This window comes from Ascaphus truei, chromosome 2, assembly GCF_040206685.1.
Source record: "Ascaphus truei isolate aAscTru1 chromosome 2, aAscTru1.hap1, whole genome shotgun sequence".
NCBI lineage: Eukaryota > Metazoa > Chordata > Amphibia > Anura > Ascaphidae > Ascaphus > Ascaphus truei.
This window is the reverse complement of record NC_134484.1, coordinates 27,606,229-27,750,407: the sequence shown is the minus strand read 5'-3', so window position 1 is coordinate 27,750,407 and position 144,179 is coordinate 27,606,229.

The window sequence follows — 144,179 nt, the reverse complement described above, 5'->3', positions numbered from 1 at the left end:
GGGGAGTTGGGGCCTACCTGGGGTGTAGGTACCTATATGGGGCAGGAGCTGCACTCGCTCCCTGCACCCTTCCTTCCCTCACAGCTCCCTGACTCCAACCCTCTGTAACCTTCCTTTCCCAGCTCCCACTAATGTAAGTGGCAGGGTCCCTAACCTGAGGGCTGCCCCTGGCAACACTCACCTTACTCGGGAGCTGAGCTATCTCGGGCCCTGGGGGTGCTGGCCTAGTACAGGGAGTCCCTGACTCCTGTACCCTACCTCCTTCCCTGGGCTGCTCCGGTCTCTCACTGACTAGCCTGCTCCAACTGACAAAAACCCTGTCTGCACACAACATTGTTGCAACTCTGCAGCATGAGAAGCTGCCAGCTCTATTGGCTTCAATGCTGCCTGTGACAAGGGTGAAAGTGCAGTCCCCAGAGGCTGCTGGGAATTGTAGTCCTTGGCAAAGCTCTTTTCTATGGGGACCGCGTGCGCGATCTTTCTTGCGCATGGGCGAAGCTCGCGCCATAACCAAGAGGGCGGGGCCCACCAGGAGAAGTCGCCGTCCCCTTCCTCCACTGCCACAGGGGTAAGGCAGGGGGCAAAGGAAGATCAGGGGAACCGGGGGTGACCCCCTTACACTCAGATGGTATATGGTCCATCAATAAAAGTTCAGTTTGCACACTGTTTGAAGATGCTGTCGATTTAAATGAAAAAAATTTTTTTAGTGATAATTTACGAGTGAACTTCTGCAAATCAATAATAGTTTGAAACAATTGAAAGTTCTGTGTTGGTGCAAACCCCAAACCCCGATTTAACAGGGACAATTGGTCAACAGATAGTTCAAATCCTGAAAGATTAATTACATTGTCAAATAATTCATTCAAGTGTATTTCTTCCTTTTTGTTCTTCCCCGTGCTTCCCCGTTTCCTCATTGATCTTCGTGTTCTTTTATGTTTTTTGAATTTGTATTGGAGACTACATTTGAGGCAGATTTAAGCGGTTTAGAAAAAAGGAGAGCTGTTGATGTAGAGGGTGTGGGATCTATTCTGGAAGTATTACTATAATCCCTCCCATATTCATCTGATCATTCAAAGGAGACTGAATGGGCCCTGGCTTCATTCTCCGATTGTCAGAGTCAAAACTAGAAGTTTCTGTCCTCCTTGTTTTTAATATAGATTTATTAGGTGTACGATGATCCCACTCCTTACTACTATCATTTCTAAATGTCTTATTTTGTGAATTGTCCCTCCGTGACGGTCTCTGCCAACAATATACGTGGCCTTTGGTATAATCCGCCTTGTCCCTCTCAATTTTTTGTTGTATTTTATTGCTAATACCTTCCTCAATAGCTTCAATATTTTCCAACAAGGTAGCATCATTTTTGATAAATTGTTCCCTTTGTTCAAAAGGTTTTAATTTACTCTGAAAAGCTGTAATTCCAGTATTAAGGACAACTTTATCATGAATTTTTTGTAGAATTATTAACTCCATGAGCTTGATAGAACATTGATCTAATATTGCAATCCAATCCTGCTCAAACTGTTTATTAGCAAAACCAAATGTTGGAACTTTCTTAACCTGAAGACCTCTGGGAATTCTATTAGTGTTTATATAATTTTCGAGAGTGGTAATGTCCTAACAGAGTCTTATGTCTTGAACTAATAATTTCTCCAGTCTAACAAAGTGGTTAGTTAAATCAGATTGTTCATCACAGGTGATTTCAAGTGGTTCACCAAAAACACGTGAAGCTTTTTTAGCACGTTTGCTATTATTCACTGACCCATATGTGTATGCCCTATGAACAGTTTCCTCGGAAACATTATCTTCATCCTCCATGTTGATAATAAATATCACAAGAATGTGTAATAAAAAACAAAAAATAAATGAAGAAAATCCTCAAAAAATAAAAAACAATATAAATTCTTGTTTAGACATGCACTATATATTGTAATAAGAAAAAATATAACAGCCAGATTGTGTATTGTACCCCAAACGGACAAACTTGGTAAATATATATAAATCCAATAAGGTAATTCCAAGTTCTTGATTGTAGAGTTACACACCAATGAGCTACCAGCCAAATAGCATAAGCAGTAGAAAGAAATGGAGAATACACTCCAAAACCGATGCTCCAAATAGTGTAAACAAAATCTACAATGTTCATATGTATATCAATAGAATGAGAGCGCTAGTAAATCATAGTCCTGTTAGCATATAATAAAGTCATGGATAAAACTACAGGGCATACGAGACTGACCATCAGGATGGGGCCATGAAATGGTAAGGAGAAAAGAAAACAGCAAAGCCGCGCTCCCAGCACAGGAACTCACATGCGGCTACTACCAGCTGATCTATTTCTATTTACTAATTAATGTTTCTTGGGATTTAGTTATTTACTCATTCATTATATATTGATTTTTTATTTATATGATTTGTTATATTTTTCTTTATATAATAATATTATGTTATATATGCTTTTTTCTCTATTCATGTTGCTCTTTTGCCACTTTGATACTGGTTCTCTATATAGGTTGTTGACCATTTACAAGATAGGTTAACATACTTATATTTATATTTGTTTTTAAAAGTTTTCATGTTTTGTGTGTTTGTTTTTAATTTCTCGCTTTGCACAAGTGTTTTGTATATAGCTTTCAGTGATCCCTATTGTGTGATTCCATATATAGGGTTAATATGGTGACATACCTTTATGGAGGGGATGAGAGATTTATCTAGCAGGTGTGTTTTCATTTGCATATTCAATTAGTACCTCCAATCAGATTTCTGATATCACTATATAGGGTGCACTGATTGACTTGACCAGTTACTCTTTGACAAAGTCCTATTGGTGAATGAAACGCGTCAGAGTTGCCTTGTGGCAGAAGGTTTTTGTCATGCCCCAAATAAACAGCCTGCTCTTCTGATTGTGTTGGATTGCCTTTATTGTACCCCCACGGTGAGCAGTGAACCGCCGGACATCTCTCCTTGTTTACCTACTTTGAATACAGGGCTGGAGCACTCTCTACTAGCGCTTTGGATCAGCGTCCTACTGCTGCGGCACAGTTTATTCGAGCATTTGCCCGTTCTGTGCCGCAGCAGTAGCCTGGCGCGCGCCCGAGTGTGACGGGCGCGAGCCGAAGCAGCGGAAGAGCGCCCTCCGATCGGGGCGCTCTCCCTACCGCTGCCGGGTCCGCCGGGTCCCCCAGAACCCCCTGCCGCTGTCCCGCGATCGCGGGACACCAGGGCTCCCTCGGGGAGCCCCTGGACACTCGTGCAAGGGGCGCACGCTCCCGATGACGCGTGACCGCGCGTCTATGACGCGCGGCACGCCGAGGGGCGGCCACTAGCAAGCCGGGAGATTTCCCGGCTTGCGGTACCGACCACACTTCAATAAAGTGTGTCGGTAGTGTATATCAGACGACATTGGAGGAACTAACTCGTTGTGTCAAGATTATGAGTACCTGCTTCTTATGTGGGGTTTACAGCTGGGCATGAGACACCAGGATTAGTGAAGGCAGTGGCGGAGATCAGCTGGTAGTAGCCGCATGTGAGTTCCTGTGCTGGGAGCGCGGCTTTGCTGTTTTCTTTTCTCCTTACCATTTCATGGCCCCATCCTGATGGTCAGTCTCATATGCCCTGTAGTTTTATCTATAACTTTATTATATGCTAACAGGACTATGATTTACTAGAGCTCTCATTCTGTGGATTTTGTTTACACTATTTGGAGCATCGGTTTTGTTGTGTATTCTCCATACCTTTCTACTACTTGCATCGAGCATTGCAGGGGAGTTGATGCAGTAGATTATTTTTTGGAGAAAGATATATCACTACATCCAGATAAGAAGTTTTTGTTATTCAGCATTGAATTTATTTTACTAATCAATTATGTTTAGTTTGAAGGTGATTTTTATTTGCAGACGTGTAGAATGGCCATGGGAACCAGGTTCACCCCTAGCTATGCTAACCTATACATGGGGTTGTGGGAGGACCTCCATGTGTTGGAAAATGCAAGGCTGGGGGCGGGCCTGGTGTTCTATGGCTGTTTCATCAATTATATTATTTTGATCTGGGATGGTGAGGAGCAGGAATTATCTGCCGTTCTTAAATCATTCAATGAGAACAATATGGGATTAAGGTTCGCTTATGAGATACATCCCATGCAGATTATTTTCCTGGATCTTGAATTATTTGTATGTTTGGGCGATCACACATTTTAAAGAGGTTAGTGTAAATAGTTATTTGCATGCTTCCAGGAACCACCATATCAAATAATTAGAAAATATCCAATTTTATAGGATTAAGTGGAACTTTACATCTGAACAAGATTACATCAAACAGGGTCAAGAACTGGTAACCAACTTTCTTCATAAGGTTTACAGTAGGGACAAAGCATTGATGGTATTTAATGAGGTGAAGCAAACTGATAGGAACACTCTTCTAATACAGTCTAAGTATAAAATCAGGAGAGACGATCCAAGACACATTTATGTGAAGCTAGTGATGAGTCAGGTAAGATACAGGATATCTGTCCTCTGTTCATCACTAGATATAATCTAGCGGCCTCATTGATTAAGGGTACCTTCTTTACCTCTTAATATTCCTGTAACCTACAAACGTGCAAAGAACATCAAAAATATCCTGGCACCAGGTAAATTGAAGAATACCACAAATGTGACTACTGGAGCTGTCAATCTACGGCAGGGTAATCATGTTTGTCAGAGGAAACATTGTCTTATATGCAAGCATTTGGTTGTTCAAAATTCCTTTAGGTCATTTTTCAATGGAACCAACCATGAGGTGGAGGGAAGTATCAACTGTCTGTCATCATTTGTGATCTATATGATATCATGCTCTTGCGGTCCCCAATATGTGGGTCGCACGATTCGTGCTATCAGCACTAGATTCCTAGAGCATAGTAGAAATGTTATCAATGGCAATCAAGCGCATAGCCTAGCTAAACATAATGAAGATCCATCCTCCTTGAGCATCATTGGTTTGGAATATATTCCCCTTCATTTTTAGGTGGAGATAGATTTAAAAGGCTCTGTTTTCATGAGACCTTTTGGATTTACACTTTAGGTACTTTGTCACCTGGGGGATATAATGAATCCATTGACACTAGTACATTTGTCTAAATTGGTGGTATTCTTTCTCTGGTCCATTTTAGCATTTTCTCCTCCTTTGTTACCTATTTGTACTAACTGGCAATCCTACTCCCCCCCCTTTTCCCTCCCATCCTCTTCCCTCCACTTCCCTCACTCCCCCTTTCTCTTCCCCATCACAACCCTTTCTCCCCTCTCCTTTATCCCTCCCCATTTCCTCTTCCCTTTCCCCCCTCCCTTCCCCCATACTTATACTTAATATATCTAACAATATCACTGCCATCCATTATTGGCATTCTTAGGGTATCCATTATTATCATTTTTATTATTTGTAGCCTTAATACAGGTTTTATATACATATAAATAAATATACATATATATATATATATATATATATATATATATATATATATATATATATACAAATGTAAATACAACTGTCTACTCATATGCATGTCTTAGGCAGGTCTGCAACCCCGCCTTTCACCATTATCACCCAGTATACAGCACGTCCACTGCAGCAAGGGATTCTGGGAAATGACATGCAAATGAGCACACAGTGCCACTTTTTGCTTCAAACCCCATTTTAAACATGGTTCCCTATAGGCTTAAGCTTGCTGCATGGTCACAGCTTTGAGCACAGCCAGAGTTAAGGTGCATACCCAGAAAACCCACCCACAGACAGCTGTTTCGACCTTAATGGGTCTCATCAGTGTGGGGTTGGTGAACTGGGTATGCAAAGAAGCTAAAGGATGGGGCTTACCATACTGAGTTAAGTTATGGTGAGTAAAAAAAGTGACAAAAACCCTCCACAGCAAAGCAAATATATATATATATATATATATATATATATATATATATATATATATATATATATATAATGGCTTTTATTGTACGTTCTATAGTTTGATCTACAATATATAATTATAATTTAAGTCATGTTATTTATTGAGTTGATGCATGTATATTTGATGTTAATTTATATCATGTTTTCCAATATTTGATTATAAGCAGTGTTTATTAGAATAACATTTGATTGACATTTCCTTTGAATTTCATGCAAAGGTTAAAATATTTTAGCACTTATTAACTATGTATACTATGAAAAAAATATCTTAATATATTCCATTATACATATATATGTATATATATATATATCTTTTGTCTTTCAGATAATAATTGTTTACATGTAATGATTTATATCCATTTAAGTAATAGCTATATACTGTATGACATTTTAGACAATTGCTTAGGTTATTAGAACATGAGTTTAGCAACTAAATGAGTTATCTTGTTTAGTTGTAGTAATTATAAGCAACTATATATATTATTATATTTGATACATTTTACCATTTTAATATACAACAGCTATGTGTTTAACGTCTCTCTCTGCAATTTTGGTGTTGTTGTTTAACATGTAATGTATTTGTTGTCTGAATAAGATCAGCAAATCACTTTTACATCCCTCAAAGGGTTGAAATAAGACCATTAATGAACTAATAGATTATGGACTATATAAGGGCCATTAGACCCTCTATTCTGCCTAACCTGATGAAGTCGCCTACACTATTGCGATGAAACGCGTAGGGTAAAGCAGTTACGACTGTGCAAGGAGTCTGGGAGGAGGATAGATCATTACACTGACGGAGCCCTTTGATTGGAGGAACCAGAGGACATTGTACGGGTGTGCCAAGGGAAGGCAAAGTGAGCTCACAGATTTGGAGCATTTTGTGTTCGAGTATACACACGTCACCTCCCCCCCCCCTCCTTCTCACCACGAGGATCCAGCTGCCCATCAGGAGAGCTACCAGATGAGTTCCTGCTTCCATCCAGATGAACCTTGGTACAATTTCCTTTCTATGTGCAAGTTCTGTCCATCCTTGTGAGTGGCCTGTTTTATCCTGATTTTTCATTAAATTGTTATACCGAATTACGCTATGGAGGCTGCACTGTCTTCTTTTTTTTGAAACATATTATACCATACACATTTTAAGTTATGGTGGGTGAAAAAGGTGACAAGAAACCTCCACTGTGTAGCCATAGCAAATAAAAAGATCACTTGTGAGCACATTCACATGTCTTATACAGATCTGTGAGTGGTTTCTCTGGCTTTGCATTTGATTCCCATGCTGTGCTTAAAAGCTGTGTTATCAACGAGCATTAGCTTATAAGGGTTCCATGTAAAAATGGATTTCAGACAAAAGGTGACATGGTGTGCTCATTTGCATGTCATTTATCAGAATCCCTTACTTCAGTTTAAGCACTTTATGTCCAGTGGTCCCCGCAGGGGTTCAGGGGAATCTGGATGGTCCTTGACAGTTTCTGGGGAACCCAACAATATATGTGGGTCTCCAGGAGGTCCCTGCGCATGTCCGGGGGCATCCGGGTGGTCACCGTGGGTGTCCGGGGCATCCATGTGGTCCCTGCATGTGTTTGGGTGCCCGTGGGTATTCTGGGGTCCCCAGGTGGTACCCATGGTGCCCAGGGGCCTCCGGGTGGTCCATGTAGTTGTCCAGGGGCCTCCAGGTGGTCCCCACGGGTGTACGGGGGCCTCGTGGGTGTCCAGGGGTCCCTGGATGGCTCTCATGGGTGTCGAGGGGCCTCTGGGTGGTCCAATGGATTTCCAGGTGCCTCCTGTAGATGTCTGGGGGCCTCCAGGTTGTCTCCATGGGTATCATAAAATATGAGTATATAACACGTGTCCCCCCCCAACCTCACTTAAGGACCAGTGTATGGGAGTGGGCACATTACCACAATTATATGATGCTCTACCTGTAGGTTTGCAGGAGGTCTGAGTTGTCTGCCAGATGGTAAAAAGACAGGAACAGGACTGGCTCGCACAGGTCTCTGGGTTCTTCATGGTGGTGTCAATGCCTGATGGAACCCACGGAGTGTAGGTGTCAGCCCCCCATTCATGCACAATTACATTGCATGCTGGGACAGGAAGAGGCAGTCAAGGTCTGGACAGAGAAGGAGCAGGGAGGGCCCCCGGAGCAGTGCTTCGGTGGGCTAGGCCAGAATTGCCCCAAGGTCCCAGATAGTTCCCTGACTCACTGTAGAGAAAGTTTATGTGTATGCTATAGGGACTCTTTCACTGTAGCAATAGTGTGAGACCTGCTGCAGGACATATATGTAACGCGTAGCTCACTACAAACTAATTGTGACCGCGGTGCTGAGGTAGGGAATTGGTTAATGCCGACACAAACCATGCGGGAACGCCTAGGATGTAGAATAGTCGTTCAAGCCAGGTCAGGGTTATAGATTGAAGAATAGTATAAGTACTTGCAAGGTCTGGAGTGGAGAGTTACGGATCGGCAGAGTGCGTAGCCAAGTTCGGGATTGGAGAGTAGCAGATCGTCGGGGTACGTAGCTAGGTTCAGGATAGGAGAGTATCAGATCGTTGGAGTACTTAGCCAAGGTCAGGACTGGAGACAGGAGAATGGTCGTTCGTAGCCGTATCAGGAGAGGGGAGGTGTGGAATTCAAGAGACAAGCAGGTTCAGGCAACAAGAAGTTAATCAGCAAGGCAAGGCAAGGTGACAGGAGCTAGAATGCAGCAAGGCACGGCATCACATTAGACTATGCTCAGCAAGGACTGAATACAGCAGGAAGGTATATAAAGGAGTAGCCTCCAATAGCCAGCCAGGGTGGAACCAGGAAGTAGACCTCAATAGGCTGCTGGTGCACGGAGGCATGCCCTAGGATGCAGCCTAATCAGAGATGGGGGCGTAACCGACCGCGCGCCGACCCGCATGTGTCACGGAGGCCAGAGGGCAGAGCCTGCATCGCGTGTCACTCCCACGCTGGTCCTGGACATCCCTAGAGGTAATAGGGGCGGGACCGATCGCACGTCAACCCGCCCACGTCACGGAGGTCAGGGGATAGAGCCCGAGGCGCGCGTCAATCCCGTGCTGGTCCTGTCCATCACAAGATCGGGGGCGGGGCTTAGAACGCGTGTCAGCGGGGAGGCTGGACGAACGCACCCGTGGACGAATGGTGGATGCCGGGTAGCTGCGGGGGCGGCCGCGTCGCTGGGGGCTACTGCTGGCAGAGGATGCAGGGTGCCGCCATGTTGTTTGGGGTCTCGCGCATGCGCGGTGAACGCAGGAGTTGCGGCGGCCCGCAGACACCTTGCGCATGCACAGTAAGAAGCGCGTGAAGTGCAGCCAATCAGAGAAGGCTCTTGGCAGGGAACTACAAGTCCCATGAGCCTTAGGGACGACCATCCCTAAGCCAGGCGAGGGAGCCAATAGGGCGCAAGGATTTTTGAGGAAAGGAAGTAGGAGTTTGTGCAAAAAACCACATTAGTTAGTACGTGCCAGGAAGGGGAAGGGGACAGAGGTGTCTGAGTAGAGAGGCAAGTAGCCTCTGCACTAGGATAGAAAAACCCCTAGGCCCCAGATTAGCCCTTAAACACTATTAGCTTGTGGCTGCTTCAGGGAAAAGCCCCAGGCTAGGGAACCGATCTCATTAGCACCATAGAAAGAGTGAGGGACACAGCGGACAATGCACTTCCTAAGGAGAGTTCTGGGACCAGACCTAGCACGCAAGAGAAAGTGACATTATCCTGGAGGGACATCTAGAGGAAGTCATGGATCGGTGATCCTTTTCAAAGTATTTGCGGTCCGGGTGCTGGAGCGCCCGGCACGTACTGTTACTAAAGTGCACCAACATACCTGTTCAATACAGGCACTTATCACGCCTATAGGGGTGGGTTCTTTGAGGACACTACTGGGATAAGTGACAAAGGGACTTAACATATATTCTGGACACAGTGTTGGGAAATAAGGTGTGGGTGAAGGCCCTGCGAGGTGACAAGGTAGTTGTGCTACTAGGGGTACAGAGTGACACCATTGCTACTGTTATGGTTCTGGGTTGCACATACAGTAAACCGTTACATTGTGAGTATGTTCCAGTAAAGATCCTTCTGTTTTATATTACGAGTGTATCACTGTGATTGTGTCCTGTGAGGGGCTCCTCCCACTCTGTTGGGATCCCTCGCAGGTGGAGGCGCTGCACCAGATTTGTAAGTGATTCACCCCAGGCTCCCAGTGGCAGAGACTTAGGTTCCTGTGAGCAACAGGTACAAGGGCTACACGGGTAGTCACTGTGTTTCAGGGGGAAACAGGGCCACATATATATATACTGCACCGACACACTTTATTTGAGCAAATACCCAGTATGTACCTGGCAGATACCTGGAATGCGCCGCTCCTCACCTCTGACAAGCCCCGTTGCGTTTGCCTTCCCAGCCTGGGTTCATGCCTGGCTGACGGGCGGCTGATCTGTTAAATGATAATGATTAGGATTTAATAGGCTGCAATGCTTCGCGTGTCTACCAGATGGCATAAATTCATGAATTGTAATGCAGTATATATATATATACTGTGCAGTATTGCAGCCAGCGGGAATAAAATGCTTCAATCCCTGCCTGGAAAATACCTCAATGCACTCGGGCAGAAAACAGTCACAAACCTCAATACACCCGGGTATACCCGAATTCGTGGGACTAGCCGAGCTCGAATAAAGTGTGTCGCCAGTGTATATATATATGAGAAGGTGATCATTAACTTTTAAACATTTATTTAGTAATGTATACATGCATATATGCATGTATTCAATATTGCAACAGAGAATTTATGGATGGGGCTGTTTATTCTAAGAATTGGGCCCAAGAAGGTATTTAATAGTTCTTGCCAGAAACAGCCATCTGCCCAGCATGTAAGTGAGATATTTTGCTACGAGCTCAAATTCTCAGTGCAAGCATTTCTATTTCCCTTGTGGGATTAGAGTATGTCTTGGTAAATACTGAAAAACTGAAACATATAAAAAAGAACATCTTGTTTCCGGGAAATGGCATGGAAGGTTTCAAAAAGTTATGTAAATGGTTAATAGTTTGTGTAAAGATGCACCTTAGCACTTACAGGGAAGGTATGAGATGCATTTCTTAAAACAAATGGAGAAATATTATATCTCCCTCTTGTATCATACCCTGAAGCATGCCATCTGGCTACAGTGTTGTAGTAAAAATAAACATACCTGTCAAATGTGTTTTTTTAAACAAAAGCACCATAGAGTAAAGGAACATGTGCATTGTTAGAAGGGAAATTCAGAATATATAAGGCTATTTTATTTATGTGCCGTTGTAAATTACTATGATCGATTTTAGATTGCTTATGAAGGACTGGATGCCAAACCAATTACCTGATTGGAATTTCCATTTCTGGTTTCGATCACATTTTCTGGTTTGATGAACCAACTGTGACAACGTACCCTCTTGCTCTGTACCTTTTGTCCAGGGATAAGCATTTTCACACAGCCTTCCAGGTAGAGGAGACAGTCTTTTGACACAGGTGAAAAGCTTTGGCCTGTTTATTTTGCCATACAAATGCTACAGCAGATAACAGGTGTAAATCAAACAAACAAAACAAAAGTCTTTGCTATTCCTCAGCATAACACAGCTTATCAGAACACACTTCTCTTGGGACTAAAACAGCTCTGTCGTGCTCTGTTCAGAGCAGCCTTTTAATCATCTCCCTGCTCAATCAACTGCTCCAGTCCTGTGAAAGCAGGGAGAGCTAGAAGTCTGGATTCCTCTTGGTAAACCTCCAAACCGTGGCTAGAGCAGAAACCTTGCACTAATTGAGGGCCGTAATATCCCCTTTTCACTACCGTTCCCTCATACCTGTCACACAACGTTAAGACTGGTAGTGGTAAAACAGTTCCTGCTGAAACTTTAGCTTATTATGTCAGTGAAAAATGGTATATATTTTAGTTTTAGTTTAACTCTTTGGCCAAAGTGTCGTAAGCCCTTGAGCCCCTCCAAGGCAGACCACGTCTCAATGGTCCTAACACTAATATAAATTCTTAATAACCTGTACATTACCAGGAAGAATGATTTATAATAAATCTGTCAAAACTAGTTGCCTAGTTCTTAGTCTGATTGAAGCTCTTATTAACCTGTACATTACCAGGAAAAGCACTCTGTATTAGATTCGTCGCAATCAAACTGTATGCAGGTTCCCTAGCATGTTGACTTTTTTTTTAACTATTATTTTTCATGTAAATTGTGAAGCACAGAAAAAGGGAGGGGGGTTAATAATGAAGGGATCAAATAGTTGGGTCATGCAGGTGTTTACTATTTCAAGATTGTTCTGAATTATACAGTCTCAATAAATACATTTTTATATACATTAATTTTTGTCTACATATCTTTGGTTGTGGATTTTTTTGTACTTTGTATGGAGTTATTTATTATTCTGTGTCTAGTTCTTTGTTGTTGGTCCACACACAGTCTAAGTTTGAGTCCATGACAGCTGTGTTAGTAGGTATGTGGTGGGGTTCGATCAGTATCCCTGCAGAAGTCAAACCATAGCTGCTATATTCCTAAACACTTAAAATGAGTATAATTGATTAAACTGGTAAAGGTTTTCCACTGGCTCGAGAACCACATTTTCTCTCTTATTTGAGCTAAGGTTGGTATTGTCTGTTTTATCCTGTGGGTAGCTATTCCACACATTGTGGCTGTGACTATGGGCCTCATGCAGTAAGCACCGAAAAGCCGTTATTCGCCATTTTCTCGCCAATATTGCTTCTCCGATTCTGTAAGCGCGATAAGCTCCAAAAATCACTATTTTTTATAGCCGGAAAAAAAATTTCGGCAGCCGGGTGCCGATAAGCCACTTTTCACCACTTATCGGCACTTTTTTAAATGCTCTCAATTCTAGTAGCCCCGATCAGCTTTTCGCTGCTGATCGGCACTCTAGAATTGCGATTTTTACGGCAATCCGGTCCGTCAACTTAAGTAGGAAAGTCGGTGGTGGAGAAACATCGGCAAGGTCGACACTTAGAAAAAATCAGGCCTTTTTCCTGTCTGGGATTGATGCCGGGGGTCTCTGGAGCTGATACCCATTAATACCAGCACCGGAGCCACCCGACATGCATCCGAGGCAGGAAAAATGCATTTAAAGCCCCCTTCATTACCTTAGCGGCCAACCGCTAAGGCAATGAAGGGGTTAACCAGCCGTGCCAGGTTTATTGTGGGTAGCGGGGGTGGTTGAAGGGGGTATTTGGCCCTTGATGGCTGTTTCGGGCTTGCGGAGGGGTTGAGGTGGAGTTAACCCCTTCATGACCTTTGCGGTTAATACCGCTACGGTCATGAAGGGGTTAAGCCGTCCCGCTACCCACCCACAAGCCCTAAACAACCACTGTTGGGGCTAATACCCACTTCGCCCACCCCCGCTACCCACAATAAAAACAATACACACACAACTGCCCCACAATAAATAAATACATTAATTAAAAAAACTCTCTCTCTCTCTCTCTCTCTCTCTCTCTCTCTCTCTCTCTCTCTCTCTCTCTCTCTCTCTCTCTATATATATATATATATATATATATATATATATATATATATATAAAAATAAATATATATATATACTGCACCACCTTGAGAAAGGTCCCACTGGGGGACCGAAACGTCGGTTTTTGTGTCTTCTATCAAATATAGAACATTTTTGTTTTGCTTACCTGCGTGCTGTCCCTTGATGTCGTGTTGCAACCGGTATGGTATGGTCTATATATATATATATATATTGCACCAACAACCCCTATACCCCCCTAACATACAGTACATATATGCACAGCAATGATACTATAGGCCGGCGGTGGCCCTCAGGTGTTACCCGCAGGTGTTCCCGTGGGCATGCAGTACCAATTCTGCACACCCCAAAATAAGTTTAAAAACACATACATACTTATAAATAAATACACCCCCCCCCCTAACACATACAGTATAGTAATGGGCACAATTACTATTATCCACAAATGGATAATAGTGCATTTGCCAATTTAAAATACATAAAGAACAATAAATACATTAAATACATATTGCACTCACCCTTGTCCGGCTGCCACGATGAAGGCCATCCTCATCTTCATCACTGTCCATGCCCCCTCCGATGCTGCAAAATATAAACAAGAATAAAAACAGCCAATGTAATGTCCCCTAACCCCTTAATCACCATAGCGGTTATTAACCGCTACAGTCATTATGGGGTTAACCCACCCTCATGCACCGCTCGGGAGGCCTAAATACCCTCCCCCTCTACCCACCGGGCCACAATGGGGTCTCCACGAGTAGGCCCGCGGCTGTCTGGGGGGCCCAGGGTCAGACCGACATGTGTCTGAGGCCCTTGGTTGTTCCGAAGGGGGTCTGGGGGCCCTCGGGTGGTCCCTATGGGTCCGCGGTGCCCCCACAGCACATGTGGGGCCACGGTTCTTCCCCGCAGGTGTCCCCCATGGACCCGGCACCAGTTTACGTGTGAGAAGTCCGAGGAGACCTCAGATGGTCTCCAGAGGACCCCGCAGACCAAAAGAAAAAATCCTGTATGTAAAAAAAATAAACCTGTCCTATACATTAAATACATCAATCCCCCCCCCCCCCAAACACATGCAGTACAATAATGTGCAAAATAACTATTATCCAGATATGGATAATAGATTATTTGCCCATTATTAAATACATTAACTAGCATAATAAAATAAATACAGTTCTACTAACCTCATCAATATGAAGCCCCTTTGCCAGCAAATTCCGTGTCCTCCGTTGCCAACAAAATACATAGCCAATACATTGCAATTACATTCTGATATCAATTAACCCCTTAATCACCTTATCGGATAATAACCGCAAAGGTAATTAAGGGGTTAAGCCACCCTGGCCCGATACCCAAATGCCAATCAAAACACTGAATTTACATTGTATACATGATGCATAAAATCTGTGCACCATGTACACTCTACCAATCAATGTTAACAATAAAATATTTCAAACAAAATACAATGAAATCAAAACAAGTATACTATTGAAACCAAGCAAGGCAACAGAAATAAATTATCCATATCCATATGTGGATAATAGTAATTTTGCACATTATTATACTGTATGTGTTAGGGGGGGTGTATTTATTGAAAAGTATGTATGTGTTGTTTAATTTTTTGGGGGGGGAACAGAATTGGTACTGCAGGCCTGTAGGGAACACCGAGGGCCATCACCGGCCTATAGTATCATTGCTGTTCATCCCAAAAATGTTATATACGTAATGGGGGTATAGGGGTTGCTGGGGGCACAGGGGGTGTATGTTGTTTATTGCAATGTTTATTGGGGGCAATTGTCCCCAATAAATATGCTATCATGTTTTAACCCCTTCGTTGCCTTTGCGGCTATCCGCTATGGTAATGAAGCAGCATTAATGTATTTTAATAATATTATGCGGGAGCAGGGGGTCCCCTGAGCTGAACCGCATTGATTTGTTGCTCAGGGATCCCCTGCTTCCTGAGTTACAGGCCCCGGTATGGGGCATCGGTGCCAGTGTCACGTCCATCTTTATAGCGGGCACATTGTGTATGAGATGCTATAAAGATGGCGGCGACACCATATTACCATAGCAGATAGCCGTCAAGGTAAGGAATGATTCTTTATTTATATGTGTGTTTTACTCATAGTGTAGATGTGCAGGGGGTCTTCGGAGCTGAACCGCTGTGGTTTTAGGTCCGGGGACCCCCTGCTCCCCGAGATACAGGCCCCTTTAGGGGGTGCCGGTATCCCTCTGCTTGGTTTACATGCCGTGGTCACGTGATCGGGACCTTTAAATGCAGAGGGATACCGGCACCTCATAATGGGGCCTGTATCTTCGGAAACAGGGGGTCCCCGGACCTGAAACCAATGCGGTTCAGCTCCGGAGACCCCTTTGCACATGTACACTATGAATAAAAATTGATTGCAAATATTTTTTATTTTGCTGATGTTTGCGCCAAGAGAGCGGCGGATCTCTCTCTGCTGCAGAAACATCTTGGCAGGGGACGGCATATAGCAAGGTTATCGGCAGACAGATTGTCTCGACACCGGCTACTCGGCGTGTTGCTTTCGCAGTGATTCGCCAGGGATTCGGCCCTTCCTGCATACTGCGAGGGCAACACGCCAGAATCATGCCAATATTGAACCCCTGTCGAGAGTACTTTTTCGGTGCTTACTGCATCGAGCCCTGTGTGTGATACTAACTTGTTTTCAGATTTATTCAGTTCTGTTACTGATTTATTAAGTAAGAACTTCATGGGTCAAAATCCATTGGCTGGTTCAATGTTCTCTTTAACCATCCGTGGAATACTGCCCAGAGTTTTTAAATATTTATGCATCCCCCACCACACACAGCATGTAACATGGATCCATGTTCCCCACATCCCTGGGGTACAATAGAGAGGATCCTGAGTATATTTTAGCCCTGATTCTGCGCTCGACTATTTCCAATCCGAGTTCTTAAAACTCTGCGATACACATGCTCCACTACGCAAAATAAGGGTACAACTGACCTTATAGCACTCTACCAGTTCAGGGATACCTTGTGGAAAAGCTACAAAGTAACTGGCACTACCAAGGATCTCAATCAATACAGATGCCTGTGGAACATGTACACAATGCAAATAAGGCATGCAAAAGCACAATATTACATTGACAATCTCCACCAGAATACATCAGACCCAGCTAACTTCTGGAAGGTTATCAACAATATATTACAGCCTTCAAACCATCAACAACCAAGCAATTTCACTAATGGGGATATTACGCTGACAAACCCCACTGACATTGCAAATGCATTCAATGATTACTTTGTGGGGTGTGCCACTAATTTATTAGCGAAACGCAGCCCAAACCACAAACCTGAATCTCATCCTGGGAGTACCCAGATAGCCACAGCCCCTCCCAACACTGCCCACAATTTTCAATTTGGCCCAGTATCCGAAGAGGAGATTACACAAGCGCTCTTCAAATTAAAACTAAGCAGCCAATGTGGACCTGACTTACTACAATCTAGGTTCCTACGACTTGGTTCCCCTGCCATTGCCAAACCAATTGCTTCCGTAGTCAACTCTATCCTGTCTGCAGGCCATATCCCTAAGACCTGGAAAACTGCCAGAGTTGTCCCAATCTTCAAAAGTGGGGAAAAAAACACTGTCTCAAACTACAGGCCAATCTCACTTCTCCCAATTCTATCCAAAGTCATGGAAAAATGTGTCCACTCCCAATAAGCGATTACTATACCAAGACAAATTTCCCTAGCCAATTCCAATCTGGCTTTCGCCCCAAACACTCCACCGTAACTACCCTGCTAAAAGTTTGCAATGAAATCCAGTGTGGAATGGAACGGGGTCAACTCACTGGTGATGTATTTCTAGATTTTGCAAAGGCTTTTGATACTGTTGATCACGCTATCCTGCTTAACAAACTCCAGAGCTCTGGAATAGGGAAGCATGCTTTAAACTGGTTTCAGTCCTAACTATCAGGTAGATCCCAACATGTGTCCATCTAAGGCTCTAACTCCAACCCCCTGGATATCACCTGTGGTGTCCCGCAAGGCTCTGTTCTGGGGCCCCTAGTCTTCTCAGTGTTCATCAATGATCTTCCCACAGCTTGTCAGGAAGCCTCAATACACATGTATGCAGATGACACAATCCTATATGCACACAGCCATAGCCTCTCTGACCTTCAACACATACTTCAGTCTGACTTTTTCAGACTCGAAAACTGGATTTCCCAAAACAAACTGTTTTTAAACACTGACAAGATTGTAACAATGGTATTTGGGACCAAGACTAAATTTTTAAAGCTTCCAGCGACTGAGCTCCAGATTAGAACCAACGCTAACACCACCCTAACCCCTGTCATTAGTTTTAAATACCTGGGCATATGGTTTTACTCCCACTTAATATTCGGGATGCACATTGATACCCTGACAACCAAGACCTATGCCAAACTAGGGGTACTTTACAGAAACAAATCCTCCCTAAGTCTCCTTGTCAGAAAGCGTATCGCACAGCAGATGCTAATGCCAATTATTGACTATGGAGACATATTATATGGCTCGGCACCTCAAACCCACCTTAGCAAACTTAACACCCGCTACAATTCAATTTGTCATTTTGTTCTCCAATGCAACTATAACACATATCACTGCGAAATGGTCAAATAACTAGATTGGTCATCACCCAAGTCTAGGCGCAAAGTTCACCTTTTCTGTCTTGCCTTCAAATTCTTTATGGGCAAGCTACCCAGCTACCTGAACAAGCTCCTCACCCCTACCACATGCAGCACCTATCATCTGAGATCAGACTCCAAAAGACTGTACATGTCTCAAGGCTCAACAAAGTATCCGGACGTTCCTCCTTCTCTTACCGTGCACCCCAAAACTGGAACAACCTACTGGAGAGTCTCACATCCACCACCAGTTTAAGTTCTTTCAAATCTAAGGCTGTCACACATTTTAATCTGGTCTGTAACTGTTTCATACGCCCATAATATATATTATCTTTAACTGTGCATGCAATGTCTTGTACAATATATACTGTATAACCTGTTAATTTATGTAACTGTATTTGTAACCATGTATTATTTGTCTTAACTCTGTGCCCAGGACATACTTGAAAACGAGATGTAACTCTCAATGTATTACTACCTGGTAAAATATTTTATAAATAAATAAATTTAATGGATGTCAGGTAGAGATATGGGCAAATTTTTTGGGGGGATTGGATGGCGGATAGTCTGGTTCCGTTGGTCCGCGGATCAATCTCAATATGGTCAATTCGTATTTTGCAGATTTTTTATTCTTATTACCAAAACATTCTGCCGATTCTGCAACCCGTGGATGGATTTGCAGAATTCAATCCTCGGATTAAGCAATTCATTGGCATATTCTTAAGAATCCACCACCGGCTTGCTGAATCCGCCAACGGCTTGCTGAATCCGTAGATAGGATTCTACAAATCCGTCAACGGATTTTATCCAATGGTGAATTTTGATGAATCCATGTGGATTAAAACCGACCAAATCCATTCACGTATTTTACACCCCGAAATAGAATTTGAGGGGGAAAATGCAATAAAATCCGGGAAACAGATTCAGGCGTTTTTGCCCATCTCTAGTCAGGTACCAACGATATAAAACCTTGCACACAGTCTCTTGTAGTGAACATTTGAGCTTTTTGCTATTGTCTCTAAAATATCGTTCCATTACTCGTTATCTAGTTCTGAACCCAGGTCAATTTTCCATTTTTTCAGAAATTTAAATTTTTCTTAGGTGTAGGTTCAAGAATGTGCTGTAGAGGGTTACAATTATTCCCTTACCATGTGGAACCTCTAGGATTAGGTTCTCAAACAAGGACCAAGGCTCTGTAGAGTTTTTCCGTGCTGCAAATCCCTTAGTTTAAATGTGCTAATAGCAAAGATTCCAATGTGTTCAAATCTTCTAAATGCCCACTCACATGATAGTAGATAAAGTCAGGTGTTATTCAGATTAATCTGATCACATGCTATTTTTGGTGCAATGTAACTGGACCTCCCAATGATATAAAAGAGAAGGAGAATAGCATAACATGAGCAGTGAACTCCAACACACTCACATGCTCCCAGGGAAAAAAAGGCTATTTGACCACTCAGGGTCCTGCAATGGAGGCGTCCCGATCTGGCTTTTTACAGAGCTCTCATTAGTCCAGGTAGAGACCAGTTAATTGAGTGGCTGCAATTAACTATCGCTCTGCTGGATTCTTAGAGCTATGGGGCTGCTTTATTTAAACAGTGATATGTCCCTGTTACAGTCTTTTTTTGTGGAGTTCTTTGACTCCTGTTCCATCTCAAAGTACGAATTTAGGATCACCATCTTGGGAACCCGTCGGAGTTCTTTTTGGTGATAAATTGCTGCACCGCCTTTGTGGAATTTTACTATGTTTGGTGAGGACCATCGGGATGATTTCTCCTTTATAGATCGTATGTTTGTGGATTTCCTGCTCATTTTCAGAATTGATAAATGTATCCGCTCAGTTCATCTGTGTAAGGAGCCTGTCTCTTACGCAGCCATTCCACTGAGCACCGTGCATGCACCTCGTTTGTTCATTTTAAATGGAAAAAAAGTTGTGTGCATTTTAAATAATTTTAGGGTTTACTCGGCGGCTCCAGGGAGGATTACTCGGTGGCTTACAGGGGGGGAGTGGGGGCAAGTGCTCGCCGGCTCATGGGGGGGTTACTCGGCAGCTCACGGGCTCATGGGGGGTTACTCGGCGGCTCGCGGGGAGGGGTGCTTGGCGGCTCATGTGGGGATTACTCGGTGGCTTACGGGGGTGGTGCTCAGCGGCTCACAGGGGGATTACTCGGTGGCTCATAGGGGGATTACTCAGTGGCTCACGGGAAAGGTGCTTGGCGGCTCACGAGGGAGAGAGGCTGTGCTCTGCGGCTCACACGGCGGGCGGTGCTTGGCTGGGGTGTTTGGCGGCTCAGTGTGTGTGTGTGTTCCTCCTGCTGCTGGAAGATGGCAAAATTCAGTAGCAGTGAATGTTGCTGATGGCCAATTCTACAACCACTGACTTCTGTTCCCATCAACTCCATTCACTGCCACTGAATTTTGCTCATGTGGTAGGTGTCGCTAAAGAAGTTTCACTTCAAAAACACTGCATTTTTTAATTTGTCTCTTTGTTTCCGCCCCACGATAAGGATTAGACACACTATACATATCTCCATTTTGAGAGATCTTAATATCACTGATAGGAGAAGACTGTTGCTTCCTTCTTTGGATTAAGAGATCTATTGTTGAATTTTGGAAGATAGTGAGAAACCCCTGTCTCGTGCATTTGTTTATTTTCCTTTGAACGTGATTTTTCATTCATTGCTATACTGGTATATCATTTATTTTTTCAGGCTATAATCTCTGTGGCACTAATATTTAGCTTTTTGTATTTATACAGCCAGCGCCAATTTACTTCACTCTCTTTTATATACAGTACTAGCCAAGCAATGCCGTTTCATCACAATCCAGTCCCCTTGCCTGTAGCAGTCCATGAACAATTCTGCCACTGTCAGTGAAACCAGTCTTCACCAATACTCAGGGCTTGTAAACATGATTAATAAAAGCAAGATAAATTATTATTTGATTTGCTTTGGGATCAACGTAGGGACAACAGTCAGAGAAGCAAAAAAATCAGCCCTTCGATTCCTTATGAATCGCTGAAATACCGATGGGGAGCAAAATGTGCTATGACCTTTAACCTCCCCACCTACTTTTTTATGTGATGAATGTCCTGAACCTTTTTGCTTTGATAACTGTTTACTAGTTACCTGTTTATGCTGCTAAATGGCACTAATAAAATACACAGTCTTGCAGGCCCTTGACATCAGGGAGATTTTAAAAATGTCACTGTTGAAATCTTTAATAAAAATATAAGTTAAAAAAAAGCATGTACAGTAATAAGCCGTCATATTTTTAGCCTTAGGTCTTTAAGAAGGCTGCAGAGTACTGTAGCAAGTCTTTCCACAGGAGGGTTGATGCTCAGTAGGAGGGCTCTGCCAGTCAGAAACACAGTGCTTCAATTGACAGCTGTAATAAAGCTGCATGAATCGTTGTATTTTTCTGTGTGCAAATCCAACATATAAGTAATTGAATTAATAATAGTTGCATAATGAATAAGTCAAACTATAGTATATGACAGACATGTTTATAAAACCAGACAAATATAAATGATGCTGGAAGTTTTTTTGGCGGTGTGTGTAAACATTGCAAGATGAAGTTTAGCGTAGATATTACTGACTTACAGATGTAGCAGATGTTATTGTTCTCATTATCCATTTGTAAGGCACTAAATGGCACCACTTGGCATTCAAAGGGCCTGATTGTGTTATCATTTGTATGAATGGAGCTGCTGCAATTCGCATGCTATAGTTTGTGGCATCGGTAACACGTTATTATAGGAAAATGGGTGCAACGCCTCGTCCATCTCTCCCGTGTCCTTCCCTGTGTTTTATTTTTTGCATACAGTGTAAATAAATCTGATTACCTTATCAAGCAAACAAGCTTGGGAATTGTCTACAATCCTACACAAACCCATTATACCTAAACAAAAAAATGTCAGTCACAATCCCCTAGTTTTTATTCAATTCTGGTCCTGTGTGGGAATGTGTATTCAATTTGGTCTTATGTGGGAAATTGTAAAGGTGATGATGTACCAAAAAAACACAGAGGGGATAACCGACACATGTCTCATCAATTAGGGGAAGGTAAGTTGCCGGTGCTCGTGGAAATGGGGAGATCCTGCACCTCCCCTATGGATTACGGAGAAGGAAGAAAATACTCAAGCACATGGACTTGAAAATCAGGTGATTTATTCAGCAAGACATCCAAAGTTTCGACTGCCATGCAGTCTTTGTCAAGGTGAGGGCTGACTTTGTCAAGTCCGCGTGCCTGGATATTTTCTTCCTTCTCGATGTAAGAAAAAACAAACATTATTTATGTCACGCTGTGCTCACCACAAACTAGACGGGACAGCGAGGCTGAGGTTGGGATTAGATACAACACCAACCCACAGCCGCGAGGGCGCGTCTTAAATGCAGATTGATCAGGGTAGCCGGGTCGGGGTTGGAGAGGTACGGATCATTGCAGGTACTTAGCCACAGTCGGGGTTGGAGAGGTACGGATCGTTGTCGGTACTTAGCCAAGGTCGGGGTTGGAGAGGTCTGGATCGTAGTGGGTAAGGCGAGGTCGGGGAGCCAGAGGTGCAGAGTCCACGAGTAAAGCTGGGTCAGTACACAGGAGGTCACTGAAGCAGAGCAGGGCAAGGTAGCGAGAGACTGGGAACAAAGCAAGGCACAAGAGAGGTGAACACAGGAACTTTGACTATGCTCATCCGCTGAGTGAATGGAGAATAGGGAATAAAGAGCAGGGCTCACCAATGAGAAGCTGGAAGGAGGAGACTGCAGCAAAATAGGTTCTAGGTGCAGGAGGAACCTATGCTTCAGAGGAGAGCGTTCGCCCGTGAGTGGGGGCGTGCGCGTGATCGTGCATGTGCAGAGTGTGTCCGCGGCCGGAGGCAGCAGACGCGGACACGCGCCTTAGTCCTGGTGGTGAGACATCTGCTTGTCCGCGCCGGTGGCGGAGGACAGGAGGAGTGGTTTTCCGTAATCCCCTGCAGGTAAGGGGAGTGGTGGCAGCGCGGTAGCTAAAGTCCTGCGTGACTCCCCAGCCCTCACATTATCCCCCCCTTCAGGAGCGACATTCAGGCGACTCCAGGACGGCTTATCTGGATATCTTTGATGGAAGAGAAGGAGGAGTCTGGGGGCATGAGGATGATGATGAGGAACCCAAGACCTTTCCTCAGGTCCGAATCCTTTCCAGTGTACCAGTTACTGAATGGATCCTCTGGAGTACCTGGAATCCAGGATGGATTGTACCTCATATTATAGTTGGCCCTGTACAAGGCAAGGAGGACTAGAAGCCACAGGAGCTGAAGAAAAGGTATTCTTGGTGACTGGTTTTAAGAGGGAGACATGGAATACGGAGGGAATCTTCATCGAAGATGGAAGCCGTAGTCGATATGCAACAGGATTGATTTTCTCTGTGACTACAAATGGTCCAATGAACCTTGGGTGCCAGTTTTAGGGATGGAACCTTGAGTCGAATGTTTCTGGATGACAACCAGACCTCGTCTCCTGGTTAAAATTCCTGGACCTCCCTTCGGTGCCAGTCTGCTTGGGCCTTTTGTCTGGTAGTTGCTGGCTTGAGGTTCGCTTGAATCCTCGCCCATAGCTTCTGAAGACTCCTGACTCTGTCGTCTGCTGCTGGAACCCCGGAGGCGGGGTTGGAGAAGGGTAGAAGAAGGGGATGGAAAACATACTATAGTTAATGAAAAAGGGCGACTCCGTGGTGGATCTGTTGCGTAGATTGTTAAGAGCAAACTCGGCCCAGGGAAGGAGTTCGGTCCAGTCCTCCTGATTATCAGACACGAAACACCGGATGTACTGTATTGTTCAAAAGGCTGATTCATTCTCTCGGTCTGGCCGTTGGTCTGAGGATGGTACCCGGATGAAATATTTAGCGCTATCCGCAGTCGCTGGCAGAAAGGGTGCCAGAATCAATTTCCTCTCGGCGAAACCGTGGTTGAAGAAGTTACCCCCTGAACCAGATTCAATGAAAGCCAAAGCTGACACTTGGAAGCCCTTGCCAGAGAGAGTAACGGGGAGCAGAATTTAGAGGGAGGCTTTGCTAAGATGGGAGATAGGGAAAGTGTTCCCAATGTGAGTCCCCTGGGTCCCCTCGAGGTCTTGGGATCTCCTGACTTCTGGGGGCAGCGAAGCGCCTGGTGCCCAGGACTGGCGCAGTACAGACACAGGCCGTTGTCACAATGGCATTGCTTCTCGGTAGCCGACAATCTATTGCCTCCTACTTGCATGGATTCGTGACTCTGGAAGCGGAGGAATTTCAGAGTGCTCCCCTGGGAAGAAGGGACTCCTGAGGTGAGCGATAGATGTCAGGCTCCCTCGGACCTCTTTCCTGTAGCCGCTGATCGATGCGAATGCAGCTGGCGATCAGTTCCTCGAGATCCGTTGGACGTTCATGCACCGCTAATTCGTTCTTCAGCGTCTCCAAGAGACCCTGCCAGAAGTCGGCCGCCAAGGACTCGTTGTTCTATCCGGTCTCCGCCACCACGGTTCGAAACTCGAGGGCATATCTAGCGACCGTCCGGGTTCCCTGGGAAATATAAAACAGAGAAGATGCTTCTGTCACCTTGCGTCCAGGCATGTCGAACACACTGCGGAACTCCTGTGTTAACAGTCTGATATCTTGAGAGAGGTCCAGTCTCAGCTCTCAGATGGGGGAAGCCCAGGCCAGGGCGTCGTCCGTTAGCAGTGACATTATATACGCCACCTTCGATCTAGGAGAGGGGAAACGAGAAGGCGTAACCTCGAACTGAATAGAACACTGGTTCAGGAAACCCCGGCATCCATGCGGATCCCCTGCATAATGGTTAGGAGTTGGAAGTCGGGGTTCAGACGTCAGAATCAGCGAGTCTGCCAAGGGTGTGATGGTGGTAGGGACCAGGGGAGAGCACGCTGTAAGGGGAGCTTACTCTGGTTCCGTAAGGAGGTGGAGGTTTTCCTGCATCAGGGTCATGCGCTGATTATTGTACTCAACATACTGTTCCAATTTGGAGAACAGGTTGGCGTGCGTGCTCAAGACTCGCCCCACCTCAGCGGGGTCTGTGTTTGTGGGGCTGAGCATACTGTCATGCTGTGCTCACCACAAACTAGACGGGACCGCGAGGCTGAGGTTGGGATTAGATACAATACCAACCCACAGCCGCAAGGACACATCTTGATTGCAGGTTGGTCAGGGTAGCCGGGTCAGGTTTGGTGAGGTACGGATTGTTGCAGATAGATAGCAAAGGTTGGGGTTGGAGAGGTACGGATCATTGCGGGTACTTCGCAAAGGTCGGTGTCGGAGAGGTCCGGATCATAGGGGGTAAGGCGAGGTCAGGGAGCAAAGGTGCAGAGTCCAAGAGTAAAGCCGGGTCGGTACACAGGAGGTCACTGAAACAGAGCAGGGCAAGGTAGCGAGAGACTGGGAACAAGGCAAGGCACAAGAGAGGTGAACACAGGAACTTAGACTATGCTCAGCCGCTGAGTGAATGGAGAACAGGGAATAAATAGGAGGGCTCACCAATGAGAAGCTGGAAGGAGGAGACTGCAGCAAAATAGATTTCAGGGGCAGGAGGCACCTATGCTTCAGAGGAGAGCGTGTGCAGTGTGTAGGTGCGTGTGGGTGGCCGCGCGTGTGCAGAGCCAGAGGCAGCAGATGCGGACGCGTGCCTCAGTCCTGGTGGTGAGGCGTCTCCTTGCCCTTGTCAGTGGCAAAGAACAGGAGGAGCGTCAGGTTCCGGAGTTCCCTGCATGTAAGGGGAGTGCATGCGCCGGTGACAGAGGTGGCTAAAGTCCTGCGGGGAGCACGGGAGCAATACTACAGTAGTATCTGGATTTACTGTTCTCGTGGCCGCACCAAATGAAGCCCCAAAGGATTAATGCTTTGGGGGGTCCCTTTGAAAAGAATGGACACCCCACATCAACGTCTCGGAAACCTTTCCCCCTTGCACCTCGATTTTCCAGAGTTTCACCCACGAGAACAGTTCGGCTACATCAGTGTGTGACTGAGATTAAAATTGTACACAAATAACAAATGCCTTTCAGATTGTTGTCACAATAAATATTTAAGTCCAGGCTGTGTAGGGGAAATATGAATTTGGTCAGCCCACAAGTTGTTTTTTATAACAGGGAATATTGAATTCATTGTTGTATTGTTGCATTTAGGTTCGTGGCTAACTACATTCATTGGGAGATAAAAATAAGTCTTAAATAGATTTGGCGAAGCAGGATTGTAAAAAAAATATCAATAATTCATAATGGGAAAATAGATTAATACAATACGAGCCTGTCATGCTAGACTGATTTTCAAGTAGAAGTTCTAATAATGTTACATAGAGTAATATTACAATTTCCTCAAAATACATTTGAGAATCGCAGCTTTGCTTATTGGAAAATAAATTGTTTTAGTTTTATATAAAATACTTATTTACATTCTTCCAAGAGCGCTGGTACCTCCATATCATAAAGCATTAGAAGGCTGGTATAATATAGTCTATCAATTGAATTATCATCATTATTATTATTATTGTTTGTATTATTTATTATTATTATTTATTATTATGCTTTTCCCAAGATCACTATAATAATGTTATTGCTAATAAGTACCCAGAATAATTTTCTGCAAGTGTTTCAGAAAAAAAGCAATTTGATTGTACTTTCCAAAGTAACACTAATTAACTGGACTGGAATCATTCATGTACAGATGTAGCAAGACATACACATATTGCAGATGTTATTGCTCCCTGCTGGTGAGCCGCAGCTGGACACATACAATGGGCTGGATACTGTATATCAAACTGCGGTAAGCAGAAAATGTGATGTTACCGAAAAAATATATATTATTTATATAATGCAATACATCAATGCTTGCCCTCACCCCTACAAACAAGCTGCCAAAAAAATGTATTTATTTATCAGACCCAGTAAAAATAATCCTAATACTGCATTTGTTGGTATTATCAGCCATGCATCACCTTCAGATATTTATTGTACTTGTATTAACGGCAGAAATAGAGCAAATCATTTATCATCTACTCCAGCTTGGTGTGATCCCTATCTTTCATATGTATATAATGCCCAGTGTATTTTGGCCCCTTTATATATAGGCAAGACACGATACAACAACCTGAAAAAGGTGTTAAAACATAACTTTAAATACATTACAGTACATATTAACCCCTTAGTCGGTGATGAGGACAACTAGTCATGGTTTACTAAAAACCACAATCAGAACGCAGATTAGCCTTTCATAGAGCATACATTCACAGAGGTGAATCTACAGAATATCACAGTCTTTAATTAACACATCTACAGTATTTGTTCATTATCTTACAGGTAGAACTTCAAAAGAGATAGCAAGGGCCAGTTGGTGGAAGATTGCATTTTGCTTATAAGCTTTATGATTTTTGGACGTGTATACTGTACAAAAAAATATTGTTAGAAAATATTTACCAAACCAGTGCACTTCCTTTTGCTTATACATTACAATTCCTATTTACTACAACCATACTCATGTCATTTGCGATGTACACTATGTTTCTGTGCTTTACTTTAATAAATATGTAATCATTTTAAAAAAGACTGTGTTTGGTGTTTTTAGTTTTCTATCATTGAAAGAGGAAGAAGTAATGGTTATGGGTGTCATAAAAAACAGCCAGCGCTTTTCTCATATAAAAGAATTACCCACCTGGCTTGATCTATTGGTATGTTTGAATATCAAAAGGTGTTTTTTTTTTCCCCTCTTAACTGTGTGCTGCTAATTGACCAACTGGAACAAGCTGATTTATTGGGGCGGGGGGGGGGGGGGCATGTGACTGCTTTGGATGTATAAAACTAACAACCCCCCTGCATTGGCAGGGATTGCATTGGCATCTTAAGAGTGATGAATTTAAAGTGATCATTTTAAGTGACAATATATAGTTAGACTATAGTTTTGACTAGAGGTGACTGGGGACTGCATCTTTCTGCAAACTCTTCTACTCAAGGAAACAAACGGTGAGCTTATATGACCACACTATGATCCCATGCTTGTTAGCCTGCATATTTTAACCCCCCACCCCTTTACAACTTATTTCACTGCAGACTCTCCCAAAACTGACTGCACAAAACTACCTCCCACAGCCACTCAGTCCACTGAAACCCTGAATTGACTCTAGCATTACAATGCAGCAAAACATTTGACAAGGAACAGGCAAACCCCTGCTGTTTAGTCTACACACACTCACTTTGCTCACAACAGCTCCATGCAGCACTGCCTACCTCTGGCATAATGAACCTGCTATGTAACTTAACTTTTTTCTTTCTCCTTGCCTCATGGAGATGTTACTCCCTCTATCCACTACAAACTCCTCCCTCCTGGCCCACACCCAACATCACCATACACCCTGGACTACTCAAAAGCCTTGCACTATCTACAGAATGTTGGTGTAGAACTCTAAACACCAGCACACCAAACACCTCTCACTCAAATGGCAAACATCAAAAATGTAAAACTTGTAAACAACTGCCCAACTTTCTACTATTACTATTACTGTCTTTAGCAGGTGATATTGAACCTAACCCAGGTCCTCCCAATTCAGCTCTGTCCCATACCCCTGAGAATTCCACCTTTAAATTCCAAAAAGGGCTATCTGTCACCCATATAAATATCCAGAGCCTGCTGCCCAAACTGGACGAACTAAGGGCATGGTGCCTTATGCATAAACCCAAAGCCATCGTTCTAACAAAAACATGGCTAACCCCTAAAACCCCGATGCAAATATCGCCAGGGATACTCCATTTCTAGGAGAGATAGGTCAAAGAGAAGAGGAGGGGTGTTATTTTATATTGCAGACACCTTACAATTTACACTGTTAAATTGCCCCCCAAGCCCACCCTCTTTTGAAATTCTAGTTAGCAAAATCTGCCTCCCTTTTTTAAGCCCATCTTGCTTGCTGGCATCTACCACACCCCTAAAGCCCCTCTACAATTCCTGACTGATATCACCCAGTTTCTTGGCTCCATTTCCTCTCTGAATGAGAAGAGTGAGCTGCTAGTTCTTGTGAGGATTCGGGGGTCACGACGGTCGCAGCGTGACCTCCCCTCAACTCTCTTTGCGCCCGCTGCTGTGGGAAATCCCCCTCGCCGGTCCTGTCCTGTCCCCATGGTTGGGGGACTCCCCCCTCGACCCTGGCGGGCGGCCGCTCTTCCGGGGGCGGCATGAGCTCTGGCGGCTGCTACCACTCATGGGCGCATGCTCCCCCTCGTTACAGAGCGTGCGCTAGATCAAGTTAATTTATTCAATGCTCTTGCAGTGAAGCCACGCCTCAGCTCACACACAGGCTGCAATCATGCACCAAAGCTGCTCACCTGCATTCTCCTCAAGTCAGCCTATCCAGGACGACTCCATGCACTCCTCCAGGTCTGCCCCCTCTTCCTATTCGCCAGCCGCACTATTTAATGCCTGTCTTGCCATTCCCACATCGCTCGACATAGTCTCTACTAGCGGATGTCTATGCTGGCTCTCTCTCTTGTCTTTGTTTATTCAGGTTACGACCCGGCTTGGCAGAATTCAGTCTCTGGCTCTGGACCACGGCTCTCACTTCACTTCGCTGCTTCTCACGCCCCTCGATCTCAGCTTGGACTCCGACCTTCTGGATCTCTCCTCTCCCAGACCTTGGCTAACAGCAACGACTACGTCTCTTATTTTACCGGCACCGGCAAGAATTGCTACAGCTATTTCCACTTGCCCTGGCAACGCCAAAACACCACACTCCAGGCACGCTCCTTCTGCTGCGGGTGTGTGCCCATATACGTCCTCACCTCAGTATAAGGGACGGGTATGGTCTGCGGGCAGCACCGGCGTAACAGTTCTTGGGGATTTCAACTTCAATTAGCTTAACTCTAAAAACCACAAAATCCAGATACAACTCAAGTCACTTAACCTATAGCAACTCATTTGCCAACCCACACGGATAATCCTGAAGTCGCATAACCATTCCTTGCTAGACTGGATTCTCTCCTCATACCTCAGCAGAATCCAATCCTCTGGCATCCTTCCTGATATTTTCAGTGACCATGCAATAGTGTACTGCGTATGGAAAATTAAACCGCCCCATTCAAGCCCTAAAGTTCTCCTCACCAGAACATTTAGATACCTTAACCCACAACAGTTTCTGGATGACCTTACCAACTGCCCATGGCACAGAATCGATTTAATTCCCGACCCTGATTATGCGCTCGACTATTTCCAATCCGAATTCTTAAAACTCTGCGACACCCATGCTCCACTACGCAAAATAAGGGTATGGGGGGCCCACCTTCCATGGGTTACAACTGACCTTATAGCACTCTATCAGTTCAGGGATACCTTGTGGAAAAGCTACAAAATAACTGGCACTACCAAGGATCTCAATCACTACAGATGCCTGCGGAACATGTGCACAAGGCAAACAAGGCACGCAAAAGCACAATATTACTCTGACAATATCCACCAGAATACATCAAACCCAGCTAACTTATGGAAGGTTATCAACAATATATTACAGCCTTCAAACCATCAACAACCAAGCAATTTCACTAAGGGGGATATTACGCTGACAAACCCCACTGACATTGCAAATGCATTCAATGATTACTTTGTGGGGTGTGCCACTAACTTATTAGCGAAACGCAGCCCAAACCACAAACCTGAATCTCATCCTGGGAGTGCCCACGTAGCCCCAGCCCCTCCCAACACTGCCCACAACTTTCAATTTGGCACAGGATCCGAAGAGGAGATTACACAAGTGCTCCTCAAATTAAAACTAAGCAGCCAATGTGGACCTGACTTACTACAATCTAGTTTCCCACGACTTGGTTCTCCAGCCATTGTCAAACCAATTGCTTCCATAGTCAACTCTATCCTGTCTGCAGGGCATATCCCTTAGACCTGGAAAACTGCCAGAGTTGTCCCAATCTTCAAAAGTGGGACAAAAACACTGTCTCAAACTACAGGCCAATCTCACTTCTCCCAATTCTATCCAAAGTCATGGAAAAATGTGTCCAGTCCCAATTTAAGCGATTACTATTCCAAGACAAATTTCCCTAGCCAATTCCAATCTGGCTTTTGCCCCAAACACTCCACAGTAACTACCCTGCTAAAAGTTTGCAATGAAATCCAGTGTGGAATGGAACAGGGACAACTCACTGGTGCAGTATTCCAAGATTTTGCAAAGGCTTTTGTTACAGTTGATCATGCTATCCTGCTTAACAAACTCCAGAGCTCTGGAATAGGGAAGCATGCTTTAAACTGGTTTCAGTCCTACCTATCAGGTAGATTCCAACACGTGTCCATATCAGGCTCTAACTCCAACCCCCTGGATATCACCTGTGGTGTCCCGCAAGGCTCTGTTCTGGGGCCCCTAGTCTTCTCAGTGTTCATCAATGATCTTCCCACAGCTTGTCAGGAAGCCTCAATACACATGTATGCAGATGACACAATACTATATGCACACAGCCATAGCCTCTCTGACCTTAAACACATACTTCAGTCTGACATTTTCAGACTCGAAAACTGGATTTCCCAAAACAAACTGTTTTTAAACACTGACAAGACTGTAACAATGGTTTTTGGGACCAAGACTAAATTTTTAAAGCTTCCAGCGACTGAGCTCCAGATTAGAACCAACACTAACACCACCCTAACCCCTGTCACTAGTTTTAAATACCTGGGCATATGGTTTGACTCCCACGTAACATTCGGGATGCACATTGATACCCTGACAACCAAGACCTATGCTAAACTAGGGATACTTTACAGGAACAAATCCTCCCTAAGTCTCCTGGTCAGAAAGCGTATCGCACAGCAGATGCTAATGCCAATTATTGACTATGGAGACATAGTATATAGCTCGGCACCTCAAACCCACCTTAGCAAACTTGACACATTCTACAATTCAATTTGACGTTTTGTTCTCCAATGCAACTATAAGACACATCACTGCGAAATGCTCAAAGAACTAGATTGCTCATCACTCGAGTTTAGGCGCAAAGTTCACCTTTCCTGTCTTGCCTTTAAATTCTTTATGGGCAAGCTACCCAGCTATCTGAACAAGCTCCTTACCCCTACCACATGCAGCACTTATCATCTGAGATCAGACTCCAAAAGACTGTTCATGGTCCCAAGTCTCACATTTTAATCTGGTCTGTAACTGTTTCATACGCTCATAATATATATTTTCTTTAACTGTGCATGCAATGTCTTGTATATAATGTATACCCTGTTCATTTATGTAACTGTATTTGTAACCATGTATTATTTGTCTTAACTCTATGCCCAGGACATACTTGAAAACGAGAGGTAACTCTCAATGTATTACTTCCTGGTAAAATATTTTATAAATAAAAATAAATAAATACAGTACTATAGATAATGGGCATGGTTGTATCAAATGGCCTCAGGATACATTTAATATAATTTACCTATAATCTAGCATCCTTTATAATTATTTCAAAGAGCTACAGAAGCCACAAGACACAACTGGGCAGCAGCGGTCAGCCACAGTCTTGGGGCTTTTACTGTAAGTGCAGAATTGTATTTTTTACCCAAATTCATGGCTACAGTAAGTCTCATTACATCTGTACACTTTGCACTTAATGAAATTATAAGAGATTGTGCTTAGTTGTGCCTCCGATACTAGGCAAATCTCTCATATTCATTTGGACTCCCTCATAATTTGTTAAAAATATTTCTCCCTGAAAAAAAGATCCCTTAACCCAATGTAAGTCAATGGGTAATGAAGAGATCTCCTGCATTGTCATGCCAAATCTCTCAGAAATTAGTTCTTCATGTTGGCCATTATAGTGCCACCTACATGTCTCCACCCATTTCAACGACACATGACATTTTATTACCGGAATACAGAAGCATGCAAGAGGTAATCTCAGAAGTTATGGCCCCTGTTAAATACTGTGAAGTTGTTTTCTCTGTACTGAAAAAGAGCTTAGATATATCCAAATGAATGGGACTAAACATCTTCTCCATCACGGGGAAGGTGACTTCACAGCATACTGAGTATGGGATAATGTGGTAAATACTCTAAAGGGCATAAAGCCACTAGGCATCCTGTAGCATTTCCAATCCCCAGTTTCCATGTGCAGAGCTTTGTAATACATAATTATATATTTTACGATCCACAATCCTCTTTGTATTTTTATAGACACACACAGGTTGATCCTCACATGAACCATTCTCTCATATGTTTGAAAACCTGCTGAAGGAAAAACTGAAGGACTTGAACAGATAATGTATAATGTGCTTTGTGCTGTTGCTAATATTGTTAAATACATTTTAGAAGTTCCCCTATAGAGTTTAAAATTTTGAAAACCTTGTGTGGGCACAGTTTGACTTCCATTTAGATTTAGAGCAGGATAAAATTAAAACAGTAGAAACTGTTAGATAACCTAAATAGGATTATGCATCCCAGCAGATGCCTCAAGCAATGTACAGTTTGATTTCCTATTTGAGGGAAAAATAAAATGTTGGACATATAATACTCATGTTATTATGGATTTATTGCATAATCTCGGTTGTTCTTTTTCAAGTGATAAATGAAAATAGTTCTATACGGTCTTATGTTGTAAATATTTTATTGATAAGTAAAATAAAGGGGTTGTGAATTCATTGAAACAGAGAACTCTTTACCTAATATACCAGTATAAATGATTGTTGGAATACGTTGTATCTGATGTTGGTGTTTTAGCTGGCACACACCTATCAATATGTAGGATCTGTTTCTATTTGCTTAAATGTGGTTTTGTGGAATATTAACTTTCAATTAGATCAAATAGTTTTTCAAAGTATTGTGTAGATTGTTTTGCCGGTCTGTCTATCTATCTATACCAAACCTAAGATATAATTAGGAATTGTAAATCCAATTCTGACTAAAATATATTTGCAACATATGCGAAGGATGAAAGCTAGAAGTATCAAGTGACTACACAATTTAAAGGGGTGTCATAACTTTTTAATGACTTTTGCAATGGTTGTGAAATGTGCTGAGGTAAATAAATAGCTTTCACATGAGATGTTTAAGAAATACACAATATAGCTGAATTCCAAAGACACAATATGGAATATTGATGGGTTTCATTTGCATAAGAAGGAAAAACAGCACATACAGGTCCATATATACTAAATAGTGCTATTTACATAAAACAAAAATACAAACCGGCGCCAAAATTGTCCAAATACAGCCAATTTGAAGTCCAAATGGAGTATGATGTGGAAGATTACTTCAATAATTGCACTCCCAAAAAATCGTAGATAGTCCACGGCCAGATAATGCATCATATGTGTTATATAAACAGAAAACATATCATAGTGTAAACTGCTTAATGGTATGACATACAACACTAACACTAAACAAACCACAAATATACAACAATAAACACATATAAGTAAGGCTAACTATAAAAAGAGCTAATTTAATAAACAATCAATTTAAAATAACAAATGTGAACAACTATCAAGCAACTGGTCCGGTTGGTCTAAAACCAAAATCCTACTCACAAAAACTTGAGAGTAAAATCGCAGTGAGCTGTAGTCTTAGTGGATATCTGCTACTCCTCCGGTGGCTTCTGGCAGATCCAAACACCACGTCGACGCTGTCGTGCTTCCTCGATCAATGCCTCGTCACGGGGGTGCGCCTTGGAGAAAAAGCCTCTTCCCACTGCTACAGGGTACTGCTTCTGCTCGTTAACACGGGGCTTGTGTGAGTTCGTGATAGCTCATGCACTGAGACCCTACACGTTTCGTGCGCATGCGCACTTCATCAGGGGTAGGTGTCACGCCTGTATGCCCGCAGACCTGGCAAGACCCCAATACTGAGGTGGGAAGGGTATTACCATGCACCTACAGCAGTTAGGGCATGCCCGGAGTGTGGTATGGCATTGCCAGGCCTGTTGAAAGATAGTTAGTGATACTTGCAACACCTTGGGAGTACAGAGTAAGGATAGTGATGTCCATGCGCCAGAGTCCAGGGATCCAGAAGTCAGAGTCGTCAAGTTCGTAAGCCAAAGTCCAGGGGTTACAGAGGTCAGCAAGGTAGAGTTCGTAAGCAGGGTTCAAGGGCAACAGAGAGCAGGGTAGTCAGGACAAGCAGAGGTCAAACCAGGGAGATCCAGAGATAAGCAGGAGCAGGAAAAACTGGAACACAGAGGAGAGCCAAGCATAGGACTGCACACACAGGGATAACAGAAGCTAGGCAGAGCAATGATAGAAAGGACATACAGGGGTTATAAAGGAGGGAACACCAATAGGAGAGAGAGGAGGAGCAGAAGGTGAAGTGGGAGACATTAGGGATAGGTGAGGAGGAGAAGAGGAGACAGGGGAGGAGACAGGGGAACCAGTAAGGGAGATCGCTTGCAGGGCATGGGAGGAGGAGTCAGGAGGCTGGAAACCCCTAGAAGAGGAGCGTGTGCGCGCGCCCTCTGTAATCTGAAAGTGTGCGCGCACAGGCTGCGTCACGAGGCGTGCGGAATGCCGCGGCACGGAGACACACGCAGAGGAGGATGGAGGAAAGGAGGGAACAGCCGCCGGAAGTAAGGGGATAGGAGCAGATACTGAGGGGGGCTGAGAGTGGGGAACACCGCAGCAGGGGCTCGGGAACCCCGCGGGTGCGCGAGTCTTGCGGGGCGCGCACCGTGGTGCAGGAACGGCGCCAGAGGCTGCCGGAGAGGGACAGAAGTGGGTACAAGAAGGGAGGCTGGCAGAGGAAGGGACAGAGAGGGTAGGTGAGCGTGTGACATCAGGGCCACATGAAGGGGAAGGAATCTCCTGAACCACCTCAATAAGTTAGGACTGGGTATGTTAGGTTATAAGGTTAGAACGACTTTGATTGGATAATATATTAAGTCACTCATTACTAGCAATAATTACACTGATTGGACAAAAACATTTGCCAATCTTACCCAGTACTCAAAAATAGCCTTACTAATACAACAAAAATAAACAATCATACAAAACAATACATGAAGACATACACAATTACTTATGGACAAATAACTTATAAAGTAATGCATTATTACCCATAAAATATTTCTCATTGGGATTTCCCATGCATAAAATAAACACTATTACAAAGATTCAAATAGACAGAAGACAAAAAAAACTGATTTTAAACATTTTATAATTCAATTAAAAATACATTTCAAATTTGATTTTATTTAAAAAAAAACTCCCAATTCGAAGTCAAAATTCAGGCCATTTGGAGAGAGGGTTTTCAACTCATAGATCCAATAGGCTTCACGCCTACTGGTCTGATTGAGTCGGTCCCCCCCTCTCCAATTGGCGGGTACCAGCTCTATAGCATGACACATCAACCCCAGTGGATTCTGGTTGTGGTGTGTATGAAAGTGATGAGACACACTATGTGTTGTTAATCCTCTTTTAATATTATATATGTGTTCATAGATCTTCTTTGAAAGCACCTCCCTGTCCTGTCTACATATTGAAGGCCACAGGGGCACTGGAGTAAATATATAATATATGTAGAGTGACAATTTATAAATGATTTAATGGGATATGTCTTTGAAGTCACATTAGATCTAAATGTTTTCATATTTTTGCTATATGAACAAGCAGTAAAAGTAGTACATGTAAAAAAACCTTTTGTGGGGTTAATTAGTTTAGGTCCAGCGTGTACTAATTGACAACTCGGGACTATTTTTACTTTATGCTGGAAGCTTTAGTGAAAAGAATATTTGGTTTTACAGGAAGGTATTGTTTAAGTGTATTATCACACAGGAGTATTGGCCAATGTTTTTTTATAATTTTCCGTATTTTTGGTGCCATTTCGTTATACTGTGTTACAAACGACACGCCATGACTACACTCTCTTTGTGCCTTTCGGTCGGTATTTTTATATTCTAAAAGAGTATTTCTCTCCAACTTTTCTACTTGTGAAAAGGCCTCTTCTAAGAGGTTCTCTGGGTAATTCCTGTCCTTAAATTTTTGCTTTAAATCTTCCTCCTGCACTACAAACTCCTCCTGGCGGACTAGCTGTCCCTTTGGTATATTACGGATCCAGCTAGGATTATGCTGGCTATCAGCCATTAGATAGTTGATCATCTGAACGGGCTTAAAAATAGTATTCGTTTGGATAGCATTATCTCTTACAGAAATACTTAAATCGAAAAATTCTATATGTTGTGCATTATGATTAAATGTAAATGCAAGGTTCCTATCATTTTGATTAAGATTATTGAAAAATGTATCAAGTTGATCTTGACTACCTGACCAAACAAATAGGACACCATCAATAAAGCGGCGCCAGAGCATCAGGTATGCCACTAGGGGACAGTTGTTCCAAATAAAGTCCTCCTCCCAACTGTCCATGAACAAGTTGGCGTAACTCGGGGCAAACCTGGTGCCCATAGCAGTACCACATACCTGTAAATAAAACTGTGTATTAAAAGAAAAATAATTGTGTGTCAAAATATAACGAATGCTATCTAATAAAAATATCTTAAAGCTGAAGTTCAGGCAATATTCTGCATGTGTGTTTTTTTTTTAATAAATCAGTTCTGTGGTAAGAAAAAATACTTTAACATTTTCTGTTTTAAAAAACAACAACTTTGAAAGACCAATTTTCTTGTATTCTATTTTAACAAGCATGCTTGTTCCTATAGCAACGATTTACATTCCCCATATTTAAAGATGTCGCCAAACTTTGCCGATCAATAGACGGAGAAAGAATTGACCGGCAGCTATGCAGTTCTTTAGGTAATTAGAGATTGTCCACATGAAACTATTGAAGTAAAAAAATAAATAAATAAAAAAAAGACTGAACTGCAGCTTTAAGTGCTGGGGTAATTGTAGAGTCTGACTCCAATTTGCGGGATATGGCCTGGTAGCCCTTAGTGTGGTCAATTACGGTATATAATGATGTTACATCAGCCGTAACCCATATATAATTGGGCTGCCATTCCAGATCCCTTAGTATCTGTAGGACATGCGTGGTATCACGCAAATATGATTTAACCTTGGTAAACAGGGGTTGGAGATGGTAATCTATAAATTGTGATAGGTTTGATGATATTGATCCTATACCCGAGATTATCGGTCTACCTGGTGGATGTGTTAGATGTTTATGTATCTTGGGGATAAAATAAAATAACGGTGTACGTGGAAAAGGTAATTGTAAGAACACTGCTTCATCTTGTGAGATAGCTCCCCCGTCTAAGCCACTTTCCAGCAAATTTTTAAACTCAACTTCAAATTCACCCAATGGATTAGTACCCAGGGGGAGGTATGTGGGGGTGTCTCCAAGGAGTCTCATGGACTCTTTTATATAATATTGTGTATCCATCACCACTATAACTCCCCTTTATCTGCAGATTTATTAACAATTGATTTATTATTCTCTAATAGCTGTAAGGCTGCCTTCTCTTGTATGTTAAGGTTGTCTCTTCAAATTTTATAGACTCGACTCGATTACTCCAAGTCTTTTGTTACTAGATCAACAAATGAACTGACTAAATGACCCCGTGCAAATTTTAAATAAAATGTGGAACTTCTTTTAAAAAAAAATTGTGTTGGGTAGCATTAGGCACTATGGGGGGCTATGCACTAGCTCAATGGCTTTGCGTTCTGATTTTCCAAAAAAGCAGGTTCGTTAAAAAGTGAGGCCAGGGACGCAATTCACTAAGGCCTTGAGCCCATTTTTTAACGTACCTGCTCAAAATAGCTCAGAACAGCCACAGCGTACGTGATGCTTTTTTTCCCCCTGCTAGCGTTCTTAACATTTACGTACGCTAGCTGATAGAAAAAATAAGCCGCATGTAACATTTGCATGGAGATTTGCCATCTCCATGCAAGGCTGTTACAGGCGATCGTACACTAAATAAATACATTTTAATTATAGTGTACATGAGCAGGGGGTCTCAGGACCTGAACCGCATTGGTTTCAGGTCCGAGGACCCCCTACTTCAGGAGATACAGGCCCCGTTATGGGGTGCCGGTATCCCTTGCACTTTAAAGCTCCCGCGTCACATGACCGGGACATTTAAATTCTGCAGGGGATACCGGCACCCCATAAACCCCACTCCTCTGCTGTATGCTCCGCTCTGAATAAGACTCCCACTCTACGCATTTCGAAAGCGGCTGCTTTCTTCCTCAGGATCCAGCAGAGGAGTTGCAGGAGGATCCAGCACTCACCGAGCGACGAAACCGGAAGTGACGTCAGACGCCAGTCGGAGCAGTGTAACAGCTGACGGGAGGCTGAGGCTGAGGCGGAGGAGTGGGGGAACGTTGCAGGATGGTGAGCCAGCTGGCTAAAGTCTTCCTACACTAATGCAGTGTGATATGCCCGTTTTTTATTGTTAGAATGGGAGTATAATATTTTATTGTTATAAAGCTATATTATCTCGAGTGATCTGTGCTATGCCAGTTTTTCTCTCAACATTGGGGTACGTGATCCTGAGGACCTGACCCACTTTGATGACAACTGCATCATCCACTTACCTCTGACCGTTTGAGTCAACCCTGCCTATTTGACTCTTACATCTTGTAAGTAGTCAATTCATTAGAGCCAAGTCAATTGAAGGCTTTTTCTACGTTGCCATTTTTGCTGCACTTAAATTAATTTTTGTTTCCTCCCCATGCTCCCCGTGCATTTTGTGTGTTTTGCTGTTACTGTGGGGGAAGAGTGAAGACTACCCCTTCCAGTGGGTTCCAGAGCAGGGGGTGAAACTGTATTTACTTAAATTTTATCACATTTTCACTTATTTAAGTTTTAGATTAGTCACTTATTATCAGTGTCCACTTTTTATTTGTTTGCGCCTGTGTTCACTTTACCACTATTAAAGTAGACCATGTGACAAAGGCTTTGCTTTGCCTTGCATGGAGATGGCAAATCTCCATGCAAATGTTACATGCAGCTTTTTTTTCTATCAGCTAGCGAACGTCAAGTTTAAGAACGCTAGCAGGGGGAAAAAAAGCAACCCGTACGCTGTGGGTGTTTTGAACAGGTAAGTTAAAAAATGAGCTCAAGGCCTTAGTGAATCGCATCCTTGGCCTCACTTTTTAACGGACGTGCTTTTTTTGAACATCAGAACGCAAAGCCATTGAGCTTAGTGCATACCCCCCAAAGTGACATTAGGTTTTATATATTTTTTTCCTTCATATGTCTGCCATTTAAGATGTCATAGAGAATAATAAAGAAAAAATAATAATTTATTTGCCAGGGACCAGGGGCTGGTGTGGGTCTATTGTTGATGAAGGTGTCTGGTGTGCAGCTTATGTGAGGTAGGGGGGAATTATGGGGGTTTGTGGGGGAGGGGTGCTGGTATGGGGCTTATGTGAGGCAGGGGAGAATTATGGGGGTATTGTGTGGGAGGTGGACTGGTGTGGGACTTATGTGGGACAAGGGGGAATTATGAGGGTATTGTGTGGGAGGAAGGCTGGATTGGGGCTATTGTGGGGAAGGAGGGCTGGAGTGGGGCTATTGTGGGGAAAGGGGGCTGGAGTGGGGCTACTGTGAGGAAGAGAGAGCAAGAGGTGGGGGAGAGAGTAATAGTGAGAGAGGGGGAGGGAAAAGTGCTGGAGAGAGGGAGGGGGAGAGAGAGACAGTCTATAACTTGCTCTCTCTCTCTCTATTCCTAGATTTTGCAAAGGCTTTTGATACTGTTGATCATGTTATCTTGCTAAACAAACTTGAGTACTCTGACATAGGGAAGCATTCTTAAAACTGGTATGCGGATGACACAATCTTATATGCAGACAGCACTAACCTCTCTGACCTTGGACACTTACTTCAATCTGACTTTTTGAGATTTGAAATTTGATTTTCCAAAAAAACACTGACAACACTGTAATAATGGTATTTGGGACCAAGGTGACATTTCAAAAGCTTCCAATGAAGGAGCTACAGATCAGAACCAACTCTAATACTATCCTGGCCCCTGTTACTAGTTTCAAATATTTGGGCATATGGTTTGACTCCCATTTAACATTTGGGTTGCACATTGATACCCTGACATCCAAAACCTAGGCCAAACTAGGTGTACTATATAGGAACAAATCCTCCCTAAGTCTGCTTGTCAGAAAGCGCATCGCACAGCAGATGCTGATGCCAATTCTAGACTATGGGGACATAGTCTATGGCACGGCACCCCAAACTCACCTTGCTAAATTGATACCCTCTACAACTCAATATGCCGCTTTGTCCTCCAATAATACAATAATGCAATTGCAACACACATCACTGCGAAATGTTCAAAGAACTAGATTGGTCATCACTTGAGTCTAGGCACAACTTTAATCTCTCCTGTCTTGCCTTCAAATACTTTCTGGGTAAGCTACCCGCCTTTCTGAACAAGCTCCTCACTCCTACCACATGCAGCACTTAACATCTGAGATCTGACTCCAAAAGACTGATCATGGTCCCATGGCTCAACAAAGTATCCGGACGCTCTTCCTTCTCTTACCGTGCACCCCACCTGAAACAGTCTACCGGAGACTCTCACTTCCGCCACCAGTCTACGTTCTTTCAAAACTAAAGCTGTGTTACATTTTAATGTGGTCTGTAACTGTTACATACTGTACTGGTGAAGAAAAAAATGTGAACTAGCGCTAAAGTGTAATACACAGTGTGATATTAAAAAACTTATAATAAAGGATGGCTGCCCGGTGATACTGCCAGTACTAACAGAATAAACCAAAATAAAGAAAAACCTGGCGCCAAATAGTCAGTGGAATGTCCTGTACTCCTCAAGGGATCCGCACACTTGCTCGACAGACCATGCAAAGAAAAGAACACAAACAAACAAAAATCATAGCGCAACACTGTAGGGTAAGCAGTACTGCACTAATACACACAAACAGTTAAGAATCCTAGCGATTATTAAAATAATTATTTATTAAAAAGAACTATGCCAAGACCGACAATGGCAAATACAAGGAACCGCAGGTCATCCGGAGCACAACAATTGGAGCCCTACTTACATACAGCAAGGTTTAAGCTCGCATGGTAGGAACAAGTCCTAGGTAGAGATGATCTCCCTGGCGGGTGATGCCTCTGCTCCACTGCGGCTCAGACACCAGTCAGTCCTTACGATGGTAACCGGAACAGCTCCGGCCGTGGGGGCTGGTGTGCGGGGTCCACAGCTCTGCACCACGTGTAGACACACGCCTCACTTCCTCCTACGGAGCAACAGGAAGTCTCTGCGCGCCCGCGCGCGATAGTGCCCGTTGCCTTAAAGGAACAGCTGGCAGGCTGAAGGGAAAGTTGGGCTCCAAGGCTAAATGTCCTTAAACGTCCAAAGTCAGTCAAATAGTGGCTGTGCCACTAGCCCTACGCGTTTCGTAGATGTCACTCTACTTCCTCAGGGGCTGAAATTTGCCATTGTCGGTCTTGGCATAGTTCTTTTTAATAAATAATTATTTTAATAATCGCTAGGATTCTTAACTGTTTGTGTGTATTAGTGCAGTACTGCTTACCCTACAGTGTTGCGCTATGATTTTTGTTTGTTTGTGTTCTTTTCTTTGCATGGTCTGTCGAGCAAGTGTGCGGATCCCTTGAGGAGTACAGGACATTCCACTGACTATTTGGTGCCAGGTTTTTCTTTATTTTTGTTACATACTGTACGCCTATAATATATATTATCTTTAACTGTGCATGTAATGTCTTGTACAGTATATAATGTACTGTATAACCCTTTTCACACATTGTAACTACTGTATGTATTTGTAACCATGTACATCTCTTCCTCAGATGCATCATTGCAGTCCTGAGAATTCCATCACTGTAACATGAAATTGGTTTCTTTAATTCAAGTTAACAATGCTTCTTGTGATATGCTTAATCCCTATATTATTTATAATACCTGTGAACAATGTATTATTCATAATATCATAATAAACTAATAGAATAAAAATATAAAATATGTAATATAATAAAAAGATATAGTGAACTAGGTCAGTGAGGAACAATAAGCAAAAAACTAGACCAATGTGCCTATGCACTCATTGAACCCCCCAGGAAACAAAGTACCAAACATAAAGATCCAAAAGGTCTTTGGAAGACAGAGCTTCTTGAACCTATAACCTCAAGTAAAGAAGAGGGATGTGCTCTAAACCAATAATGGTAAGAGAGGCAGGATCCTTGTATATAGCCCTGGTCCCCTTACCAGCGCGGGTCCCCGGCTCTGGCACGCTTCCCCGCAAACCCCTTTTCCCCTGGTGGGGTGCCGCGAGGTCAGCGAAGGCGGTGCGGTGAGATATCAGGCAGCAGAAGGCGTAGGGAGGCTACGGCGGCTCTCCACTGGTTGGCGCCGCCATCCAGGCGGGCGCCGCCATGTTGGAATTGACCACGCGTGAGCAAACGCTCGCGCATGGGCAGGCGAGTAAGGCAGCCATCTTGTGTGTGGCGAAATGGCCGCCCATGCGCAGCAGAGTGCCGGGAGTTGCGGTGGCCATCTTAGAGATGGTAGACGAAGCGCAGGAGAGTGTAGAGAGGCAGGAAGGCCCCCTAGATGTTGCACATGCACAGGAAAGTGGCACAGCAGCCACTAATCTAGCGCAGGCACAGATAAAGAAAGGTAGGCGGCCATTAGAGAGGCGCCCATGCAGTCCTCATAAGAAAGAGCCTCACAGGGAACTACAATTCCCAGCAGGGCTAGAGGTAGGCAGGTCAGGTAGCCCTAGTCAACCAATAGGGCTTGCAGCTTCCCCTGCAGGAGTTAGATACATTGTATGGGCAATGTGCAGGAAGTTAGTTGGATCCAGGAAGAGATTGAGGAAGGTAGTGTACAGAGAGCAGTGCTCTGCTGTTCTAGGCCAGAGATATACCCCAGGCCCCAGGTAGGCCCCATTCCCCACTCTCCACTCCCCACTAGGTTTAGTGGGTAAGCTCATATTGACCAAAAGTTGACTTTGTTGAACAAAGTGCAATTACGTTTTATTCTATAGAACTGACTCTTCAGGATGTTTTAAGCCATTTCTGGTGATGTCCATTAGAGGCATATAGAAAACTATTTACATTCACCTCTTTAAAATGTGTTCTCGTATGGATTCTAGTATCTCCTGGACAAATAAATAACTCTAAATCTAGAAAGTTAATATGCAAGGAGTCAATCTCAAAAGTGAACTTGAGTCCCATGTTATTAATGTTGAATTACTCAAGGATCGAAGTGAGTTCCGCTTTATCTCCAACCCAGATCAAAATAATATCATTGATGAAACGGCCAAAAAACACCAGGTCCGCCCCCAGCCTAGCATTATCCCACACATGAAGGGCCTCCCACAACCCCATCTATAGGTTAGCATAGCTGGGGACGAACTTGGGGCCTCATGCAGTAAGCGCCGAAAAAGTGCTCTCGGCAAGTGTTCACTATCGGCATGATTTTGGCGATTTGCCCTTCGCAGTATTCAATAAGGGCCGAATCTCTGGCGAATCACAGCGAAAGCAAAACGCCGATGAGCCGCTGGCGAAACAGAATGTCTCCCGATAACCTGCCGATAGGCCGTTTCTGCCGATATGTGTTTGCAGCAGAGAGAGATCCGCCACTCTCTCTACGCAAACATCGGCAAAATAAAAATATATCAAAACAACTTTTACTCATAGTGTAGATGTGCAGGAGGTCTCCGGAGCTGAACCGCATTGGTTTCAGGTCCGGGGATCCCATGCTTCCCGAGATACAGGCCCCTTTATGAGGTGCACATCTACACTATGAGTAAAACACATATATAAATAAACAATCATTCCTTACCTTAGCGGCTCTCCGCTATGGTAATTAAGCAGACTTAATGTATTTTTAATAATAGTGTGCGGGAGCAGGGGGTCTCCTCAGCTGAACCGCATTGATTTGTGGCTCAGGGACCCCCTGCTTCCCGAGTTACAGGCCCCGGTATGGGGCATCGAGTGCCGGTGTCGCTCCATTTTTATAGAGCCCACGTCGCGTTTTGGACGCTATAAAGATGGCGGCGACATTGGCCTCCGATTACCCATACAAGGGCCTGTAACTCGGGAAGCAGGGGGTCCCTGAGCCACAAATCAATGCGGTTCAGCTCAGGGGACCCCCTGCTCTCGCACAATATTATTAAATACATTAATGCTGCTTCATTACCATAGCAGCTATCCGCTAAGGAAATGAAGGGGTTAAGGCATAATAGCATGTTTATTGGGGATTTTTGCCCCCAATAAACATTGCAATAAACAACATACACCCCCTGTGCCCCCAACAACCCCTATACCCCCATTACATATATTACATTTTTGGGATGCACAGCAATGATACTAGAGGCCGGCGGGGGCCCTCAGGTGTTCCCCGCAGGCCTGCAGTACCAATTCTGTGCCCCCCCAAAAAAATCCAACAACACAAATACTTAACAATAAATACACCACCCCTAAAACATACAATACAGTAATGGGCAAAATTACTATTATCCACAAATGGATAATAGTGAATGTGCCCATTTAAAATACATAAAGAACAATAAATACATTAAATACATATTGCACTCACCCTTATACGGCTGCCACGATGAAGGCCATCCTCATCTTCATCACCGTCCATGCCCCCTCCGATGCTGCAAAACAGAAACAAGAATAAAAACAGCCAATGTAATGTCCCCTAACCCCTTAATCACCATAGCGTTTATTAACCGCTACAGTCATTAAGGGGTTAACCCATCCTCACCCACCACTCGGGAGGCCTACATACCCTCCCCCACTACCCCCCACCCCGTGAGGCCAAACCACCCACACCCAATACCCAGCCGGGAGGCCTACCCACATACCCTTGGGGCCAATACCCTCTCCCCCCACCCCCAGTACCCACAATAAAAACAATACACTTCCCCACAATAAACATCATTCTATTTATTCAATACATAACCCACCCCCTGCACCCCCCCATAAATACATGATTTATTATTTTACATACAGGGTTCATACCTCAGGCCCACGTGAGTCCCCGGTGGGCCTGACGGGTCACCTCACAGACCTACAGGTCACCAGCATCATGTTTCACACAGGGTCTGGAGGCCTGTTGGTGGGTCCCGCCAGGCACCATGGCCCACCAGGTGGTCTCTGCGAGTCACCGTGGGCCACAATTGGGTCCCCACGGTAGGCCCGTGGATGTATGGGGGCCCCGGGTCAGAACCACAGGTGTCTGAGGGGCCTCAGGTGGTTCCCACGGGGGTCTGGGGACCCACAGGTGGTCCCTACGGGTCCGCGGTGCCCCCACAGATGTGGGGCCACCGGTCCTTCCCCACAGGTGTCCGTGGACCCGCCAGCCTGATACCCTTGAGAAGCCCGAGGATACCGCAGGTGGTCTCCAGAGGTCTCTCACAGAACAAAAGGAACCAACCCTGTATGTAAAAAAAAAAAACCTGACCTATACATTAAATACATCAATCCACCCCCCCCCCCCCACAACACATACAGTACAATAATGTGCCAAATAACTATTATCCAGATAGGGATAATAGATTATTTGCCCATTATTAAACACATTAACTAGCATAATAAAATAAATAAAGTTCTACTGACCTCATCAATTAGAAGCCCCAGTCACCAGCAAAATACTTGTCCTCCATTGCCAACAAAATACATAGCCAATACCTAGAAAATACATTGCAATTACATTCAGATATCAATTAACCCCTTAATAACCTTATCGGATAATAACCGCAAAGGTAATTAAGGGACTAAGCCACCCTGGCCCGATACCCACCCTTCACCCATTCATTTGTACAGTGACGTCATCATGCAACAATATATATATATATATATATAAAGAGAGAGAGAGAGAGAGAAAGAGAGAGAGAGAGAGAGAGAGAGAGAGAGAGAGAGAGAGATACATACACACATGATGAACCAATATACAAATAAATGTAGAAGGGTTATCAAAAACATGCTCTACTACAAATACCACTTCTCCATACAGACACAGTACAATAAAATCATATTTCCTAAAAAAATCCAATCTCATCTTCCAATCAAAAGCCTCAAATGCCAATCAAAACATTGCATTTACATTGTATACATGATGCATACAATCTATGCACCATGTACACTCTGCCAATGAATGTTAACAATAACATATTCCAAACAAAATACCAATACATCCAAACAAGTATACTATTTAAACCAATCAAGTCACCATAAATCAATTAGCATTCATTAATCAAATCATTAAACGATTTAAATTCCATCCATAACAATTAAACAATTAACTATTTCAATCGTTAAACCGAACAAGTTACCATCAGACAAAATATAAGTACATGTATTGTATTGTAGATGGTGGGTTTGTGATATTGTCTATTGCTTTGCCCCTAACAAACATTGCCACACTGCTTGTGGGACCTTTTTTGCCTTTAGAACGGCACTGGGTCGCTCTGCGCATGCGCAATGACGCGCGTAGTGTCATGACGTCATCATGTTCCGTTTTTCTGGCGCGAAACGGCCCACAGGTAAGAGGGTATTTAATGGATGTTATTACATTGTGTTTTATCCTTGAAAAAGAACGCTGTGACGTTCGAAATGCGTTGGATGGGTCTCTTGTCACATTAAAGTGCCCTTTTAATTATTTTTCTTTTTGGGTCCTTCCTGCTCCGTTTTGCTAGTGCGCTGTTTGTTCTCAACATTCCTGTTACTGCATATCTGTAGCTGCACAGCTTGCCTACCACTACCAGGATGTGAGTATTGCTGAATTTCAGGGGAACCTGCCAATGAGACTGAGCGTGAGTGGGCTTGTACCATCCACCACCTGTCTTCATGAGGATAGTACCCATATTATTGCACATTAAGTACTATTTATACTTATTAGTACCCTGGTTTAGTGGTTTGGCTTATTTACTTATTACACCTGCATTGGAGCGCTTTAGCCTATTTTTCTATATTGCAAAATATAAGTACCAAAAAGAATACAATATACAAAAGCAAGCCTCACATGACCTAAAGTACACCATACAAGACCAAAAATTACATCAATCTAATTCTAAAATACATTACACACACATTTATGCATAGCAGCATAGCCAAAATCATTTTAAATACTGCAAAATAAGCTTTTAAAACAACATTATTTCTTACCCTGTATGTATATATTGATCTAGACATACATACATACATACATACATACATACATACATACATACATACATAAATACAGTGGCAAGAAATGACCTAAAAAAATAAATAAAAAACACATGTAAAAAACAAAAAAAAAATTGAACAAGTTAAATAAAATACATTTCTTTTGTTCACTTACCATTATTTGACCCACTCACCGACTCCCGTTGAACAGCTTACTCTCGAACCAATCCACCCACAGGAACCCATAAAATAAAAAACCATAAAATAATAAACAATAAAATAATAAACCAAAACAATCCATGGGTCTTCTATTTGTAATCCATCTTCATCTGTATTCTTCTTTCTTGTATCTTCTTCTGGTCCCTTCCGGGGTCTTCTTGTCTTCTTCGGCCACACCCTGGCCTTCTTTCTTCTGTAGGAGGTCCTTCCTCCTCGGCGTTTGCCTTCAAAATGAGACGACATAGGCTTTTATAGGCCTATGACGTCACATTTTCGTGTGGGCCTGGGGTATTAACCCTGTATGTAAAATAATAAATCATGTATTTATGGGGGGGCACAGGGGGTGGGTTATGTATTTAATAAATAGAATTATGTTTATTGTGTGGCAATGTATTGTTTTTATTGTGCGTACTGGGGGTGGGGGAAGGGGTTATTGGCCCCAAGGGTGTGTGGGTAAGCCTCTTGGCTGGGTATTGGGAGAGGGTGGTTAGGCCTCACTGGATGGGGGGGTAGTGGTGGAGGGTATGTAGGCCTCCCGAGTGTTGGGTGAGGGTGGATTAACTCCTTTATGACTGTAGCGGTTAATAACCGCTATGGTGATTAAGGGGTTAGGGGACATTACATTGGCTGTTTTTATTCTTGTTTCTATTTTGCAGCATCGGAGGGGGCATGGGCGGTTATGAAGATGAGGATGGCCTTCATCGTGGCAGCCGGACAAGGGTGAGTGCAATATGTATTTAATGTATTTATTGTTCTTTATGTATTTAAAATGGGCACATTCACTATTATCCATTTGTGGATAATAGTAATTGTGCCCATTGGGGGGGAGCACAGAATTGGTACTGCAGGCCTGCGGGTAACACCCGAGGGCCCCCGCCGGCCTATAGTATCATTGATGTGCATATATGTGTATGTTAGGGGGGTATAGGGGTTGTTGGGGTAATATATATATATATATATATATATATATATATATATATATAAATAAAAGAGAGAGGAGAGAACGCACGCCGTAAGTGTAAAACTGTACATTTAATGTTGGGAAAGGAGGGGAAGGGGGAAGAAAATCAGTCACAAAGGTACAAGAATAAAAAGCGTTTTGTGAAATATCACCACCATCCGGTGTCCGCAGCAGGATCAAAAGTCCAACGGTCTCACGGAGATGAAGGGGCAGTGATCCCCTCCCCCTTCCCCTCCTTTCCCAACATTAAATGTACGGTTTTACACTATGGGGCGTGCGCTCTCTCCTCTCTCTTTTCTGTAGATTCCCATCGGATGTGGTTAATCCACCTTGGAGAGCAGCTGGAGACCCCCACACCAGCATCTCATTTCCACCATTTATTGGACATTTTGAAAGGACTGGTTTCCATTTTTTTCCCTTCTTTATTCACAGTTTTGTTAAAATGTAGGGCTTTATTAGCACTATTCATTTAAGTAATTATATTAGACACTTATACATTGATATTTATGTTGGTTTATCCCCGGTATTAATACTATATTTTATTTGTTATTACCATCACTCAGGCGCTGCTTTATTTGTTTTTTTCTGTATCTCTTATATATATATATATATTTATTTATTTAGTGTGGAGCGGTTGTGTGTGTAATTTTTTTATTGTGGTTAGTGGGGGTGGGTGAAGGGGGTATTTGGCCCCAACGGTGGTTTGTTTAGGGCTTGCGGAGGGGTAGCGGCAGGGCTTAACCCCTTCATGACCGTAGCGGTATTAACCGCTACGGCCGTGAAGGGGTTAAGTGCACCCACAACCACTCAGCAAGCCCTAAACAAGCAACAAGGGCCAAATACCCCCTTCATCCACCCCGCTACCCACAATTAACCTTGCATGGTGGGTTAACCCCTTCATTGCATTAGAGGTTGGCCGCTAAGGTAAGGAAGTGGGCTTTAAATGCATTTTTCCTGCCTAGGATGCATGCCGGGAGGCTCCGGTGCTGGTATTAGCGTGTATCAGCTCCGGGGACCCCAGCATCAATCACAGAAAGGAAAATGGCCTGATTTTTTCTAAGTGTCGACCTTGCCGATGCTTATACACCACCAGCCCGCCAACTTTTGTTGGCGGGCTGGATTGGCGTTCAATTCTCAATTCTAGAGTGCCGATCAGCAGCGAAAAGCTGATTAGGGCTACTAGAATACAGCCGATTTAAAAAAGTGCCGAAAAGTGGCTTATCGTCACCCGCATGCAGATAAGTTTTTATCGGGAACAAAAATTGCTGATTTTGGCCACTTTTCGGCGCTTACTGAATCAGGAAGGCATTTTTGGCGAGAAAATGGCGATAAAAGCCTTTTCGGCGATTACTGCATAGAGCCCTTGGTTCCCATGGCCGTTCCACACATCTGCAAATAATAAGTGTTCTCAAATAAAAATAATTATGTTGCAGAATAAACTCAATACAAGAAAGCAGAAACTGCCTTTGATCTGGATGTAGGGATGTATCCTTATTCAAAAAGTAATTAATATCATTAATACCCCTGCGATGCTCTAGAAAAGTGTATTCAAGTGTATAAAGAAGAGACATTGCATGTGGCCCACAAATAAGTATCCTTCCAATGAATGTCTGAGGTGAGGTCAATGATGTGCAGTGTGTCCCTCAGATAGGATCTGAGCATGGTGACATAAAGTTGCAGATACAAATCTACATACTGAGACATGCTGGACATCATCGACTCCACCCCAGACACAATTGGTCGCCCTGGTGGATTATCGAAACTTTTGTGAATTTTAGGGAGGTGGTAAAAATAAGAATCCTCGGGTGCTCTATGTAGAGGGACTTGAATTCAGAAGTATTGATGACCCCACAGTTTTGTACTTCCAAAAGAAGATTGTGATAAAGGGACTCAATTTCTGAGTTGGGTCATCCTCTAAAACCCGATATGACTCACTGTACCCCAAAAGTCAATGGGCTTTCAATACATAGGCATCCCTATCCTGCAACACAATACCACCTCCCTTATCTGCCTGTTGAATGACAATATTTTGCAAATCTCTGCACTCCCGCAGGGCCAGAATTTCAGAACCCGACAAATTATTCTTGTCCAAGGGTCTGGAACATAATTGTTCCAAATCTTGTAGGACCAAAGTGTAAAATGTGTCCACAAAACTGCCCTTAGGCTAATAAGGAAAGAATAGAGATCTGGGGCCAAAGGGTGAAGGTTTAATACTTACTGATTCCAAAGGAACTGTAGAATGTGTGGAGTATTGAGACTCACTCGAAGAACCTGAATCAACAACATTAGTGCTAGCTTGATTTAGAGAAAGAGTGGAATAAATAAAATACTGATACTCACTAGGAGAACTTGAATCAACATCAATGAATGACTGTTTATCTCGTGACAAAGAGTCAGAATGAGTATGAGAAGACTCCAATAAGACACCTGAATAAGATAGAGGTACCCCTACTGAGTGCTCCTCCAAAAAAGGAATTTGTAAAGTCGACAAAGGATCTGGGTCATTAAGCAAAGAAGTTAGTGCCTGTATACAAATAGCTTCTTGAGTATTAAACTCAGATTCCGATTTCTTACGGAAATCCATTAAATTAAAATATCTTTTCAATGTGATCTTTCGAATAAATTTATTAAGATCCATAAATAAATTCAATCAATCTGGTTTGGCTGCAGGTGAAAAGCGCTACTGTGAAGCGCTATGTACATTAATGGCACTATATAAATAATCACCATTGCATATGTTAATAAAGGTTACTTTTTACCCTGATTTCATTACTTCAGTTTGAGTGCTAGTTATATAGGGGTCCTTTCACCTGCTTAGGCAGGTACTGTTTTCCTACTATATAAATAAAGACATACAATACAATACAAGGACAAACCCTTTGCTAACAGGGATATTTGATGTGAAGAGAAAGGTGTGAAGATGTAAGGAATCTGTTCCTGGTTTTGGCTGGAGCTCACTCTTGCAGAGATGGTGAGCTCTCAGAAAAGACCTTCCCCTGGATTTGCAAGCACTCACCTGTTCTTGCAATCACTGCAGCTCTGTCTCTCTGCCCTGGCATTGGAGGAATTCCCACACACCACTGTCTTGGGATTGGCTATCTGTCCTTCTTATACTGGCCTCTCCCTTTGACTAATTTCTGAGCATAACCCTAGTTTGACTAGGATGTAACTGTGTTTGCCAAAAGCTACTTTGCCTTAGCCTTGTCTTGTTCACGAGACCTCCTGCATTCATCCCAGGCAGAGGTCTGCATTTTTGTTCCTGTACTGATGCACTGGATCTCCACTGCTAGTCTTGTCTTGTTACGGAGACATGCTGCATTCACCCCAGGCAGAGGTCTGCTTCCTGGTTCCTGTGCTGAAGCGCTGGGCCCCCAGTAATAGCTTTACCTTGTTCCAGAGACCTGCTGCATTCACCCCAGGCAGAGGTCTACTTCCTGGTTCCTGTGCTGAAGCGCTGGGCCCCCAGTACCAGCTTTATCTTGTTCCAGAGGCCTGCAGCATTCACCCCAGGCAGAGGTCTACTATCTGGTTCCTGTGCTGAAGCGCTGGTCCTCCAGTGCCAGCCTTGCCTTGTTCCCGAGACCTGCATTCTCCCCTTGCAGAGACCTTATCATGGGCCGCTCCTCGCGTAGAGTCCATTCCCGCTCTTCAGCTGCTATGCTGAAGCAGTGTGCTCCTGACTTCCTGTTGCTGAACTCCTGCCTAGACATCGATTACTCTACCGTCTCCAACCCTGACCCATGCGTGTCAAAGGATTACCCTGGCCTCTCCAACCCTGACCCTGCTACGATTGACTACGGGCTGCGCAATCCTGAACCGGCTTCGTGGTCTAAGATCTGTGTATTCACGTCCCCACCTCGGTCCCGGTTTGTGGCGAGCACATCCGTTACAGAAGATAAATTAAAAATATCATATTTCTGTGGATCACACCTTATTGAATGGTTCCTCTTCGTTCTTTGGCAACGTTGCCCTGCTCTAGTTCCTCTGAACTTCGCTTTCTTCTTTGGGGAAATTCTATTTGTGATCCGTAATACGTCGGATGTTTGTCCCAGAGTGGATAAGTTTTCTCATATTGTGAATTCTCGCTCTGGGACTTCCCTAAAAAAGAAGAAGAAAGTGAAGCACAGGGTGCAGGTGCAGCGTCCCCTCTTGAACGTGAATTATAGTAATCATAGCTACAGTAGGGTCTTTAGGTCTAGTACAACTTCTAGAAGCACTAGACGCGTTATCAACATGGTCAATCGTAGCACTACTGTCTGTTTGTAATGCAGAGAATTTGTAGTTGAGCAAGCATACATGGATTCATTAATATCCTCTTTATTAGAATGTACTTGTGCAGTAACCTTAGAACCACATACACTCCTTGGGTATACATGGTTGGGGGTCTCCTGGGGGATTCTTTGGTCTATAATCCCGTTTATAGGATGTGGAACGTTCAGTAGGCCTATAAATGTTCCTCCTCCAATCCCTAGTTCTACCATTAGCATAATCTTCTTCATTTCGTAGAGATGTATTATTTTTCCTTTCAATAATCTCTTTTTCAAATGTCTCTACCCTCTTGTTCACCAAATCATCCAGATGCATGAACTAAGTAGTATCCTCACAAGGCCTTAAAGTATTTTTAACAACCACTATTGCTTTCTTCAAACACATGTGTCTCTCTTCCTTAAACCTAATCAAAAGTTTAATCAGGGAAAATGAACATGTTTCAAGAGCACAGTTCCATTCAATGGTAAATTCCGTGCCTGTCTTAAAGGTGGGGTTTTTGAGAATTCTTAGACTCATTGGAATTTGTTTTTTATCCAGATATTGTTGCAGAGAAATTGAATCCCACCAATGAGTCATCTCTTCCCTGGATAATTTTTCAAGTATATAGAACTGTGCCTTGATACAGTATCAATGTCAACCCCTGTCTCATTGCCAGCAGCATTAGTTTTAATCTGTGCAAAAGCATGACGCCTAGCCAGACTCTTCTCACTGGATTTAATCATATTGAATACAATATAAATACACACAACAAAAAAATCCATATACACTTATCAATAATCAATTATAGTTAAGAATAATTCAAAAATAAAACACAATATTAAACGAACATTAACTCAATAAAAGGCAGCTGTAATATGGGTTAATAAAATACAAAACATAGTCCGGCGCCATATGATTAATGATGGATCTAGGTTAAATCCTAGCTAAATAGAATAGAGGAGACAAGCTAATATTAAATGTAGTAAAGCAATTGCAGACAATACAAAACAAACACACAAATAAACAACATAAAGTTAGGTACGAAAATAATTGGACACTGAAACAAGTTTCATTATTTTGGCTCTGTACTCCATCACAATGGATTTGAAATGAAACAACCGAGATGCAATAGAAGTGCAGACGTTCAGCTTTAATTCAAGGAGTTGAACAAAAATATCGTATGAAACGTTTAGGAATTGCAACCATTTTCATACACAGTCCCCTTATTTCAGGGGCTCAAATGTAATTGGACAAATTAACACAATCATAAATAAAATATTCATTTTTAATACTTTGTCGAGAATCCTTTACAGGCAATGACTGCTTGAAGTCTGGAATGCATAGACAACACCAAATGCTGGGTTTCCTCCTTTGTTATGCTTTGCCAGGACTTTACTGCAGCTGTCTTCAGTTGTTGTTTGTTCGTGGGTCTTTCTGTCTTAAGTTTTGTCTTCAGCAAGTGAAATGCATGATCGATCGGGTTGAGATCAGGTGATTAACTCGGCCATTGCAGAATATTCCACTTTGCCTTAAAAAACTCCTGGGTTGATTTCGCAGTATGTTTTGGGTCATTGTCCATCTGTAAAGTGAAGCGCCGTCCAATCAACTTCGTTGAATTTGGCTGAATCTGAGCAGACAATATATCCCTATACACATCAGAATTCATCCGGCTGCTTCTGTCTTCTGTCATATCATCAATAAACACTAGTGACCCAGTGCCATTGTAAACCATGCATGCCCATGCCATCACACTGCCTCCACCGTGTTTTACAGATGATGTGGTATGCTTCGGATCATGAGCCGTTCCAAGCCTTTTCCATACTTTTTTCTTCTCAGCATTCTGGTACAGGTTGATGTTAGTTTCATCTGTCCAAAGAATGCTGTTCCAAAACTGGGCTGGCTTTTTTAGATATTGTTTGGCAAAGTCTAATCTGGCCTTTCTATTCTTGAGGCTTATGAATGGTTTGCACCTTGTGGTGAACCCTCTGTATTTGCTCTTGTGAAGTCTTCTCTTTATGATAAACTTGGATAATGATATGCCTACCTCCTGGAGAGTGTTCACTTGACTGGATGTTGTGAAGGGGTTTTTCTTTACCATGAAAAGGATCCTACGGTCATCCACCACTGTTGTCTTCCATGGATGTCCAGGCCTTTTGTGTTGCAGAGCTCACCAGTGCGTTCTTTTTTTCTCAGAATGTACCAAACTTTTGATTTGGCCAACCCTAATGTTCCTGCTATCTCTCTGATGGATTTTCTTTTTTTTGCAGCCTAAGGATGCCCTGTTTCACTTGCATTGAGTGCTCCTTTGACCACATGTTGTGGGTTCACAGCAACAGCTTCCAAATGCGAATGCCACACCTGGAATCAACTCCAGACCTTTTACCTGCTTAATTGATGATGAAATAACGAAGAAATAGCCCACACCTGTCCATGAAACAGCTTTTGAGTCAATTGTCCAATTAATTTTGGTTCCTTGAAAAAGAGGGGGCTACATATTAAAGAGATGTAATTTCTAAACCCTTCCTCCAATTTGGATGTGAATACCCTCAAATTAAAGCTGATGGACTGCACTTTAAGCCCATATTCACTATTTAACTGTAACTTGAATTTATTGTGGTACACAGCCGAAATAACAAAACTTGTATCAGTGTCCAATTATTTCCGGACCTAACTGTATATAACAAGGGGAAAGGAACTTGGAAAGGGAAGTGGGAACAAAAGAAAAAAACATAAGGATGGGAAAGCCAAAAAATAAAATAAAACCTTAAATAAAAATGGTAAAAAACACTGGAAAACCCGGACAGCTATCCGCAGGATCTACCACCTTTCTCGATACTTCTATAAAACAAAAAGGGACAGCAAGGGCTCCATAGTGTAAATAGAATAAGTTTTATTAACAAAAGCTAAAATCAGGTCACTAACAGCAATGAGGTAGGACAAGGGCATCGGACATAGACAACAGTATCGTGTTGTTTGTCTGTCGGTATGGAGCTGAAGACTTGTGACCACATGCATGTGTATCTATTCCACTTCCACAGCCGGGCACCTCCGGTGATGTGCATTCAATCAACGGCCCCCCGGCAACATGGTACATGTTCTCCTTGTTCCACAGCATAACAGCTCCCTTCTGATACCGCAGAAACACAATGAAGTAGATTCCTGGTGCTGCCAGTAGCGTTAACACCCTTACACATTTCGTCGCAAATGTACCGGCGACTTCTTCAGAGGAAAATAGATGAGATGATACTCAAACCTTATATAGTCCAAATTGATTACACATTTCTAATTTTAATCCATCTTGTAAGTTGGCATTGTCTTCGCCTCCATTTTTTATAATAAATCCTATTTTTGTGGTAATACACTAGGGTTGTGCGCTGTTTCTTTTGCTTTTTTTGTACGTTTTCTTCTTGGGGAGTGATTCTTCCCGGATACAGCAGCCCCCATACTTGCGTTTTTGGCTTTATAACTCAGTCCGTATATTGGAATGCCTACATTTTTTGCTTCTCCTGGACTGAACTTGTAACTATATCATGGTTTTTATTTTTTATGATCACTAATTTAATCTATTAGTAATTTGATTGCATTATTTATTTGTGTCTAGCCCTGTTTTTTCTTGAGATATATACATATATATATATATATATATATATATATATATATATGTATATATATATATTGTGACGTCTCAGTCCCAGCGTCGGATCTTTTGTCCAGATCAAAGGCAGGAAACACTGTACTTTCTAAGCAGGGGTTTATTTACAGCGTACAAAGCAGGTACAGGGTTAACACATAACACAAAACAGAAACAAAAGACCTAACTCCTTCCAGGAGTACTGACTAATACTGCTTAGTCCCTAACCAATCGTGGGAGAACTAAACTCTTTCCCCACTTTACCCAGTATACCTGCAGCAGGTCCCCTTTCAGTCTCTCACAGGGCTGTCTGTGTGTGCCTTCCCAGATCAGTATAGCAGCAGCGTCTCTCACCCTCTCTGTATAACTCTCAACAGTGTGTGTCTGGCAGCATGGGGGGGGGATCTCTGTATCACTTCCTGACTATACAGGCTAGGCTAATTAGCTATTAACTCACAGCTGAACAGACCTTTCCAGAATGATTAACTCTATGAGAGCTGTAAAGTCCCACAACTGCCCCATTCTAGCCCTTAGAGGGCAGTGACGGCATCACATATCCCTCCCCCCAGCGAAACACTCCCTGTGAGCGGCCCGTGCACTATCCCATGCGCCACATCTTTGTCGGACATGTCTGACATCCACCTCTTCTAAAAGGTTTTCTTCATTAGACCTCCTGCTGAGCAGTAATAGAGTCCAGCATAGTGTCCCACTCAGTCTTCAGAGCTTCGAGCTCATCGCCTAGGTCACGCTGTTGTTTCTCTGCCTTCTTGCGGCCAGCACGCTCAAACTCCAGGTCCTTCCAGATCTTGAAGCTGTCCTTCTATACTTCTTTTCTGGCTCAAGGCAGCTGCCAATTCAATTCCTCTCAGGGCCTTCATCTCTTCCCGGTGCTTGCTCTGAGTTTGTGTCAGCGCATCCTTCAGATTTTGTATCTCTGTAGTTTTTGTCGCTAGGATTGCTGCTGCTTTTGTGTTCCATGCCTCTTTCCCCTGGGAGTACTGATTTTTGGTGATGGAGCAGGCTCTCTGCTTCTCCAGCTCTTTCTCCAGCTTGAGGTTGTCTTCCTTTATAGCTGTGAGTTGCTGGGACGTGTTTTCAGTTATTCGCTTTAGCTCTAGAAGCCTTTTATCCAACTTCAGTTTTTCAGATTCCAAGGTTTGGACATTTTTAGTTTTTTCGTATTCTGCTTCCAGTGATGCTTGGGTAAGGCTCTGGGTGCTCATCATGCTGCTCGGCGGGGACCCACTGGGTACTCAGTCGCTCCTTTAGCACTTGCTGCTTTACTTTACCCAGCTCTGTTTTTAACGTGCAGACCTCTCGCTGAGAAACTTCTTGCTTGCCGATGAGTCGTTGAACATCTTGTTGGGACGCCTCATAGAACCGTTTCCAGTCAACATTCTTTCGGTCTGACTCACTTGGATTTCTGCTTATGGCGGTATCGGTAGCCTTTGTCATACCAAGGCTAGTAGTCACTCCTGTGACGATTGCGCCAAGCACTCTGTGTTGTAGTCCACCTCTGGTCTTTTCTGATGCCACGGGGTAAACTTTCCCTGCAGCTTTTGTTGCACACGGAGGTTGTCCTTTCCGCGGGGCCACATAGGAGTCCTCATCGTCCTCTTCTGAACTGCAAGAACTGTGCTGAACCGTAGAAACCCAGCGCGAACCATGCCCCACAGAAAAGTTACATTCCATTGGTTCCGCGTTCCGAGGGCAAACTGCGGCCACATGTCCAAGTTCATGGCATCTGTAGCACTCTATATACCTTCCAAAACTGGGTCGGTGTTTTGTCTCCAGTCTACTGGGAACAACGAGACCAGAGTCCCTCCTAGGTGCTGTGGGACTTCCTACTCCTTTACGCAAGTCAATGAGTCCTTGGGGATCCTATTCGGTTGAACAGTCTTATTGGACCGCCTGGAGCGCAGGAAGCGAGAACCGGAGCACAAATCTGGACTTTAACTCTTGGACATCTCTTCGGCATTCAAGTAACATTCGACTAAAGCGACCAACTGTTCGGCATCTTTGGGGTCACTCTGGCTCACCCACTTCTGGATGGTGCGGGGGAGACCCCTCAGGAACCGGTCTATAACGACTCTTTCGACAACTGCAGTGATGGAACATACCTCAGGCTGGAGCCACTTCCTTGCAGAGTGTATAAGGTTATAGAGTTGAGAGCGGGGTGTCTTCTCTAAATCATAACGCCAGGAATGGAACAGTTGGGCCCGAACTGCGAGGGTGACCACTAGCCGTGCCATAATCTCCGACTTCAGGGTGTCATAGTCTTTAGCTTGCTCGGGCTCTAAGTCATAATAGGCCTTATTGTGAGTCACCCACCAGGAAGGGAGCAATTATTCCCGCCCACTCCTTAGCTGGCCACCCTTCGCGTACTGCGATGCACTCAAAGATTGACAGGTACGCCTCAATGTCATCGTCCATCGTCATTTTCTGAATGAGGTGCGTTTTTACCTGGTGAGCGACCTGTGGGGCCACTCTAGGCTGGGCGGTAATTTTCTCTCCCAACACTCGGAGCTCCTGGTGTAGGCGAAGTTGTGCCTCGTTTTGCTCTTCTTTTAGGGTCTGATGTAGGGACAGCGCCATCTGCTGTACTAACGCCGCCATACTTTCAGTTTGTGACTTTGTCATCTGTATTAAACTCTCATTATAGGATTTTGACATCTCCTCTTGGGTCTTTGCCAGTTGCTGCAAACCCTGCATTAAAATTGCCGAATTTTCTGTTTGTTTGTACTGAAACCAGGTCAGAAATTCCTCCATTTTCCCCTTTCACTGCCTTGTGGACTGCCCGCGTTAAACTCCACCAATTGTGACGTCTCAGTCCCAGCGTCGGATCTATTGTCCAGATCAAAGGCAGGAAACACTGTACTTTCTAAGCAGGGGTTTATTTACAGGGTATAAAGCAGGTACAGGGTTAACACATAACACAAACAGAAACAAAAGACCTAACACCTTCCAGGAGTACTGACGAATACTGCTTAGACCCTAACTAATTGTGGGAGAACTAAACTCTTTTCCCACTTTGCCCAGTGTACCTGCAGCAGGTCCCCTTTCAGTCTCTCACAGGGCTGTCTGTGTGTGCCTTCCCAGATTAGTATAGCAGCAGCGTCTCTCACCCTCTCTCTAAAACTCTCAACAGTGTGTGTCTGGCAGCATGGGGGGGGGGGGGGATCTCTGTATCACTTCCTGACTATACAGGCTAGGCTAATTAGCTTATTAACTCACAGCTGAACAGACCTTTCCAGAATGATAAACACAGTGAGAGCTGTAAAGTCCCACAACTGCCCCATTCTAGCCCTTAGAGGGCAGTGACGGCATCACAATATATATATTTATATTTATGTAGCCAGGTCCCCAAAGAGTCCTCCCGGTGGCGTCAGAGGCATGGCGCCGCCATCTTTGTTATGTCCGCACGTGCGCGGAGGCTCGCGCTTGCGCAGACGCGACGCGGCGGCCAGTGTAGTGAGTGTGAGGGGGCAGAGATGGTGCTCCGTAGTGCAGGGACTCCCCAAGGTCGCGCAGGCGCAGTTAAGCATTGTGGCGGTCATTACAGCTTCGCATAGGCGCAGTAAAGATAGCGCACGTGGTCCCAATGCTAAAGAGGTCCTGAGTGGACTACAATTCCAAGCAGCCTCTGGGGGCTGCCCTTTCACCCACATCACGTGCAGCCAGCCAGCAAATAGGGTTTGCAGCTTCTCCTGTGGGAGAAGGATACAATGTTGCAGAGACCACGCTAGTCAGTTGGAGCTGGGAGAAGGAAGGGGGAGGAAGTGTGTAAGGAGCAAGTGGCTTCTTACAGTAGGCCAGGTTACCCCCAGGTCCCAGGTAGGCCCCACTCCCCACTAGGTTAGTGGGTAAGTTCATAGGGAAGGCCCCTTAGGTAGGGACCCTGCCCTTAGGTGAGTGTAAGTCTAGTCAGTGACACAGCTGCAGTGCTGTGTGCTCTGACAAGAAGAGACAGTGTGGCTTTGAGTGCAGCCACATCAGTTAGTTTGATTGTGTCAGTGAAAGGCCCCTCATAGGAAGAAGGGGGGTTGCTTTCTAAGTTATACAGTGTGTGTTATATCACCAGTGCCAGTTGCACGTGGTGAGCTGCCAGAGTCTGGGATCAGACAGAATCTACAGTAAGAGATCTTCTGCATGCAGGGACTAGGGTAGAGGTATACCCCAAGGCCCAGTTAGTCCCCTGAGACACTAGAGGAATACTGTATGTGATAGGGACTGCCTTAAGACAGGGACTCCTTCACCATACTCAGATAGAAAGAGGAATGCTGCATGATAGTGCCTGACTGTCAGTACAGCGTGTAGCAGAGACTGTGATAAAGGATCATTTCGGCTGGGGATCCCTCCCCTGTGGAGTCAGCGTGTGTATCCATTCCTGCAGAGAGCAGCGCAGTGCAGTGTGGGATCACTGTGCGGTGTTTCTGAGTTCCAAGGATTTTCCTGATCAGGACTGATCAGGGAGGTACTATATATTAAGTGCACCACAGGCTCCAACACAGGGCAGCGCTATCCCTCACACTCACACTCTCTTTATTGTTGTGGATACTCAAGGGATTTTGTGTCCAAGCACAGTATTATCAAAGGGACTGAGGGTGATGTGATGATGGACAGGTGGGTGAGGGGATGGTATGCATTCAGGGTGATGCAGTGTTATTCCTATTATGTATTGATGTTATGCAAAGAGAGTTTCCTTGAAGTTATCTTTCATGCTCAGTAAATACTGTTTATTCACACTGTGTGTATTTACTGTATGGTTGTTCTGGTGAGGGCACACTCCCACCACATTGGGATCCCTCATCAGTGGAGGCGCTGAACCGAGTGTACACTGGCGACACAGTTTATCACACTGCGGCCAGATCCGCAAGCCGGGAGATTTCCCGGCTTGCTAGTGGCCGCCCCTCGGCGTGCCGCGCGTCATAGACGCGCGGTCACGCGTCTTCAGGAGCGTGCGCCCCCTGCACGCGCGTCCAGGGGCTCCCCGAGGGAGCCCTGGTGTCCCGCGATCGCGGGACAGCGGCAGGGGGTTCCGGGGGACCCGGCGGACCCGGCAGCGGTAGGGAGAGCGCCCCGATCGGAGGGCGCTCTTCCGCTGCTTCGGCGCGCGCCCGTCACTCTCGGGCGCGCGCCAGGCTACTGCTGCGGCACAGAACGGGCAAATGCTCGAATAAACTGTGCCGCAGCAGTAAGTATATACCCCAGGTTCCCCGTGGCGGAAGCTCAGCCCTCCTGGTTGCCAAACAGGTACAGTACCACACTGATAAGTAGTCAGATACACCTACCCATCCCAAATCTCACTTAGGGTGGGGGGAAAGAGGGCTACATTTTTAAACACCAACTGGTACAGAGAAGATAGTCATTATAGAGTCAGATTCCCTTGTGCCTTTCCCTCTCTGATCCAAGTCTGTCTGTCTGTCTGTCTCCCTCTCTCTTCCCCATTGCAGAGTTTCTGTCTCAGCCCCTGCATACTGTAGTCTTCTTTGTCTCTTCCTTTCTGCAATATTTTCTGTCTCTGTCCGTCTTCTCTGCTCTGTTTCTCTCTCTCTGCCCCTCTGCTGTGTTTCTCTCTTTCTCTCTACAATTTTCAGGTAATTTAAAAATTGTTCCAAATACCAAAAATGTACAATTCATATGATCTAAGATGCGCTATTAGAGAGGGTTGGGGTTCCATACAATGTATCTGATCTCAGACATGCTATTAGAGAGGATTGGGGTTCCTTACAATGCATCTGATCTCTGACGCGCTATTAGAGAGGGTTGGGGTTCCTCAGAAGTTCATATAGGGTTCCTAAACCAAAAAAAGATTGGAAACCACGGCTCTAGGCCTTTGAAAAGCACTCTTATATGAAGTCAAGTTATTCTTATTATTGTGACTGTGTAAATTCACTACCACTGGAGATTGTTTGTGACAACAAATTACATTACAGGCAGTCCTCGGTTATCCGACACAATGCGTTACTCAAAATGGTCTTGGATAGCGAAACGTTGTAAAGTGAAACACACATTCCCATAGGAACACTGTTTAAATGAAAGGTTCCATTCCTGAAGGCATTTTTAATGCTAAAATACATAAAATATTTTACACAGACAATAAGATATGCAGCACACACATCAATTATATAGTAAAAATACTGTATTATATATATAATATAATATATAATATAATATAAAAAAATATATATATTATATAGTATAGTATAATATATATATATATATATTATATACACATAAACAACTTTGCAAAGCATCGGAAGCGCATTGGATAAGCCGTTTTGGCGTTGTAAAAATGAACATAGGTATGCATTGCATAGCGTTGGATAAGCTATTCTTTGTAAAACGAAGCGTTGTAAAACGAGGACTGTCTGTAATATATTTAAAAGGGGGGTAGATTTATTCTATATTACATATATTTATTTATAAAAATGTTTTACCAGGAAGTAATACATTGAGAGTTACCTCTCATTTTCAATTATGTCCTAGGCACAGAGTTATAACAATACATAGTTACATTAAAAGAGCAGAGGTTATACAGTCAATTCACAGACATTTCATGGACAGATAGAGTTGGAAAATTGGGTACAGGGAATGAAAGGGCTGGTGAGTTTCAGATTGAAATAGAGAGGCTTTAACATCACCAAACATCAGCAAACGGCAGCAAACAGATCCCATCCTTTAGCTGTTATTCGGCTGCGCCAAAGGCTGCCTGCCTTTGGGTGACGCAGATGTACACTGAAGGGGTTCAGATTGAATACAGCTGTGGATTCAAAGTCATTTGTCCTATTGTCTCATTAACATTCCAGTGGGCAGGGTTGATGCTCCACATACTGTAGTGCTCAATAACATTTATATATATATATATATATATATATATATATATATATATATATATATATATATATATATATATATATATATATATATAACTCAACAATGTATTATTTCCTGTAAAAACATTTTATCAATAAGTGGCAAAAATTATCAGGGAAGATGTTTTTTGCTCCTATCACTGTAAAAAAAATATTGTATACTGTACATGATTTTGTAAATAAATTAAAGTTTTGTGAAGGAAGATGTGACATGGTTAATTCAGTATATCTGGGAGACCTATGTATAGGTCTGCGGTCCAGCAGTGACCGGGTTAATTACAGCTTGAAAAGGCTGGGTTCATTAACCAGGTCCCAGCTGCCCCGTTAAGGGGCTTGAAAAACACAGACTCTAGACTTGTTCATTGTTCTTCTTTCTGATTGCACCAGAGAAAGACATGCTGAAACTCTGAAGGGAGAAAGCCTGAAATAAGGTCTGTGTACCGTGAAAATCTTGTTCTGCTGTTTCATGGACTTGAGAAACCCTTGTCAAGGACTTGTGTTTTTGTTAACCCTTTTATGCTGAAGAAAAGCTCTGTTATTTTTGTTCCATGTTTCTTTTGCTGGCTGAAATAAAAAGCCTACACTCAGAACACCCACGTGTCGTTGCATTGTTCCTGCAACAGTAGCACAAAAGTGTTCGACTTGCATTGTGTAAGCAAATGTATTGTCTGACGTTTCCATCCTTGAAAATACAGGCTAGGGTTCATCTGGCCCTTTTATGCATAAATAAATAGATACATCGATACATTATCACTACCATTAACATGTATGATATTATATGTTATGAATGAACCCCATTCTGTTATAAAAATAAAAATTAAACAGAAGTATGTTTAGAGAAAATATTACTTATATAGCCTTACTCTTACAAACCTTACTTTCTGAATTAGAATACAGATTTAAAAATAACCTATATCTCTTTATGTCACGGTAAGCTAGACTAGAAAGGTTAGGCAGGAAATTAGAGTCTTCTTACAAAGATTGGCTAGTTAAAAATGCATGACTTTATGAATCCACAGTATGAACGTATATATTCCCTGAGACTATAAGAAAGTAAATTAATGCCACTTTGACATGTAGTCTAAAATGACAGTCAAATTGTATAATGGATATAATACAGCACATAAGCAAAAGTTCACAATAATTATCGAAAAAGCTACTAAGGACGGAGATGCATGTCAGTTTTACATACTGCTAATAATGACTATGCTGAAGGAAATATGTTTCACTTTCAAAATGAGTACAGTATCTGTCATTCTATGCATTAGTCACATGTAAAATTCAGTGACAATTTGGGGAACCTGTTACAACTACGATGATAACAAATAATGTAGCACATACAGTACTGTATCCCAAATGGTGTAACTACTGTCAGAGCACATCTGCTGTATTCCATAAAATCTTCTGCTTTATTAGGCAATCATTAAAAGATTGTCCATAGAAAAACAGATTATATCGCTATGGATAAGCTTTTAATGATTGCCAAATCAAGCAGAAGATTTTATGTAAATAGAGTCGCTGAGCCCTGACAGTATTCTCTAGTTTTGGGATATGTACTGTATTACACTATTATTGCTGAGGATCTGCACTTTATGTACTGTAGCTGTGACCATCCACATTTGAATTTGGATTTATACTGATGAAGGTGCTTCTATATTGATAAGTGTACAGTAATCACAGGTAAGACTGCTAATTTTAATTATTAGGGTTAAATAAATATATTTTTTTTTTATGCAAATTTTTTTGTAAAATCCAGTTTATTTAAAGTGTTTTGAATAGCTGTTATTAAATATTTAAACTTTAAACCCTCTAAGACTGATAGAATCCATGAGACTGAATAATCTGTCCTGCAAGATCTTAAGCAAAAACAATGATAATTTTGTTAGGGTATGTGGCTGATGTAGCAAATGTTTTTTTTGCTCCAGTTAAAACAAAGCGATAAGTTAACGATAACGCATTGTTACCACATGTTTTATCACAAGCACAATGGTAATGCATGCTTTACCTCAGAAATGCACGCAATATTTACTGCATTATTTCTTGCCTTATTCTGTTTTTTTTGGGGGGGGAAATCATCTGCAATATTTGTATCATTGCTTTTGATTCAGTTTGGCCCTAAGAGGGCCTACACCTTAAATATCTACCCATACATGAGTGGTTCAGGGGAAAAGAAGGCTGAGCATTTTTCAGTCCTACTTAATTATTTACTGCTTATTCTTGACAATGGAGAATGAGATTCCTGCATTTATTTCTAGAGCTGAAACATAAACTTCAATGTAAATGAGAAGTGCCAGATGAGCTTGTATAAAGGGGGAAATCGTATACATCCTATTAAAATCATATTTTTGCAGTCTAGTTTTTCCATAACATCCTCCATGAGAATCTAGTCATTACAGTATCTGTCATTTGTGAATATTGTGTTTATCAGAAGCACATTATTATTTAAACAATTATTGCATTGTTTCACATCGCGCATCTTTATATAGCATCACAGAACATATAATTTTAATTGAACGGAATGCATACATTATACACACACACACACACACACACACACCATAGAATGAGACCCAAGAAAATCTCTGATAATGTGCACACCTAATAGTTATGAGGTGTGTACATTATCAGAGATATTCTTGGGTGTTTTCCCATGGTGTGTGTGTATAATATATTCATATCTCAATAGTGTAGCACAAATTAAACACTGACAAATACTATATATTTATATCCTGATTAGACTGGTCTCTAAAATAGTTTAGAAAGCATACATTACCTTATGTGATTCCTACACGAACAAGGTGTTGACCGAATCTGCAAAAAAAGGATGAAACAAAGATTAAACAATGACAAAAAAGATTTACTGTATTAAAAACTGTATGTATTCAAAAGTTTCATATTTTAGTTATCAGCTTAATGTATTAATTAGTCCAGCCCCCAGTGCTCTGATGCCATCAAAGTCCATTGAAATTGTCTTTCACATTCTTAAATTCTGCAGTAGTGCATTTATAAAGCTTCCCAAGTTCATCAAAAAAACTGTAGCTCGTCACAAATCTTTAGGAATAGCCTTCGTACCCCATGAGCTATCAAAGTTCACACTTGGCATAACGTTCAAAGTCACATGGTGTTTGAAGATTAGCTGGGAAAATCAACTCAGATGTCCCTGACGAAGAAACACGTGACCGAGTGTTTCGAAACGCGTAGGAAGGTATTGTGGCCATCCAGGGACACCGTAGCTGAGCCAATCCGGCAGTGACGTCAGCGGAGGAGACGCGCGCTATCCACTCTGTTGTTTGAGAACACGAGTACTCCAGAAACCTCCCCGCACGCTTCCAGCACGTCCAGTAACCCTCAGCAGACGGCCAGCCCTGGTTAAAGACCCCGTACCAATGCACATGTCCTACTCCAGGACGGTGAGTAGGATTTCAGTTTTACCTGGTGGAGCAACAAGGCTTTTTTCGGCCAATAGTGCTGGGAAGCCCTCAATTCGTTTATTCACAGAAGATTATCTACTGTTTATTTTACAGTTCGCATTTTATACCAATTGTATTAACAATTGTTTTAACCATTAAATGCTCCATATTTTCATACATATGTCTCACATTGTTTAAGGGTAATACACCATAGTGGTGCTTGTATTTCTCTTGTCTCCCTCTCTGAGCTATTCCAAAGACACCTCAGCACAAGACTTCTGTTCCAGCCACTTACCCTCAGCGCCATCAGAGGTTGTACCACCCACATCTTGCATATCTGGTTGGAAGATACCAGATTAAATCTCCACGGCAGCTCCAGGACTACCTACTCTCTAGGACTGTATCCCAGGTTTTGTTTTTCCTGTTTGTTCAATATTGTTGCACTAGCGCTTGTACTCACTTATTTTTAACATGCTGTGTACCTACTGTATAATCCAATAGAGACCTACCATGTCCCTGGCTATTTGGTCTGTCCTCCACCTCCAAAGAAGGTACATTTTCCCTTCCATTGTGTTCAGTCTATTCGCTAGATGCAGTTGCAGGACACAGTCAATGGCAGGTCTGGGAACAGGTATACTTGTATCTTGTATAGTGGCATAACAATTGTTCATTACAAATTCTCTTGACATTGTCAAACTGCATCTGATCCAGGCACCAGATACAGCTATACTGGAGCTCTGTAATTTGTGGGGAGTTGCGCTAGGTCTTAGTTGGGCTGAGCTGGGTATGAAGTCAGGTGAGCAGGATTCAAGTTGGGCTGATCTGGGTCAGGGGCGAGCTTAGCTGGGTCTGAGGTGAGCTGAGAAGAATCAGGAGTGGGATGTGCTGGTTTAAAGGGGAATTGAGTGGGTGTGATGGTGATTGGGGTACAAGGACCTGGTGCAGAATCAGCTTTTCTATGTTCATCAATGGCAATGGTTGTGGCTACAGATAAAATTTACGGTTCTGGATGATCCTCCCTGTGGCTCCCACGCAAGCACGCTCCCCCTCACTCCATGCACACATAAGGTGCGTGCGCATGCTTCACTCAGCTTTTTTCAAGCACTAGCGGGTGAACACGCACCACGGGGGGCACAAAATCACTTCTGGGCAGGCGGCAGCACAAGGAGCATCCCTGGAGCGAGGGCCCAATCCGGAGACTGCATCTGTATATTATTTTTATTCATCGGTCCTAGAGTATTCCCTTTTGGAGTTTTTGGTGCTGCCTGATTTTCTTTTCCCACTTTAGTCTTTGTTGAAGTGGTTTTTGGGTCACAGGTAGTCTTGTATCAGCAGATATCCTGCACTTTCTTAGACTCCTTAGAGCTCAGACTGGTACAGAAGTAAGGAAGTGATCGCCCAAGGGACAGAGAAAACAGTGGTGCACTGCGTTCCAATGGAAGGAAATGGCTGACGAAGGCTGGATCACTAAGAAAAAAATAATATTTTTTTTTAAGCAACTGCAACATCAAACAAGCAGGGGTCTTGGAAGAAATCTCTAACATGTTTTGCGCATCTGTGCGCTTTGACATTGGAACGAAGGGCACCACCATTTTATATCCCCCTTGGGAGATCACTTCCTGTACTCACCACTGGCTGAGGGCACACCGCATTCGGGAGTCCGGACACACAAAGTTGTGATTACTTTGTTTATTCAATACAAGGACTGTTTCTCATTTTGGTCTAGCTTCAGGGTTCATGTTGTTTGCGGACAAGAGGGCCGGAGTTACCACTTACATGAGACTTTAGACATCCCCAGCACTATCTTCACGGTGAAGTAATTCGGCTGGTTGATGACATCATCCAGGAAAATGATGAGCGCTCTTCTTCAGAGGTTCAGGATATTCTGCAGCAGTAGCATGATATTCCAGTGTCTTGAGACCAGCATCAGACTAATGAGATGCAAATTGGGCTGGACCTTTGGCAATGGGAGGTAAAGTGCTGACTGTAGTTTGTTTATGCACATGCCAAGCAATATGCGTGGACATTATATTATTTTCCGCTCCTTCCTCCAAACCCATTTTATCTTATTATTGCAGATTTTTTCCCATAATAAGGAATTAAAATAGTTGATCAAGCGAGTGCATGGATTGATAATGGAGAAAAGTTTGAGGTTGTATGTAGTATGTACATAAAGAGGACAAACGTTTCTGAAAAATGAATCTCCATTTAAAGGGGCAGACCCCTCCTTGAAGTGAATTAAACAAAAGAAAAGTGTGTAACTAAATTATAACCATAAAGTGTTAAAGCCAATATTGGTGATAAATACCCAACAAATACCATGAGTGTCTAACACACAGTGATAAATTTAAAGGCATACATAACCGTGTATTATAACAAGAGCGTCTGCAGCTGATGGTATTAGAGGGTGGCTCCGCACCCTCAATGCACTAGGAGAACAGAGACAAAAAACACAGCGCAAAGACGCAAATCATGAAGTATATCAAAATTATTATTGATTAAAAATATAGGGTAAGTATTCTGCGTACATCAATTTAAAAGAATCAACACATTGTGTGGTTCAAACACAAAGGTTACCACACGACACGAAGGAATCTGCAGACAGGGTTGAATCTCTCTAATGGATCTCCCAGGCTGTGTCCGAACGGCGTTTGACCTCCTTGCGACCGATGGCTGGCCGCACAATCACACAGTCTTATGGTGCATGTCTCATCAGGGAAGAGTTGTCCGCCCCAGCGGATGGTATAATCACCGGGTATAGAGAGTCCTTTCCTTTTTGGTGTCGCAGTCCAATCTTATACCCAACAGGGTGATAGCATGCCCGCAGGGAGAAAGCTCACTCACAAAACAGGAAGTGGTCACGATCCACCGTGGCTCCGCTACGGAAAGCCACTCCTCCGCAATGAGTCACGTTGGAGGAGTGACTCACCGGATCTATTGCCAGGGGTATTACAATATACCAGGAACAGTATTAATGAGGCAAATAATCGGCAAGTGACTAAAAACACTAATCCTACGCGTTTCGTAGCTATGATGCTACTTCATCAGGGGCCTTTAAACATTAGTTCCCGAAGCCACTATATAAACACCCGGTCTCCCTCATTGGCTGGCCACAGTGGCACCAATCGCCAACCGGGTAGGTCGCGGCGGCAATCATGTCAGCTGCGAACCAATGCTTAAGCAGCACAGGAAAACATAATTTATTAGTACCTGAATTGGAAAACATATAATACATAAAATTTGTATATAAAACAAATGAAAGCTGAAAGTGAAAAAAAAAACAATTATTAGTACAACGTAAAATAGAATAAGTATCATACCTCATGATATGAGAAGTAAGGAAACTTGAACATATGAGGAAAAAGGGTAATCGTGTCCATATAAGGCCCATACATCAATATATTCATTGAGCCCCTTGGGTGACATAGGGGGCTATGCACTAAGCTCGTAAAGTGGCTTTAAGAGCGGAAAGTGCTTTGCGAACGTGTTATTCCGTTCAGCGCGATTCACAGAGCAGCGCTAACAGGCACTTTCCGTTCTTAAACTGCCTTTTTCCCTGAAATTTTTGTAAGTCCCAGGACTTAGAAAAATGTCTTTGTTTACATTTTTGCAGGCACACCATCCATACAACAGGCCGGCGGGGGTCCCCGGCTCACAAAGGGGACATTGTTCATAGTGTATTTTATTTTGAAATTGATTTTGCATAGTGTTACATGATGCACAGATGAATTGCATCATGTACATACTCAAATGCAATTGTTTGAGATTTGATATATATTTGTCTAGGTGCTGGTGTGTTGGGAGATGAGCTATCATTTATTTTTAAATGTGCTGGTGTTTTAATGTGAAGATGAAATGTGCTGCTGGTTTAATTTTATTACAATGTGCTGATGTGGAGATTCTGATTTCATGTTTTTATTTATACATGCTTATGTAATTCTTAACCATTTATTTGTATATTGGTGTTATATATGTATACTAGCTGATATACCCGGCGTTGCCCGTGATTGAATGTTCCGGCTCCCCCTCTCTCTCCACTCACCCCCTATCTCCGCTCCCCATTGCCCTCTCTCTGTAGGTGGGTGAGTTAGTGACTGGGTGAGTTAGTGACTGGGTGAGTTAGTGACTGGGTGAGTTAGTGACTGGGTGGCTGGGTGAGTTAGTGAGTGGGTGAGTTAGTGAATGGGCAGGTGAGTTAGTGACTGGGCGGGCGAGTGAGTTAGTGACTGGGCAGGCGGGTGAGTTAGTGACTGGGCGGGTGGGTGAGTTAGTGACTGGGCAGGCGGGTGAGTTAGTGACTTGGCAGGCGGGTAAGTTAGTGACTGGGCGGGCAGGTGAGTTAGTGACTGGGTGGGCGGGTGAGTTAGTGACTGGGCGGGCGGGTGAGTGAGTGACTGGGTGGGTGAGTAACTGGGCAGGAGAGTGACTGGGCAGGTGAGTGAGTGACTGGGTGGGTGAGTGACTGGGTGGGTGAGTGACTGGGCGGGTGAGTGACTGGGCAGGTGAGTGACTGGGCGGGTGAGTGACTGGGTGGGTGAGTGACTGGGCGGGTGAGTGATTGGGTGGGTGAGTGAACGGGTGGGTGAGTGACTGGGCAGGTGAGTGACTGGGCAGGTGAGTGACTGGGTGGGTGAGTGACTGGGCGGGTGAGTGAGTTCGTGACTCGGTGGGTGAGTGAGTTCATGACTGAGTGGGTGGGTGGGTGAGTTAGTGACTGGGTGAGTTAGTGACTGGGTGAGTTAGTGACTGGGTGAGATAGTGACTGGGTGAGTTAGTGACTGGGTGGCTGGGTGAGTTAGTGAGTGGGTGAGTTAGTGAATGGGCAGGTGAGTTAGTGAGTGGGCAGGTGGGTGAGTTAGTGAGTGGGCGAGTTAGTGACTGGGCGGGCGGGTGAGTTAGTGACTGGGCGGGTGGGTGAGTTAGTGACTGGGCAGGCAGGTGAGTTAGTGACTTGGCAGGCGGGTAAGTTAGTGACTGGGCGGGCGGGTGAGTTAGTGACTGGGCGGGCGGGTGAGTTAGTGACTGGGCGGGCGGGTGGGTGAGTGAGTGACTGGGTGGGTGAGTGACTGGGCGGGTGAGTGACTGGGTGGGTGAGTGACTGGGCAGGTGAGTGAGTGACTGGCTGGGTGAGTGACTGGGTGGGTGAGTGAACGGGCGGGTGAGTGACTGGGCAGCTGAGTGACTGGGCGGGTGAATGACTGGGTGGGTGAGTGACTGGGCGGGTGAGTGAGTTTGTGACTCAGTGGGTGAGTGAGTTCATGACTGAGTGAGTGAGTGAGTGACTGGGTGGGTGAGTGAGTTAGTGACTGGGTGGGTGAGTGAGTTAGTGACTGGGTGGGTGAGTGAGTTAGTGACTGGGTGGGTGAGTGAGTTAGTGACTGGGTGGGTGAGTGAGTTAGTGACTGGGTGGGTGAGTGGTTGAGTGACTAGGAGGGTGCAGTGGCGGCTAACAGGAGGGTAAGAGTGCTAATGTTTCAGGCGGGCCTGAGGGCGGTAAGGAGGCGGGAGAGGGTGGTGCGGCTGTGGCACCCCTGAGGTCTGTGAGGTGAAGGGATCAGTGGCGGCGCCCAGTGAGTGGGAATTTTGCAGTCTGTGAGGAGGGAGGGAGGGAAGGAGGTGGGTGAGGGTGATGCGGCTGCGGCATCGCCCCTGAGGGTTGTGAGATGATGGGAGCAGCAGCAGCAGCTCAACCCCCCTCCTGGCCAAGCAGAGGGGTGAAGAGGAGAGTGGCCGGGTGGTTGTGCGTGTGTCCCACCCCCCCAGCGTTTTGGTCCTAGCAACAGGACCTTTCTCAAGGGAGTGCTCATGAGAAAGGTCCTGTTGTTAGGACCGAAACGTCGGTTGATTATGCCTTTTAAATACATCGTTTTGGATTTTACCATGAGTGCTGTCTCTTTTCTTGCTGCATGGTCCTGGATCTCCTGGTCTGCCTGGTAAGTAACTCTGTTACCTATACAGTTAGGTCTGGAAATAATTGGACACTGACACAATTTTCATAATTTTGGCTCTGTACGCCACCACAATGGATTTGAAATGAAACAACCAAGATGCAATAGAAGTGCAGACTTTCAGCTTTAATTCAAAGGGTTGAACAAAAAATTTGAATGAAACGTTTAGGAATTGCAACCATTTTCATACACAGTCCCCTTATTTCAGGGGCTCAAATGTAATTGGACAAATTAACACAATCATAAATAAAATGTTCATTTTTAATATTTTGTCGAGAATCCTTTGCAGGCAATGACTGATTGAAGTCTGGAACGCATGGACATCACTAAACGCTGGGTTTCCTCCTTTGTGATGCTTTGCCAAGCATTTACTGCAGCTGTCTTCAGTTGTTGTTTGTTCGTGGGTCTTTCTGCCTTAAGTTTTGTCTTCAGCAAGTGAAATGCATGCTCGATCGGGTTGAGATCAGGTGATTGACTCAGCCATTGCAGAATATTCTGCTTCTTTGCCTTAAATTACTCCTGGGTTGCTTTCGCAGTATATTTTGGGTCATTGTCCATCTGTAAAGTGAAGCGCCGTCCAATCAACTTCGCTGAATTTGGCTGAATCTGAGCAGACAATATATCCCTATACACTTCAGAATTCATCCAGCTGCTCTGTCTTCTGTCACAGCATCAATAAACACTAGTGACCCAGTGCCATTGAAAGCCATGCATGCCTATGCCATCACACTGCCTCCACCGTGTTTTACAGATGATGGGTATGCTTCGGATCATGAGCTGTTCCAAGCCTTCGCCATACTTTTTTCTTCCCATCATTCTGGTACAGGTTGATCTTAGTTTCATCTGTCCAAAGAATGCTGTTCCAGAACTGGGCTTCTTTTTTAGATATTGTTTGGCCAAGTCTAATCTGGCCTTTCTATTCTTGAGGCTTATGAATGGTTTGCACCATGTAGTGAACCCTCTGTATTTGCTCTCGTGAAGTCTTCTCTTAATGGTAGACTTGGATAATGATATGCCTACCTCCTGGAGAGTGTTCTTTACTTGGCTGGATGTTGTGAAGGGGTTTTTCTTTACTATGGAAAGGATCCTACGTCAGTGGACGTCCAGGCCTTTTTGTGTTGCAGAGCTCACCAGTGCATTCTTTTTTTCTCAGAATGTGTATATATATATATATATATGTGTGTAGAGGTATCAGTACCGTGTTAGCTGAGCTTCAATAACCAAAAAATAAATAGATGATACGATTCTGTGGCTAACGAAATGCATTTATTTGTGCAAGCTTTCGAGATACACTGATCTCTTCTTCCGGCGCTGTTACAATGAATGAAGCAAGCAAAGGGTATTCTTTAAAACAGTGTCTCTTGGAATGTTATCTGTGCTTATCCTTCCCCCGGTGTGGATTAAATTTATGGCTAGATGTGTTAAATTGTTCCTGAAAGTAAGTGATGTAAGAGTGTGTGTGTATATATGTGTGAATATAAATGAATGGAGAGCCCACAGTGTATACAGTGCTTTGGAGTGGGAGTTAATATAAATGGTGTGGGTAGGTGTGAAAATGTGAGAGATAGTAGCATAACTAAAAGTGTGTGTGGATACTATGTGGTACCTATTGGTGTATAGGGATGGATAAACAAGGAGTATTGGTATGTGTAAGAGACAGCTGTGTGTGCATACATATAGCACAGTATGTACAGACATGGTCTTAAGCGCTCATGGGGAGAGAGTTCACTTGTGTCAGTAATGACTCATAAAATTTCGATCTCTGTTTAGGCCACCGTTAAGTGTCCCGAACAGTTGCATAAATTTGTATTCATGCAACCATCTCTCTTTCGGTGTTTTAAGATTACCTTTGAGTATGGCAACCCTCAGATCGTTTATCTTATGGCCAGGGTCAGAGAAATGTTCGCCAACAGAACTGTCTCTTGTTCCGCGTGTGATGCTGTGGCGATGCAGGTTCATTCTCTTGTTTAGCCCCTGCCCCGTCTCACCTATGTAGTAGCAGCCTCCTGGGCATTTCATGCACATGATGAGGTACACGACATTGCTGGAAGAACAGGTGAACCATCCTCTGATTTTGTATTCCCGATTCCTGTGTGGTATTTGTATTGTGTCCGCTGTGTAGAGCATTGCGCAGGTTTTGCATCTTGGGTCCTGGAAAGATTTCGTCCCGCATTCAGTTGTACTGCTGAATACTTCACTCCTCACCATAATATTCTTGAGATTATGAGGTTGTCTGTACAGTATGATAATAAGGGTGCTTCAGGGAAGACCTGTTGCAGTCTTGTATCTTCCTGGAGGATGGGTTGTAGTTCCCTGGCGATCTTGCGTAGGGCTCCTAGGTGTGGGTTATATGTGACCACCAAAGGTACCCTGTCGCTTGTCTCCTTCTGTTTGTATTCAAGGAGATCACTTCTTGGTATTCTGGTGGCTTTGTGAATTTGCTGGTCTACAATTCTGTGGTTATATCCACGGTTTATAAAATCTGATCTCAAGACTTTAATCCGCTGGTCTCTGTCTGCTGTGTCGGAGCATATCCGGTTGTAGCGTATGGCTTGACTGTAGATGGTTGCATGTTTGGTTTGTGTCAGGTGGAAGCTGTTGTCCCTCAAATAGCTGGCTCTTCTATAACGGGGTCTTTATCTCCTGAAGTAGGGGGTCCCCGAGGCTGAAACCAATGCGGTTCAGCTCCGGAGACCCCCTGCTCATGTACACTATTATTAAAATGATTTTATTTAGTGTACGATCGCCTGTAACAGCCTTGCACGGAGATGCCAAATCTCCATGCAAATGTTACATGCGGCTTTTTTTTCTATCAGCTAGCATACGTGAAATTTCAGTGCGCTAGCCAGGGGAAAAAATACAACACGCACGGTATGGCTGTTTTGAGCCCGTCCGCTATAAAATGGGCTGAAGGGTTTAGTGAATCGCACCTCCGGCTTCACTTTTTAATGTGTGGGTTATTTTTTTCCAGCCTGACGGATAATCACGGAGCTTAGTGCATAGGCCCCAAAGTGTCTAACATGTGGATCCAAATGTCTCTAGGGCTGATAGGGATTTAACTTTATCACAACAGTTACAGCTTTGAAGTACATAGTTAATACCGAACGTATTCTCTCAGGAAAACATTACCTAAACATTACCTAATTAATAGGACACAAGACACCTTCATCATTCAAGTATATTTTTATTGTCCATTTATTATCAGCAGGATAAGACATGGTTCAACCAGGAATGTACATAGACATAAATTAAAGTCTTACATTAAACACCCCATCAGCATTAGCGGAGACATCTGCACAGAAAATATGGGAGTGTTACTGTGTCTATACTCACCATACAAGTAGAGTGTTCAATAAACTCTACACTTTAATTGTCCAAACATGGAGATACAAAGTATTGTCGGTATAACACTGATTTAAGTGCACTACTGTGACACTCAACTCACTATTATAGGAGATACCTATATCATAGTATATGTTCTGAGCACTCTATGAAATGACTAGTTTTGGATCAGGCACTATTTAAGATACCTAGTGCATTCCAATATAGACCCTACTAACTTATCTAGGCGAAAGCCATATGATAATACATTTAGTACACAGATAGATATATAGAGTGCTACAGTATATGCAATAAGAAACATATACAAAGTGTACTTCAGAAGTCTACATACATTTGGTCTTGAATTAAGATTATATACTTAGCAACATTATATCTAAAATTAAAATAAAATAAAAATTATTGCTTATTGTGTTAAAGTGTAAATTTCTTTTAATATTTTTTAGGTGTCATTAAAGGTTCTTTTAAACCGTTTGTCTGCAGTCCTGTTAAGACCACTTTAGAATTAAGCATCAGAACTACTTTGATTCTGGGTAACTTTTTATGGACTTGATGCTAATGTACAGTATCTACTCCTGCCGAGCACAGACAACTGATAACATTTGCCAAAGTTCAAATTCAGGAGATGCTGTTAAGATCTAAAGCATAATACTTGAGCTCACTGCATTTGTCAAGTATTGAAAGATATCTAACTGATAACATTCATGTCTCATATGATGACTGTCACAGAAATATAACTGACATGACACAGTAAAATGTCATTCTATTTTATACAACAATGTAAGATTGGGGGGGGGGTGCAGTTTCAAGGTACGGCATGTACAGTATTATTATTCCTGAAGTTTGTTCATAAGAAGGAGACAATATTACATGAATAGAATGGATGAATGGACATAAAAAAAAACATATAAAATAAAGCATTTTTGTTGGCATGGTTTCTGATTGGATTTTGAAAATTGAATATCATGTATAATGAATTGTATGTGACATACAGTATCTATGTAACTGAGCTAGTGTTTTAATATCTCATGTAGGTGGCCCAAATTTTACTTTTTTCATTGTGTTTTTTTGATGCTTGGTTTTTTTAATTGTATTTTTTTACATTTTGATTTTTATTATTGTGTTTTTTTTATCTTGAGTCTTGTTATTGTGTTTTTTTTATTATTAATTCTTATTGTTGTCTTTTTTTATTCTTAATTTTTTTTTATTATTTTGTATTTATTGGTCTTGTTTTTTTATTGTTGTGTCTTTTTGGTGCAGTTTTTTTTAAGGTTGCCCATTGACTGCCAGAGTAGCTAATCATGCACAAATTATATGAGCATGATGTACCACTGTGCCAATCAATGGGTAGAGGGTGGGGGTAGATCCACTGAGGAGGGTGGTTAGACCTCCCTTGTGGGTAGCGGGGGAGGGGCGGTTAACCCTTTAATTACTAAAGCGCTTTCTAACTGCTAAGGTGATTAAGGGGTTAGTGGCCATTAGTTCCTAATTTTAATGTACTGTTGCAGCCCATGGAGGACATGGACTTGGAGGACGGTGAAGAAGATGGCCTTCATCCTGGCAGGGGTAAGTATAACTTTTATTTAATTTATGCTGGCTGGATAATGTTTTATTTTTAATGGGCAAATTAGCTATTATCCAGATCTGGGTATTAGTAATTGTGTCCATTACTGTTGAGGGGGTTGTTAGGGTTAGAGGAGGTGGGTAGTAGGGTTGTTGTGTTTTTTTAATGTTTCTTGGGGGTAGAGGGAATGGGTGAAGGGGTAGTTGCCACAAGGGTGGGTCGTTAGGCCTCTCGGGTGGGTAGCGGGAGTGGTTAACCCCTTCATTGCTATAGTGGTTATCACCACTTTGGTAATGAAGGGGTTAACTCCTCCAGCAACCTTCCCATCAGGCCTAACTACTCACCCTGGGGCAACTACCCCCTTCATCCATCACCTTCTCCCCAACAATAAGGGTACTCAGGTTCAACCCCTTAATTGCCTTATCAGCTAGCCGCTAATGTAATGATTCTGTTTTAATTTAAATTTCAATACTAGTGTGCGGGAGCAGGGCGTCTCCTGAGCTGAAACACATTGATTTCAGCCTCGGGACCCCTTGCTTCCTGTGTTACAGGCCCCATTATGTGGTGCTGTTATCTCCTGTGCATTTAAATCTCCTGCATCACGTGACCAGGACATTTAAATGCATAGAAGATACCAGCACCCCATACAGGAGCCTGTAACTCAGGAAGTAGGGGGTCCCACACCTGAAAATAATGAGATCCAGCTCTGGAGACCCCCTGCTCCCATACACTAGTATTCAAATTTAAATTAAAACAGTGCGATCGTCTGTGAGAGCTGTGCATGGAGAGGCGGCTCTCTCTGACCAACGGTCTCTGCAGCTCTTACAGACTGCAGCCAGATACCACGAGGAGAACTTTGAGAGAGGCTGAGATCTCATCACTGCTGTCCCGAGCTGTATTGGCATTTTCCTACCTCACGGTTTGAGATGGTTTCATATTCTTATTGAATACCGTGATTATACAAATGACAAACCGCTCTGTGGGAACATGCCAAACCATTCGAGATGGCAGCACAGTTAGCAAAGCTACTAGAATAGGCCCCTCAATGTCAAAAGGTTAACCAATAGTTCTTGTCACAGGGGTCCTGAGCATCTATAAATCTGCATGTAACACACCTTGAGTTATCGAAAATAATGTGAAAAAAGCGCTAATGCTTAAATATATTAGGGAAAAATTCCTAAAATAATTACAAAAACCTTAGATAAAGGTTTTGGCTGCCTGCTATAAATGACCCACAGAGATCATAACACAATGACAAAAAACACAATAATAGCGGCGCCTATATGAAACTTAAATCACCTGGGTGATTGACCACTGATAAGTCCAGCCCTCACAATCCAAATGAAATCCAAAATGGGCTTGATTGTTGTCTCATGACATGTAGGGAAAAAAGGGACAAATTATAGTGCAACACTGATAAACTCACTGATAGACAAACAGTCACTAACAACACACAACATATACAAACAAAACAAAATAGCTATAATAAAAACGGATACATTTAATGAAAAAATTATTAAAGTGCTAACAATCAACCATATAAAATACACAAACAGGAGATCACTTCCGGAAGGTCTAAAACTGGAATCCTATTCACGGAAGGTAAAAGGTTAAACAGCATATAGCAGCAACAGCTGCCAAGGAAATCCAACTGGAAATCAGTGGAGGGACATCGCAGGATGTTGCAGACCTCGTGCGTTGCTGCCACACAACCCGCTAGCGCGATCTCAGACCCGCTGGTGCCGTCACTGTTGGATGACGCGTGGCGCATGCTCCATAGCTCAAATGTCCTGTTAAACACTGCGCATGTAGCGCTATAGTGTATAGTGCCTCCAAAGTCCTTACAAGCTTACTAGCTGGTAAATGCAGACAAATAAACCAGCATATGCCTAGACCAAGTCCAGTCAAGTGATCAATCCAACGTGTAAAACCACCCTACGCGTTTCATGACACTAGGTCACTTCGTCAGGGGCATGATGGGTACTTGGAGCATACAGTTATATATATAGTCATGGATTGCCAATTAAACAATTAGCACAATAAAAAATCATCAAACAATGGATCAGAAATTAGCTATTTTGTGACAGATAGAAAACTAGTACAAACATAACTTACATATCAACAGATATACAAATATATAAAATAAACAAACAGCACCAGTGTAACTATGAATTGGCTGGAGAAAATAAAAAATGTATCCTGATGTATCAAAGTAAGCAGCCATAGGTGGACATTAAAGGTTTACAAATATATCCAATATTGCTTGCAGTTATAACACTCACACTAGTCATAATTTATAGGGGAAAACAAATGACAAAAATAAGATGTCCAGCACATCATCAGGAACACTGACTGTTACCACCTCAGCTGCACTGGACATCAGGGTAGAGTTGAATTGTCCCTCCACTTGGCAGATGGCCAGTACACACTGTTGATCCTGTACCGCCTGGTAGCGATCATCTGTGGGAAACACTGCAGCCTGGCTAGTGGGGATAGCACACCCCTCAATCTCTTGGGAACCTGCTATTGACACTTCTGGGGCAGTCCACTCACTTTCCGGAAACTCGGGAGCGTTGGATCCCAGTCCTGGGACAATTTGAATTGGAACGCACGGGCTCCCAGGTTGACGCGAGCCGCCATTTTGGACTGGATCCCACATCGTAACTTCTACTTCTACGTCCGGCGCCTTCATCGGAGCCTGTGGGGAGTAAGAAGGTATCTCACCACTCTTCTGGCTTGCGATGGCATCCTCTTCCTCCGGTCTCATCTCCAGCTGTTCCTCCGACACACTGGGAGTCGCCACGGCCTTGGGACTCTTCCGCGGTTCCGGCAGCACCAGCGCTTGCTGTCGGGGAACGTCAATGTACAACAGGCCCACCGCCAGGTCATGAGCAATCTTACCTCGGACCAACGGGCCCACCACAGAGCAAGCGGCAGCATCTGGATACACCTCATCTAGGGCACACAGACCCACAGCAGGCTCTGTATCCGCTGAGACAGTTGGCTCTGTGTCTTTGCAGGAGTGGTCCGCCGGCTGGCGCATCACCACGAGTTGTTGGTCGCTGGAATCACTAAGAGAGAATGGGGGTAGAGACACCTTACCCTGTGATTCCGGAATCTGCGGTTCTGGAATCTGCGGTTCTGGAATCTGTGGTTCTGAGTGTGGAACCGAGTCTAGAACCGGGGTGCACGGACCCCCTGGAACATCTGTTATAGCACACAGACTTGGTGCGGCCACAGCGTCGCAGCTGTCCATTTTGGTCAATGTAGCTTGAAAATCTTGCGGTTCTAGAGCAGAGTCTAGTAGTCAGTGCACACGGGGCCTCCGAAACCTCTGTGGTTGCGCAAGGGGGGTTAATAGTATTGATCCCCCCCGGTGTAGAGGCCAATCGCACCTTTCTCAGCAGGTTCCGGCACTAGAACTGACTCTGGAACCGCGGTTAGAGTGCACGAGCCCTCCGAAACTTCTGTGAGGTAGGTAGATTGATTACCTGCATTGACTGATCCAGTTTTGAAGTCGACCGCTTCTTTTTTGGCGGGTTCCGGAGTCCCTAGCAGCACTGGCTCCGGAAACTGTACTCCGCAGCAGGTACACCTGGGTACCCAAGTCATTTCACCACCTGGGAAGTCACAAATGACACAAGAGTAGCGTAGACACCTTATCCCTTCTATTGACACCTCATTGTAGTCTAATAGCAGCAGGTCGGGGTCATAGTTCATACTACCAGACAGACTCAATAAATTTTGTATGCACGGACACAAAAGATTGGGTACGTTCCCCTTCGTTGATAGCCAGGCTCCATACACTTGAGGGTGTGATTTTCTGCATCTTATACTTCTATTATGAAGAACAGAATCTGTTGACTGCAGTTCCTCGTACACTCTCCACTTGAGGTCATGCAGAGGAGGGGCACATTCTATGAGGGAGTGGTCCTGGCTCGGCTCTGTGCCACTCAAGTTGTGGGGGTGGAGCTCTGGTTTTCCCGCCAGTCCTGGACAGATTGTTGCAACATTTTTCTGTGCAGGCTGGCAGTCAGCACATGGACTCTCCTGACATGGCAGGGGACGCCATTTTAGGTGTGCCCCCCAATTAATATTCACAAGGAAAGGATTCTCCTGTCTTGAGGGCACAAACATGGTGGAAATTTAGATGAACAAATTGACAAAAAAATATAGGGCACCCCAGGTCTGATCTCAGCAGCGCCTCCAAAATGTAACGGTTATTCCCCCACTAGAAGAAAAGGATGGTGTATATAGCGCTAAAAATAAATGTGGATATAGTGAATATTATACAACAATGTGATAAACAATTTGTAAATGTGGCAAGGCTGCCAGGAATAACTAACCCAAACACAGTTAGTGGAAAACACAAGAAAAAACAATACAGACCGGCGCCTTAAAGTCCAAATGATTGGGATAAAGATAAGTCCAGTGATTGGCTGCAATGTCCAATGAATGGTATTCAGTCCAGTGGGCAGCAGGCTCCTCAGCAACAACAATGATATAATATGCAGGGGAGACAAGAAAAAAGAAGAATCATAGCGTAGCAAGGTAAGAACATAACATATAACACATAGACAAGGACACACAAGCACATACAACACTAAACAAATAGGCTGACTGACATGTAGAGAATTTAATAAACACAATAAAATACAGAAAACTGTTGAAGAGCAGGTCTAGGATCCGGTGTGTAAAACCGGAACCCTACTTACAGCAAGTCCACAGGATATAAGCAGGTATATATGGTATAGGTGGTCCGGCAACAGCTGTTGGTGGACGCGTGCCACTTGTAGAAGCCTGCAGGTACCTCTTCCTATCGATGCCGGTTGGGGCGTCACTGCGGACAGCTTCTCACGGCGCCTTCCGTTCGCGCCCGGAACTGCGTCACAGTGGGCGGGACAGCGTGCCGGAACTCACTTCTGATGTATACACTCCTGTATACCGCAACCAAAGGAACTCCTGCAGGGGTCTGCTCCTGTGCCAGTTGACTGAATAAATGACTCACAAAGGCCCAACGCGTTTCGTGCGCATGCGCACTTCTTCAGGGGTTAATTGGCACAGTCCATGATGTCTTTAAATACTGACAGGAAACCCACCATTGGTTAAATGAAATGTCACTCAAAATTTAATTTATGCTGACCGTGGTTGGTTGGAATTCCTGTCAGTCATGTCCTGTGTAAAAAGCAGCCTAACAAACAAATACTACAGACATATATTACATAAAAACACACTTTAGATAAAAGTTACTATTCATACCTGATACATCTTATTAATCAGAACATAATTAGTATAACAGTTATAAACTCAATGATGTTAATAACATAATCTATTCCATACTGATGTGACACATTTTGCACGCTTATGGCTTTTATTTTTGCAAATTTGCAACTGATGGTATTAGTTATCCATATATAACCGCGTCTTTATAGATAAAATTTATAATATAAATAATTATTAAAAATATGTTTAAGACTATGAATTGAAAAAAAAAATTATTTTATAAAAATATATTAAAATCTTTTATTATATATATATATAGTTAAAATTGATAAAAATTCATTTAAGAAAGACGCCTAGATCGAAATCAATGTTGAGACCATTAGGTGAAAGGGTCTTTAATTCATAGATCCAGTAGGCTTCACGCCTACTGATCTGCTTTAGTTGATTGCCTCCCCTCCAATTAGTTTGTACGGTTTCTATGGCTTGACACTTTAGACCCATCGGATTTCTATTATGATGAATATTGAAATGGTGTGAAACACTGTGTGTAATTAAACCTCGTTTTATATTATAAATGTGTTCATACACTCTTCTCTGGTAACATCTTCCAGTACTACCTACATATTGCAAGCCGCACGGGCACTGCAACAAATAAATTACAAATGTGGAGTGACAATTTATTGATGTTTTGATGGTGTATGTTTTATCTGTAACATTAGATTTAAAGGTTTCAATGTTGTTGCTAAATGAACAAGCCGTACATTTTGAGCATTTAAAAAAGCCCTTTCTTTTGCTGCCTGATTTTGAAACTGAGTTGTCCAAGGGACAACTAGGAGCAAGACGCATTTTAATGTTTGGAGTTTTAGTAAAAAATAATTTTTGGTTTTTCCGGGAGACATTTCGATAGAGTATTATCACACTGGAGCATAGGCCAATGTTTATTAAAAATCTGGCGAATTTTTGGCGCCATCTCATTGTACTGGGTGACAAAAGCCACTCCATTATGCTGTTCTATTTCATTTTTATTCTTATATTCCAGCAAAGTGGCCCTCTCAATTTTCTCCACCTGAAGGGACGCTGCCTCAAGTATATGTTCTGGGTATCTTCTATCACGGAATTTATCTTTAAGCTCATCTGCCTGAAGTGCAAACTCCCCAGGATTTTAACAGTTGCGCTTCAGACGGGTGAGCTGGCCCTTAGGGATATTCCGGATCCAGCTTGGATTGTGCTGGCTGTCTGCCCTGAGGTAGTTATTAGCCTGGACAGACTTAAAATATGTTTTCGTTTCTATTTTGTTATTACTAATATATATTGAGGTCTAAAAATTCTATATGTTCCTTGTGGTGGTTAAAAGTGAATTTTAAATCCCTATCGTTAGAATTTAAATAATCAAAAAACGATTCAAGCTGTACCTGGCTACCTGACAAAACAAATATAACGTCATCTATGAAACGGCGCCAGAGCACCAGGTAGGCCCCGAGAGGACAGTTGTTCCAAATGTAATCTTCTTCCCAACTGTCCATAAATAGATTCGCATAACTCGGAGCAAACCTCGTGCCCATCGCCGATCCACAGACCTGCAGGAAAAATTGTGAATTAAATTGAAAGTGATTATGTGTTAAAATAAAATTAATACTGTCTACTAAAAATGATTTAAGTGCTATAGATTTGGTGTCATCTGATTCTAACTTGCGTGATATGGCCTGACATCCTTTCACATGGTTAATGGTAGTATACAGTGATGTCACATCTGCTGTTACCCATGTGTATTCGGGCTTCTATTCCAGATCTCTCAGTATCTGGAGGACATGTGTGGTATCACGCAAGTAGGATCGGACCTGGTGAACTAAAGGTTGAAGGGGATGATCTTATAAATAAGGATAAATTAGAAGTGAGTGATCCTATACCTCTCCAGTTGTAATCCAGGGGGAGCATGAAGGGAAAAGAACATAAAACAAGAAAAACAATCTATTTCTTTCACATACACTTTGCTGCGAAGCTGAGAGCTGGAGACCCTATCACCTGGTGGGAATACCTGCACAGCAGAGACCATTGAGTGTCAAAACCGCTTGATTTTGACTTACATCTTGTAAGTAGACATCACATATGAGCCAAGAAAGAACGCAGAATTTACATCACTTGAATTTTATTGTCTGCACTTAGATTGTTTTTCTTGTTTTATGTTCTTTTCCCTTCATGCTCCCCCTGGATTACAACTGGAGAGTAACGATTTGTGGGACTAGCGAAACCAGTCCCCACCAGCTGGGTTTGAGCAGGGGGTTTGAACCTTTCAATAATATTATCACGTTATTTGAACACAATATCACTGTTTAACAAATAATTGATTTGGTCAAATTATTCACTGTATATTATTAGTGTACACTAATAGAGTTAGCGCCGTTTTCTTTCACCTTCACGTAGCAGTGATCCTATACCTGAAATGATTGGTCTACCAGGGGGTGCGTAATGCTTTTGTGTATTTTAGGGATAAAATAAAAAATGGGTGTACGTGAAAATTGTGTGTTTAGAAACTCTAATTCTTGTTGGGTTATTGCTCCTTCCTCCAAACCTTTATCTATCATTCTAGTAAGTTCAATCTCAAACTGGCTCAGAGGGTTACTGGTAAGGGGGAGGTATGTGGCTGTGTCTCCAAGCAGTCGCATAGACTCCTGGAGATAGTAATCAATATCCATCACCACTATACCCCCCCCCCTTTGTCAGCAGGTTTTATAACTATCTTCTTATTATCTTCCAGTTGTTGCAGAGCTAATTTTTCATTGGTATTAAGATTGTCTTTATGAATTTTATATGCCCTACTGGACTCCTCTAATTCTCTGGTTACTATCTCTACGAATGAGTTCACCAGATGGCCCTGTGCAAATTTGGGATAAAATGTGGACTTAACTTTAAAATTAGTACGTGTTTTATTTGGCTCAACATTCAGAGATTTCTGATCTAGCTGATGGGTAACTGCATCTTTTAAAAAATATTTTTTAAGTGCCAATTTACGTGCAAACTTATGAACATCAATATGGAGGTTAAAACTATTAGGGCCACATATTGGCGCAAAAGTGAGGCCCTTACCTAACACTTTCTTTTCTACTGGTGTTAGGATATGTCGACTGAGGTTAAAGATGTTTTGATACGTATTGTTAACATCTAACCTATTTCTATTAGCACCTCCTCTTCTTCCTCTGGTGCGTTTTTTCTTTTTTGTAATTCATGGGAGGCTGTAGTTCTACACTGGGTTTCTTTATTTCTACCTTGGGGAAGATGTGTTCCCTTTCCTTTCTCCATTCTAAAAAAGAGAAATTAGTCTTTACTGTTTGTGTAGGTAAAGGAGTGTAAGACGCTCTGTCAGGTTCACTCTCTGACTCAATCTCCGATAACACATGATATTTGTTATTAGACAAATTGACTTCATTTTTGGATGCCATCTGTGCGTCATACAGTTCTTTAGCTCTTTTTTGTTTGAGGTATTGGATTGTATCATGTTGAGGTAATATCCTCTGTGGTTGGGGAATGAGAACTGGAATAGGTATAAGGGGAAGTGTACAGTATGTGGTTTTCTTGACCTATTAGTATTGTTACTGGAAGTAGGATTTCCCTTCTCCATCCTACTTCGCTTGGTCCCTACAGGTGGATTACTACTGTATTCCTCTGATCTTGTTTTTTAAATCTGTTCATCTTTACTTTTCTTATTCCAGGTTCTCTGTCGACCCGTGTCATAGTCATTCTTATCCCTAAAGAACTTACTTTGTTTGGTACCTACTATTTCTAGTTCAATCTGATCTAGTCTCTTTTTGACTGTAGGCTCCATATCTAGAAGTTCTTTGTTATTTAGGTAAGGGTCAAGTTTTATTTTTAGATTCTCAATTTCATTGTCTAACTCTATCAGCGTTTTCTTACGCTGATGTATCAACATTTTCATCAGCGCAAAAGAACACTGATCCAAAATATCATTCCATTCCTGCATAAATGGCAAATTCTGTGTTTCAAATGTTGGTACTTTTTGGACTCGAAGTCCTCGTGGGATTCTATGGTTTTCTAGATATTTACTTAAAGTAGTAACCTCCCACCACTATCTGCTCTCTGCGACTAGTGTTTTTTCTAATTGTACCATAATTGGGTGGAAGTCAGCCACCCTGGGCTCTACTATAGGGACTGTATGGGGATCCTTAAAGATAAGATCCACATTGATGTTTCTACGTGATCTTGAGTGAAACAACGTGCTCATATTTGATGTGTGGTGATAACCCAAAAAGATTAATACAATTAAATAATGTGACAATGTTATTCCCCCACCCCCAATCGCAGATAGAGTGAATGTGAGGGGGAACCTATATGTTACCAGGTGTGGTGAGTATACCTGCAGGTTCACAGGAGGCCTGAGCCTCCGCTGATGGGAACCTGGGGTGCTTCTCTGGAACGTTTCTTCAATCAGCGCCTACACCTATGTGAGATTCTAGGAGTGTAGAATGGCCCTCACATAGGAACATCCATAAAGTAACCAGCCCACACCAAAGGTTATGGCTAAAAGGGTTTACTATAGGGATCAGTAACATAACACACAGTATCATCAAATAGAGTATCAACAGCTCTATGCATAACAAAATATACATAGGGTGCAATGGCACCAATATCCCCTTGGTTAATGCCCTTGGCCTCTCCGCCCAATAGTAACACAACCATACAGTGCCCACAATAATCGGGTGCTCGGCACCAGTGTCCCAGTGTCCTGGACCCCCACCCAGATGTGTGGCAGTGCTGCTCACGTGTTTATAGTTGATGCACGTATAGATACCTACCCGGGCACACGTCCATGCCAGGGTGTAAAGCTCTTCAAAAAGGGTCTGACGCAGGAACGGGAATCCGCCTCTGTGCGGGGTGTCTCCCTCGTGGAGCGTCTCACCCACAGAATGTCTCTTGTAGTAGAGCCTATCTGAGCCCAGATGCAGGCCACGATCACCGCGTGCAACTGGCACCAGTGATATCACATAACACTGTACTGTAGAAAGCAACCCCCCTTGCACAGAAAGGGGCTTTTCCTGAAACTGCCAAACTAACTGCTGTGGCTGCACTCAAAGCCACACTGTCTCTTCTTGTTACAGCACACAGCATTGCAGCTGTGTCACTGACTAGACTTACACTCACCTAAGGGCAGGGTCCCTACCTAAGTGGCCTTCCCTATGAACTTACCAACTAACCTAGTGGGGAGTGGGGCCTACCTGTGGCCTGGGGGTAACCTGGCCTAGTGTAAGAAGCCACGCTCCTTACACACTTCCTCCCCCTTCCTTCTTCCAGCTCCCACTGACTAGCATGGTCTCTGTGCAACATTGTACCCTTCTCCAACAGGAGAAGCTGCAAACTCTATTTGCTGGCTGGCTGCACGTGATGTGAGTGAAAGGGCAGTCCCCAGAGGCTGCTGGGAGTATGGCCCTCTTTAACCTTAGGGCCGCGTGCGCTATGTTGGCCGCACCTGTGCAACCCTGTAATGGCCGTCACTGCTCTCTTCTGCGCCTGCGCGACCTTGGGGAGTTCCTACGCTACGGAGCGCCATCTCTGCCCCTTCGTGCTCACTATATTGGCCGCCGCATCGTGTCTGCGCATGCGCGAGCCTCCGCGCCCGCGTGGACATAACAAAGATGGCCGCTCCGTGCCTCTGATGCCACTGAGAGACGCGCTCGCCCCCGCTCACTGGTGAAGGTAAGGGGAAGAGGAATGGGGAACCGGGGAGCCAAAGGGGACCTGGCTACACTCATATATCCAGTATGATTCCCTTTTACTGATACCATTAATCATATTACCACCCCTTCAGGGCTCACGACTCATAGTGTGTCACATCATTTTTTGGTACACCACCAGCAGGATCCTGCAGGTTTGGTGTGCCAAGCAATTGAAGTCTATTCAGGGAACTGGAGGGGTGGTAATATGATTAATGGTATCAGTAAAAGGGAATCATACTGGATATATGAGTTAAAAACTTTGTCTCCCCTGGGCCTTAACATTGATTTTGACTTTGGGGCTTTTTTAGTAAGCTGAATTTTTATTATTATTTTATTTTATTTTATTGTGCCTTTTTGGACGTCTTATTTTTGTCATTTGGTTTCCCCTATAAATTATGACTAGGGTGAGTGTTATAACTGCAAGCTATTATGGGTATATTTGTAAACCTTTAATGTCCACCTATGGCTGCTTACTTTGATACATCAGGATACATTTTTTATTTTCTCCAGCCAATTCATAGTTACACTGGTGCTGTTTGTTTATTTTATTTTATTGTATTGTATATTTTTTTATTTGTTGATATGTTGGTATGTTTGTACTAGTTTTCTATCTGTCACAAAATAGCTCATTACGGATCCATTGTTTGATGATTTTTTATTGTGCTAATTGTTAAATTGACGATCCATGAGCATATATATAACTGTATGCTCCAAGTACCCATCATGCCCCTGACGAAGTGACCTAGTGTCATGAAACACGTAGGGTGGTTTTACACGTTGGTTTGATCTGTCTGCATTTGTCTGCATTTACCAGCTAGTAAGCTTGTAAGGACTTTGGAGGCACTATACACTACAGAACTACGTGCGCAGTGTTTAACAGGACATTCGAGCTACGGTGCATGCGCCACGCAACATCCGACAGCGACGGCACCAGCGGGTCTGAGATCGCGCTAGCGGGTTGTGTGGCGGCAACGCACAAGGTCTGCAACGTCCTGTAATGTCTCTCCACTGATTTCCAGTTGGATTTCCTTGGCAGCTGTTGCTGCTATATGCTGTTTAAACTTTTACCTTCCGTGAGTAGGATTCCAGTTTTAGACCTTCCGGAAGTGATCTCCTGTTTGTGTATTTTATATGGTTGATTGTTATCACTTTAATCATTTTTTCATTAAATGTATCAGTTTTTTTGTAGCTATTTTGTTTTGTTTGTATATGTTGTGTGTTGTTAGTGACTGTTTGTCTATCAGTGAGTTTATTAGTGTTGCACTATGATTTGTCTCTTTTTTTCCCTACATGTCATGAGACAACAATCAAGCCCATTTTGGATTTCATTTGGACTGTGAGGGCTGGACGCATCAGTGGTCAATCACCCAGGTGATTTAAGTTTCACATAGGCACCGCTATTATTGTGTTTTTTGACATCTTGAGTTATCGCATTTAAAATAACCATGAATTTTTGGTATACCTGTAAGAAATGGAAGTTGAGTGTCTTCGACCTTTTAAGTTGATTTGGAGCTAAACAATGTTGCACATTTCCATTTTTCCTGTAAACAATAAAAGGATTCTTTGGAATGATTTGGATCAATATATGATTATTAATTAAGATATACAGTACCAATGTTTCTTCTTTGGTTTTTTTTACTCTGTAAATCAAATGTGAATCTTTTAATTGTATATAGTTTGAACTTGAATCCATTATGTTGGTTTGAGTTAATCCTGCCTCTTTTATTATTAAACTTTTATCCCGTTACTGACCTATAGTATTCTTCGCATCTGCTACTATTTTCATATTTTAGTTCCTCTCCAAATCTCTCGACTGGATCTACCGCATCATCATTATAATCAGCTTCTCTAATGCAATTTCTAACTAGCTGCATAAATTGGCCTGATGGGATATTTTTAAGCCAATTCGGGTGGTTACTGCTCCTATCATCTAATTTACCATTGCAGTCAACTGTTTTCCTGTGAAACGTTGTCTATACAGGTCCCCTTCCTTCGTTAAATAGTTCCAGACCTAGGAATTCAATTTTATTTCTGTTAACCTCACTGTTAAAGCTAGTCTCATATCATTATGCTTATATTTATTTATGAAATGTTTTACCAGGAAGTAAAAAAGTAAGAGGTTCCAGGGCACTACGGATTTCAAAAAGAACTATTAGCATGGTCTTTCTCAAGTGAAGATATGATACTAAACAAAAATAGTCCACTACTTATAGCCCATACTCCAGGTACTGGTATAGACAGCAGTGAGTTCTGTGAAAATTGGTGCAAAATCCTCAATAGGGCTTCATTAGATCTTATTGTTTTGGTTATAGAGGAAGTAGGGTCTCAACTTTCTAAAGTCAGGCATGACATTTTGAAAATCGAAATAACCATAGAACAGACTCATCAAAATGACATCATCGTGAAATCTCTTGATGAATTAAAAGAAAAATTGCAAAAATTCAAAAGTGACCTAGTTCACTTTAAGAAGCAGAAATTTAAAAAGATTGTATCAGACTACAAAGAAAATTCCGTCTATAATTGGACAAAACAGGACAGACGCCCTAGATTTACTAATAAAGGGAAATCTAATCAGAGGAGAGAGGAAGCACAGACGAGCGATTCAGAAGCAAGCACCTCCACGGATGGGGCTAACCCCCAAACTGCAGGACAAAAGACTTTTTAAGGAAGGGGGAAAGCACAAAAACAACAAAGGTGAGACAAAAACCCAGGAGGGGGAGACGTTATCCCAAGAACACCACCGGTGCTGAGGCCACACCCACGATGAATACTGATAACATAGTAATTAACCTATCTGACTATTCCATTTCAGAAATGGAATTACATGTTTTGTCTAAAGGCCCATCGTTTGTTCCTACCACTTTCCCTAAGAGGTTTGAAGTTGAAGTTGAGTTATTTAAATTGGAAAGGAAACTTAACCTTAAATCCTTTTTTCTCAACAGAGCGGATGGTCTGCAGATTCAAGAGCAGCAGCAGCAGCAGCAGCCACTAACTGATATACAGGTACCTGACACTATAAGGGTGATTTGTAAGTTGAACTCAAAGTTCATACCACCAGTTAAAAATCCCTCTGTACAGGTATTTATGAATATGGTTAAAAATGATGTTAACAATTTCTTTAAAACACACCATAAGACATATCATAATCTCACTAAAAACGAGGAAAGCTGCTTAAAAACTCTGAAGGCTAACCCCAAGATAATTATCAAAAAGGTGGACAAAGGGGGTGCCTTAGTTCTGCAGAACTATGAGCAATATAGGACTGAAGCCCTAAGACAACTAGGGGACACTAGCTGTTATACCATTCTTCAGCGTGACCCTACTAAAACATACAGTATCAGCTAGATATTAATAATATATTGTCTCTAGGCCTGGGAATCTCATGGATTTCTGAGTCAGAATTGGATTTTCTGACCATGAGTAATCCTCGGCGCCCAGTATTATATCTACTACCGAAAATACATAAGAGTCTCCACAACCCCCCCCCCCCACCGGTAGGCCTATTATATCGGCTACTAATTCCATTAATCAGCCGTTAGCTGTATTTGTGGATCAGTTTCTGCAATCCATTGTGATGGAGGGTCGAGCATACATTAAGGACACATTCGATTTCCTTGACAAGATTAGAGCACTATCAGTACAGGACAAGAAAATCCTACTGGTGACTATGGATGTCACCAGCCTGTATACCATTATCCCACATACTGAGGGTATTGAGATAGTCAGGGGATTCCTGGAACTAAAACATACTAAGCATCCACCCATTAATTTTATTATTCTATTGTTACATTTTGTGCTTCATAAAAATTAATTCAAGTATGAGAATAACTACTACTTGCAAATTAATGGCACAGCAATGGGGAGTAACGTTGCACCCTCATTTGCCAATCTATACATGGCTGACTTTGAAAACAGATATATTTATAATACTGTTTACGATCAAAAAAATCATTTTTTACTGTCGGTACATCGAGGACTTGTTCATCATTTGGGATGGTACCGATGATGAACTTACTAATTTTTTTGATTACCTGGAGAAAATCCCAACTCCTGTGCGCTTCACGAAAAATTGGAGCGATAAGCAAATCTCTTTCTTGGATGTCCTCATTTCCTTTGATGGACAGGTTTTACATACTGACCTATACAGGAAGCCCACAGATAGAAATTCTACCCTATGGGGATCTAGTTTTCATCCAGTGTCCTTAAAAAATATGCTGCCCTTTTCCCAAAAGATAAGGGCAACCGGGTTGTTGATAGACCCAAAAGATTGGACACAACACTTGATGACATTAAAACTAGATTCCTCCAACGTGGTTATAAAAAATCAAATATAGAAAGAGCTTTCCAGAAAGAGATTGCAGACAATACGCACAGGGATAGGTCAGAAAGAATCAATATAGTAAGCAAATACACTACGGCCAGTAGATTTATCAAAGACAGTATCAATAGGCATTGGGGTGTATTACAGCATGATGACCTACTTAGTACGGTGTGTAAAGAGAGACCAAGGTTCGCATACCAAAGAGGGCGTAATATCAAAGATATGCTGATTTCTGCAGATGATACTAAACATTATCACACAACACACTTTCTCCAGGCTAAACCAGGGTGCTATAAATGCTATGGGTGTACTATCTGTAATAGTCTTAACATGGGGGATGAATTTCGTCACCCCAGAAGTGGGAAAAAATATAAGATCAACCAAAGGATCACATGTACCACGACTAATGTAATTTACACCATCAAATGCCCGTGTGGCTTTGTATACGTTGGTAAGACTAACAGAATGCTTAAAACACGTTTTATTGAACACTGCAGCAAAATCAACGCCAAAAAAGAGGAGACAGCCTTAATCAGACACTGCACAGAATTTAACCATACAGTGTCTTCATTAAAATTAATGGGCATTGATCAGGTACAAAAGACGTTCTCTGGGAGAGATAAAGATACTGCCCATTTACAAAGGGAAGCTTTTTGGACATTCACGCTCGACACCGTATACCCTAGGGGTCTTAATGATTATATCTCCCTTAATAGTTTCATCAATACCAGATAAAATAACAATTGTTCTTTAATCATGGGTCTTCTGAGGAAGCTTTAGTTATGTGATTTTGCTGTTGCTGCTGATCTTCTCCGCATTTTGTCTCCCAAATTGATATTATCTTCATTTTATCCTTGGCCTCTGTTCTTCTCACCTTCACTTCTCTTGGTTATGTTTTTTTTTTTTTTAAACCTGGGAAGTATGCGAGTATCACTTTGTATGTTCTATTACCAGGCTCTCACTTATGGTTTTTCTCTCATCCCCTATGTACCTCTATATGCCCGCTGCCCATCCCCCTCAAAGACTCCAGGCATGGTGTAAAAAGGACAACAATGGGACTTTATTGCACATAATATAGTTAAGGACTGTTGGTGCTGTTTCCCTATGATTTTGGGCATGCAGCAGGACATCGTGGGACAGACGGGCCTTTTGGAGAGCACGCCTCTACATGATGACGTCAGCCGAAAGAGAAGGGATGCCAGATATGCGCTCACGCATGCGCCTGGATGGGATGCCAAGATCTCCAGCGTGAGGAGCAGTGAAGGAAGACAGGACCTATCGGATGGCAGGGCTTCCCCCAAAGATGACGTGACCTAAAGCGACAGGATCCCGGATGTGCGCGCGCATGCGCAGTACAGCAAGCCATGAGTGGGAGAGACCGGATGATTTTTAAATGACTACACCTGGGGTATGGGCTATAAGTAGTGGACTATTTTTGTTTAGTATCATATCTTCACTTGAGAAAGACCACACTTGGTGGTTGAAACGTTGTGCCTGTTCTAATAATTCTTTTTGAAATCCGTAGTTCCCTGGAACCTCTTTCTTTTTTTTGCCTACTTTGGAGCTTGTCATTGTCAGGAACTCCCCTGTTCCAGGAGCACCAGTAACAGCAAGTATTTTTATTCTGCTTGTGGTGTGCAGCATTACCATTGCTTTTTTGTGATTTACCAGGAAGTAGTACATAGAGAGTTACCTCTTGTTTTCAAGTATGCCCTGGCCATAGAGTTAAGATGACAAAGAATATATGTGCACTAGAAATATTTCCAAATCCACTTTAGCGCCTTTCCATATAAACAGAATGTCATCAATGAAACGTGTCCACAGGATGATGTTTTGACTAAATGGATTGTAACACAACATTAATCTAAGGTAACACGTGTTCTCCACTGACAGATTCCACTTGTTTTCTAGGCTGGGCAGACAGGGTCTGTTACAGCCAATTAGTAAGTATCTTAATAAAAATATTGTATGGGAAAATATTTTACAGTTACTGATTGGAAGTAGACTGATTGATTTGTCGTTTTTGAGATCTTCTTCATCTACATTCTTGTGGATAAAGATAACTATAACATTACTCCAGAATTCTGGAATTGTTATTTATTTCATCCTGCCCGTAAAGAATTTAGCAAAGATTTTCTTTCCTATTGCTTTCCTATTTTCTTTAAAATATTTCAGTTCCAAATAATTATATCTTCCCCAGGGGTATTTCCATTCTTCATGGATTGTATTGACTTTGCTCCTTTTCTGAAAAGGAATCATTGTACAGTACATTATATGGGGGGTTCTTCTTGTTCCGCCTCTGTTGTATTATGCCTTATGCTATCTGTGTTATTGTTATTGTAAAATTTCAAGTAGAAATCCTCAACGCTATTCATGAGTTAAGTATGCAGTGTTTTATTGTTGATCCACCCACTTGTTTGACTAAGATGATTTGCTTTTTCCCAATCATAAGTCACTGCTTCATCTACGGTACCTAAAGCTTTTGTTATCTTGGGTAGTTTTCTTCACCATATCACAACTAATTTATCATATATCTTCAGTTATAGGCTTGTGGATTGTCTTGCTCCGCTTATTTATTTTGTGTTCTTGCATCTTGGGATTGCTTCATTTTTTGTCATCTCCTCAGTAACTGCTTTGTCTCATGTGATATTTTCTTATCATGTTTTTTGTTAATGATTCCTCCATTTTCTGTGTTTTAGATTGCAATCTTCTTAAATTCTTCCTAATTGTTTGTTAAAATGTCCCCATGCATTTTCATCAAGCTGAAATGGAAAATTTCTGCAGTTATTTTTGAAGTTCATGATGTTGCTTATTTTTGTCTTCTTTTTAATTAGTTATCTTCTTTCCATTTTCACATTCAGATGCAATTTGCAGTGAATCAATCAGTGATCACACGTTATGTCAAAACAGTTAATGACTGTTAAGGATTTTTTATAAATATAGATATATAAATACACAGCAAATTAAAATAAAAACTAAGCATATAAACACATCTATTTTCCTTTTAAACATAATATCTCCTCCTTCCCCTTCTGACTGATGGAAGGGTTGTGAAATCAGATGTCCTTGGCTATCAGGGTGAGTATAGGGACTCTCTCCAACATAAATGCCCTGTATTGGTCACCCACACATTTCTCACTACCTTTACCAGTCATCTGTAGAGTTCAGTGGGGGAAGATCCATTTTGTAGCCGTCTCATATAGCAGGAGGCTATGATAATGATATGACCTTGGTCTCTGGGTCATATTATTATCCAAAAAAAAGAGGGAAACCCTTGGAAAGTGTGCATCTTCTTGCTAATAGAGTACAGCAGGATGCTGCAAAGAATCAAAATTTCAACCAAAGCCTATATACAGCATTAAAGGGCATGTACGAACTGGTGTGGTGTTTAATCTGTGTGAGCAGTTATGATGGTGAATGTCCTTCTTTCCTCATCTTACCACCGATTATGTCTGTTTTCACCACCCCACACCATTAAGAGGCTTTTAGGAAGAAATTGTATGTTTAAAGGCTTATGAGTTAATATTGCTCCTCTGTGTCCTAAAGATAAAAAGCAACACGTGGGGACTGTAGGAGATGTGCACAGAGGGTAAAACACTGGAGACGTTTTAAGGGAAAATAGACATAGGCTTTATTATTCAGCAGCTTTAAACAGGAAACAAAATGAGAGCAGAAAATGATAACTAGGCCAAACCCCATGTAGGGGACTGACTAACATTCAGCAGTCCCTATCTGAGGGCTTGGAAGGCTCAGCCTCATACCAACCTTTCGAAACAAGTCCAAAGGAGAGGTACCTGGAGGCAGGGTGCTCTCCACACCAGTCCAGAGTCTGTTGCCTGGAACAGTCTATATTCCTCTCTGGCAGCACAGACTCTCTCTCTGTGCTCAAGATCCCTGTAGTGATTCGCTGTGGTTTTTGATACCCCTAACGAGTTATTTGAGGAGATTAATCCAGATAGTCTGCTTTGGGATTAACCTCATCAGTGCTGTATCAGTTTAGGTCGGCAGGATTTCCCTCTCTCACTTTGCAAAAGGGAATTCCTGTTACAGGGACCAAATCTGGGCCTCCCCAGCTTCAGGAGGGAGGGAGAAGGAGGAGGATGTTTGTAAATGCCCTAATGTCCATGCAAGAAGCACTCTTAGCATATTTATAAATGTCACACTGTCAGTGAAATGTAATTGTTAGTGCACTTCTATTATTTAGTTGCCTCTCCAGCTGTTGAGTGAATAGAAAGACCTCAAGGTGAATCACCTGCAACAGAGATAAAGATTGAAGAGCAGGCTGAACATGAGGATATTTCTTTTGATGAGCCATTCTTACCTGGCTAAACTTTTGTTACACCATTTTTGGAGTCTGGAAATGCAGGTACAGCATTATAAAACATATTCAAAATTGTATTAGTGTATAGAGAACGTTCAGAGATCCCATACGGTGCACACCACCACAAAAAATTAGTAAAAAATTATCAGTAATAAAATCACATTTTAATAGGCATAATTAAAATAAATCCAGTAAAGAAAGTAGCTGGTACTCATAGACGCAAAATATCTAAATGGTTTAAAAGGGGTGTTCATCTCCATTTGAGCAAAGCTTGATTTTTAGTTTTTGCAGTACTATCAGGCAAATAGGCATGGGGGTCGGCTTGGGTTAGATACACGACTTGGATACAGTTAAGCATTATTTCAACTGTATCTGTATCCACTGAATCTGCAACCTATCAATCAGTCAAATTACAGGGGAGATGTGCTGAGCACTAGGGCTCTAACCCACGCCGCCCCATGCCGCCCCCATGCCTATTTGTCTGATAGTAGAGCAAAAACTAAAAAAAATCAAGCTTTACTCATATGGAGATGAACACCCCTTTTTAAACCATTTAGATATTTTGCGTCTATGAGCACCAGCTACTTTCTGCTCTGTACTGCATTTACTTTAATTATGCCTTGTAAAATGTGATTTTATTACTGATAATTTTTCACTCCTTTTTTTGTGCTGGTGTGCACTGTATTGGATTAAATATCATCTCCATGCTGACGACACACAAATTTACTTATCAACTCCTGACCTTACACCTGATGTACAGACCAAAGTTTCTGAATGTCTCTGGGCTATATAATCCTGGATAGCACTCCGCCGACTTAAACTTAACATGGCAAAAACAGAGCTCCTTATACTTCCTCCCAAACCTGGCCCTACCACCTCCTTCCACATTACTGTTGGAAGTACCATCATTCACCCAGTAGCCCAAGCACGCTGCCTAGGGGTCACATTCGACTTCTCTCTCACATTCTCCCGTCACATTCAAAACGTATCTAAAACGTGTCACTTTTTCCTCCGCAATATTACAAAGATACGCCCTTTCCTCTGTTACTCGACTGCTAAAACTTTGACTCAGGCCGTCATTCTCTCCCGTCTCGATTACTGTAACCTCCTGCCGTCCGGCATTCCTGCCTCTCACCTGTCTCCCCTACAATGTATGCTTAACGCAGCTGCCACAATCACTTTACTCTTTCCTAACTCTGTCTCAGCATCTTCCCTGCTGAAATCACTCTCCTAGCTTCCTATCAAATCACGCTTCTCACACTCAATTCTCCTCCTCACTTTTAAAGCTTTACACTCTTCTGCTCCTCCTTACATCTCAGCCCTAATTTCTCGCTATGCACCATCCTGACTCTTGCGTTCTGCTCAAAGATGTCTTCTCTCAACCCCCTTTGTATCTAAAGCCCTCTCCCGCCTTAAACCTTTCTCACTGACTGCCTCACACCTATGGAATGCCCTTCCCCTCAATACCCGACTAGCACTCAGATCACAATGTATATCAGGAGACCACATGCAAAACAAAGCAGGTGATAAAGTAGTTTATTTTTAAAGTCCACATCACATGTTCCTTTCCTAATAGAGCTTATATAAACTGCATGTGTGTTTAAAGTCATTATCCTCCATTAAAAAAGAAATACATCGATTTTTTTGTCTGTTCCTTGAAACTTAGGCACATCTATTTATGAATTGATTTGTACACGCAACACCTTTAACTTATCTTTCTCAACATTTGCAATACTAATTAAGAAATATTGAAAACCATTCATACAAATGTAGCCAATATTACTGCATCCACGGGTGCACTTGCTTGGGTGAAATAAAGGGGTAGCCCTATGATGACTGCAGCTTACCTTCCAATTCAGTGGGCTTAATTAGTGTGGCAGAGCTACAGTACAGTTCAGTATCGCATTTTAGTATACAAGCCTTTATGGATATGTTTATTGAAGATATTTGGCTTTACGAATTAAACTATCAATTCTTATTTTGCCTATTACTACACTGTAGCAAATCAAAATCAGTGGGGATTTCTTGCCCATGAGATCATAGAGATTTCTATTAAAAATGAATTTGTTTGTATGATGACTAATTATCTTATAGCATTGATCAGCTGAATGCATACAAAAATGGCACATTAATGTGTATTCCTACTGTTAGTATTAATAATATTGTAAACTATAGATACACCAAGGGTATCATTCACTAAATGAATCATTAATCTATTTACCACATGCTGTGGTTAGGCAGTGTGTGCCGAAGTTAAGACCATGTTCATGAAGGTCTCTGTATTCTACCTTTAGAATGTTTTAAGAGGACACATTATTATTACCACAATGTATTCAAATATGCACATAATTAGTGATTTTATATTGAGCTGGCATTAATTAATTAGTACTCTTCACTGTACCATAACAGTCCTAACATTCTTTATATAAATAAAAAAAACGTGTGTGTGTGTGTGTGTGTGTATATGGAGTTTATGATTGATGGACAATGTGAAGAATGATTTATGAGGCTACCCGATGTCACAAGAGGCCAGTGAATTTCACATGTGTAATGTGTTTAGCAGCATGAACATTTTTTGCACAGCTCAATGACCTTTCTATAATCAAGGGGCCCTATTCCACTACCTGATGTGTGGGCACAGCTGTATATGTTTGATCTTCCTGTTGGGTAATAACTGCTTACCAAGTTAAAAATTACTCTCTTCATTACCTTTTGCAGTGAACACGAAAACATGACTATATTATGTGCATGCCCTTGTAAAGTTCCTTTTCTAATTTATAAACCATCCTCGGGAATAAAAGGATAAATACGGAAATACCATATACAAATAAATATCTCTCTGTATACTTTACTCATTTACAGTACTTGACAAAGAAACCAACAAATAAAAGGTAAAAAAAAGTTCATGGAATATATATTTGGATACAAACCCTGTATTCAGTCATCAAAAGAATGAAGAATTATGACCATGAACTAATTCTACTGTCGCTACAGAAAATCCATTGTGATGATGAACTGCAAAAATCATATGTTTCTGCTATGCCCTGGAAGCTATTAATAACACTACAATAAGTACCATGTCACATCACATCTGTAGTTTTTAACTGTTCCTAGCATATTTTTTGGAGCATGTTCAATTACACTTTCATCGATTTCCTCTTTAAAAGTGATCTGATCAATTTTTATGACATGGAGTCTAGAAAAAGTTATGAGCTTGATATTGTACTTGCATTTCCTCTGTGTATTGTTTCAGAATTTAGTTTGACAACTTGTTTTAGTGAATTAGATGTTTCACTACAGAAACAGAACACCCGAGAATTGGTCTCTTTTTGTTATTTATGGCTTCTGGTCACAGTGCATTAGTAAAGGGCAATTTGTCCTTTCCCACTCTAATGATTGCAGGTAATGGGTAGAATTTATCAAAACTTCACCATTTGATGTCTCAATTGCTTAAATGACTTCAGTTTATACATGTTTGTCCTGATATACAGGTACATACTGTAGGTGTTTTCATAGCAAAACTAAAGTGAAACTGTGATTCATTCTCCTCAATAGAGGAATCATCAAATATTAAACAGATATCTTTATATGTTTACCTCCCAGCTATTCTGGGAGCTATTTATTGCTTATTTCTTAATATAAGAACTTAAAAAATATTGGAGCTTATTCAATAAAGTTCAAAAGTGCTGATTGACAACTAAGGCACAGGAACACCTATTTAGTTGTAGCCATGGATGGTCCGGGTTACACTTTCTGCACCCTGTCACGTAAGTCCTAGTAGCTGTGCCCTCCCCCTCTGTGCCTTAGGGAGGAAGTGTTCTAAATTATAGTCAGTCCAGGTCTCCCCTCCTTGGGTAGACACATGCAGTGCAGGTCTCCCATGTCTCCCCCTCCTGGGTTGACATGCAGTTCTAGTCTCTTCCTCCAGGGATAGAGACGTCAGACAAAGATATGAACAGAGTGCCAGGCCTCAAGACTTCGAGAAGGCCGGAACCATCCAAAGGTTTGGGACCTATCCTAATATCCTATGCATTCGCTGTAATAACACCTGCAGTGAATGCTACAATAAAGGATCTTGTTTTATATACCCCTGTCTGAGCCTACAATCTATTGGGTAGGGGTATGCAAGAGATGACTGTCATGCTGGGGACTGTCTACAGTAACCCTAGAGCCTTCTATGACTGGAGGCGTTGCACCAGAACCAGAATGTCAGCCTGAGGATCAGAAAAAGCCTTTCCTGTTTCCCCTTACCATCGCGGACGCTCATCTCTCCTGAACCCTCAAAGGTAACAAGCACCATGACACCTGTAGCTTTAATATCTAACACTTGAACAAATGATCAACAGGGGTCACTAAAAGCCCTATAGTTGCACTCAGAAGTTAAAGCACCTAGGTAAAGGTACTAGAGATAAGTGCTATTATCATAACGATAGAACCAAAAAAAAAGGGTCCAAAAGCCACCCTGCAGCGGACTCACAACAGTCCAAATATAAAATCAGAGGAAATAATAACATTTTAATAGTCTCTATACAGCGACAACACACACAACAAGAAATATACACGCAACGGCTTAAAATCAGAGGCAGACAGTCACCACCCACCACATATGATAAACAGTATTCCTACAGGACAATTCCTCCGACTAAGGAGGAACAGTTCCAATATTCAGGAATACAAACAACAGTCTGGGGATATGGTCAACCTGTTCAATGAACAGGGTTACCAGAAAGATGTGATAAACAGAGCCTACCGAAAGGCTCTTAACAACACTAGGTCAACACTTTTGACACAAAATCAGCAGACACAGGATTCCACTGACAGTACTATTAGATTCATTGGCACGTATAATGACTAATGGGGATCTATTCGACAAATCTTACAGAAACATTGGCACATACTGATGAAAGACCTTGACCTATGAGAGATCCTTAAACACTCACCCAACATGGTGTGTCGAAGGCCTAAAAACCTTAGAGACCGCTTAGTACACAGCCACTACCAAACTAAACCAACTAAGACATGGCTCAGCCCTAAATCCTGTGGGTTCTACACATGTGTACGTTGCAAAGCATGTTCATCTATGCTAACAACTAAAGTATTCTCTGACTCTAAAAATCTTAACATTTATAAGATTAAGAACATTATTAACTGCTTAACCATGGGAGTTATATATCTTATTATTTGCCAATGCGGCAAACAATATGTCGGAGAAACACACAGGCAACTGAAATGTAGGGTTCTAGAGCACCTTGGCTCTATATGTATGAGGCTGACAAACCGGTGGCTCGACATGTTATAGGCCTCCATCAAGGACAGCCTTCGGTCCTTAAGTTTGTGGACATCGACCACATACCATGGGGACCACGCAAGGGCGATTGGGATCGCAAACTGCTGCAAAGTGAATGTCGGTGGATTCACATGCTTAATACCCTCTCCCCCTATAGTTTAAATGAAGGGTTTCTTTACTCTTCATTTTTATAGATTCATTAGTGTTATATTTCTAGATTCACACTTTAGCTATTTACCACACATACTGTACTCATTTTTTCTTTTGGGATTTAGGGGGATCCAGGTATATGTATATATGCTAGAGGTACCGTTGTGACCTTTAGGGCGGTTCCAACTAGTGTAGCACAATCCTAAATTTACATATACTACACCACGTTTGTTTTTCTTTTCCTATTAACACTTCACCTTATTGATCCTGGGGATTAGAGGGATCCAGGTATGTTTGTTAATTTAATATATTATAGAGGTACCGTTTTGACCCCTAGGGGCGGTCCCGAAAGTGTAGTACAATCCAACACTACACATCACTTTATATATTTATACTTTCACTTATTTGCCCACATAATTCACCTATTTATTAGGTCTCTGGTATATTCACATTCACCCAGCACGTTTTCCTTATTCCTGTAGTCACAACATGAGAGTTCACCTCTCTTCAATTAGACACAGTACACAGTACTGAGATACACTTTATTGTGATTACTTACCTTAGTTCATATCTACGATTTAAGTGTCCTCTTTGATCTGTGGACGTTGCTTGGATAACACGATATCCCCTATTACCAATCATGTGTCCTGACAACAGAACTACACTTTCAACATATTATGATTCACTTCTACGATTTAAGTGTCCAATACCATCTTTGGACGTTGCTCTTGATAGGTCGCTATTCTTTGAATATCCTCTAGTCACCTATGGTCAGTGCTTCTGATGACCCTGCATCATTTTATACCTAGCCAATGACACTCAGGTATATTAGTCACCCTTATTACGACATAGATATTTTGTCTGGGTACCCTTAATGTATGTGTTTATCTCTTTTTAAGTAGACATAATACAACCTGCCGACATATATCTCCAGTGTTACTACTTACCTATAGTTCATATCTATGATTAAAGTGTCCTCGTCAACCTGTGGACTCCGCTATGAGGTGCCAGTTATATGTCCTGACAATAGAGTTCATGCTTAGACATGCCATTCTGATGATTTACTTCTACGATTTAAGTGTCCTTTATCATCTTTGGACATTGCGCTTTCTATGGGCCATCTTACTCCGATTACCTATGTTTATTTTGGGGTTAATGTTTCCTTCATTACCCATTAAGGATCCTACCACGATATGCATGTCGTCCCTTGAACATATCACATCAGACTTCATTCCAGCTGAATAGACAGTTCCATTTAGATGTATACATATATGTACACCTCTCCTTAGGCTATATACACATACTCCCTGTACTTACCATTGATCGTGCTGCCGAGCCTCTATCACACTCAGAGGCGCTGTCAGTCTTTTACCTACCTATTGACTGAGAGTGCGGCTCCTCCCCAGTAACGGACTACAAATTGAGGTACCGACAATCACGTTATGTGACTCCTCCCCCTGAAGAAGCATGCCGTAGCACGTGAAACGTACGTCGGGTATTGTGACGTCAGGTCTGTGACGTGCACCAGGAGAAACGGTGTCCTCATGAATTACTTTTGAAATGAGGGGCTATGAAGATACGGTTGTATAATATGATACACTGACAGATGTTTATTGCTCCCTCTAATACATTTACCTAGCACTTTTGTATACACGCCATTTTATTCATCACCACAGCTAGTTACCTCCATTGTAAACCTATTGTTTATGCATGATATCGGAGGGATATTTACCATTCTGATATGGCTTATTTATGTGCATTTTCTGACTAGCTTTGTGGCTTTCCGGACGTCCTTTGGTTGTGTATAAGTGCATTTGTGGTATTACTTACTGTATTAGAGGGTATATTTATCTGTGACCTTTCTTATACATATGTAAGGGTGTGTTAAATACCAGGTGTGTGTGCGGAGGGAGTACGGCAGGTTCCGCGATGGCACGGTAGTACAGGGTGCCGCCATGTTGTTGCGCAATATTGCAAAGGACACTGACGGGGTGAAGAGGTCGCGCATGCGCAATGGGAGCTCGCGAACGACAGGCCAATAAGAGAAAGGCTCTGATAATGGACGACAACTCCCACGAGCTCTGGGACAATCACCTGATGCTAGGAGCCAATGAGAGGGCGGGGATTAAGGAAGGAGGAACAGGAAGCGTGGGGGAAGAGACCACGCTAGTCAGAGGAGCTCGGGACCGAGCGAAAGGAGGTAGTGTGAGTACAGGGGGTCCGTGACCCGCCTGCATAGGCCAGCTATTACTCCCCAGGCCCATAGGAAGTTTCCCTGAGTCACAGTAGGTTGCTGTACTGCAGGGACGCCCGATAGTGGAAGGAATTGTCACCTTAGTTAGGGACAGCGCACGGAGTTGTGGACAGTCACAGTCATCTGGGATCAGACGGCTGGGCACCCGACATCCGGAGGTTCTGAGCGGAGGCAACGGACCCTTTGCAAAGAACCCTTACCCCAGGCTCCCAGGTGCTGATCCCGCCTTAGGAATAACTCTTGTAGTGACACTAGCAAGTGGCTAGCAGACTGAGTATATTAGCTAACCTCTTACACGGACAACACTCTATAGAGCGTGGCGGAGCCACTGTTATACGGGACAATTTCGCTAGGAATGTGGCTGAGCCACGGTAGTATAAGGACTCTAACATTATAGTATAAGTATATAAGTTATGTGTGATGTTATATAGAGAGTAAGATATGGTTATCTATGCACAGTAAACTTGGTTGCACGCATTGTTGGTATGTTTCTTGCCCAGGGCGATCTTACGTAACGGGGATCCTGGGCAAGTGGAGGCGCTGCGCTAGAACCCTTTCCCCAGGCTCCCAGCTAGCGGAGGCTCATATCTCCTGGAGCCGCAGGTTGAGTACAGCACTAGAAGAAAAAACTAGGGTATGACCCCCAAATATCGAGGCCACTAACCAGGCACTATGGAGTGCGTTTTGAGACAGAAGGTTGGACGCCCATTATTTAGTAATATAGGTATAAATATGAATATGGGGTGCCTCCGATACTAACATGGGGAGTGGGGTATTGGAACACCGGTAGAGGTACACGGGGACACCTCCCGGGGGGCGCCCCCTAGTAAATCACAGCCCGGCTACCATAAACCTCACCTGTCTCCCCTGTGTACCGCGTGGAGGTCTGGCGCGTTTCGTCCTGTCCCGGACTTTTTCGGGGAGTGCCGTTCGTGCGGACGTGTCCCTGTTCGTGTAGGGGGTGAGTCAGATCAACAACCAATCAAAATAAAGATCTGGCTCGCCCCCTGTGTGAGCAGGGGCGTGTTTGTGTGGGCGGCGCTCTTTGGGGGGGTCCGGGGTGGGACGAAACGCGTCAGAGTGATCATGCTGTACTGTGCTGGTTACTAATAAAGTTTTTTACACCATACGTTGGCTGAGTGAAGGTGCTGTGAACCTCGGGAGCATTTTTTCTCTTCTACTTGAGTACAGCACTAGTAGTCCCTGAGGAAGGTGTCAGAAACAGGGCTACACATAGTTATACTATATACCTAAGAAATGTCTTCCTGTACTTCATACTGCATTATGCATTGCTGAGTGTGTGTATATACACGCATACCACCTCATTCCCCTCATCCATATATAGGATATCTATTCCTTATAGTTTAGTTATATACAGACTATACCTTACTTATTGCCGACTCCTCCATTGGGGATTTTAAGCCGTTGCGTTTATATTTGTTGTTGTGTCCGTTGTCGCTGTATAGAGACTACTAAAATTGTATTATTTTTTCTGATTTTATATTTGAACTTTGTGAGTCCGCTGCAGGGTGGCTTATGGACCCTTTTCCTTTGGTCCTATCGTTATGATAATAGCACTTATCTCTAGTACCTTTACCTAGGTGCTTTAACTTCTGAGTGCAACTATAGGACTTTTAGTGACTCCTGGTGGTCATTTGTTCAAGTGTTATATATTATAGACTTCTTCCCTTTGCACCAAGTTTTTTATTTTGTACTACTAGGTGAGCGGTTCGTCACTATGTTTCTATGACACCTGTAGCTTTAGCAAGATTTCCCGGGGGGGGGGGGGGTTGAAGCAGCACTACAATTGGAGGCGCTGCTGAGATGTAGAACAGGACAGGCTTTCAGGGCAGAGCAACACAGAAAAAGCAGGGGCCGGGCCCCTGATGCTTCACCAGGGACCCTAAACAACCATTTCAAGTTTAAGAAGGGGGGAACCTCTCTCTGATGTGACACCAGGGAGGGGGTTGCCTAGACCCTTACCAAAGATAAAGACTATGTTGGGGCGTACTTTGAGGGAATTTTTCCAGGGAGCGGGGATACCCTTCATAAGAAAAGAAGAGGCTGTTGGGGTGTACCCTGTGGGAAATTCCAGGAAACGTGTACCCTTCATTTATTGCCAATTCAACGTAGGGAACAGGCCCCTGAGTTGTTGCCAGGGACCCTGTGTACCTTTTGCTCTCATGGACTGTGCTATTGTGCTCAAAATGGAGTTCACCGCATGGACTGTGTTCTCAAAATGGTGTTCCCACCAAAACAACGGGACCGCATGGGCTTGCAGCAAGTTGCAAGCTATTTTCTACAAACTCAGTTGCAAGCTATTTGGTGCAAAGCAAGGTACCGCCCACCGCTCTGACTGGCTCAGTCGGAGCAAGGTCACACCCTGTTCTTCTATGCCAAGCCCTATATTTAACCTAGGGGTGGGGCAACACCCAAGATCCAATCGGAGCCCGTCCCTGCTATGGGAGGAGCTAACCAGTGCTTGCCTAACTCAGTTGCATGGAGCTGAGCAAGAGGATAGAGCTATATTATCCTGCTGCTTACTACACTACCTCATACTGCTTAAGCATGTCTGAATTGGAGATTAAAATAAAGAACAAAAAAGCCCAATGCCACATCCAATATGACAAAAATACACAGTAAAATACTTATATATTCTCTTGAAAAAGGGTAATTTAGTTAAACCCTTTGGCCAAAGCATCGTAAGCCTGTGAGCCACCTCAAGGCAGACCCTGCTCACAGGTCCTAACACCACCAGATAAAATACTAATACACCTATACTAGTATTAAAATTCTCATTTACCTCTATTACGAGGGAGAAGGACCAACATTGGATCCATATCCAGTAAAATGAAAGAGACCTGCTAACTAGGGCAGTGGGGGGGGGGGGGGGTAACTTGTATTTTAGCCAAAGGGTTAAAATAAATGACCCCTATTCAAGAGAATATATAAGTATTTTTCTGTGTATTTTTGGCATATTGTAAGTGGCATTGGGCATTGGGCTTTATTGTTCTTTGTTTTATGCATCCGCCAAACTCAGTAGCACTCCTTTTTTACACTTATATACATATATATATTGTGGGAGCTCAGGGGTTCCCAAAATTAGCTTCTTGGGGTTCTGTGTGTTGTTTAAATTAATTGGAGATTGCCAACTTTCACTTACCAGGTGGCTACCTGTAAGTCACCATCTAGGGACAGCACCACGTGCATATGCCCGAACTGCCGGCTCCCTGGGGTCAATGCTAGCCCCACGGCGCAGTGTCAGCTCTGCAGGGTTTTCTTCATGCGGCTTGCTTGCCCTGTGTCAACCGAGCCACTTTCCTGCCCATAGACCGGGCCTCTACACCAGCCGGTGCGGCCCTTACAACCTTTGCCGCGGTACCTACCCAGGCCTATGAACCAGGCTCGCCCACTTATTGGCGAGGAGTACCCTGATATCTACCATACGGATGACATCGTGGGCCCGTGGGCCCATGTGCCCTAACATCGCACCCGGATGCTCACGTGGTCCGGTGACAGAATCTGCGCCAACTGTAGTACCCTCTATGCTGTTCCAGTTGGTTCCAGGACCGGAACCAGTGCAACTTGTACCCAATGACCCGGAGGGTGAATTGACTGCCCCGGGGGTGTTGGGTGTGCTTCCCTTTGTGGAATGGGAGCAGGCAGGCTCCATGCCAATGGCCACCAGGAAATGCGGTGTGCCCAAACGCCGTGGCCCGGAGGAGGTGTCCTTGCCCTCCTCAGAAGATGACGCTGTTGGCCTACAATCTGTGGCCTGCTACCCAATGGAACAGCTACCCAGGACTCCTGCAGAGGATAGACTGTCCCTTACCTGCAGTCGGACTTGGATCCATATCCAGAGGCATCCATCCAGAAGGCAGTTGTGCATCAGGAGCCCCACATTAGAGGAAGCGAGGAAGACATCAATGCAGTGAAGGACCCGTCTGCGGGAAATCCTATGGAGCCAGAAGATGTCCCCTATCTTCGAATGGGTGAGGCTCCCACATCTTATTTCACTCATGGTCCTGCGGCGGCCTACCCGGACTAGGAGCCAGACGGGGCCTTGTTCGGTGTGCCATAGGGTGATGCACTTCCGCTGTGGCCAGATGTGACATCATCCTCGCAGCCGGACCTGTGCCAGCCTGGAGCTCTCGCGAGATCGTCCATCCATTATGATGTCGACAAGATGGCACCTACTACAGCTGCAGAACCTTCGCTGGGACTTGCTGCAGTGAGTGCTGGACAGTCTTCTACTGACACTCAACTACACTGGCCCTGATCCAGAGGAAGGGGTCACTGGATCCCTGATGCCCCCCCCCCCCAATAACATTCACTTGAGGCCGTGGTAAGTCTGTATCACATGGACTGGCCATGGACACTGTTGGGCCCTGTTCACCGGCCTTACCCACCCATGCTTTTTCCCATGCCACCCCTGTTAAGGGGACAGTACCATGACCCCCTCCATTACTTCTGCCCATGCTGTGGGTTTTGGCTCTGCCCCTGCTGACCCCATCTATGTTTTATCTCATTTTCTCAATGATGATCTGACCCCTGGTTTGTCCACTGATTTTGGTGGGAGGAATGGTTGGTCCAATGAGTCAGAGGGAGAAATACCTGCATCCAGTCGCATACCTGTGGCTAAGTCCCCTGGGTCATTCAGGTCTTTTAGAGAATACTCTTTATGTCAACAATCTGCTATGTCTGGAGTGTCCTCACAGATGGACACTAAGGGCCTCATGCAGTAAGCGTTGATAAGGGAAATATGGCCATTTTATAGCCAAAATTGGGTTTGAGATTCAGTAAGCGCCGATAAGTGCTTCATATCGCCAGGTTTCGGAGCCGATAATTTGGTTATGGCCAGTCGCCTGCCGATAAGCCTGTTTTCGACACTGATCGCCACTTTTTTAAATCGGCTGGATTCAACAAAAAAAAACAGCTTATCGGGGCTGATCGGCACTACGAAATTGAGATGTTATGGCCGATTTCTCCCGCCAACTAAAGTTGGCATTTTGGACGGGAGAACGATCGCTAAGGCTGCCGGAACGGCACTTAGAAAAAAAAAATCTTCTGTACATCAATGGAAGTCAATGGAGCGGGGACGTATAACAGTATAGTACTGTTTACGTTTCATTGCTCACAATACAAGGGGGATTTGCATTACAGTGTGGGGGCATTCCCTGCATTGTGTCACAGCTGATGTGTCTTATTTGCATAACATTCGACTTTTACATGTTTTCAGCATTTGCGGGTCACATTACTCATCATGTGATGATGTGGCAAGGGAAAATACTATACTACACTCTTAAAGGAGAACCTCACATCATATCACACATTTTACTCAACTCAGCGACAATTATTTACATGATGTCACACATGTCACACATACACCGTATATTCATGTTCCTTTACATTACACAATGCTTGTAATGTGTCACGCATCTTTAAACCTTCATGTACATCTAAATTCTCATGTTTACATCTACGTTTGGGTCCTCCCTATTTTCATGACGTCACTTATTGGACGCTCAATCACATTGCATGTTTACATTGTAACCGTTGCATTACAAGCACTTCAACCTAACTTATACACACATGTACAGTAATTCATCATTGGGACACCTTGTAAACTCATTCTATACCAACTATCCTCCTTACACAAATGCATGCATATGCACACGACTATTCATTGTTGGCAACATGTGACAATAACATGGCTAATTTCACATGTTACACAAAACTTTTCCCACGTCAATCTCAGCCTTTTTGTCTCATTACATGACTGACTCTTGCGTTCACAAGTGTTACATGCATTGCACATGCAACTATTTATTTGCAAGCAATCTTTGTACAAAGCTTCACGTCACATCATTGCCAAATATCATCATTCCCTGCAGAATACACACAACAAATACTTAGAACAACAAGTGCACACAGCTTGCCACAGAAGTACTTTATTATGTTAATGTAACACCTTGCATTTTACTATGTCACCTGACATCATCACATACCTATTTAAAGGACGCACATTACCTGCTCATTCACAGCTACTCATTTCAAAATGTTGCGAATGTTTAGGAGACGCAGGAACATTCTTTTCTATGACATGCTTGCTGATCAAGAGAATGATATAGGGCAAGGTAGGGACACACCGAGGGACAGTGACAGTGACGCGGATACGACAGGGACAGGGAGAGGGACAGGCCGAGGGACAGGTAGAGGGACAGGAGATCAGAGGAGAAGACAGAGGAGACAACTTGTGCCTCGTCCGCGTCTGTACAGGGAGAGAACCCTGTTAGATGGGATGAGTGAGGAGGAGATTGTAAGTCGCTATCGTTTGAGTTCAGCAGCAATCTTATCTCTTTATGAGGAGATAAGGGGGGATTTAGATTTTTTCACAGCCAGAGGTCGTGCAGTCCCTGGGCTTGTTAAAATGCTGTGCTCATTACATTATCTTGCTTCCGCGTCATACCAGACAACTGTGGGCATAGTGGGCGGGGTCTCGCAATCTACATTCTCGCGGGCCTTGACCCAGTTTCTCTATGCACTCAATAGACGCGCTAGGAATTATATTCATTTTCCTACAGAGGCAACAGAGTGGCTGGAAGTCAGGACTGGCTTTTATAATATAGCAGGGATACCATCTGTGCTGGGTGCAATCGATTGCACACATGTTGCTTTGATTGCACCTAGTCAGAGTGAGCATGTGTACCGCAATCGGAAGCACTACCATTCACTCAATGTACAGGTGGTATGTGATGCCACGATGAGGATAATGCATGTGGTACCCAAGTTCCCTGGTTCCAGTCACGATTCCTCTATCCTGAGGAACTCTTCAGTCTTCCATGCGTTCGAAGAGGGTCATTTTGAACCTGGTTGGCTGCTGGGTGAGTACACATTTACATGTTCTAACACAAAACACATTTTGATTTAGGAATGTTGGCATTGTACAATTTGATCACTAATGTCAGCTTATGTGTGCTCCATTCATTATAGGTGACTCAGGATACGGAATTAGGCCGTGGCTCTTGACTCCGGTGCTAAACCCTCAAACTGAAGCAGAGGAGAGGTACAATGCAGCCCATATATCTACAAGATCTGTTATAGAGAGGACATTTGGCCTACTCAAGACCAGGTTTAGGTGTCTGGACAGAACTGGTGGGGCTCTTCTATACAAGCCTCAAAAAGTGTCTGATATTATCCTTGCCTGTTGCATTTTGCACAATGTTGCACTCAGGCACAATGTACAGTCAGACCTAGCTGAGGCTTTGGTAGACGAGCATCCCACCCATGTAGCTGCTGAAAATGAACAAACAGCCAGTGGTGGCCAGACACGACAGAATCTCATCAATTCATTTTTTTCTTGTAAGTACAAACTCATATGTTCCTAGTACTACTTTTATAGTTTAATTATGTTATATTAACAATAATGTTTCTTTATATAACCTTCTGTTAGGACACAGATGAATATGGGTTGCACACCTTTCTTTTCGATGCTGTGTGCACAAAGGGATGTGGCACCGGTATGTTATTGTTGCACAGGTTATATAATCCCTCTTCAATTGTACTTTAGTTGTGTGTATGTGAATACAACTTGGGTAACAAAGCAATAATGTTTTAGCATTGTGTTATTCCTTATGCTAAGACAAAACACATATTATGCCCATAATCATTCATGCTTCTAGTATGCTTACATACAATGTTATTGGTGCAGTGTAACATGTACATCCAGATGATGTGTACACCAGGCTGATTTACATTTTGAATGTCATTAAATATACATGGTGTTGCACATTTAAAACCAAATACACACTTTGATGTGTTCTTTACGGTACTGAAGATGGCATGTCAATGTTTGCAATTTATATATTGTTCCTTTGCATTATAGGTATATTTGCAGTATGACTGATCATGGTATGTATATTTGCTGACATCTCTCATAAGATGTGGCTACCTCAATCTTCCTATAATTATTGGAACTAAAAACCCAACATATTGGTTTAAACACAAATGTTACATATATGTACTTTCTGTATCATGTATATGCATTTAGCTACTCTTGAGGTTTCATGTGCATTGTATTACAAAATGATTACTCACATTTCATCACATTTTATGTATGTTTCCTTATAATTTCCATTAATGTAATATAGAGGTGTTTGGAGAAAAGGGGATAACTGTACTTATTTGTTTACTTACGGGAGCACATTCATCACTAGCATAGACACACTTTTTAAGACAACTGTTTGTGTGTGTATCAATTGGTGTAGGATCCATGTATAACACCGACAAATGATAACACCAGCTTTATTATGGTAGCTTATATCATCATATTGACTATACTATGTATTTCTAAACGATTAATAAACACAGTAAACTATAGTTAGTTAGGTTAATGAAATATACACAGAAGCGTACTTCATAACATGATGGTGATGTCATATTCAGAACATCATGCATTGGAGGGGACCATAACATCTGGCCAGTAACATTATTTGCTACAGTCCCAAACCATTTTATCTACATACCCATGTAACAAGAGATTTTAAAAATAAATGGCTACTTGGTTGTAAGTGTCCATTACATTGGGAGAAGGAGTGGCTCACTGAGTAAAGACACACACTGGCACTGATAGTTTGAAGCAGGGGAGTCTGGTTCAATTCCCGGTGTGGGCTCCTTGTGACCTTGGCCAAGTCACTTTATCTCCCTGTGCCTCATGCGGCAAAAAAACATTTGTACGTTCCACGGGCCAGGGACCTCAGGCTGAAACATGTGTCTGTAAATCGCTGCGTACAACTAGCAGCCCTATACATGAACATGCTCATATTATTATTATTATTGTTACATAGTTTCGACAGTCATACGTTCCATTACATATTAGAATACACAAATGTGTTAGCAGAGTGGGAATGGTTGTTATATATAAAACACACCATGTCATAAAATGTTAGTAGTCATTAAAGAACACTCAATAAAAATTCATGAGGCACTCTTTTGCAACATCATTATGTTAATTAAGTGCTTATGCAATATAGGCATAAGGGTATCACATTTTTAATTGTTTGTTAATAAGCGCTGCAAGCAATATAAAATTAGTTCCATATGTAGTATAGTAGTCGGTGGCTCCTCCTCACAATCATCTCATATAAAGGTAGACTCTTCTGAAATCATACATTGATCCGATTGTATCTTCCCCGACATCTCTGAAATACAGCAAACACATGATGGTCAAAGATGGCACCTTACTAGATATGCATCCGTGACAACGCGTTACGCAGCTCTATATGATTGTGTAGATACACACGTCAGTCACTTATATGTTAGAAGTAAAACTGTTCATCAGTATGTAATGTTTCTTTAAATTTGTAGCAGGCATAACTATGTATAAGAAGTGAACGTTGCCTGTATACTGAAAGATGTGCGCGCACATCTTTGTGTGCGCACGCACTTCACGCTTGGCTCCACTAACTGTTAGCGCATGCGCAAAACAAAGCGTACGTTGTGCGTTCAATACATGTTGAAAATACCAGTAAACATAACATCTTTATTTCAAATACAATGAAGACGAAACTACATTCGTTCTAAACGATTACATCTGTATTCTTTTTAAACAGACGTGTTTGAACAGAAAGCACGGCCGATAACACAATGCGCAAATGCAATACGTGTGACGTCATGTTAAGCCAGCGTGAAACGCACGCTAACACTCCTCCCACTCAATTAACATTCGGCTAACGCCCAGGGTACGCCTACAAACACTGAGCCGCACGCATCACACACTGCAGTTACCGTTACTATAACAAAACATGACAGCCAATAGGCTTTGAGGCGCGCACGTCGCTTGGGGCCGGGACTTACATCAGTAATCCTTTTTAAGGACGCCTTGGCCCATGACAAGGGTCCCACGTCATACGTGGTGGACCCGGTTTTCAATGTTGTAGATGTTGCATGATAACAAAACAGGTATGTGTTAGAGTAATGGAAAAATGTTGCTAATATGTTTAAAGGGATAGGAAAGTACGTATATTTATTCCGTCAGCAATGTGTACTACTCTTTCAGGTTCTACTATATTGTATTAGGAAACAATTTGTTTGTGATCGCTACATGTTATGCAGTCTGCAATGTTACGCTGTATCCACGCATTGAAAGTGAAAATGGTGGTTACAAAAAAAAAAAAAATTTAAACGCAGAGTCAACGCATAACGATTGTTATATTTACCATTCTTCTAGAATTAACTCTTCGCCTGGCTGCAACTGGTCGCTCCAGAAATGCAAGGCATTTTCATCCACGCTTGACCCAACCGCTGAATCCAGTATGACACATATCTCCTCCAGGATGCGCTCATAGGAATCGCCACTGCTTTCTTCAAATAATTGGTCGGGAGGTAGGTTCATTTCTTCGGGTTCCCATTCCAATGCATTTTCAGCTGAAAGGCTTGGTACATAATCATAGTACTTTTGTTCTTGTACAATGTGGGTTTCAGGAATGGAGGCTGCACGTTGCATATTGCAGCACGTATCGATTCAAACGGATCAGTAGTAGCGGATACATTGCTATTGCCATTAGGAATAAATATGCCTTTCACGACAATATAAGTGCCGTCTTTCAGGAGAAATTGTTTTTCCGGGGCAATCTTCCAGAAACCATAGGTGTGTTGTAGCTTATCTTGGTCACGTTCAAAAAAGTCATTACTTGATAAAGTGAATCTTATTGAGGAATTAAAATTCCGTGCATGCTTACGGTCTTGGTAATAAGGATATTTTGCTCGAATGAAATCATCGATTTGGCGTGTGCTTGCTTTCTGTCCGCGACTGTTCAAGATGGCTTCACAGATCATGTACTTATACCCTAAAAGGGGATTAATATTGTTAACGAATTCATCAGCCATGTCTGAGTAGCACAAAAGCTGTGTGCAGGTCTGTGTTATTTGCTCATCAAAATGAATGTGCTGAATGGCTAACAAACTCCTGTTTTTCCTTGTCAAGGTCAACAAAACTAACTACTTTGACTCCTTATTTCAAACGCCAATTGGATTTGTTTGTCTAATTGGGTTAACAGTTGTGGTTCGTGATATGGGACTATGGGAGAAACATTTCTCCTTCTTTTATCTCGTTTGTGAAAAACATCCCTAGACTTTGAATGCGTTCACATAGTGTTTTTTTGAAAACTAACAAAGACCACTGTGTGAAAATATTTCTTAGCCAGGCATATCAGTAAAAACACACACCTGCAAAAAGAAATGTTTTTTCCCCGCTTACATTTCTGTGTGTATGTGAAAGTCTGGTTAACTCCCTGTCTGCATGAGTTTAAATACGTGTGTATTTATATATATATATATAAATATATCTCTCTTATAAAAATATATATATATTTATATATTATATTTTATTTTTTTTAATATTGCAGGAGTACACACAACATTGATGGCATTAAGTATACCTTGTATGAAACCTATTTAAATGGTGAGAAACATGATTGAATTAAGTAATAAACATTTGTTTAAGCACAATACTGTTAGAGTCTCATACTTAGGATATTTCTCAAACATTAGGCCTGTATTATTAAAATAGTGTTTTCACAAGGAAGCATGAAGTGTATTAGTTTGTAAAATACATGTATACCAGTTTATATAGTACTATATATATATATATATATATATACACACACACACACACACACACACACACACACACACACACACACACACACACACACACACACACACACACTCAGTGTGTGTGTGTGTGTGTGTATATATATTATTATACATTCTGAGATGTTATTGAAACGTACACACAAATGATTAAAGGACAAAATTACAATGGCCAAGCAAGGCAAAGGTAAGTAATAATTTACACATAATCCTGCTGTACACGTACAAGAAAGATGTTTGCACTTACTTAGGTGTTTTTATAATTGCATGTGACTAATATGCATATGCAATTCTTACATCAATTAACACACCCAAATGCAATGTTTTGCTGCAAAGTCAATGGCAGCTTCTCTAAACTTAGCAACTGGCTCCTGGTGGACCATTACTGAACAGACGATTAAAACATAAATATTTATAACACAATTAATTATGAGTGTTAACATTTCCAAAACTTCACGTGTACAAGAACATAGTTGAAAGTTTGGAAACAACACAGTCTTCAGCATACATACAATAGTAATTAGATAATCTGAAGTCAACAAAACAAGGCCAAAGACATATTTTCTGAATTATAACATTTATTTTTTTTGTTCCTTTTGCGAACGAGTAACAGGCCTGCTTGTTGTCTCTTGAATTTTCCTTTTTCTTTTGCCACCAACTTTAGGCACAACAGAGCCACTTTGAGTGGCCTCTGGCACTTCACGGGCAGGGCTTGTGGCCAGTGACTCACCTACAGGGCTTTTGGGCAGCGATTCACCTACAGGGCTTTTGGGCAGTGACTCACCTACAGGGCTTGTGGGTACTGACTGTTCACGGACAGGGCTTGTGGCAAGTGACTCACCGACAGAGCTTGTGCCCACTGACACATGTGAGCAAGTTGGTAGACACTGCACAAGTGATGGTCGGTCTGTTTCATGTGAGTCTTTTTTTGTTTTTGACCAAAAACTGGTCAGTAGTAACTGCTTGTGTTTTGTTTTTGTGGCCTCCTTTGTAGGTGTCAGCTGCTGATGTAGTACAGATGGCAGCGGTAGGATGTCGTCAGGAACATGCACACCAATGTGTGCTACTTGACCGGTAACATTGGGACCTGGTGACTGAAGATCAGATGAATGTGGTGAGAAGTTGCCAGCATATAATGATCCAGCCTGTGAGGTGTTGAATTGGGGTACATTAGTCATTCTCAAGTAATTAGCTTGGGTTTGCTGAACAACTAATGCTTCGAATGAGGTGTTGATTTTTTGCAACTGTTTAGGCACTTCAATGAAGACTCTGTGGAGATGTGCCAATTGTGATACTGTTTCTTCCTGCAGTCCAATCATCCTTTCCAGCACTGTCTTCATGTCTGAATGGCGACGATTTTCGGCGTCCACTATTTTTCCCTCTGAAGCTACAATTGCATCGTATGTGGAAGTTGATGGACGATTTGGCGGTACAACAGTTTCTATTGGCACCTCTTCATGGTCACATGATTGTATTTCAGTCTCTTCTGCGGCGTCATCCTCATCATACTCATCATCCTCATCACCATGATGTTCTAAAAAGAAATGTACACATTATTAAATGGCATGTTAATGTATGCTGTGTTACTATGTAATTGTACTGTGTCCTAAGTAACACCTAACATGTTAGCATACGTTTTATAACCTCACATTAAAAACTACCTTGACTTACGAATAATGTTTGGACTCAGTATGAAATATGAATGAATGAAATGTTGCTCTAAACTCAGAAGTCCTACATGATAGTTCACATCACTAACACAATACATGTTGCCTTACACTTAATTTGCACTGACACTAAGTAATCCTATTTAAAGAAGATGTGCAAAACAAATAATGAACATGACAACATAACATATAGAAGAGCACATATTATATGGCCAGCAAATGATACACTCACCTTCTAGTTGTGTTGAGCTGGCTGACCCAGGTGAAGACACTTGTTCCATCTCAGGTGACACATGTCCTCCAGGGGCAACTATATATAACAATAACATAAGTTTTACATTTACATGTGTAAATATTGAACAAACACTTATTGTATGTTCTGTATTTATGATTAACTAACAACATCAGTTCCTTAACCGAAAATGTGTGTGAAAGTGAACATAAATAGTTGTAATAACACTGTACATGCCTGTGTACTTAGAAGTTTTGAGTTCCCTAACATACAACATACTATGTTTCTGCAGTAATGCGTGAGGATAAATAGATTAAATTAGTACATAAAAATCATATGTTGTGTAGTGATATCAGTATCATAATGTACATAACTATCATGAGATGACCATTCACAATGGTTATCATGAAGGTGGTCATATTGCAAAAAGTGTTGTTTTTGGTAGAGGATATGTGTGGTACATTAATCGAAGATGTGGCACACCTGAATGTGGCTGTGACTCAACAAGACAACACATGCAGTGTGTGATAATGTGTCTTTGATAGTAGTTCAACTATAGATATGAGTGAACTAATGTGTGACGTACGCTTTGATAAGTAATGAGTTGTTGGGGCATTTAGTAGCTAGAGTTAAGCTTTCAAATGAGTGTGATTAACTTCAGTTGTGCTATTCAGGTTGTAAGAAAGGTATTCCCTTCCCCAAAAAGCCTAATCAGCCACACCTTTCAATTACTTGAAACAGGTGAAAATGGTGTGAACTAAGTTGACCGTGAAATGAGGCTGTAATTAGTGTGTGTGCTGAACCCCACCCCCTCTGTTGAAGTGTATGCTGTGATGAGATATTAATTGCAGCTGCTTTAACACAATGGTAGATGAGCTAAGTAGTCATCTGCAGTGTTTAAGTTATGAAAACAATGACATAACATATGATACGTGTGCCTCATTATGCTGTCTGTATATGACATAAAGCAAAAATGGACCTTTTCATAAGCAACTATAGATGTGTTAGTGCCAGTGATGTTTGTAGGCCGTTACATGCAATTTCTTTGATGCATGCTTAAAATAGGCAGTAATGTCATGTTTGTCGGAGTAAAATCAATAAAATACACAATAATATGATACATATTTCTGTTCTGTACCTGTAGCTACTAATAATTTCTCATGAACATGTGTTACACATGTGTACTACCCTGTTGTTCCCCATCTTCGCCCACCATCAATTGCTTCCACTGCAGCTATGCATTTTGGGAATTCACATGTAAATGAGCACGCAATGGCACGTGCTATATTAGTTACTGCTTTTAGTAGGACTACTACATATATGTCTATTTTGAGATATATATATACAGAATCAGACATATACATATATAGATGCAGGTATGCTTATATTGTGAAGACAGTATAAAAAGCAGTGTAAATATGCAAAATAACTGTAAGCAACGACACGCCTAGTACAGTAATATTTATCACCTGCTGGAAATTGTGACGGATAAATTCCAATGTCACGGTCACCAGCCAAGCCTTCCACGACGACGGTAAGTAATTTTGGCCGAAGCAGCTCCTCCAATGGAGTCAATATGAGACGTTGTGGTGTGGGCCCACCTCCAGTGCCAGTAGCATGCACGCGTTGGTCTTGTATTTTCTTTTTCAATTTGGACCTAATATCATCAAATCTTTTCCGACAATGATACTTGTCCCTGACACTATTCCCACAGGCATTGACACCAATGACTATTGTGTCCCACATTTCTTTTTTGCTTGCTGCACTTTTCCGCCCTTGAAAAACATATAAAAGATATGAGGTAAATTAATAATAATATAAGCACCAGTTTCCTACACTGCTAGCTGTTCCAAGAGATAGCAAACATGCTGTTTTATGTGTAATATGTGAAGCACATGAGCATTCACTACTAAACCTATACATGTAAGCAAGGTTGCATTCATATTGTATGCAGTTCTGGCAAATTGACCGCCTGTGTTTATTTGTCCTTGTAAGGCATGATAAAAAGCTGTGTTTCCACACTAATGAACATAGAAAGATATTGTGTACCCATATTTGCATATGAACAAAACTCAGATGACCTAGGATCACATGTATTTGAATAATAAATGTAAAGGTACACTTACCTACTAAATGTCCATAGAGACTGTCATAGTGCTCCAGAATGCCAGTGACAAGAGCCCTATTTTCCTGGTCATTGAAGCGAGGATTACGTGGCTTCTCCACACGTTTCTTCCGAGCAGGTTTAGGGTCAGAGCTTGGCTGGTGCTGACTGGACTCTCCTTCTTCCAATGGAAGAGCCTCCAAAAGCTGGCCACCAGCAAGCACGCCACCACCAGACACCCCATCAGCAACTGCGCCACCAGCAGCACTCCCAGCACCAGCACTCCCACTCCTAGCACCAGCACTCACACTCCTAGCACCAGCACTCACACTCCTAGCACCAGCACTCACACTCCTAGCACCAGCCTCACACTCCTAGCACCAGCACTCCCAGCACCAGCACTCCCACTCACAGCAACAGCACTCCCACTCCCAACAACAGCACTCCCACTCCCAACAACAGCACTCCCACTCCCAGCAACACCACTCGCAGCACCAGCACTCCCACTCCCAGCACCAGCACTCCCACTCCCAGCAACACCACTCGGTGCACCAGCAACATCACTCCCCTGAACAGAACGTTCACTCCGACGCGTACTCGCACAAGTAGCACTCCCACTCCCACCAGCATCACTCTTCCCACGCTTTGCGGGCATACTTCCAGCACTCACAAAAAACAGACAAGAAATGTACAGGCAATCACACGACCCACTTCCACATATAAAACAAGACAAAGATGTAAACAAAACAACAAAGGACAAAGCTCTCCCAATACACAACAAGTCTCTCAGTCAATATGCAAATCTTCAATCGTCCAGCTCTGTGCGTCTCTCTCTCTCTCACTCCCAACAACACAGAGAATGATTAGCAGTACACGTTGCCTTTAAATATGGCGCGCAATCAAAAACATGCTTGTTTCGCCTGATTCAGCAAGATTTGTGATTGTGCAACCTAACAGCACCCCGCCACGCACGCCGATACACCTGTGTGTGATCGGCTCATCATCGTGAGAGTGGGCGGATTTGTTTTTGGCTTGATTTTGAATGTATTCGGCACTTACTGCATACGGAGAGGGAAAAACGCCAATAACATGACTAATCGATAAGCTTGCCGATTTCACATAATCGTCGCTTACTGCATGAGGCCCTAAGTCCAGTAGCCCCAACCCAGAACATCTGTCCAGGGAACCCCTTAAGTGGTGGGACCCTATGTTTCAGGGCTACGCCGCCAGTATGAACAGGACAGGTTCCTTCTGGTGGATGGTCCTATGGTGGATCATTGGTGGGAGGAGGGTAAATATTCCACAGAGGACACAGCTGAGGCCCTCCGTAAGAGGATACACGACATCAAACTAGGGGTAGTAACACCTAAAGTACCAGCTATATTATATCAAGAAGTAGACCCTAAGGAACCTAATTTTTTTGTTTTACCTGGTCAGACGAGCACCAACAAATTGCTGAAGTTAAGCATATAGTGCCATCCTTCACAGATACAGACAATCTCATGGGTATGGGTTCCCCTATGTACCAGAACCCATCATGATGAGATTGATGCCAATAGGGATGAATGACAAAAGCCGGCAATACTGGACATCTGTGGTCTAAAACTACGGTGCAAATGTTTATAGATGAGTCCTGATTTTGTAGCATCATGCGGGAATGGATAGTGGGACTATAAATAGAGATCCTAATCCTCTTCATGTTAGAAGATTTTTCAGTTATTATCATTGCTGTAATCAGTGGATGATATGGGTTAGTAATGTTTGTATGCTGTACATTGGTTTATCATGATATTTGATGTAACTTTGTGTTGTATTGCAGGCTCCAGGTTAATGGATGGTGCACTAAATTGGTTCCCAGTGAGGACATGGGATATTTCACCTAGGGGAGAGTGTAGCCATGGCTGGTCAAGGTTATACTTTCTGCCCCCCTGTCACATAAGTCCTAGTAGCTACAGGCAGTGGCAGGCTATCCTGTGGGGTTTACTAACTCCTCCCTCCCTAATGCTGCCTCTCTGAGTTTCAGGGGTGGAGGTGAACTGGGTCTATGTACAGCCAATCATGTTGCAGACCTTGTGCCCTCCCACTCTGTGCCTTATGGAGGAAGTGTTCTAAATTATAGTAAGTCCAGGTCTCCCCCTCTTGGGGTAGAGACATGCAGTTCTAATCTCTTTTTCCATCCAAAGGTCTGGGAACTATCATAAAACCCTATGCATTCGCTGTAATAACACTTGCAGTGGATGCTACAATAAAGGATCCTGTTTTTTATACCCCTACCTGAGCTTACAGTCTATTGGGTAAGGGTATGCAAGAGAAGACTGTCATGGTGGGGACTGTCTCCAGTAATCCTAGAGCCTGCTATGACTGGAGGCATTGCACCAGAACCAGAATGTCAGCCTGAGGATCAGAAAAAGCCTCTCCAGTTTCCTCTTACCATTGCAGACGCTCATCTTTCCTGAACCCTCACAGGTAACAAGCACTATGACACCTGTAGCTTTGCAAGATCTCCCAGAGGGGGGTTGGGGTAGGGCGGAAGCAGTGCTATATAGTCTAAAGGAGTTTCCATGCAGTAGTGCCGAAAAAACGATATTGTGCGTAATACAGTATTAGATTATTTGGATTCCACGTGTTATTAACCAAACTATTTTATTAAAATACTGTACTGTAAATTAATTATTTTTGTTTTAAGTGAATTAATCATAGAATTTGATAGCAGATAAAAACCATTAGGCCCACCTAGTCTCTTCAGTTTCCTATCTGCTGTTAAAACCTTGCACCCTATTTGGTCCTTGGCTTTCTTTCATATTTAGGCTAGCCTTACAGTCTCTCTGTTTGAATTCCAAGTCTGTATTTGTCCCTATTTTGGTGAAGAAGTACAGTATGTCCTCGTATTTCCCTGGAGCCTAACTCTCTCCAGCTTCAGAGAATGACCTCTTTTTCTAGCACTCCTCTTTCTTTGGAATATGCTTCTCTCTTGTACTTTGCTGAATCCCCCAATATATTTGAAAGTTTTTATCATATCCCACCTCTCATTTCTATCTTCAAAGCTGTACATATTAAGGTCCTGTAGCCTTTTCTGAATATACAAGCTGTAGAATACTGTATGCACCATATTAGTAGCCCTTTCTTGCACACTCTACAGTTTATTTCCATCCTTAAGGAAATACAGAATGGACTCCAGAATAGAGGTCTCACAAATGATCAATAAAGTGGCATCACCGCCCCTCTCTTTCTGCTGCTAATACACTGGCGACACACTTTATTCGAGCTCGGCTAGACCCACGAATTCGGGTATACCCGGGTGTATTGAGGTTTGTGACTGTTTTCTGCCCGAGTGCATTGGGTTATTTTCCAGGCAGGGATTGAAGCATTTTATTCCCGCTGGCTGCAATACTGCACAGTATATATATTTATATATATATATCTACTGCATTACAATTCATGAATTTATGCCATCTGGTAGACACGCGAAGCATTGCAGCCTATTAAATCCTAATCATTATCATTTAACAGATCAGCCGCCCGTCAGCCAGGCATGAACCCAGGCTGGGTAGGCAGATGCAACAGGGCTTGTCAGAGGTGAGGAGCGGCGCATTCCAGGTATCTGCCAGGTACATACTGGGTATTTGTGTCGGTGCAGTACCTCTCCCCTATACAACCTAACATTCAGCTGGCTTTCTGTATTGCTTTATTACATTTTTCAGCTACTTTTAAGTCTGCTGAAATAATGACTCCAATGTACTTTTCTTCTATTGTAGTTGACATTATTGTGCCCTTAATCCGTATTCTGCCTTTGGATTTTTGTGATCTAAGTGCATTATATTGCACTTTTGTGGCATTAAATTGAAGATGCCACACTCTAGATCATTCCTTCAATCTATCTACATTACAAGTCCTTTTGTTTACCATCCCCCCTAAAATGTCAACACTGCTGCATATCTTTGTGATCTGCAAAAGGGGATCCTTCCCCCCCACCGCAAAGCATTTGAAATATGATTAAAAAAGAAATTGAAAAGCACCAGTCCTAGTACAGATCCATGAGGTACAGTTTTCCACTGATTCCATCCCCCACTTTTGACTATACTCCTTTTACCACAAATCTCTCTCATCTATCCTTTATAACGGTGCAGGACTGAGGTAGGGGTATATGATCACCAACCAGAGCAAGGGGACAGATTCCATTTTAGAGTAATCGTGATCCAGGCAGAGGTAAAGGCAGGCAGAAAAGGTGCAAAGTCAGGATACCGGCTGGGGTCAAGGCAGGTGATACAGGAGTGGTGGTCGGGGTCACAGGCTGAGGTCGGTAACAGGGAATCCAAAAGAACAAGCAAGCCTCAGGAACTGGATAGCCTAAGGAACTGGTAAGCCTCATTAACTGATATAGAGAAAGGACTGGGGCACTGCCTGGATCAACAGAATTGGATAGTGATCCCTACAAATAGAGGATCTAATTCTATATAGAGTAGCAAAATAAATAAAGCAAAAATTTACTTGCCCGAATTCTTGCTGCTACTACACCGTAAAAGAGAGATTTCCCAGAATTCTCGTATGGAAATGGTGTACACGGTACGGTGAGCACAAAGACAAGAGCAGAAATGTAAAATCAATGATTGTCTAAATAGACTCAGTGGAGGGTAAGGGAAGGTGGGGACAGGAAAAGGGGAGGGACAAGGGGGTGGTGAGTGGGTATAAATAATATAATATTAACAACACTCACACGGCCATGTGTGAGCGACAGCCTATAAACAGATGTATCTTCTCTGCAACGTTTTCTTTTCCTTTCTTCATCAACCGAGACCGTTATATTCTCAGGGAATAGATAAAGGACCAAAATTGGTGCACATAGGATGTTGGGGATAGATAACCAAATATACAGATAAAGGTCACTAAGTCTACACTCACATGGCCATATGTGAGTGGGAGGCACTCAGAGGATTCCCATCGATGTTCACTGCGGTTTTCGGTGGGTCATCCAGTGTCGCGTGTGTAGATTTAATCCCAAAAAGTAAAGAGAACATCAGAATTGGTGCACGGAGGGGCATAGGGTGTAAAATTGAATATCAAAATCATATGTCTACACTCACATGGCCATATGTGAGTGGAGGGCACACAGAAGATCCCCAGCCACGTTTGTTGTGGTTTTCACTGGGTCATCCGGTGTCACTCATACAACAGCATACAGATGTGGATATCAAGGTAAAAGCAATTATGTTTATTCACACAATATCAACAACAATAATGATAAGGTGTCAAAAATAGAGGCACATACATAATAACAGTGGAATGGAGAGTGAGCAAAAAGACTCATGGCAGCTTCCCTCAGCACTCTGTCTGGAGAGGATCCTTCCTTCCGCGTCCGGTTGGTGAGGTCACGAACAGCTGCTTCGTTCAGCTACGGTGGCCGACTCCACTCAAAAGACCTCCGTAGAACTACGCGTTTTGTCGTTAGAGAGAACCTGAGTAAAGCCGCTTTTATTATTTCAGCACTGGACTTAGAAACATTTTTACTCTCGCCACTTTATACCTGGTGGGAGGGACTCCGAACCCCTACACTGTGTTATTGGGTTTGGGCATATACCGGGGGAATCTGGAATGTGATTTCCCCCTGTCCGGTCTTACTGTTCTGGTCTGTGCTGAAGTAGGGAGATATGGCGGTGAGCCGCTAACTGCTTCCTAGGGAGGATTTTGTCCGGTGGTCTGTGTCTTTATGTCTCCAGGAATCTGGTAGGATTCCTGGATACATATTTATGGGTAAGCAGGAAGTCTGGACCCTTCTACCCAAACACACCCTGATAATATTTTACCGTAAAATCATCCCTGAAACTCGTGCCCTGCGAATCTCAGCTGGTTGCAACTCCTGGAACAGTAAAACACACACATACTGTACATCTTTATTAAAATACAGTTCATATGCCATAACTGGGTTGCAGAGATGACACTTCAAACTCCCCAATATGGCTCAGGGGCACCCAGCCGGGCATATTACCTTTATTATTGTCCTGGGTACCCCGTCACTGTCACAGTCACACTGGAGGTTGCCGTATAATATGATTTGGTCAGGGTAGTGTAAGGAATCCACACCTCAGTTTACTGCTTGCCTTGCAGACAAGTGCAGTCCTGGAACACTCCCCCTGGTATCTACAGCAGCTGTGCAAGCTTTGACTGCAGTCCTAGCCTGGGCTAAGTCATTAGAGCAATGCTGTCACACGCCCCTTCTGCTACTGGTTCACTGACCTTCAAATATTGCATTCCCCACAATGCTTCTCTGCCGAGCATAATCCTTCTTGGATGTTACCTGTGTTTTGCCACAAGCCCTGGCTTGTTCTCTCGTTACTGATCTCTCTGTTATTGTTCTAGTTAATTGTACTCATTCATGTTTCCTCCAGGCCTGCTGCTGCTACGCTGAGTTCCTGAGTTCCTGGTTCTTAGTGGCCTGCTTGTACTTTTGCGCTGAAGCACAGGGTTACCAGTGCTGCCTGCCGGTGTGCCCACTCCGGTCAGTCTTCCCTCTCCTAGACCGGCGCCATGGGCCGTGGACGCCACTCGCGCAAACCTCGTTCCCGACCTGCAGCAATTGCGCTGAAGCAAAAGGACCAGCTTGATTTCCTGTTGCCAACTCCCTGCTTGGACTACGACTACCCGGATTTCTCCTACCCTGACTTTGGCTCGTCCAATGACTATGCTGTTCTCTCCAGTCCTGAACCCGGCCTGTTTGGCATAACTCAGCCTCAGCCACGCAGTCCAGCCCCGGTTTGTGGCGAGCACAACCGTGACAGGTACCAATATTTGTACACAGATTTAAAAATTGTTAAATAATAGACAGCAGTGGGTGGTCAATAATATTACTGTAGAGTGTTGGTTCGGTACTGCGACCTTGGTTGTTAATAATGACATAAAAATGGACATAGAGAGCAAAATCTCCCAATTTCCTGATGGTACTACATTGTATAAAATTGTAAAATCAAAGCAGCAAGTAATTTGTGTGTAGAAGTACTTGTATTAATTGGAAGAATTGGCAGAAAAATGTTGGATGAAGTTTATTATACAAAAGAAACATGTATTGTTAAGCATGTGGTTAACAACAATAAGCATGCTACTTACTTAGTAGGACTACTCTATATTGGTTTAGTTACAGATGTAGAAGGATTTAGAAGTGATCGTATATAGCAGGATTAGCAATAGTGGCCATAATGTTGACCAGCATCTGCATAGGCGAACATGATTCAGGATACGAGATATAATTATATTGGGAGTAAAGCATAACTTTGCCTTTATAAGGATCGTAAAACTGCCCATTCAGTAGTTTTGGGCATCTCATCATAAAAAAGACATTATGGAAATAAAATAAATGCAGAGAAGAGGCACTAAAATATTTATGTGCAAGAAAGGTCTGGTTATGAGAAAATAACCAATCTTCAAAAGATTGAACTAAATGACCCATACTTATGAAAAGAAAAAAAATCACATAAATTATCTAAATAATTTGTCATATTGGTTGTGCAGTGGGGCTTCCTTTTTGCCTATGAAGACAATATAAATTGGGATTATTTTGTTAGGAAAGAAGTACCAGTGAGAATATATAAAGACTATTTTCAAATATATCTCAGGTGAATGCCATCTGCAGGGGAGATTTTCATCCTGTACACTGTATAATTGATGCAGAGGGGTAATTGAATATACATGACTTGATTCAGGTGGTTTCTCCGATTGTTGTAAAATAAACAGCTTCAAAGTATATTGAATCAGCCCCTAAATCATATACTGAGGAGATGGGATTTCACCAGTAGGAAAGAGTCCTTCAGGAAAGGGTTGTGAAAATGCGGATCTTACTACCCTTGGTGACTGTCATGGCAGATACAGATTAAACATCTTTTTCGAAAGGCCTAGTGGGCCTGGTGGGTACTAGTGTCATTGCTTACTCAGAGGCATTGAGGCTTGTTTATCATCAGGTCCTTTCCCTTACTGATACTCTGTAATAGAGATAAAAAGGAACAAACAGTGCACAACTCATAGTGTAGTATATTCAATTATATTGAAGTAAAGTGAAGGAAGAATATTGCATGTACATCAAACTGATATATTCTGGAAATACATGAATTTTGGCACGTTAACAACAGCATTCAGCATGGCCCCTCGTCCAATAGGCACCAGCCGGTCACCGATGGAATCCAACTGAGACAAATCTCCCTCCAGCAGCTGCACGGCACAGTAAACTGCTGAATTCCGATATCAGGGGGTCACAATGTCCCGTTCCTCACTTGTGGGACTCCACACTAGTTCGGAGATGAATAGAGGAGCAAGCCCCGCATAACGCCGCTCGTGTACCGGAAAGATGAGTCCCGGCTAGAATCACACGAGGTCGCCCGTCTGACATCACTAGACCCGCGTCATAATCATGTGATAGTCAAATAATAATACGGGCAAACGAGTGCTGCAGGGGTTGGTAAAAGGCTCAAATGAAGTCCGTAAAATTTGTGTGCTCAAAACACATCCTACACATTTCGTATTGGATCAATATTTCATCAGGGATAATCAAATATATTACGAGCAAATATTTTAATTCCTTATGGTGACCAGCGTTTGGTTAGAAATGGGGTGGTTCCACCAATCACAATAGTCCACACAGGTGTAACAATATATCAAAATCAACATACATTTTAAACAACAATGTTAAAATACAATGTAATAATATTATAATAATAAAAAAGCTAAATAAAAATATATATAAATGAAAATAGTAAAATCAGAGATAATCAACAAACTGAAATGAAATAAGAACAAAATTAGTGTGAGTATAATTCACAAAATGATTGGACAAAAGTTGAAACTCAGGATATGGCAAAATCATGAAGGTAAAAAAATATATACATATAAACCCAAAGTTAAAAGTGTAAATCCCCTAACTAGAGGCAGAATAACAATAGAGCACATGTAATTCCATCAAATTGATGGAATATTAAGACAAAATATATTTGTATAATATTCCACTAGGGCATGATACTAGTAACATAAACATTTAAAAATATATAAATAATACCGCAAATATGATATAAATATATGTTAAAAAAAATTACTATATATAAAAGGATGAAACCTACTGTAACAAAGAATTCAAAACCTTTATTAATAAAGAGACCAAACATCTAGTTCATCATTAAGACCTTCAGGTGCTAATGTATGCATATTAAAGATCCAAAAGCTCTTTTGTTTAGATAGGCTTTTAACCTATCACCTCCTCTCCAATAAGGTGCTACAATTTGGATAACCTTTAAACTAATTTTTAATGCATCACAGCTATAATGAATTTTGAAATGACGTGACACGCGATGATTTCATAACCTATTCTGATATTCCTAGGGTGTTCCAAAATGCTTACTTTAAGCTGGCGCTTAGTCCATCCTATATATTGTTTACCACATGGACATTCTAAAATATATATTACAAAAGTGGTGCTACATGAAATACAGTCTAAATCAAACTGCTCCTTGGTTACAAATGAACTGAAGCTTTATCTCTCTTTTCTTAATAGTGTACAAGCCTTACACTTCCCACAACAAAAGTTACCAGCTGGTTTCTGCATCAACCAGTTTGTCTTTTGTAAAGGTTTAATACCAATATCCCTGGGGGCCAAGCAGTTCTTTAAGTTATTTGCTTTTCTGACGATAAATCTTGTTTTATATTCTAAATGTGGACCAAGTATTGGGTCATTTGACAGCATCTTCCAATTTTTATTAATGATATTTTTTATATCATAACTTACTGCATTATAATTTGTAACAAATGGTACAGATATTGATTGATTCTCTGAGTTATTAGACATCGATATTCTTTAGAATCTTTTTCTTACCATTAAAAATAGAGTTCCAATCCATATTGGTGACTTTTGTTAATGCTTCCAGAATTGTAAATCAAGGAAAGTTATAGTATTCTTATCACTTAAAGCTGTAAAAGTTCAATTGAAATCATTATGATTTAGATAGATAGTAAACTCATTTATGGAGTCTTTATCTCCCTCTCAAACACAAATAATATCGTCTATAAACCTGTGCCAAATTATAATGTTATTAGCAAATGGGTTGCTATTCCAAATTACGCTTTGCTCCCTAGCTCCCATAAAGAGATTAACATAGCTGGGAAAAAAGTACGTACCCGTTGCTGTGCCACAGACTTGAATAAAAAACTGTGTTTAAAAATAGAAAATAATTGTGTGAGAGTATAAATCTAATGGACTCCAAAATAAAATATCTATTTAATTGTAACGCGTAGCTCACCACAAATGAGGTGCGACCAAAGGGCTGAGTAAGGGAATTGTATAGAATGCCAACCACAACTGCGAGGGCACGTCTAGAGTGTAGGATAGTCATGTAAGCCGGTTCAGGGTAACAGAAGACAGCGTAAGTGAGGTACTTGCCAGGTCTTGTAGTATAGAGCAGCGAATCGCTGGGGTACGTAGCCAGAGTCAGGGATGGAGAGCGTAGAGTAGTCGTGGAGCCTAGCCAGGGTCAGTGCAGGAGAGGACAGCATCGTTGTGGTTTCAAAGCTAGGGTCAGTGCAGTAGAGAGTAGAGTAGTCGTATTCAAAGCACGTCTTGGGAAAGCAAGGGAGCGCAGATTTCAATATGCAATAAATGAAAAAGCATACATAGTGCAAATAAAGTTGATTCAAACAATGTGATGTGGTTATATCTATTGAATGGAGACTCACGTGGTGTCAGATATAATCAGTCATGTCAGAGATCAGTGGCAATAGTTTGAACCTGTGAATGTTAGATGAACCCCACAACTGGATAGTTGGTGAAATGTGAACAGCATACGCAGCAACCTCAGCAATCAGGAAGTATACCGGTTGTCTCCCCGCGAGAAGAGCTGTGTTCCCCAGTGAGTCCACCACAAGAGCTACATGGATCCCATTGACGGATATCAAGAGAGATCTTGAGAGTGTATGACGCAGAGGACACAGAGGTTCCCCGTTCCGGCCGTTCTACAGGTGTGCCAGCCGATTTTGACGGCCCCCGCCATCCAAAGCGTGGTATCCGAAACGGAGGAGACTGGAGTTGGTGATATCACATATTTTTTATGTGCCCATTTACTTTTATGACACTGTAAGTGTTAATTTAATTGCGTGTATAAAGGTATTATATTGTGTTACGCTATTAATGCCTCTCTTTCCTTTCTATAATCCTGATTGCTGAGGTTGCTGCATATGCTGTTCACATTTCACCAACTATCCAGTTGTGGGGTTCATCTACCATTCACAGAGTCAAGCTATTGCCACTGATCTCTGACATGACTGATTATATCTGACATCATGTGAGTCTCCATTCAATAGATATAACCACATCACATTGTTTGAATCAACTTTATTTGCACTGTGTATGCTTTTTCATGTATTGCATATTGAAATCTGCGCTCCCCTGCTTTCCCAAGACGTGCTGCAATAAGAAGTGAAAATCACAGATCATCCACTAAAGGGTTTTTTGAGCTGCATTCTTTTCACTTATCACTTATTTGTGTTATTTTCACTTTTTATATATATATATATTCACAATCACTGCGCCACCCACTGTTTGCATTTATTGCATATCTCTATCACTAGTCGTATTCAAAGCCAAGGTCAGTGTAGGAGAGTATCACAGGGTAGTATCCAGGCAGGGTCAGGCAGCAGGGTTTAGGCAGACAGGAACTAGGCAGTGAGTGCAGCGTCACACAAACAGAGGTTATGCTCGACAATGACTGGGTGCATCGAGAACATATTTATAGGACCTCCCACCAATGGAAGGTGACCAGAAAGCAGGAGAATGGCACAGGATAGGCTGCTGGACCACACAGGTGCGTCCTATTATACAGCCAATTGCCAGTGCATCAGAATGTGCGCGCGCGCCCCGCGCAACACGTAGGCGACCCGGTCGCGCGCCGTGATCACGCACCGCAAGAGCCGTGCCAACACAGGGGGGGAAAACCAGAGGCGGGACCTGCAGAGGTACAGGCGGAACAAGGGACACGACAGTACTGCATAATGGTGACATCAGGCCGGGAGCGGAACCGAGGGGTGGGGACCGCAGACAACTGAGGAGATCATGCACCGCGCGCACGCCGCGCACCAAGACAGGAGGGACCTGAGCGTGCCCCATTCCCAGAAACTGAAGGGGACTGCACAGAATTCGTGCGCCATGCACAAGTACCACCGCCATGTTGCCACCCTTGAGTGCCATGGTAGTCCAATGGGCGGGTGATAGTTAAAGGGGCAGGAGCAGCAGAACGGCAAATCCTCACATTAATACATGTAACTCTGGATCGCTCACCAGATATTGTGCAATGGTATCTACACCTCTCATATGTGGTATATTTGTATAGAGGGACTTTACGTCAAAAGTCGCCCATCTATAGTTGGTTTTCCATTCAAAATCTTTAAACAAACAAAGCACCGCTGTTGTATCCTTAATATAGGAAGGTAATGAACAGACATGTTTATGTAAGAAAAAATCAACGTATTGTGACAGGTTAGATGTTAAGGAATTAATACCTGACACAATTGGTCTCCCTGGCGGGGCAGTAAGGGACTTATGTATCTTAGGACGATAGTAAAAAATAGCAATCTGTGGATATTCAAAAAATAAAAAAAGAATATTCCTTTTTAGTTAATACATTGTTAGACAATGCATCGTCAAGGAGAATTTTTAATTCTCAGACAGTCCCTAGTGGGATCACTATTAAGTTTGTTATAGAATATAGGATGCTCTAGGATCCTATTGGCCTCTTTCACATACCTGTAATCATTCCTATTTAACAGAACCACTCCCCTACCTTTATCAGCTTGTCTTATTACTACAGATTTATTATTTTTTAAATCTTTTAAAGTTTGGTTTTCTTTTCTAGCTAGGTTATGTTTTACATCATAAGATATATGATTCTTAACCATCCTATTAAAATCATTATTAACAACATTATAAAAAGGTATCAATAACATTCCCTTTAGATTGGGAAGGAAAAAAAACTAGATTCCGGTTTAAAATGAGTGTGTTGGCAAGACACGGGGTCATTGAGTAACGTGTCATCACCCGTGGTTGCCAACTCTTCAGTTACTATACTAGTATCATTCTTCAAAAAATGTCTTTTAAGCGTGAGATTCCTAGTGAATTTATGGAGATCCGAGAACAATTGGAATCCATTGGGACCACATGTCTTAGCAAAAGAGAGACCTCTTGTCAAAACTGCTGTATGATCAACATTTAATATTACTGAGGATAAACTGAAGATGCCATTTTCTGTCACCCTCAATCTTCCCACCTCCGTTCTCTGCGTTTTGGCAATGTTCCTACCCCCTTTCATCGATCTTTTGGTTTATGCCGGGTTTCTTTTACCCTTTGGTGTATCCATTTGATTTTTCTCTAAGTTCAGATCTATTCTCCCTTAATCCTTTGGGATCACGAATCTTGACTTCAGGGCCTCTAAAAAAAGGGAATGTTCAGGAGATTCATGATCAGACATGTGTCTTTGTTGCTAACTTGATTTATCTGATTTTTGATTGTTATCTCTATGCTTATCAATAGTGTCCCCATATTTACCTCTATCTTTATCCTTATTCCTCTTTTGATAAGAATTTGTGATCTTATTCTTATCATAAGGTGCTTGTTTGTATGCACTTTTTTTTCCGGATATCCATAATACCGATGTGCTCACCATTATTAGCACCCCCATCATGTCTAAAACTAGAATCGGAGTCTCCCCCCAGATACCTCCTCGGTTGGTGATATACCTGGCCCGCGACATTGGTTTTGTTCTTGAATCTACTCCAATATTTTTGTCTCTTGCGTTCATAATCAATCTTGTCTACAAAAAAAAATGTTTTACCTTTATGATTTCACCCTCCGAAGCCTCTAATTTTAATTTCAGTTCATATTCCATTTCTGAACAATCTTTCTTTTTAATAATTGGCTTCAAATTTTAATCGCCACAGTAATTTCTTTTTCAATTTCAATCAGGGTTTTTTTACGCTCATAAATAATTAATTTCATGAGCTCCATGGAACAGTCTTCTTAAATTCTGTCCCAGTCCTTAATAAAATGATTATTGTCTTTCCCAAAGGTAGGATTTTTTATAATTCTTAACACCCTGGGTACCCTTCCACAGTCAATATATTTCTGAAGTGTGGTTTTGTCCCACCAATATTTACTCTCCATTAGGAGAAGTTTCTCTAGTTTTTTTTAAATGATCCTCAACTGGGACATCCACAGCATAGGTAGCCTAGAAGACTCCTATTTGCATGAACAGACACACACAACAGCATCACTTACTACCAACTCGAAACCAAAAGAATAATGATATACTCTTGTATATCTGTGCCCTATTTGTTATTTGCACTGAATAATTTCAAGCAAATTTGCTGTAGAGGTTCTTTTCTCAATAGGATTTGTGGTACATACCTATATACGTAGTGAGGTAAGATAGCCGCACACACTAGGTAGAACACCCGTATAGGCAGATATGGTGCATGGTAAAACAAAAATACAAAAGGGGGTAATTGTAAGTTTATAAGGATCACAACTGTGATAAAGTATTTATTAAATCCACCAAGCAAACATTTAGCCCGATGGAACACCAAAAAAAATCCTAGAATTAGAAAGCAAAATACCAAAACAAATACCAGAAATAAAAAGCAAAACATCAAAAAAAACATAAATAAATAAATCAAACCCGAAAAAAACATAATTAAAAATCAAAACACCAAAAATAAACAAGATTTATAAAAACAATACACAAAGAAACAAAAGTATTATACAACACAATCAGCAAAAATACATATAAAAGAAATAAAAATAATCATTGGCCAAAAATGGCATTGCTTGTCACTGTAATTATCTATGTTTCTAAAAGGGCATAGATAAATACATTGGCAGTCAAATTTTTTTTTAAAATACAATCAAAATACCTGAAACATTAAAATAACATAACATTAACATTAAAATAAATACTGTACTCTAATGGTTTTTCTTACCTGTAGATGGCTTCATCCTCCGATTCCCGGTGTATCAGGAAGCTCACCATATGCGATGAAATGGTCTACAACTCCAGATAACTGTTCGTCTCTCTTCTCAGTTTGTAATCCAATTGGTGGGGAGATGTGTTCCCTTCGTCTTCTTGAGGTCACTCCCTTTTGATGACATCACATCCTTTCCAAAAATGGACTATGTCACACGGTTCACTACAAACAATGAGGTTGGGGATATACCATGTGATGCCTTACATGGTATATCTCACAATCCGATAAATTGGAGTAACATGTAATGGCAGCCTCTTGTTTTTAATTACATCATTTTAAAGGGGGGGAGCACAGTCTTCCTGATTGGCTTGCTTCCTTCCCTTTACATGACGTCACTTCCTTATAAAAAAAAAGAGGTTCTGTCACATGGTACACAATCCAATAGAATTGGAGGTGTGTCATTTGACAGTAAAATGTGACATCACTGGCCTTATATAAGGCTGGTCTCGTCTCATTTGACCTCAAGAAGACGACGGGAACATATCTCCCCACTAATTGGATTAGAAATACAGGAGAGAAGAGAGAAGAAAGAACAAAAGTTAGCTGAAGTTGAGGATACCCCGGAAATCAGAGCGTGAAGACATCTAAAGGTAAGAAAAACCATTGAATGTATGTAATTTTAATTTCAGGTATTTTTTAATTTGACATTTTTTGCTTGCCCATTGACTGCCAATGTGTTTATCTATGCCCCCTTAGGGGTATAGATAAATATAGTGACATCCAAGGCATTTTTTGGCAAATGCTTGTTTTGTATTTCTTTTATATGTATTTTTTTCCATTGCTATGTATAATTCTTGTATTTCTTTGTTGATTGTTTTTGTCATTCTATATTTTTGGTGTTTTGATTTTTAATTATGATGTTTTTTGGTTTTTGCTTTATTTATTTCTGGGGTTTTTTGTTGATGTTTTGCTTTTTATTTCTGGTATTTTTTTGGTGTTTCAATTTTAATTGTTGTTTATTTTTTGTGTTTCTTTTATTGATTGTTTTGATTTAATTTAGTGTTTTTGGTGTTTGTTTTTTAACAAGCCCATTTATTTCTATAGTGGCAAATCATGCCCATATCATATGAGCATGATGTACCGCTATGCCAATCAATGGGTAAATGGTGGGGGTAGTTGTTAGGGGGAAAGTGGTAAGACCCACCGGTTGGGTAGCAGGGGAGGGTGAGTTAACCCCTTAATTACAATAGCAGTTACTAACCGGTGATTAAAGTGTTAGGGGCTATTATATTGTATTTTTTATTGTACTGTTGCTGCCAACAGAGGATATGGACAGTGATGGTAAGGACGGCCTTCATCCTGGCGGGTGGAAGTGCAAGTTTTATTTACTGTATGCTGGCTGGTTTTATTTTAAATGGACAAATGTACTATTATACATATCTGGATAATAATAATTTTGCCCATTACTGTACTGTATGAATTTGGGAGAGAGGAGGTTGTATTTTTTTTGGTGGGGGGGGGTGGGAATGCGTAAAAGCGCTATTAGCCATCTTTGGTTAGTAGCACTTTTAATCATTCCAATTGTTGGTACATGGGGTGGGAATGGGTGGTAGTTGCCACAGGTGGGTGTTTAGGCCTTGCTGGACGGTAGCGTGAGGGGTTAACCCCTTCATTACCGTAGCGGTTCTAACCACTAAGGTAATGCAGGGGCTAACTTCTACTGCTACCCTCCCGCAAGGCCTAAACACCCACCCTGGGGCAACTACTACCTTCACCCACCCCATGTACCAATAATTATGCAGTGCCTGCTTTTTAATACTTTCATTACCTTAGCGGTTAGCCACTAAGGTAATTTTACTGGCTGCAATTTTTTCCCCAGCACAACATTGATGCTGGTGGGACCCCGGACATCTGCTGGGACCCCTAGATACCTATGGGGACCCACAGGTCTCCAGGTCCCCGACAGCTTCTGGTACCAATCCTGTGCAGAAAAAAAAATTCTTTATGCATCTTGCAATATCTTCAGCCCCAGGCATTAGCTGGCAGCAAAATATTGCAATATTTTAAAGTTTGATAAGCTTATCACTGTTTAGTGAATAGCTATTACTGGCCAAAAAAAAATCGATTTTGGCTTTTTTTGGCTTGTCGGATGACTTTTTTGCCTCAGGCTGTTAATGGCCGTTAAAAAGCCATTATAGCGGGATACTGCACTGTTATCACTATTGAGTGAATAGCAAAGCAATAGCAGGGCATTTATCAACCATTAAACCACTTATCACTGCAATGTGTTTATAGGTCCCTATAAATTTAAGATTTTGAACACATTCCTTGCTTTGCACACACTATCTATATGATTACGCAAAATTATCTGAAACAGCGAGATTAATAGGTCTGTACAGGTAATACTGACTGTCACTTAAAAATATATGGTCATTGTCAGCATTCAGTAACAGCATGCCACACTGCAACAGCTGCAAGAAAAGTATAATCTGCCATGCCAATTGAAGCAAGAGGTTGTTATAACAAGATGGAAGCACCTTCTGCTTCAGTGAGTAAAGGAACAACAACAGGCCATCACTAGCTACAGGAAACAGCATCATATGAGATAGGGAAAGCAGTACGTTATGATAAATCAACCCACTGGAAAACCCTTGCAATTTTGTGTGAACTACTTACTGTAAACCAGTTGAAAAAGCAACATTGAGTTCAGACAGCGCTACAATATCAGATCAGGTTATACAACTCATTCTAACCATGTATTTGTCATAATAACTCTATGCCCTAAACATAATTGAAAACGAGATAAATTACTTCCTGGTAAAACATTTTATAAATAAATAACTAAATTCCACTTCTGGAAAAGTAGCTGGAGAAACGGCCGAATAATTTGAGAAAAGATAGTTCTAGATACATTGGTGTGATGGTTCATCATTTAATTTTTATGCCCAATGAGGACCCGGATTGAAATCGGAGCAATACATTTTGGCAACCATGCTTGAGCCTCTGTTTTTGGTGTCAGCTCAAATGTCATATATCACATCTGAATTGTTTTATAAAACTGGGTGACTTTCTATTTTGCATGCAGTATACAGTACATCTGTATTTTTCCTTTGCTGCAATACACAAAGTTGTGCTGCATCAAAGAGCAAGTGTTCAAGCCACAAAGTGAACAGCATTCTTCATGCACTCTGTCTCCAACATAATATACTTAATTTGATTGATTGATTTTTCTAAATACTGTAGACTACATCTCCAACAAGTAGTCTTATCTTGTCTGGAAACTGTATCCTTCATGTATTCCATCTCCAACATAACATACTTCATTTGATTGACCTGGTCTTTCTAAATCCAGTAGTCTGTATCTCCAAGAAATAGTCTTGAGTTGTATTGAAACAGCACCATCATGAACTCTGCCTTCAACATAACATATTTGATTGAATAAATGATCTTTCCGAATAGACTACAGGCATACCCCGGTTTAAGGACACTCACTTTAAGTACACTCGCAAGTAAGGACATATTTTCAACATGCCCCATACTCCTATGTCTGTACGCTCGCTTCGCGAATACGGACACTTATTCTGCCCTACAGACCATCATAGTAATGACGCATTGATTCCCCTCGCCCAGTAGGCAAACGGCAGCTCGCACATGCGTCTGTCAGCACGTCCTGAACAGCAATACCGGCTCCCTACCTGTACCGAAGCATCGATAAGTGGAAAAAAGGTAGTGCTTCACTTTAAGTACATTTTCGCTTTACATACATGTTCTGGACCCATCGCGTACATTAATGCGGGGTATGCCTCCACAGTATTCTAACACTATCTTTTTTTTACCTCATTCTGTTCTTTGCTGGCCAAACACCATACACCACATTTTTCTTTATTATCAGTATTTGTGTCAAAGAGTTTGCAAATTACATAAATACTTATATAGGAAGCAAAAAACAGTTCTAGATTACACAACTTTATGATTTTTTTTTTTTTAAATCAAATTCCTTTTTTACCTATAAAATAAATGAAAACTGATTGACAAGTTTTGGCAAAACCAAAAGGCAAATATTTTCTAGACGCAAAACCAAACCATGTGCACATATGTAAACGTATTATCATCTTTTTGCATAATGTGCACACATTTAATTCATCTGAATGTAACTATCAGGGTTAAAATAGAATTGGCCTTAAATGCATTTAATTTCAGATTTTTGCATTGTTATCTCTTGCACTACTCATGCAAACTCAATGGTTCCTATTCATTATACTGCCAGAACTGTGTTCCCAATCTTATGCATTAAACATTCATTTTAACATGGATACACATCTCGCTGTATTCATTAAACAGTTATTGCAATTCTAAGCTGTTTGAAAAACACATGAATCTTGATATATTTGACTGTAAGTCACAACTCAGTTCTGGCTTTAGAAATACATGCAATATGCAAATTTTGTATGTAGGTGAGGAAAATGTGTATAATTAGGTAGTTATATACTATTCAGAAAGGTAAGAGATTGAATTTTGCATGGTAAATCCAAGCCAGAACATTCACTTCCCCTACAGTAGGCGAATTTGAGGTTTTGCTGAACAGGCAAAAGAGAGTGATTGAAAAATAGACTGAAACAGGACCAGATCCACATACTTTATTGTAGCTTTGTTGTGACTCAACGTCATGTTAAACCTTAACTTAGATCTTCGTAGCCCAATAACGTAGCGTTGAGTCCTGTTTTCATCTGGAAAGAGCATTGTGTTAACTGTGCAGCAATTAGTGTTAATGGTATGCCAAAGAGGCGTGAACCTAACAACGTCTATCCACACGATTAATGCAGGAATTTAATGTTGCTTTAGTTAAGTCATAGGTAAAGGTGGCATTGCTCTTTATCCAGACCCTGAAATAGGTGTTGTTTCTTTCTCTCTCTCTTCTGCTCTCTTTAACGCTACGTTATTGAGATAAACAATGGCTGTTGTCTTTGTCCATCATTAACTATTTTTGATAAACGTTAACCTCGGGGAAAATAACTACCATTGCTGTTTTAGGTAACGTGGTTAGAGATGTGTGAATTATTTTTGTGAATTTAGATCTGCAGTGGATCAGCCGGTTCCTTAGGTCAGTGAATTTCAGAAGATCTATGTGAAAAAGAGTGACTTGTGTTTTGCGGATTTTTTTTATTAATAATAACAATACACTCCACTGATTCCACAACCCCTTGGACAAATTTGAAGAATCCAATCCACTGATTCAGCGGAATCTAAAGAGCCCGCAATGGATTGCTGAATCTGCAGATTGGATTCTACAAATTCGGTCCATGGGTTGTAACGAATGGCAGATTTTGATAAATCCGCGGGGATAGAAACTGTCCAAATCCGTTTGTGGATTTTATACCATGAAAAGGATTTTGGGGGGTAACATCAGCAAAAATCCGGGAATCAGATTTGGGCGGATTCGCCCATCTCTAAAGGTGATGTTAGGAGCCCTGACTTAATGGAGCATTGTGGATCTGGCCAAAGAGAGAGCTTGGGAAATTGACTTTTCTCCTCTTCTCTTCAGCAAATTCCAAACACATCTGCCTGGGGGAGGCAAGAAAGAAAGCATTCCATTTTTCAGGACAATTTGTATAGCAAAGCTCAGTTTCATTAATAGGTCCCAGTTTATCGCCAGTGCATCATATTGTGCGTAATTGTTGAATAATTAATTCAATATTTTATTAAAGAGAGACAATGGAAAAAATGATGCCATGATTTATGATGCTCACCTTTATTCCGTGTTGGCATCTGTTTTTAAATAGGCAAGATCACTTGATTTCTATACAGCCGCGGCCCCTTTTATTCTACGACATCTCCGAATTTTTTCAGGGATTTTTTCTGAATGCCACGCCCTTCATCGCGTTCATGCCGCATTCATGTTGCATTCATGTGTTTATTGATGTGTTTATTGATAATGGTTCGGATTTAATTGGTTGAAATTCTTTGCGTATCCGCCAGCTGGCAGATATTCATGAATTGTAATGCGCATGCGCTTCAGTAATGTGTCGACTTGCAGGTGTTTACATTGTAAATTGACCTTGGTACTGAAGAAGTTACAATAATGTATCAATTTAGACTTTTCATATTAAAAACTAAATGCGCAGTGTCTGGTGTTCTATTGTCCTGAGTGTCCCGACATGAGTGCACAACTGCAGTCCGTGTTCCAAAAACCCGACAGAACGTACGCTTATTTAATATGGGCCGCGATTAATGCAACAGATGATAAGATGGCAACAGTTGGTCAAATTTATCAGTATTCTATCGAAAACTATGACTTTTACACATTTTCACCAGATGCTCATGTGTGGAAGCGTGTGTAGCCATGCATAACAATGTCTACAGTCATCTTTCCTGCTGGCAGCAAAACCTAGTAAGTTACACGAATGCCACCAGTAATCATGGAGGTTTGCCCTCACACCCTGGTGAGGTGCCCTATGTATGGATGGGAGTGGCTACATGCTCTGAATCCATGGTTAGTGACATCAGGGATGTGCCTGCCTCCTGAGGTATATAAGGCACTGCACTGCCTAAAGTTAGTGTGGTTGCTGCGGGTTGATGTTGCAAGGTGAAGGTGAAGCAGCAAGTTCTGAGGTGCCCACTAGTGCAGTAACTAGTGGCACCGTTCTATATCCAGTTAGAGAAGGCCAACTGTGTCCAGGGATCTGGCACAGGGGTGATCTCCCTGCGATGGAGAGGGGATCCCACTCCATTGGGAGGGCGTACCTTTTAAAGGGGAGCACGGAGCGATGTGCGGCTGAAGCATTGACTGTGAGGGGCAGCTGGGACTTATCACCACGCACAATAATGATGACTTGCTCAACGAGAACCCCATGGTGTGAGTCTGCAATTACTCTCCAGGGGCCCTCACCACCAAGAAGGAGTTCCTCATCAGGACCATCTCTCTGCGGACGCATAGATCCTGACGAGGTGGAGGCGCTGCATGTGATATAGGTAGGACTCGCACCCACTACCTCAGCTGCCTGTCTGGATTGACAATCCCTGAATACCATCATGCGGGAGACTCAGGAGTCCTGTTGCCTACAGGTGCACCACCAGACATGACCATGTAATGGGGGCTGGTTAGACCACACGGGCCAATATGAGATTGGGTGGGTCAGACTAGAGGGAATACCCGTTACAGTTGGAGGCGCTGCTGAGAGACCTGTCAACAGGTTAGGCTTTTGCTAGGCACACTGGGAAACAGGGAGAGTGTCTGCTGCCACTTTGTGCTGCGTGGAAGGGAGCCAGGGGTAATCAGGGGAGCTGCAAGAGACGCGGACCGCACGGACACATTGGGATCCTGCAAGGAGTTAGCTGGGTCTGGAGCCGGGCTATAGCTGTCACAGAAACCTTGAGGTAGTGCTAGTGGTATGTTGCCTAAAGGGATAAACTGGTAACTTAGAGCAGGAATCCTGGAGAGGGTCTGCGCTAGACTGACCAACAGCAGGTAGACCCAAAGTGTTGCATGGACGAACCAGAGTACTCTAGTCCATTCTAGACCACTCACCGCAGGGAGCACAGACTGGGAGGAAGGCATTACAGCAGACACAGAAAGAGTGAGCCTAGCCTGAGGTAGTGCAAACACGAGTCAGATCTACATTAGGTACACAAGGTGGTGCACAAGGCATTTTTATTGTATCGGTGTGGCAGCAGCCCCGCAGAGCGGAGCTCCATGTACAATAACTCAATACATAGTGGCCAAATGGCGACTGCAAGAATGGAGGATCCGCGTGGTGCGGAAGGTCCAATATGGCGGACGGAGGCCGAAAGAGAGAACGAATATGTCATGTGTGAGGAGGAAGAGCAAGCTACAGAAGAGACTTTTGTGAGCCTGCTGTGGAATGGCGTGAACACAGTGATTGTGCCGTGTATTTCCTGCTTAGGACCTTGGGGTACTGAC